The sequence below is a fragment of the Arvicola amphibius genome, chromosome 6 (assembly GCF_903992535.2).
Source record: "Arvicola amphibius chromosome 6, mArvAmp1.2, whole genome shotgun sequence".
NCBI lineage: Eukaryota > Metazoa > Chordata > Mammalia > Rodentia > Cricetidae > Arvicola > Arvicola amphibius.
In genome coordinates, this window is record NC_052052.2 from 97,717,936 (window position 1) to 97,862,114 (window position 144,179).

The 144,179-nt window shown below is 39.6% G+C and overlaps 2 protein-coding genes and 1 pseudogene across 2 annotated transcripts; 2 read left to right on the plus strand and 1 right to left on the minus strand.

The window, feature by feature from the left end:
- Nucleotides 1-16,089: 16,089 nt before the first annotated feature.
- On the minus strand, nt 16,090-71,440 carry Stam (signal transducing adaptor molecule). Its single transcript, XM_038333069.2, has 14 exons — nt 71,221-71,440; nt 55,832-55,916; nt 43,797-43,872; nt 43,617-43,712; nt 41,541-41,687; nt 36,717-36,807; nt 36,163-36,355; nt 34,701-34,795; nt 32,078-32,166; nt 26,110-26,197; nt 25,622-25,676; nt 24,535-24,688; nt 20,969-21,144; nt 16,090-17,427 (listed from the first exon to the last, which is right to left on the minus strand). The coding sequence occupies exons 1-14, from the start codon at nt 71,258-71,260 to the stop codon at nt 17,157-17,159; spliced, it is 1,656 nt and encodes a 551-aa protein (XP_038188997.1). The 5' UTR covers nt 71,261-71,440; the 3' UTR covers nt 16,090-17,156.
- A 21,550-nt stretch (nt 71,441-92,990) lies between these two features.
- Hacd1 (3-hydroxyacyl-CoA dehydratase 1) lies at nt 92,991-117,150 on the plus strand. The gene is made up of 7 exons (XM_038333737.1): nt 92,991-93,315; nt 104,542-104,659; nt 104,825-104,843; nt 104,920-105,008; nt 108,861-108,982; nt 113,938-114,116; nt 116,935-117,150. Exons 1-7 carry the CDS (start codon nt 93,179-93,181, stop codon nt 117,015-117,017), a joined length of 747 nt encoding a protein of 248 aa, XP_038189665.1. The 5' UTR covers nt 92,991-93,178; the 3' UTR covers nt 117,018-117,150.
- LOC119818186 lies at nt 110,149-110,216 on the plus strand (annotated as a pseudogene).
- Nucleotides 117,151-144,179: the final 27,029 nt, after the last annotated feature.

Sequence of the window (144,179 nt, forward strand, 5' to 3'; positions counted from 1 at the left end):
GCCACTGTGGAAGAACCAGAGCATTACATATTCATTTAAGGATACCCTTTTGGCACTTACTCTTGCTAAGGCCCTTGGTTTTTGTTGTTGTTGGGTTGTTTGTTTGTTTAATTGCAATACTGTTTGAACAATAGCTTAAGCATATTTTTAGCGAACTCTTATATCTTTAATTAACCCATTTTTATTAATCTGTGTATGCCATGTGGCTATGGTTTACCGGCAGGGTTCCAGCACCCCTGTCTCCTGCAGGCAGCTATATGGCTTCTCTTTGACTCTGGAAGGGCCTTGTTTTTTAAATACTCTCCTTTCACACTGGCCGGATTTCCAAGGGGAACTCTAAATAATTCCTTCTCATCCCACTACTTAATCCACACCACTGCAGAGAAGGGTAGCTAGAGATCATGAAATATGGAAAGAAAGAGGAAAGAAAGAAGAAAGAGAAATAATAAAAGAAGAAGAAAGAAGAAAAAAGAAAGAAAGAAAGAAAGAAAGGAAGGAAGGAAGGAAGAAAGAAGTTACTCTTTACAATGACTCTTAAATTCTGCTTTTCAAGCTAGGAAAGTGACCTAATTTGCCTTTTAGGACTTCAGTGTAATGAATTTACACAATCAAAATGTATCCAAATGTGCATGCATCCCTAATGAATTAACATAAATTCACTCCCAAACACATAAGGATGTTTGTGCCTAAATGTTCCAAATCCCACTGCTGAGGACTTAATTGATTCAATTTCTGTTTAAGTTAAAAATCTTGAAAGCACTCGGCATATTGCCCACAGACTTCAAAGACACGCAGCTAATTTGACCAATGTAGTTGAAACAACTTCCTGGCAGTTTGCTTATAAAGCACTGCTCCTTAACACCACTGGGGGGCGCACATTTGGTTTTATTTAAGTCAGGTTTTAGAGCTGATCCTCTAAAATTCAGTTTTTTTAAAAAAATAATGAAGGCTCTAGGAAATAGTCTAACTTTCAGGTTTTCAACACATGCTAAGCATGTGCAAGACCCCAAGTTTACACTTCAGCACTGAAAAAAAACTAAAAAACTTAAAAATATATAATCAATTATTATATAATATATAAATAAAATATATTACATATTGCAAATAATATATAATATATACAATACAACATAAGAAATAAATATATAATGTAATTTTTATATAATATATATAAATATATGATCAGTCTAAAGGTGTGATTTTTGTAGAGATAAGAGAGTTTCATCTAGGAGGAAGGACAAATATGGGAGCAGGGAATTTTCTAATTGTAATTTTGCTACTTTTATGAATCATGATGAACACATTTTTGTTGATAGAGGTTTGCCAAAGGGGTCAACCCACAGGTTGAGAAATGCTGATCTAAAGCCATGTTAATCTTAATTTCTTTTTATTGTACTTTTATTACTAATTTCTAATCTTGTGTGGTGATTTCAAATTGGTGTTGAGTGACTAAAAAAAATCTGATTTCTTGTAGGATCCAGGCCTGCTGATGCTAAAGAATATTTTGGCAACTTATGAGGTGAGCATTTTAAAGCAAAACTGAGTTGTAAGAATGAGACTTGTTGGTTCCAAATGGTGGCTCTAAAACCTGGAGGCCATGTCTTGCGGGCGAGAGATATACTTTGGTGAACTACCAGTAGATGATGGACTATGGACTACAATCATGTCTTGTTCCTTGATGTGCGATGTTTTTCTGTATATGTGTTGCTTTTATTGGTTGATGAATAAAGCTGCTTTGATCTATGGCAGGACAGAATATAGCCAGGCTGAAAGAGATGGAGAGAGAGAGAGAAAGAGAGAGAGAGAGAGAGAGAGAGAGAGAGAGAGAGAGAGAGAGAGAGAAAGTAGGCAGAGTCAGAGAAACACCACGTAGCTGCCAAAGGAGGCAGATGTCATGTAGCTGCCCAAGAAGCAAGAGGTAACAAATCATGAGCCTTGTGGTAAAATATAAAATAATAAAAATTGCTTAATTTAAGATGTAAGAGCTAGCTAGAGATATGCCTGAGACTAATATAGTTTCTATGTGTGTGATTATTCAGGTCTGAGCAGCTGAGAACTTAAGATCAGCCTCTGCCTCCAGTTGCTGGAAATTTCTAGTGACTGTACTACATGAATTCCTGGTTTGAAGATATACTTAAAAGATTCGACTATCTATCTTGAGAAACATACACACTTAAAGGAAACCGCATAGGTTATTTTGGGTTCAAGTTTCTCATTGTTTAGGAATATAATCTGTGAAAGCTGTCCATTTCCACAGCCTCTGCCAAGAATGGGGACAATGGAATCCAAGGAACCATGGTGAATAGAGAGAAGAAGCATTGAGATCTAGGCTGGAGTTTTAAATTGATTTATAATGTAAATTACATAGGCAGAGTCTAAGGGATTTCTTGGAATCCATCGCTTTCTTTACTCAAAGGGGATTGTTAAGCCTTAGACGGATGGATAAGGAGGCTTAGCTCAAAGAGGCTGAAGAGGGCCATGGTTTCCCAGACTAGTCTCCTCTATTGGGACACTCACTAATGAAGTTTTCCAGCCCCATCCCAGGTTGATTAAATCAGGTTCTTCATGCAAACTACATGGGATATTTTCTTTTATCAAGAATCTCTGTGATGCAGTTTTAAAAACAGTAACTCTAGCATCCTGAAAATCTCTACCTGTTTCAACATTTTGCAAACCTGTGATTTTTATGGACAGACTTTTATTCCTGACGGTGTGTAGTATTTTCTCTGTATTGATGAGGAAATGGTCCTTCAGAGGGTCATCTGTGATGGTGCTGGAGGACAAACCCCTGAAGTTCCATGCATGCAATTCTTTACTCCAGGAAATTCAAACTGAAGTCAAACTCTAATGCAAATTTTCATATATATTCTGATTCATTGATTGGATATCTCTGAGTAAGATATAAGACAAGAGATATCCACATTGCGTTATGTCAGTAAAGTACAAATATTCAATAACATAACACTTCTGATTCTGGACAGACATGTCTAAGTCACTATTCTTATTGTTGGACGAATCTAGAATATTCTGCATACTAAGTAAATCAAAAATTTAAAAGTCAGTGCTTTTCAAATGCCACACCAAAAAACAATGGATGGGAAATAAACTAACCCATAAATGCAGTTCTTCTGTCTAAAGCCCTGGCAGTCCTCAGCTTAACGTCTACTTTGCATCTTTCCATTTAAATCTCAGTAGCACCACCTACTGATAATTTAAAATCAGTATTTTAAATAAATTCTAGCAATGCACATATTGATTCACCAGAAAACACTACATGTTTTGGCTTTTCACAATATGCTCATGTTAATGTACTCGCCAGAGGGAAGCTTTCCCATGTTTGCAGGTGTCAAGTCAAACTGCATTAAACGGCATTGCATGCTACCATCAAAGCATGCCCCCAACGCCTTCCTCCATCTCCAGTTGTTTCCTTCCTCCTGGAAAGCTCTGTCATTCTGTGTGGCAGCTGGGCTCAACCAATGAGAGGAGTGATGGGACAGAGGGCAGAAATATGTGTTGGGGTATTTGTTCTCCTTATAGCTCGGTTCTGCCTGCTGTGCCTGGTGCAGTCTGTCCGTCTGTCTTTCTTCAAGTCCAGCTCTTCTCAAGTATATACCTGTTGTCATCAGTCGGCCTAGATGTGGTGACAGTTGATGGCGCCTCGGTGTCCTCTGAATGCTCCCTCAGCCTGTGTGTGTCTGCGTGGTTTGCTGTTATGTTCATTCTTGTGTATGCCTTTGGAGGTCTAAGGTAAGCATAGGTGTCTGTCTCTGTTGCTCTCCACCTTATCTTTGAGACAGGAGTCACTCACTGAATGTGGAGCCTAGGCTAGACTTGCTGGCCTGCAAGTCCCCAAGATTAACCTGACTCTGCCTGCCCAGTACTGGGGTTACCAAGGTGTGCAACCATGCTCAGCTTGTGCACGGATGTAGGGATCCAAACTCAAGTCCTCAGGCTGGCACAGCAGGCACTTGATCTGCTGAGCCATCTCTCTGCCTCTTCCCCTGTTCCTAGTTAGCTTTTCCTGAAAGAGTGCTCATGTGAACACCCTGAGCACATTTCTGCTTCTTCCAGGGCACCAACTGTGAGACAGCATTATGAAAACTCAGCCTGGCCCGCACATTGAGATGTGTCATTCACTAAACATCTAGTAAGTGAATTCTGAAAAAGAAAGAAAGAAAAAAAAAGAAAGAAAGAAGGAAGGAAGGAAGGAAGGAAGGAAAGAAAGAAAGAAAATAAGAAAAGAAAAAAATTGTCCTTGGTCTAGCAGATGAAGAAGAGTACACTGGTTTTCTTGCAAGTTGATATTAGTAGAGAGAAGACTGGGTTGGATAAAAATGGTGTTTGTCTCTTTCTCTGTGTGATGTACTCATGAGTGCACATGTGTTCAGATGTGCTCAGAGATCAGCACTGTGAGCCTTCCTGTCACTTGGAGATAATGTGCCTGGACATTGAGGGATACAATCCTCTTACTTTGCAGATGTTCAAATCGAGGAACACAGTGGAAGCCACAATCACAGTGGAAGCCAGGAAAGCCTCGCTCCAAGGAGGCTCCTCTCACTGACACAGCACAGTTAGAAACAGATAAAGATTAGGCAACAAAATAGAAATCTTCCTCCCAATTTTGCGAAGTCCACAGGCATCCAAATCTATTCTGGGAAAAAGTTTAATCATGAGCATGCTAAGGTCTGTTGTATAATGCACAGTTTCTTGAGTTTAGTATAATTACCCAACACACTACCAAGACCCTTGAAAGGCCTGGGGCTTTATTTGCAAATCAAAGCTTTGTTCTTCAGTGATGGATGATGAAGACACACAGTAGCCAGAACAATGGCATCTTCTTCTGGGCACAGGGGAGTAGGAGGGCTGGGCAGCACATGCGCACTCAATGGGCTGCAGAACAAGAGAGGGATCTGAGTTTAGAGATCCCAGTCCTTTCATGTCAGCGAACCTGCCTGCCTCTGGCTCTTCGCAGAAACACTAACCACATCTTCCAAAGCTGCAAGAGAGTTTGTTCTTTGCTGCTAAAGTCAGTGCCTCTGCCTGCAAGATGTTCAGACACACAACCTTCTAACAAATTCTATCTTTCCATTTAGGTTTTGTCAACTTTTCCTATGAGTAACCAATCCATGTAAAACCCCTATAAAAGGGTCTTCCCTACAAAAGGCCCAGCGTTCCTTTCCCAGCATGAACTAACAAATAAACAAAAAGCAAACAAATGCCCCAAACCAGAACATTAGTCACATGATTTTATTTTCTAGCAGCCGTATCAGAAAACATAAAGAACACACAGCACCCATGCTAGTTTATGTGGTACAGTGACAACAGTGACATCTAGTCCTGTCAAACAGCAAATGGCCCATATTAATTTTTCAATTATAAATTCAAGCTAAGTCCATTAGTCTACATTAATTTTTCTAAACTTTCTAAATTCAAGTTAAGATTTAAGTTCAGTTCCATAATAATAGCAAATCATTAAAAATGTCCCATGGTTCAACTGGGCAGTGCAACTTTGGATCCAAGCTCCTATAAGCAGGAATCACAGCTGTTTAGCGTGAGGCAACATGGATGAGAAGGAGAACAAGCTGTCCCTGACCACTCTTCAGCTAGATGTTCTGAACCCTCCTCTCCATGGGTCATCAACCTTGTCCAGATCCTTGCTGGTCTGCATAGGCTAGTTTTAAAGATTCCTGTGGGAGCAGGAGAGATAGATCAGTGATTAGGAGAACTTACTGCGCTTGCCACAGACCCAGGTTCAGCTCCCAACACCCACACGGCCACTTATACCTGCCTATAACTCTAGTTGCAGGGGTTTCAACACCCTCTCAACATTCATGAGTAATGGGCATGAAAGTGGTACATATGCATGCAGGCAGGCCAACATTCATACACACTTTAAAAACACAACAAAGAAATCTATAAATAAAAGCATGATTCCTGATGAGTTGGTTTTAGAGATGATCCCCCTTGCCCTTGGGAACTGACCACCCCAGCCTGGATGCCTCAGAACTTGGTAACTTCTCATCCACTAACTACTTCCCATCCCGCCCATCTGCTATATCCCACTAATCAGGTCTGCACCTACTGTAGGGATTTCTACATAAAATCTATCTTCCCACTTCAGATAATGTTGGTGTTGGTTGGAATCCCCAGAGGCCTCAGTGGTTGGATGTAGGAAACATAGGACCATGGTGTTAGGTGTGAGTTTTCAAGAGACCAAATCCCACGGGCTGGAGGCATGGCTCTGCAGGTAGAGCACCTGGTTTAGTTCCCATGCCAGGTCAAGGGGCGTGTACTCACTTTTAACTCCTTTTGTGTACTCAATGCTTCTGGCATCCAAGGACTCCTCTACTCTCTTATGTACATATACCCAGACACTTAATAAATCTTAAAACAAAAAAAACCACTAAAGCTGTTTTTTAGAAAAAATTACCTAGTTATAAAATTAACTTTTCTGCAGGCCAAATATATCAGGCTGGGCCCAAATCTCAACTTTCAACATGTTTCAAGTTGCCTGTCTTCTGTGGTGGCAATACTAGATATGGACCCTAGGGCCTCAAACATGCCAGGCACATGTCCTATCACTGGACCCCCAAAGTGCCTGTATTTTCACTATAGTTCATCTGTTCTTGATAACAGCTTGGCAAAGGGAAATTTTGTTTCCTAAGCTCAGGAGAGTGACATCATTTCAAGTCTATGGACTAGCCATAGTCAGGGACAGGCTCCCAGGACAAGAGCTTCTCTTGTCTTAGGCTGTGAGGGGTTTTTCTATCACTCTATTGAAAGACAACACTATTTCCTTTCTCAAAGGCAGTATGAGAAAGAAGCAGTGCAAGAGATGTATTTTATCATCTTATTTTCTTCTTGGTCTCTTCATGTCAAGAAAAGGCATGTTTTTCTAGCAAATTATCACTTTTGAGGGTATATCTGTATTTCCTCCAAATCTGAGTTTTAAAAAAGGGCAGAGGTTGGAGCTAGCCCACTATGGTGCTTCCAAGCCACATGCCAATTCCAAAAGTTATCCTGAGCAGCTCCATTATAAACATGGATGCACAGGTACACCAATTATGTGCCAACTTGATTCTTCTGGGCATAGACCCAGGAATGGAGGAGTTGGATCAAATGGTATTGCTATTTTTAATTTATTGAGGGACTTCCATAGTGATTTTCATAGTTCCTGGATCAATTTATGTTCCCCAAGAAATGTATAAAGGGTCCTTCTGCCACACACTATTAATACTTCACATTGTTTTTGTTTTGTTTTTCAATAGTCATTCTGACTGGGGCGAGACAAAACCAAGTCACTGTTCACAAAAACCAAGTAAGCTACGGAATCAGCTCAAGTGTCCATAGGCCCAGTGGTCTGTCACATGAATGGACAAATATTATATAGAGGTCTGTTCAGCTACAGTTAAGAATATAAATATGTTGTTTGCAGAAAAACAAGCTTCTGGAGAGTATGTTAAAGGAAAACAAGCTACACTCAGACAAACATCCCAGTTTAGCCGTGTAGAGACTGTCAAGGCCTCTTTGGTTCAGCCGTGGTACTCCCAGAACATCAACTAAGACTGGCTTCTCTGAGAAAAGAAACTGAGATCATTCACAATCATCAAATGGATCAAGTAACAAGAAAGTGTGATCTGAAGCTGCAAAAAAACCACCCCCCAAACAAAACAAACAAAAAAACCCACCACCAACAACAAGAAAATGTAGGCAGACTGATCTCAGAGGAGACAGCAGGCTAGCCTAGATTATACCTAGTATTGGATATTAGAGACAGGGGCATCATGGAACTGCTGATCAGCACTAGAAGGACTGTTAGCAAGTCAGTCTGGACTAGAAATGTGTCTTTTCATGAAACATTTATGGCATATACATTCCTAACACTGTAGGTGGAGACTGTTCGTTCGTTTCTCGGTCACCCAGACCCAAATAATAACAGAGAAACTATACTAATTACCACACTGCTTGGCTAATAGCTTAGGCATATTTCTAGCTAACTCTTAAATTAACCCATTTCTATTACTCTGTGTATTGCTATGAAGCTGTGGCCTACCAGTAAGTTTCTGCTGGTGTCTGGTGTCTTTCTCCTTCTGGCAGCTACATGGCATCTCCCTGACTCTGCCTACTCTCTCTCTGTTTGGATTTCTCACCTGTCTTTATTCTACTAAGCCGTTGGCTGAGTTTCTTTAATGACCAATGGCAATAAAACATATTCATAGCATAAGGAGGGGAATCCCACATGACAACACCGTTGAAACAATGCTACACTTTGCACAAAGCCTGGATTAAACAGTGCAAACTGCAGTCTCGGATCTTCATCTGTAAATTCATCATCTTTATTTGGTAATTTGCCTCCCTGTTGTGAAAAAATTCCTGACAAGAAACAACTTGTGGGAAACTGGGAAAGGTTTTATTATTTTGTTTCACAGTTTGGGAGGATGTAGTCCCTCGTGGTGGGAAGAACAGCTGGTAGGTGGATGGAGAGGTGGTACAGGAGCACTAGGAAGCTGCTTATTACATGACACCATCAAGGAGCAGAGCTGTCCAGAACGAAGGGTAGGTTTATACCCAAGTGCCAATCCCTGGAACCCCACTTCCTCTAAAAAGCCCTGACATCTGAAAGTACGATAACTTCACAAAATAGCCACTAGAGAGGGCCATTTATTCAAACATATGAACTTGTAATTTTTTTCACACTTAAACCATACCAACATCATTTTTTTTTTTTTTTTTTTTTTTGGTTTTTCGAGACAGGGTTTCCCTGTAGTTTCTAGAGCCTGTCCTGGAACTAGCTCTTGTAGACCAGGCTGGTCTTGAACTCACAGAGATCCACCTGCCTCTGCCTCCCGAGTGCTGGGATTAAAGGCGTGTGCCACCACCGCCCGGCCAACATCATTCTTAAACATCCATAATTATACTAAAAATGAGCTTGGGGAACACCAGGTTCAGGGCCTTTTGAAAGACTTGAGAGTGTACTACGTAACTGATTTGGGGCAGAATTCACCCAGCACCTATGTTCTACTAATATCAAATGAGCTTCTGACATGATTAATCTGCCCAGTCTGCAGGCAGACATGCAATGATGGAACAAAATTATGAATCTTGAAAATCCTGTGCTTATTCTAATCAAATGAAAAACAGCTGCAAAATTAAAATAATAACTAACTTAAGGGTGCTTAGGTACTTGCTTAGGTAAGGAAAAAAATTAAATCCTAAATTTTTCAATTTTCTTCTGTTCCACCCTTTTTTGAATGAGAGGGTAGTTATACTGGTATTATTTCAAGACTATAGTTGGAGAAAACATAGAATAATTCTTAATTGTTCAGATGTTTTAACTGGAGCATTTCTTATCTACTAAGAGGAAAGAACATTTTGGATTCTAGATGTTATCTACAGTTCTTACCCATTACTTAAACAGATAAAGGATATCTTCTTAAAATAGAAAAAAAATAGTATTGAGCTACTCCTTCTGGCCCAGCATGACCTTTAGAGTCTTGATATTGTATTTTCATAAAACACAAGTTTAATCCAAGAAGCAGACATATGGTAGAAGAGTATGAACAAAATGCAAATTTGCATTTGCTTATGTATGACTTCACCCAGAAAAAAAATAAGGTGCAATGTGGAAAAGATTAGCCATCATTGGAATGCATAAAACACTCATGCAAACACACGTTAAACCCTAGGCAGCAACTTCAGGTCCAGCAGGGCTTAGTCACACTCACCTACAGCTCCACATAAGCCATGGCTGTCACCCTTGGTAGGCCCTCTCCCATGGGCACACTTCTGCTCTTTGCTGAGGTAAGGTGCCAAATTTATTGTCATGCTCACATATTTCCATGTGAGTCATTTAACATGTGTGACAGACACTGTGCTGGATTTACCAAGTTCCCATATTTATTCATTGTTGAAGTTTCTGAAAGCTGTGCTTCTAGCCAAATTTCCCCATAAATCCGAAGGTATTTTTATTGCACAATTTTTCCGAGAACAGCCATTTTTAAGACATGATGTGCAAATTATAGCAGGACTTAATGTATCATCAGCAGGTCAACACAACTTAAGAGTTAAAAGACAATCTACAAAATCTTGCTGCTGGAAAGGACAACTAATGTGATTTTCTCTTCAGTTGGCTGGAAGCATTTTGGAGAGCACTGTACAGTTCTCAAGACAGCTCTTGGAATTCACAGGAAGAAACTAAGGAGTAAGAAATAGCACTTGATTTGTAAGTCACAGATAAGTAAAGGGGATATTTAGAAATAACACTTTAAGAAGACACCAAATACAACAATTAGATTAAGTTATTCAACTTTAATAGAGTGATGCTTGACGTAGCGAAGGATGGGCATGAGCGCTTGCCATCATTTCAACCCTGAGGATGTCCACTCCTCTTTCCACACAGCTCCTGAAAGCAGCTTCTCTCACTCATCAACCTCTCCTTGGCATCTTTGGTGGTGGTGGTGGTGGTGGTGGTGGGGTGATTCAAACAATTTTCTTAGCCATTTAAATAAAACAAACTTTTAACATGAACTAAATAATTTAAGATTTCCCACAGACAGAATCAAATTTCAATATTTTTCAGAAACTTTTTTAAGATGGTATTTTTGTGTGTTCCAAATGTGCAAATCAGGGTAGATCACTATAAACTCTGGATGGGCATCTGAAACAAAATTTTCTCCCATCACGCTAATAATTTTGAGAAAATAATTAACATATGAAAGTCATGCATAATAAAACTCTGTACTCGTCCATTTTATTTATCCTCAGTACAGGAACACTTGGAACTACTGCCTTGCAAGGTCTGTCCATTCTACAGTCCTCTGCCTCAAAACTTGAGAATCCACAAGACTCCTTGCCACTTGAATAAAAGGTGGCCTGACATTCAAATGATGTTAAAATACCACACCAAGTTCTACTAGAGTATAAGGTGTTTGTAAAGAAAGAAAAAAGCAGCAAAGGTAAAGCCTGTTTACTGTGGCACACGAGTATTCTGCCATCGACGGAATAAACTCCGTGAGTATTTCGTTCATACTGTGACCACTTCTGAAAGAATTCACAACGAGGAAAACAAAGCGAAGAGGACAGGGCTGGCCAGGCATGGCGGCACAGCAGCGACGATGAGCTGGAGTTCAAGGCCAGCCTGGATCAGACTCCACAAAATAAAAACCAAACCAAACCATCCAGCTTTTCCCTCAACCATCTGCTTATCAAGAGGAAATACATGTTTATTCTGTACTTGAAATAAGTCATTATATCTTTACTGAACTCCATTATAACAGAAAATAAGTGAAAAAATTTAAATACCAACAAGGTATCTAATCTCCTAAAGTCAAGTAGGTAAATTAAACAGCAACATACTTTATTTAACCTTGGAACTATTTTCATGTAGCTACAAAAAATTAAAAATTAAAAAAATGACATGAACATAGGAAAACCACCAGGGGAGTAGTAGGATAAACAGGTAATGGAGAATAAGTATGAGCACAGTAGAAACATACAAGCATGAAACGAAACCCTAGTATTTTCTACAATTATTGTGTGAGACACAAGTACAATGAAAGGTTCACTGAAACAATCAATATAACAGCCAATATTTAATTTTGCACTGGTAACTTGGGACTTAGTATATAGTGACATTTTTCTTGACTAGTTATTTAGGATGCTGATCATGGGCTTCATCTGGAATGTTTTCAGTCTCACGGGAAAAGGCTCACTGGCTTGCCGAGAGCATCTGTATCACCAAAGGCTGTTCAGAAAGTACGTTTCCACATCTATGCTAGAATATGCAGTTCCAGTGCTGCCATCCCTGGTGCCACCACACACGCTCTGTCATCTACACTAGCACAGGTTAACTGGCCTGAGTACGTTACTCATGAAAAATAGCTGGATATTTCAGGCAAACCTAGAAGACTGGAAGCAGAGACTACAATTGATTCTGTAGGTACACACGCACTGTAAATTCCAAGTAAGTAGAAGGCAGGTCTTGGAGGAATCGCATAGCTGTGTAAGATCATTCTTTTGAGAAAAGCTGTAACTCTGTTAAAGTAGTCCTCTGAATTTCTAGGGCAAAAACCGAAATTTCCACTTAATAGAGGAATAGACGTGTGTGCTTATTTGTGATATCTATCTAAATATATCTACTCTTATGTCCAATGCAAAGTACTATCACTACCATCGAGCACTTCCTTCCCAAGAGCTCTTTATGACAGACACTGTGACACACTTGCGGTGAAAGTTAATGCCTCTATCTGACCTTGTGTTATCCAATTACACCAATGGACTTGTTACCATGAAGCCTCTTAAAAGCAAATTGATCTATATCTTTGTTTACTTCTTCAGTTTTGGCAACCCCTTTGAATATGTGTTCATTTGTTTTCCAGTAATTTTGGTTTAGAGAAAAAGTAACCTATGTATGTTTTATATTAATTTTCCACTTTGGATCTGCCCTACCTAGTAGATATTCTATACTATGAATTCAAAAAACTTTTCAACTACTATGTTTCTTAAGATACACAATCATTTATAATGAGTACATCCAAGAAACAGTGATTAGTTGTATTTTTTAATCCATCAACTTAAGTAGGACTTAACTTCAAATCCTAACAAAGTAATGGTACTTATTATTACATCTTGCATGTGTCTGTAACTTCACTATGTTTTCCTCAACCTGACTCCAACTTGGTAAACAACTGAAGGAAATGAATACTTTTGATTTTTAAAAAAGAAAGAACTTCCTTGCCCTTTCAACATCCTGGTATTGGCATCAGGTTAAGGAGAAATCGTTTACAGGGCAAACCAAATATATGTATCTGAAAATACAGTTCTTATATATATTATAGCACTTACGAAGTTACTCCAAAGCCACCACTTGAGTCCAATGGGTGTGTGAATCACTGAGAAAAGCTCACTTTGATGAGAATGGGGGGGAGGGGAGGGATCGAGCCATTGTTTCCAGCACAATTTTCTTCAGTTCTGAATGTTACTGAAAACGAAAGCAAAGCTGTGCATTCTGGGGATTTGACCTCAGGTACTCAAACTTGTGTGGCGAATGTTCTTACCTGCTGAGTCATCTCCCAGTCTGTAGCTTCATTACGTCTATGTATAAGTCATGTGGGTTGTGATTAATAAATATATCTTTTAGGAATAAGAGTAACTTTAATGAGAATGGATTTTCAGATTCGGGTGGTAGATAAGTGCACAAAAATATATTTGATATTAAAAGTATAAAACCCAATATGAAGCTCCAGTTTCCATTTGGAATACCTATTTTAACTGTACAGAGCTAATTTGGCTATGTGATCTTTTGGTATGGATAACCTTGGTGTGTTTATTTACAATAAAGCATAAAAATTAAACAAAATAAAAATTTCCACTGGACATTAAAAAATTAAGTTAAAGGATACTACAAAGAAACAAAAAATCTAGAATGAGGGTGATTCTATGACATAGTGTGGATCTTAAAAAGTCAACCTGAGTACAGAAAGATGACAATGGGGATTATCCAGATTAATGACAGAGTAAAGGGACATTATATAGATGGCATATGTTCCTGGAATGGATACTAGACTGAAGAATGCAGCACACACACACACACACACACACACACACACACACATATATGACATGACAATGGAGAGTAACTATGGTAATATCTTAAGAATCACTGTCGGTTTTCCTGAACATGAAAGTGGTTTACATTATATGGGAGGCTGTCCTTATTCTTACAGGAAACATGAAGTAGTCATACATACAGCTTCCATTTGTAGCATTTTTGTAGGTGTATGTGTGTGTACACACATGTACATCTACATACAAATACACATGTACATAAATACACACAAGGACATAGAGCAAATGGCAGCAATAGTTAAATGTAGAAGAAGGATGTTTGGGTAGTCAACATTTTACTCTTTTAGTCTTTGGTGCAGAAGCCTCTCTGTAGGACTGAAACTTCTCTGGGCAGACGGCTGCTGGGTAAAGCACCACCCACAGCACCACCAAAACAGTAGTCGCTACTCACCTCCTAAGATGAAAGATAACTGAAAACAGCACTTTAGATAGTTTCTTCTAAATATTCTTCACAATAAGAGATAAGGCGGTTATTAACCCCCAGCAAACCAAAGAAACAAAAATTAAAAACCTAACAAAATCATTGGAAAACAATAAATGAATCAAAATTTTAACCTTCAGTTTTGTTATTAACATAAAAAGCTTTAACAGGAAGGTATTATTAACTATAATTGGTAAGTAAAATGAGGTAACAGGCAAGAAAAATAAAACAATGGTTTTAATGTATATTGGGTGAAAAGTTGACCAATTATACCAATAAACCTCAAATTAGGAAAAAAGTTCTACAACTTATAAGAGTTGCACAGTTTCCTATGTAGGGCATTAATGTAACACAAACTTAAGCACTGGACAAAGGGTATTTTCAAGTTTAATGAGGCAGATGTCACACATGTAAGTCCTCTATATTAGAAATGAATGACACTGATTTATTGAGCAAGTAATTAAAGCAAAGAGGAAAGAAAAAAATATTTCAGAAGTAATTAATAAGGGCATCTGTGGGAATATATTAGAAAAATGTTCATCCCCAAGTAGGGGGTGACAGTAACAGTGACCGAAGATAAAGGGTCAGGAATGTCTGTAAAATCCTCAGTGCACGCCACAAGCCACACTGATGTGAGCACATCCACTGCTGCACAGGGCCTGCGGCAGCACAGGGCCCGCGGCAGCTCAGGGCCTGCAGCAGCACAGGGCCTGCAGCTGCACAGGACAGGGCTGCACTTTGCTCATTTAGCCATCACTTTCATAGAAATAGTTCCCAAACTTAAAAAATAAGAATAAACCAAAAAGTTTCTTCATACATATTTACTCTACAGATACTTTGATTTAAAATTTTTCATTGGCAGCTATCCATATTTTGATGAAATAGACCACTACAGACAGCTGTCAATGAAAATTTTTGTTGTTGTTGTTTGGTTTTTCAGACAGGGTCTCATTATGTAGCCTGGGTGGCATGGAGCTCACTTTATCAACTAGGCTGGCCTCAAACTCACAGAGCGATCTACCTATCTCTACCTCTGAGTGCTAGAATTAGTGTATAATTTATCACATACAGCAAAGATTTTCTCGAAATGCAACTTGCATGGGATTTAAAACAAAACTATTTGTGTTCCTAACTGGCCACCGTCTGCCTTGTCACGCCGCTTGAAGGGGAAAGGCCAGCGCTTCATCTTCACTGGACTTTTCTACCAAGTATTTGCACGCTTAGCCAAGTCAAGTCACTTAGACAAAGTCAATCACTCATTCAACTCTTTATGCACTCTACTATATGATAAAAAATATATATGCATTGCAAAATTGGTAACTTTTTTCATTTTGCCACTAATGAACTTTTAAGGTAGAAGCATAGTAAAAAATATTTTGTTGATGTTTTAACACAAAGATATCAAAAATTAAATGGGAATATAGTTGTAAATAGGAACTTATTAAAATGAAAATACAATATGACTTAGAGGAAAGTATATCACTTAAAACATATTTAAATTGGAACAAAAGATTATAGTCTAACTGCTAGCAAGGTTTTATTTAAAATATCTAAAATGTGACATGTAAATTAAAAATTTAACTTTACTATTTGATGATATTCTTTAAACTCAAGTAAAATTAAGGGTGAAAAAAAGCTTTAAATATGAACCTGTGAATTAATCACTCTTAAGATTATCTGCCAAAGATGGAAGTCATTTGTCAAAAAAGGAAATAGACAAGTCTTGGAAATGAAAATGTAATTTGCATTCACAAGAGGAAAATTTAGTTCTATTAGTTAAATATGGTACCAAAATTTTAGATTATTTAAGCACTGGTATAGTAAGTACAACCAGGGAAATTATAAATATTTATGACTAAAATATCAGTGGAAAACCTTTTTGTATGGATTAAAATAATTCATTAAAATTACTCCTAAATAAGAAGCAAAAACAATTTCAATACAACTACAAATGAGACAGAGACAAACAGAGGGAAAAACTTAAAAACTCCAGTTTGAAACTTAATAAATATATAAACTATTAAAAAAGTCAGGAATATAAATTACTTTCAAACACCTACTTATAGCCATTTTAATGAAAATTGAAAGATACAATGTGTCAAGACATCTTAAAAAAACTAGTGGGGTAAGACAATTGAATCAAATTTTGTTTTGATCTTAAAAATTACAAGAGACTCTGAAAACGTAGTGTTAGTTAATTTTTTTTCCCAGTTGAAAACTTTCTATGCATTGCCTCTATCTTTGGTGTCACTACTACCAAGAAAACAGAATACTGCTATAAAACCTAATCACCACATTCAACTAGGAAAAAGCAAAATCAACATTACTTCTTTAAAAATAATATATAAAGACTAATTTTTGTCTCATGGTCCACAATACCTGGAACATCATGCCAAAATACAAAAGTTTAAAGGGAACATTATTCTCCTCTAACTGCACCAAAAATGTGGCTACTGTATGCTGGTGTAATGACAGCCAGTAGTGGGCAGGAGCTACATAAAGACATAACATACATAGGTTTTGCTCACAATTAGTAAAAGAAAGGTTCGATTTAATGTGACACTACAACAGGACAACAATGCCTTCGGGTCAATGTGCTACAACTTGATTCTCTTGCAGCTTAAAGAGACAGTGTACTTAAATTTACACAAAACATTAGCAAACATGGTAGTTGTTCATGATTAAAATAAAACAGCAATGTAAATTAATTTAACAGTGTTAAATATATTCACATGATCACCACTGTAATTCAAATGGTCACTAATGAAGTTACATGTCAATATATGTACATAACATTTGCCACAGCAGTTTTTGAACTTTTGAGTGTTGCAGACCAGGTAATTTTTACAAGACAATAATCTTGTAATGATTCTTCATTATTATGAAAGGAAATAAATGTTGTAAGTAGTTTCATTCCTCTGGGGGAGGGGTAGACCTCTAAAAAGTCAGTGCAAATTGAAGACAGTTCTAACTTCTTGAGTATTTGAACTTGTTGACCAAGACAGATTCCTATGAGCTGAGGAAAAACAAATCTTAGGACGTTAATGAATCTCCTAACATTGTCAATGGCATTCAGCAGAAAACATGCCACCAAGAGGAACATCAAGTCCTATAGCAGAGCCTTCTGAGAATATGCTTGCTGTGGCTGAGGTGGCTGTTGGCTTCCTCCTCCTTGAGGCAGGGCTGATGATGTTAAAGTATAATTTGGCACCTGGGATATATTAGGTCCTGCGTTCTGGTATATGGTGACATCAGCAGGCACAGGTACAGCAGCAGGAATGGGTACAGGTACAGCAGCAGCAGCAGCAGCAGCAGCAGCAGGACTATATATTGAAGCCTGACTGGGATACGAGTTTCCTTGAACAGAACTAACCATTGCACTGTGGAGGGATGAAAACAATTAGCTAAACTAAATAATGAATTGTGTACCCATTCAGATATAAACATGAAAACTATTAAACATCCACTTACATAATTTGATAATTTATTAGAGTGTAACACACTGTTATGTAAGCACTGGAATACTATGAAGGAAGAAAAGTAAGTTTCTACTATTAAAGAGCTTGTATTTTGGTAGGAGAAAAAAAGACAATAAATTTATAGTATGTCAATGGTTAAAGTCACAGTGAAGAAAAACAGAGCATGGTAAATAGTACCAGTAGTACCTGGGACAAAGGATTCTCATTTATGTAGGGTACAAGAGGGAGGCCTTTCAGATAAGGCGTCACTCAAGGAAAGATCTTAGGGAAGCACAGGAACCATCAGCAGCAGTCTAGAAAAGCACACATTAGGCTAAGGAAAAGAAGCATTTGAGGTTCTAGAATGCAATATTTTCAAGACACAGAAAGGAGGCCAATGCAACTGTAGCAGATGAGCAAACAGCACAAGTGGTGTAAGAGATTAAGTGGCAGGAGAGAGAAGGGACTGCAGAAGATTCAGTGAGTACCTTAGAAGTCACAGAGCTTCGCTTGTGAGTGAAGGGAAATACACGCTTGATGGTTTTTGAGGAGAAAGCTAATGAGATACGACTTGTACTTTGACAGGCTCATGGGAGCGGGAACAGATGTGAGAATTGGCAGGTGTCCAGAGTCACAGTGGAGACAGAAGAGAAGAGTCACACCCTACTCTAAAGAAAGTGCCATCGAAATCTGATAATGGACCAAGTAGTCTAGAATGTCTGGTTTTATAACTGATAAAAATAATTGCAATGGCAACTGACTAAAAGGAGAAAACTACACCTCGCACCATAGCTGACTGAAACATGAGAAGCATGGGCAAGAAGAAAGAATGGTTTTGGACACCAAGAAAGATGTCTAGTCCTCTTGAACATACATCTAGAAGGCTATTTTGTTTTTTCTTTTTTTCAAAAATAAATTATATAAAAATATAAAATAAAACACACACATGCCAGGTGGTGGTGGTGCATGCCTTTAATCCCAGCACTCGGGAAGCAGAGGCAGGCGGATCTCTGTTAGTTCGAGGCCAGCCTGGTGTACAAGAGTAGTTCCAGGAGTGGCTCCAAAGCAACACAGAGAAACCCTGTCTCGAACAAAAACAGAAACAAACACACATACACACATTATTATTATACACCCCTTTCTTTTCTCCAGTCCCTCCCATGCTCCCTACTCTCAAATTGATAGCTATTCCCCCTCTCATTATTGTTACATACATGTGTGCACATGTATATGTATGCACAAATATATAAATACAACCTGCTGAATCCATTTTTGTTGTTTGTATGTATATGGTTTCAGGACTAACGACTTTGTACTGTAGAAGCAATAAGGGAATAGACACAGGAGGCAATTTCTTACTCCTTCACACACACTTTTAGTTTTAGAATAAAGAGCTTTTCAGACATCTGTCCCATAGCCATTTAGAAGGTGCTCACTCAGGGGGTGGTACTCATGCAGTTTTCAAACTCTACTTATAGTGGTGACAGTATTTTGAGAGGAAGGTAAGTGATAAAGTCACCAGAGCTTGTGGGTCTATTTATCAATAATTTTATCTACCAAACAGATGCTTAAGAATTTAATTAAGATGAGGTATAAACTAGTGGTTGAACACTTGCCTGCGTATATGGTTGCTGAGTTGATCCCCAGCACTGGGAAGAAATGTGTGTGGCTGGAGGATGAGGCACAGGTATAACAAACAAGCACATGGACAGGAGGACCAGGACACAGAGGGGAAGAACAGGCACAGACAGGAGAGGGACATAGACAGGAGGAGTGGGCACAGACAGTAGGAACAGGCACACAGACAGGAGGAGAGGGACACAGACAAAAGCAATCTTTTTTAAAGTGACTGATATGAGACTATTTCAATTAGAAATGCGGCAGTCAAGAAAGGTCTTCTGAAAGAAGGGAATCTTTGGTATAGGCATGTATTTCCAAAGTCAAAAACCATGAAGAATTTTAAAAAATATGACAGAAAGATGGAAATAATAAAGAGAAATTAACTTTAAAAGCATCCATTTCACAGAAAGTCTTCAATAATATCAGCACCTAAAATGAGTGATAAATTCAACAAACCTGAAAATACTTATGAAAAGCAAAATTCAATTAAAAATAAAAAAGGAAACAGTGAACATATGCTCCCTATATAAATATGATTTAGTTTCTTAATTTCAAGATGCTGTCTAGTTGGAGAAGATATATAAAATATGTAATTTATTATACAATAAATTAGGTGCCTTAAGCTTTGAGGAAGTTTTCCAAGAAAATGTATCCAATTTGTATCTTCCCAAGGAGTAAAAACAGGAAAGATGTTCCATAACCAACAAAATGTGGTAGTATGGCCTGTGGCAGGAGCACACAGGAAGGGCAAAAGGGCTGGCAGGTGCTGGAGCATACGGAATTAAGGTGGATGACAGGATCAGAGAGAGAGGTACACTGGAGAAAATGATGAGGACTACAAAATGAATGGACCAGAGTCTTCGTCGATGAGCAACTCATTTTCATGTAGTAAATGGACAGACTGATTCATAATGGACAAAAAGCTGTGCAGCCATGGTAATTAGGTAAGAAATTATTAGTACCCGATGATAACATCAAGATATTAATGGAAAAGATTTATTTTGGAGATTAGTAAATAGTTATATATTAGTTGTCAAGATAAACAGACAACACAGAGGAGAAATAAGAAAACAGAGCTTGTATAAACTGCAGGGTGTAAGCCTCGGCTGTCAGGTAAACAGTGGAACTGTGCACTGAGAAGAGTATAGCATAAAGGGAGACAGCAAGCGTTCCCAGGACATTTAGTACATTCCCAGAGCACATTAATGATGCACACACACCCACTATCATTCCAAACATGCTACACTGTGAGAAAAAATTTAAGTATGCAGGCCATGTGGCAATCTCTGGAGCCAGAATGCCTGGTTTTGGATCTTAGCTATGTGGAACCTTAGCCCACATCTCAGTTTCCCATTAACAAAATGGAGGTCCCGATGTATCTCTCTCATAGGTTATTTTAAGGAGTAAGTCAGTCAATAGAGTTAAACAGAAAGCATGGAACTGGATCTTCACCACAGCCTCTGAGTTCTAGGCGTCATTACCTTCCTTAGAGTCACTTTAGCACCCTAAACATGACAAACTATTTTAAAGCTCACGACTCTGTGGAAGGGGGCTACAACAGTGAGGTGCATTTAGGAGCATTTGCAGACACTACTGCTTTCTAGAAAGTGTGCCTGTGCTACCTAGAAACACTGTGCTAGTGAACTCAAAATCTAGCCTTTCTTGCTATAAGGAAAAGAATTAGGCTGGCTTCTTACAAAACCCACTGTATACTACAGACGGGGAAGTATGAACAGCAATGCCAGCCTCCAGTTTTTCTTATCCAGACTTGTGATTATAGACCATAGGAACCAATTAAAGAATTTTAACATGAACCCCATATAATAACCAATAATCAAATTACTTTGGGTAAGAAGCCTGGGTTTGCTGACTGGGAAGAGCAGAGTTTGCAGAGGGTGGAACTGCTCCCTGGCTGATGGAAGAGAGTTGCTCTGGGGGCAGACTGTAGCTCTGGAGATGGCTCATCTGTGCACTCCCTGTAACCAGGTAGGTACCACTTTGAGCAGGTCCTGGATATACCTACAAAAGGTGATAAGGAAACATCCCGTTACACAATTTTAATGCCTATTCCAAACTTATTCAGCAGAGGCATTCAGTTACAAAAATAGCAAACATTGCTCCTTTAGAACTTCTTTTAAATGTTACTGTATCAGTTGGAATTTTATGAAAAACATTTTTGGCAGACTGATGATTTTTAATCTTTTTAAAAGTATATGTGTGTTTTCAGGAATGTGTGTGTATGTATGAGTAGGTGGGAGCATGTGGAGGCCAAAGGCTGATGTCAGATGTCTTCCTGAACATTTTCCACCTTCTAACAGCCAGGGTCTCTCACTTGAACACAAAGATCACCTAATTGGGTACTATAGCTAGACAGCTTGCTCTGGAGATCCCTTCTGTATGTCCACATGCTGGGATTACAGGCGGGTTACTATGCCCAGTTGGCATTTACAAGAGAGTTGGGAATCATCCAGTCTGGCAAACACTTTACCCACTGAACCAACTTCTTATTACAAATTTTTATTTTTAAGTATTACATGAACAGATTTTAATTTCACATAGAAGCAGTAAAATACATCTTATACTAAAATAACCTCTATATTAAATTAATGACATAGCTTCCATGTTGGTCTTTCAAAAGGTCTTTTTAATTTCTATTCTGTTTTGTTTGGTTTTTGTATGTTTTTTGGAAGGTGGGAGCTGGGGGAGTATGGAGGTGGGAGGATCTAGGGAAGAAAAAACCATGATCAGAACTGCATGAAAACGTTTTAATATATGAGAATCCCAACACTTTGGAAGTATTCTTGAATCCACTGTTCTATACCCAGACTGTATGTACAACTCACATTTTAGAAACTAATTTAATAAACAGAGAACATACTAACTTCTCAAGATATGGGTTAAGACATGCTCTTATAAGGTCCAGAGAGTCTGCTGTAGTATTCAATTCTATAGGTTTAGAATGAAGCTACAAAGCAAAAATAAATGTCTGTGAGACAAATGGAGGGAGTGTGTCTAGACAAAAACAGGCAGCAGGCTAGGCTTGTTTGCCAATTCTTATATCTAAAAGCTGTTCTTTTGGTTGTTGCTGTAGTATTTAAATGTAAAGAGATAGAAGTTCCAATTATTATTATTATTATTATTATTATTATTATTATTATTATTATTATTTTCCTGAAGAAGGTTGGTTGTAATACTGACTGGCTTGGTACAGTCTAACTATGTGGTACAGGCTGGCCTTAGACATGCAGCAACCTCCTGCCTCTGTCCCTCCTGGTATGTTGGGATTACAGTTGTGCACTGTCATATGCTCAGCCAACCTCTTTAGCAATTAGTTTACCAGTATGAGCCACCATGGCTCATTGAAATCTTAAACAGTCTGTCTTCAAGCATTCTTTTAGTTACTGTTAAAGTCTGTTTATATATTTGAAAAGACATTCTACTGTCTACATTGTATAAAAATTGTTCTCATGTGCTAAGAAATTAACACAATCACCACAAAACCTATCACCCTCTATTTCACTAAATGTAGCAGATGCACATCAGAATCCCAAAGGTCTCCATTATAAGCACAGCTAAACAAGTTCTCACGGCTACATTTTATTATCTTTGAAATTCAATGTGAAACCAGTAACAGACACTACTGAGCAGGTGCCATTCAAGCTCCTGATTCTCCTCTTGAGGATGGAGAATTCATCCTCCTGAAGATGGTAGCCGGGCGGTGGTGGCGCACGCCTTTAATCCCAGCACTCGGGAGGCAGAGGCAGGCGGATCTCTGTGAGTTCGAGACCAGCCTGGTCTACAAGAGCTAGTTCCAGGACAGGCTCCAAAGCCACAGAGAAACCCTGTCTCAAAAAACCAAAAAAAAAAAAAAAAAAAAAAAAAAAAAAAAAAAAAAAAGATGGTAGTTTCTTGTTTCATGGAAAATGGGTCATACAAGAAAATCTGAGCTAAGTTTTGGCTGCTTTAAGTGGACAAAACAGACTAACTATACCTAAAACTTGCTCAACTGACGGCCCAGGGGGCTCTTAAACTGTCTTGGGTGGAAAGAGGAAAAGGCGTTCCGTATTGAATACATGTAGGATAATGGAAGGAGGAGCAGCTTCCCTATGAAAGTTGCTCTGAGTGTACACATAATTATTCTATTTTGTAGTGTTCCCAACAGTTTCTCATCTTTCTCTCATATTTAGGTCCTCCTCTTACAGGTAAGTAAACATTCACTTTTTGTTTAAAACAATTTTTTTAGTCATTGGAAATGGTACATTTTACTTTGGGGGCTTTTATCACAGTCTACTAAAACATAATTGACATACAAAGGGCTGCATATATTTAGTGAATCCAACTTAATGAGCTGGAGATAAATATATAATACCCTTAAAAACATAATTATAATTTATGGCGTAAACATATCCATAACTCAAGGTTGAATCTCACCCTCTTCAATAAGAATACTTAACCAGGGCTGGAGAGATGGCTCAATGGTTAAAGTATTGGCTGTTCTTTTAGAGAATCCAGGTTCAATTCCCAGCACCCACATGACAGCTCACAACGGTCTGTAATCCAGCTCTAAGTGATTCAACACCCTCATACAAAATGTAAATGCAGGCAAAACACTAATGCACACAAAATAAAAATAAATCATAAAAATAACACTTAAACTAAGTAGTTCAGTGTAAAAAACTAGACATTCAGAAAATTAGATTTTTTTAAAAAAATTATAGAAAAACTGAAGGTTTATTTTTTAATAATTTATTTATTTAATTTTATTTTATGTGCATTTGTGCATTATCTGGATGTTGAAACTCTTGGAGTTGGTGTTACAGACAGTTGTGAGTTGCCATATGGGTGCTGGAAATTGAACCGTCTTTTGTAAGAACAACCAGTGGTCTTTAACCACTAAGCCTCAAACTTTATAATATGAACCTAAACTTTAAAGGCTTTGATACTACAGGTCCAGGGTAGGATCAAAATACCATATTAGAAGAAAATCATTGGGGGGAATCTACTTAGTAGGTAATTTTGCTACTTATACCTGTACAAGGAAAAAATTAAAAATGCACACACACACACACACACACACACTAGTATATTCAGTATTATATATTTGCAAATTAAAAAATTCTATTAACTTTTTTATTGTAAACATTATGCTGAAGAAATTACACATTTGGGGCTGGAGAGATGGCTCAGTGGCTCAGCGGTTAAAATCATCTGTAAATCCAGCCACAGGGGAAACAACACCCTCTTCTGGCAAACAAGGGGCCCAGAACACACATGTGGTATACACACACACACACACACACACACACAAACAAACACACACAATCATGCATTTTACAAAAACAGGCATTCTAAACCATTTCAAGTATATTCAAGAATTTGCATAACACCCCTGGGCTTTACAAAACATACCTGGGAACCAGAAACACCAGATGACTGCATATAATACTGCTGATTCTGTAATTTTGCATACATAGAATACATTGGATCTTCATTCATTAATTTCGTATACAATGAGAGAGCTTCCATCACCTTCACATTTAGTTCTGAGAGTTCTGAATGTTTTCTGAAACATTACACAATAATTTGATTGCTAAATGACACAATGCTCTAAATAGTGACTCTAAATACCAACAGATGGGACAAAAAGACCCTTCTCCCTTGGCTCTCAAGCGACAGAAACATGTTTTCAGGTTAGATCCCATGCTGGACTGTACCTGGAACTGTCTAGATTTCTTCATTTATCAACAGATGCAGCCTGTGGGCTCTGGTAATGCCGCTTTAGTAAGCACAATTATATATATAAAAAAGAGGAAGATGGAGAAGGCCTTGCTTTTCAAGAAAGGGCAAATGAGTCTAAATCCTCACATCAAGGTACGAACAGTGAATAAAGAATGTCTCTGTGTGTGGTGTATGTAACAGCTGTACGCACGCACAGAAGCCTGAGACACATTGGGTTATCTTCTCTATGGCTCTTTACCTTTAGTTCTGAGACAGGATCTCTTACTGAACTTGAAGCTCATTGATGCACCCGGGCTGGCAGGTCAGGGGTCCTCAGGGATCTGCCTATCTGCACCATACTTCTTCCTTCCTCTCCCCACCCTCACTGCCCTGGCTAGATTTACAGGCATGCACCACCACGTCCTGCTTTTTTACATGGGCTTCAAGGACCAAACTCGGGTCCTTGTGGTTATGTGGCAGGCAGTTTACCATGTGAGTCATCTTGGCAGGCTGGAGTACCTTTATAAAATGGCAGTTTACTGGCCAGGCAGTGGTGGCGCACGCCTTTAATCTCAGCACCACTCGGGAGGCAGAGGCAAGCGGATCTCTGTGAGTTCGAGACCAGCCTGGTCTACAAGAGCTAGTTCCAGGACAGGCTCCAAAGCCACAGAGAAACCCTGTCTCGAAAAACCAAAAAAAAAAAAAAAAAAAAAGGCAGTTTACTGAAATGGTTTTAGACAGAAAGATACACAACTTAAATACAGTACAAGTTCTTTACCTATCAATATCTTCCAGTTTTTCATCAATGAGAGGTCCCATCTGGTGACACATCGCTAAATGGCAATTTTTGGAGAAATAAGAAAAGACAAGAAAAGAAAGTAAACTTCTGAAAAATGCTCATTAAAGAAATGAAAAGTTTAATGTGAAGTAATAAAAATACTAATTATCTCTGGTCAACAGCACCCAAAATTCCTTTTCTTAAAGTATAATGGTGACAGTTTAAAAATACTGATTTCAAGGTTTTTTTTTTTTTTTTTTTTTTTTTTTAAAAAGACTTTAAAGTGCTGAATAAAATAATCTGTATAGCAAGGTTTGTGATTTCAACCCCTACTTGGGATTTAAATAGCACATGAAAGGTGAGACAGGTACAGGAAGAAGGTGTAATGTTTGTTTCTAAGATGACTCTCAAAAGCCATCCAGGAGCAATATAGTAGTAAGATCTCTGGGTATTCTTTGCTTGCAAGGTAGATAGAAAATGACGTTTACCTTCCAGATGAAGTAGCTCTGGTAAGTCTGGCTGATTATCACTGGGATCTGTACTTTGCAACATCTGTAACAACTGGTCCATTTTATCCTAAAGAAATTAAATAGCTATTGTCAAAAGCAACCAATCTCTATGAAACATTATGTTCTTACTTCGATAACTTAATCACAGATAGAAAATTTTTATTTTTATTTTCCAAGACAGGGTTTCTCTGGCTGTCCTAGAACTCACTTTGTAGACCAGGCTGGCCTCAAATTCAGAGATCCACCTGCCTCTGCCTCCAGAGTGCTGGGATTAAAGGCATGCGCCACCACCACCCACCTTCAGATAGAAATTTTTACAGTTCATAGTTAGGAATGTTAATTTACTTTTCTGTGTTTAGCATCTTATGTATTCCCTTTAGCACCTGCAAAATAAGACCCTTGTATGCTATTAGTCGGCATTTTTAAAAATGTTCAAATGAGAACAGGACCATCCATTTAAACTTACAGGGTATAATTTCCCCAATCTCTTACACTTATCATGTTCAAGAATTTCCATTTTGGAGCAGCTGTAGCTTAGGCACACAGCAGCTGGAGCGCTCTCAGACAGCCTGCGGTGACTAACACTTTGGCAGGAGGAGGGCAGCTGCTCCACAGGCAGAGCCCAGCCTTTCACAGCTGTTCCTCTAAGTGGAGCACTAAGAGTTCATCTGTTCTCTTCCTATCACCTTTCAGTTTGTCATAAAAGAAGAAAAGAAGCTTGTAGCTTATTCTTGTCTGTGTGGGAAAAGATGGATAATATCCCAAACCACTTACTTGGCTCTATTTCAGAATCCTTTAGTGCTTAGGACTGAAGAAACTAAAAAAAGGCAGCTGCATAAATAGACCCATGCATTATACAAGAGACATTTTTTAATTTACCAAATTCTATGGAAACTATTACAAACTCTTTTCACTCGAATTTCTATATAGAGACGCTATTACACGTAGGTACACACAGCTACTAATTTAAAGACTACAAGTTCTAAGTAAAATTATTACTCAAGCACAGACTTTCGACTGTTTGAGAGATGAAGTTAGACTGGAAGTAGAGGAAAGCTCCTGTTAAGTCAAATGAATTCTGTATTTTAAAATGGATATTTTTTCAAGGTAGAAGATTCATGTTCATCTCCTATTAATACAACGTGGTTTCTATATGAGCCACAACTGAGTACTCAGGCATTTCTTTCTGTAATGCAATCTGGCCAAGCAGAATGTTCCTTGACCCAGTTGGACTCCTCAGTCCTTAGCACTAGTCCACACTCTTGTTTCTCTCAAAAAGAAAGCAGCAGCACCACCATTTAGACCAGGCTGGAGCTGGGGCTCACTAGATCACTTGCCAGTCATGTACAAGACTGGCTTCTGGCCCCCAAGGATCATAAAGACAAACAATTGTTTTTAAAACAGTAATTCCAAACTGATCGTTTTTCTTTAACTCATTATATTTCTGCTCACTACCTCCTACAAAATTTTATCTAATAAATAGTATCTAAAAAACTATATAAAACTTCTTTAAAATAAAAGTATGTATATAAATTGGCAATACTCTGAAATTCATCTATAAGCATTAATGATTTCTACTAGTATATAATGGGCTGAAATAACAAAGGTCAAATTTAAAATAATCAAATGAGCCAGGATTCAAGGTCATTCATATTTAGATTGTTACAGGTGAAAATAATGGGAAGAGTATCACTGAGTTATTGCTATCATTTCTGAGTGTTATAACAGGAATGCTAAGTAGCTTATTAAAAACTATTTTTAGGGGCTGAAGAGAAGATTCAACATTTGAGAACACTAGCTGCTCTTTCAGAGGACCCACATTTGATTCTTAGCACCCATCTGGCAGCTTGCAACTATCTATTATTCCAGTCCCAGGGAAACCCAATGCCTCCTTCTGGCCTCTATGGGCACCGGGCATCTAAGTGGTTGGTGCAAAGGCATAAATCTGGGCAAAATACCCACACATGTAAAGTAAAATAAAATTTTAAAAATTTAAAAACTGCATTTAATAATCTATTAGCTAGTAATTCACTGTGCTCTGCTCATCATTTTTGTTGTTGTTGCAAAAATGTGTGAAACCATTTGAATTGTCATTACTACCACCAATATTTGGAAATGCTGCTAGAAATTAATGCACCATAGTAAGGCTCAACATGGGCACAGGATGAGGCTTTCATCTGTATTGTGGAGAAAGAAACTTTAAAAGAAGAGAAAGAAAATGGAAAATGAAGGCAGGAAGTGGTCTCAAGCACATCAACCTCTAATACAAGAAACTAAAACAAGAAAATGAAGTTCTGAAGAGTGTTCTACACTGATCTATACCAGGGGCTGTAGTGATGAGCTGTGGGCTGCATTCCCGCCGCCCTGCTTTCGGCCTCCTGACTAGCCTATGCCCCAAAATAATTACACAGAAACTGTATTCTTTTAAACACTGCCTGGCCCATTATTTTCAGGCTCTTATTCACATCTTGACTAACCCATATCTAATAATCTGTGTAGCACCACAAAGTGGTGCCTTACCAGGTAGATTCTAGCGTGCGTCCATCTTGGGCTGGAGCTTCATCGCATCTGGCTCCCTGAGCAGAGGCATGGCAGTCTGTCTAACTTAGGAGAGGTGTAGCATCTGACTGAGCCATCTACCTCACTTCCTTCTTCCTGTTCTGTCTACTCCGCCCACCTAAGGGCTGGCCAATCAAATGGGCCAGGCAGTTTCTTTATTAGCCAATGGGAATCCTCCATCAAGGGGCCAGATAGTAAACATGAGGACTATACGATCTCTTCAGTAACTTCAGCACAAAGGCAGTCAGAAAATACATATGTAGGTATGTACGTAATACAACTACATAAGAATGTTATTATATTTCAAATTTGGCCTGCTGGGAACAGCGTCTTGTATGGCTTGCTAATCCCATCATTTAATACCATTTACTAAGTTAATTCAATACAATGTTGATATTATTATTCAAAAAAATTAATAATATTAAAAACTTTGAATATAAAAATATAACTGCAGAGGCTGAAAAGATGGCTCAGTGACAGAGAATGGTTGCTTTTCCAGGGGACCAGAGTTCAATTCCCAGCACTCACATGGCAGCTGACAACTATCTGTAACTCCTGTTCTAAGGAGAAAGAAACTGTCTTCTGGCCTTCACAGGCAAACAAAAAATATCCATATACATAAAAATGATAAATTTAAAAAATATACAGCTGCAAACATGATTCATGATAAAAATGTAGTAATAGCAAAGATTTTTATGCAGCTTAGGGAATTATGACATATTAATTGAATTCCGAAGATGCCAAGTTTGGGTTGGAGACAGAGACCAACAGTAGAGGGCTGGCCTTACAAGCACAAAGCCCTAGGCTCAATTCCAGCACTATAAAACAAACACATACCCCAACAAGTTAACCTGACTCCAAAAACTACTGTGAAGAGTTATAACTAAGTGTATTTTCAAATACAACCACTGAAAATAATTAGTTTCAGATTAACAATGACATATGGACAGATTTAAAGTAAAATTATGTAAGCTTTTCCCAAAGACTCAAATGTGTTCAAAACAAGGAAGAAGCAAAATTCATTTCACTGATCTGGTTTATGATGGGGAAGCTCAGCCAATCACCTTGTCTGTGGGGTGTCCATCTTTCCCCCCTCCCCCCGCCGCTGCCACAAATAGTCTATAAAACATCCCTGTGCGTTTGTTTTCTCTATTTGTTTTTCCTGTGCCCCTCGCTGGAACCTTGGCTTTTGTAAGTTCCCTTTTCTTTCCTTTATTAAAGCTGAATATTTTATATTAAAGCTAGTCTGATTAATCATAACTGCCGATCAACCACGCCCCTTCAGGTTTATGTAGTAGTAATTTAAAGACTGCTTCATTCGAAAACCAGCAAGTTTGTTTTATTCTTTCAACAGACAATAAGTGTTCCACAGTCTGTAATGTACAAGCAATTTTAATGACGAGTATCTGAAAAAGCAGATATTCTCTTTCAAAAATAGACATCATTTTCAGTAAAACATGCATTTGTCTTCTTAAGTAAAATGCTGACCAGAAGTGGTACACTAACCAGAGCAGGTGACCAATGTTCAATTATATTTCAGAGCTGTAAAAAAATGTATTATGTTTGATTACTTCCATTTCTCATAAAACAGTCTGAAAATTGAAAAAAATAATTTATAAATTTAGTAGTTGAAACTGACTTCAAACTCAGGAAATCTTGTTTCACAGGCATTTCCTCAAGGTAGCATTTTAATTTTATAGCATTTATTTATTTGTTTATTATAATTTGACGAGTTAATTATGCATATTGTTTAGTAACATTTCCTCAGATGTGGTTTGCAACTCTTTCTTCAAACTTTGTAGATTTTCTCTTCATTTTATCAAATGATTGTTTTGAAATACAGAAATTCTAAACATTATTTTGAGTGAGGTAACCCAGACACAGAAAGACAATTGAGTATCATGTACTCAATTCATAGGTGGTTTTTAAACATAAAGCAAAGAAAATAAGCCTACAAACCACAATCTCAGAGAACCCAGACAACAATGAGAACACTAAGAGAGACTTATATAAATCTAATCTACGTGGGAAGTAGAAAGTAGAAAAAGACAAGGTCTCCTGAGTAAATTGGGAGCATGGGGACCTTGGAAGAGAGTTGAAGGGGGAGGGGAGAGGCAGGGAGAGGAGCAGAGAAAAATGTAGAGCTCAATAAAAAGGAAAAAAAAGACATCTATCGAACAAAAATAATATTATAACTGTGGTATGCCTTTAACTTTCTCATTAAAAATAGCAAATGTAAACAAAGCTTGTACCTATGTGATGACTCGCAACTATAGTCCCAGCAACTGGGAGGCTGAGCCAGGAAGACTACTTTGAGATCAAGGGTAGCCTGGACTACACAATGAGTTCCAGAGAAACCTGAGTTACAGGGTTGTTCTATCTCAAGAAAAGGAGTTTAAATATATGTGTAGCTGCATGTTAAATTTTAAAATGTGTACCCAAAATACTTTAATTAAGTGTTAAAAGATTTGATTCTTTAAAGTAAGGTAATATAATTTAGTTTTCCCACATTTGGGTTTACTTGCTTCCTTGGAAATAATCCAAATAAACTCTGAAAACTCCCTTTACAAATGACCTGATTTAAATTGCCAACTTAAAAAAAAAAGATACAGAAATTCTAGAGTTTAGTATGGTCCCATGTGCTTATTTTTGCTGCTATTGTCTATGTTTTGGGCATCATATCTAGAAAAACAAATCATCATCCAGGCTAAACTCAATATGAATTTTCCTGTGGGATTTTTAATTTCAGATCTTACACTGAAGTTTTTTTTATCCATTATAAGCTAAGTTTTTAATAAAGTATAAGGTATAGTTTCAATAATATGATAATAAAAATAACATAAAAGCAGGTATTCTCACAGAGCATCAACAAAACTGTAAATCTCCCTTCTGTTCAACAATTTCACAGTACCTATTAATATGAAAAACACATAGATCCTTCAGTTTGGAAGTTCCACTCCTGGATATCTAAGCTAAGAAAAGCAAATTAAATGTTAACAACAAAACAAAAAAAAAATCGCTATAATACTGTTTGTGATAGCAATTAAAATTGGAAACTGCCTAAGTTTCCAATAATCAAATACATCAATATAAATCCAATCTATAAAATACTAGACAGAAATTTGCATTCAATCTTACATTATTTTCTCTCTATAGCACTGAGATAATTCAGAGTTTCACACAAGCTACACAAATGTTCAGCTACTGAACAGTATCATCAACCCTTAGCAGGATAAATAACAAGATCTCAGGAAGGTAAATATAGAACTAAAAGAGTTGTAACAACATTATAAACTTTGTCTATACTGTTAACATTTTCAGAACAAGAAAACAAGTAATCCAGCTTCTATACAAAGAGTTCATCACTATTAACAAGAAAATCACTCACCTCATCGATAAAGGCTGGTTCTGGTTCTGGCTCTATTGTCTCTACCTGAACATCATCACTGAATTGTACCGTCTTCTTCTCTGTTTTGACTTGGAAAAAAAAAAAACCATAAAAATTATATTCTCCTTAAAATAAATCTAAAAGTTTAAGTCCTAATAGAGAACATGGACTTTGGAAACTCAATGTAAGGTAGAGCTGAACAGAGGATGTCCTAGAACATGACAGAACACTACTTGATAAAACTGTCTAAATTTTCTACTTTTTTCTTGCAAAGATCTTTGTTTCCTATAAACAATCTTAATAAAAATAAGTTATGCTTCTGAAATAAAAAATACTTCAGGATTCAATAAATTTCTACAAAATAAAGCTTAATACTGGCATAAATTCTGTAATCTAAAACAATTCTTTTAAAATGACCTGACAAATCAAAAGAAAAAAATTCTTTGATAGCAACACCACATTCCTAAACTAATGAACTGGAAAATCATGTATGTCCTGTGGCATGGCACTAGGCTATCTACCCAGAGACGAACATCAAGGCCAGTAAGTGGCCTCAGCAGGAATTTGCACAGGCCAGCACATAAGCCTGATTTTCTACATTCACTGTACTCAAAAGAGAAACATGGTAAGATTCAGCAAACAACTGGCCTTAAACAGATTTCTCTTGCTCACCAAAGCAATCTTCATCTTCAAATAACACCAAAAAGTATAGACAGTTCTAGAGAATGATTATCTTTTCTGGATTTTTGGTCCTTGCATCGATTAGGTCAATAGAACATGAAAATGTCAGGAATAAAAATGAAAAGGGAGATGTCACAGTAGGAGGAACTATGGACAGAAGTAATTATTCATTACACGACTCAAAGTGCTTGATGGAGTATTAATTTGCTCTGATGAATTTCCAAATCAATCCTATATGGTATACTTACTTGTAATAAAGTGGTTTAAAAAGATTAAAATCTCTTGCACAAAAGAAAACTATCAATTGGAAAGGGCGGACTTGAATGTCAATTGTGTCTTGTCCTTTAGTTTCCTACTGCAATCTGGCTTGTGACTTGACTGAAAAATTGTCGTCATGTGTTACAGGCTTTGATATTGCCTGTTTAATTGGAAATGTAAGGAACATGTTCATTCCACTGCAGTCACCATAAAGCCACATTCTACATATCAAAAAACAGAACACAAGTGGCTGACTCATTTTCCCATGGGGAAAGAGACATCTGTTATAGACATTCTGCTTGTTATCATGCACTATTATCAAGTAGAAAGCTGGGACAACTCTGCATTCATTGGCTCTTACCCAAAAGAAAACACATGACAGACTTCACAGAACTGATAATGAATGCATAAGGCTGCAGTCTCTTTTCTCATAGGAACTGATACCAAATATATATGATATACAAAATATGAATATGCTATTTACTTATATAATGGCATATTTTCACAATAACTCTGTCTCCAAAATCAAATAACACGAGTATCTATGTGACAGATCAAGTGAATGTGGCTTCTACTTCCTATAAAAGACTGATACTACAGGGATCCTAGCATGTTTTCTAAATCTGAGGTCTATTATTACATTACATAGATTCCTATCCTCCTGTTTCGCTTACATTGTCCAAAGTGAAACATACAAGAATTAGAAAACTCACAGTACAGTTGTATCATTATATGAAAGATAAAGATGAAACAGCTACATAGCAAGCATGAGTGAGATCTAGGCTCTCATTCTGAACACACACACACACACACACACACACACACACACACAAACAACCCAAAACCCAAGGAATACCTACAGCTGATCAGACTATTAAAAAAGATGACATACCATGCAAGGCTATTCAAATAGGCGTACACAGGCTTTTTAATGCTTTTTTTTTTTTTAATTACATAGACATGCCTGTCTGTGTTTCAGAGTATGTGCATGTAACTGCAGGTACTTGAGAAGGGCAGAGGCATGGGAACCCCTGGAGCTAAAGTTAAAGGTAGTTTTAAGTCACTCAATGTGAGTTCTGAGAAATGAACTTGGATCCTCTGACCCCCGGCCATCTCTCCAGTCCCCAAGTTTATGCGTTTCTTGAGTTCCAATGATTATTTTAACTCTAGCAAGTGTGTTAAAAGAATATCAAGATCTGACTTTACAAAAGTAAAAAGGAAAGTCAGTAACTATGAGAGAAAACCAATTTATTAAAGATCTATAATTTCTGACTTGCTATTAAAGACTTTTCTTCATTCCTAACACATATATCTGCCATGTAGTTTATGGCAAATACATACCACAAAAACTGGCAGACATAGTGCTTTAATTCTTGGAATGTTTCTGATAAGGATTTTTATTTTATTTATTTGTTCTTAGAGACAAGGTGTCGTGTAGCTCAGGATAACCTTCACTTCAGTGTGTAGCAGTTACTCCTCCACATACTGGGACTGCAGGAGAATTGAGACTACAAGCATGCACCACCACCATATGTAGCTTGGAATTTTATTATTTAAAACACCTAATTTTATATTTATAGGCAAAAATGTTTAAGTCATTTGCCTATAAAGCTGATTTTACTCAACTTTCATCAAGAAGACTAAGGATTACCTATCATCCATCAACAGACCGAAAAGTACTTACTCATTTCTGGTTCAGCAGTGAGATCTGCAGTCACAAAATTAGAAGGGAAAAGCCCTAGGCCTTGATGGGTTTCACCTTTCCACCAGTTGGGATCACTAAGACAAACAAAAAAAGAATGCTTTACCACGAGACCTATTTCTGTAAGACTTTACTGTTCATAGTATTTAACTTGCTTTATCACCAGAGTGGAATCCAATTCAATCATCAATCAAATAAGGAGACAGCAGTCTATATTCACAAACAGGAAGCAAACAGTTTCAAGGGCATCATCAATTAGTGTGAGGTTCCTGATACAAAGAGAAAATGAACCCCACCAACTGAAGTTTTTGAAGCCACAGTTCTTTCCCTCAGAAGGTCAGTAAATTCTCTGAGAAGCTAATAAAAAACTATGAACTCTCCCCCAAAAAGAGGTCATTAGGCTTAAGATCATCAGTGTCCGATGGTGCCTTGGGTTTCAACATAAGAGCTCTTTCTAGTAAGATGTGGACATGGACTTCTGGACCACATCTCCATCCCTACACCACTACTCTTCCATGCGTACACTAACAGGGACTGGTTTCTTCTTCCAATCTGACACATACAAAAGATGACGCCACGTGCAGTACAAAACCTGAAACAAAACTGTCTCCAGTGCTCACCATATAGAAAGTCAGCAAGTATGCAATAAATCCTTTTCCCAAAGAATGAATGATGCAATTCCAGCTAAACACCTCTAAATTTACCTTATTTTGGCTTCTTCATGAAAATATTAAAATATACTGAATGTCTGTCTTCCTAAAATTCACATGCTGAAATCAGAAGGGGTATCTTTGAAAAGTGATTAATTCATGATGGATCTGTAACCTTATAAAAAAAAAGATTTCCAATTGTTTCTTTGCTTGTTCTGCCACATACGATACCAAGGTGAACACATAGCTATGTCTGAACCTGAACCACGTGCCAAATCTGATAGATCTTGGACTTTTCAATCTCAGAACAAGAGAAATAAATTTCTGTTGTTTAATGGTATTTGGCAACACTAAATACTAAAGCAATAAAAACTTGAAAAACTTATGCTGTGCAGCTCTTCCCATGACACCATAAGCATGAAACTATTCTATTTACATGGATCTATGGTTCTGTATGGATACTATCCATAGATCATGTACTTCCTTCAAATCAATCCACCATATTTTCTGAAACTTTAACCTTTCACAAGATTTAACAATTTAAATTACTAAATGGAAAAAAAAAATAAACAGAAAATAACAGGTTTCCCGAACAATTTAAGTAACATAAATGAGGCAAAAATTATACTGAAAAATGAATCAATATAGTATGAGGCAAGCCTGTTGAACATCATCTAAAACATCTAGTCAATATTTTGTTTGTTTGGTAATTAATTATACTCAATAAAATATTATTAAAATAAGGGTTTATAGAATATATTTTCTCAAGTATTTAATGTATAAGTAAGCATTACCTGTCATCAAGAACTGTAATAAGTTCTCCAGCTTTAAAAGTAAGTTCATTATCCTCAGCAGCTTCAAAGTCATATATAGCACGAACTTTTCTACCTTCATGTTGGTGGTTGGTTAAGAGATTAGATGTGCTTGGATACAAAGAGGAAAGGGTAGCTGACTGCTGTCTTTGCTCTTTGAGAGACAACTCAATAGCTGTAAAACAATGAGATTTTAAAGACCTCAAATATGAATACAGCCAATAATACACCGAAAGTATCATTTTTCAATAGTGAACAGGAGACTAGTACATATCCTCATACAATAACAAATCACTAGACACTACATACATTTACCCATCACTGAAAGAATAAAAATAACTTTAAAAATTTGACATTTTTATTGGAAAATTGCAATTTAAGTTATTCTGAGTAATAAAATGACAAACTTCATTTAAAAAATAAAGCAGCTCTGCTTCATCTGAAGCCATTTCCTTAATCTATAAATTCTAGGAAACGCTATTCAGCCAGAGACCTATCTTCTTCATTCCCTTCCAGGACGTACAAACTACACTCACCTTTTGCTAAATCTTCTTCTTCCTTTTTGTTAGCCACAGTGCCAGGGTCTTTGGCTACCAGGGCTGGGCTTGCTTTCGCTTGTTCGGCAGCCTAACATACATGTAAAAGTAAAGACAAGGAGTGAGAGTCATTCTCAAATAGTCTATGGATACCTAACCTAAAACCTTGTAAGACCCGCCTCATTAGTCTACTACAGACTGTTCAAGAAGACAGACAACCAGTTTGGAAGGCCTTCCACTTGAAAGAGGAAGGAACATCAGAAATGGGAAAATGAAAAGCAAGTGGACAGGTTGATAGACCATCTGCATTTTCTCAGATTACTATAAAGACGATAAACTAAAAACAATGTGCGGGTCAGAAAAGAAACAAAAACAGTATTTTATAATTTTACAAGAATTTCAGAACTAGAAGAGAGGTCAGTCAGGAGAGGAAAGTAACGGAATACTTTAAAAACAAACACTATGGAAAATTCTGCAATTGTATTTTACCGTTTCCTTTCAGGTGAAAAGGCAGAAAGTAACGTATAAATGAACTCATATTTATAAAAACAACTGAGAGAGTGTCTCCCTCCCCCAAAACAGGGTTTCTCTGTGTAGCCTTGGCTGTTCTGGAACAAACTCTGTAGAGCAGACTTGTCTTGAACTCACAGAGATCATCTTGCCTTTGCCTCCTGAGTGCTGCGATTAAATGTGTGTGTAACCATGGCCCAGACAAATAAAATCTTAAAACTGCGTTTTATATACAAGAATACAAACAACTTTGATAGAGTGTCATGCTGACAATTATATCATAAACAAGACAATGTTTAGATAGAAATATATGCTAATTCACATGTCTGGAATTAGAAGCTTCTAAGCTTCATGGCCTTAGGCTATCCATTCACTCAAAGCAGATCAGAATGTAGCCTATTTTGCAAGTTCCCAGAAGGTAATAGTGGCTCCTAAGCAGACTACACACGGCAACTTCTACACCCATGGTTCATATTGGCTTCTATTTATCATGTTCCCCTCAGTTCACTGCGTTCCATCACTGTTTTCTGTCCCTACTAAGTTCCAACTCAATATTAGGTAGCTAACAAATCACTTTCTCAAAGAAAAAAAATCCTAAACCCTTAGTTAAACATTCTTTGTGACCTCTGGTACTTAAACAAGGATTTGGAACAAGCCAATATAAAATGGGTGATGCAAGCTGAATGCTGGGTGTGGTAGGTAGCACATGCTTTTAGTTCCAACACTCAGGAGGCAGAGGCAGGCGAGTCTCTATGAGTTCGAGGCCAGCCTGATCTACAGAGTGAGATCCAGGACAGCCAAGGTTACCCTGAAAAACCTTGCCTCAAAAAACAAACAAACAAACAATCACAAGTTGAAGAATCAGGCAAACATAAGATTGATATCTACCATACTTTCTGTCACATGAGATCAGGTGTCTCTAGCCATATGATACTTTGATGCCTTAGCTCTGCAATAAAGTAAGGATATAAGAATATCTGCTTCTCATGGGTGGATTACAACAAATTTAGAGGCTCAGGTTAGCATGTATAGCTTCTAAAATCAGATGAGAGGAGCTTCAATCTGAGTTCAAAGCAGAAGTATGACATTTATATGGACGGGTTCACCATAAAGTATATAGAAATGATTCATATAAAAACTACAAGAGATGTTGAGACAGGGAGTAAATGAAATAGCAAATGATATAGCACTAACGTGATTACAAATCAATAAAGAAATCACTGCAATCAATTAAGAAAAGTGGAATAAGAATTTTTCACATTATCATATGTACAGTACTCAGAACAATAGCTGGGACACAGCAAGGGGCAGTAAATCTCAGTTTCTAGTGTAACAGTTTCTGCCTCTCCCACCAGACTAGTCCAGGGAAGGTGTCTCACTCTTTCTTACAAGCAATCAATAAAATACATGTTGAGTATAATACAAGGCAAACAGTCAACATAACAACAAAACATAGCTGTAGATTTGTCACACTGTATTGTACACTATCAGATGCCTAAGCAGTTTTTCCTAGTTCCATATATTCATTTAAACACAACTTTAGCCACTCTTAATTCTGACCCATATCACCTACGTAGACTCTTAGATTCTGTCGTGACTAGTATACGTGTCTACAAGTTAGAAGACACAGACAGTCTTTATCATTTATATAATTTTTTTTCATTATCTGCTGACTTAAAACACACAAGCTGCTATTTTATACTCTTTGATGAAACCATCTACCAACTCTGAGGAAAGTACAGAAAGAAGTCATATGAAGAACCACATTTCTAAACTGTGTGCTCTGCAGCTATCAATAGGGGCATTAACCAACTGAGATACTCATCATTAACTAGTCAGCACGGCAGCAGTTCTAGTGGTCTACCACTATGTCAAGACCTAACAGGACTCTGCAGCATGAATCAGGTGTGAAATATGATTTCCACAACATATTTACATCATTTTCTTCTGTCTTTGAATTAAAAAAAAAAAACAGATAAATCTTTATATATTCAGAAGCTTTTATTAAGTCTGCTGATAAAAATCTAGCCTCATGAAACTTCAGCAAGGACTTCAGTAGCTAAGTAGCTTTAAAGTCTAGAGCAGACTCTGCAGTTGGACTTGTCTCATTTGCTTTTCATTAAACAGAGTTTTCTAATGACAAGCTTTGCAGAAACAATTTATGCAATTTTCTATAGCTGAAAGATAAATATAAACAATAAAAAACAAAGAATAAAAATGTTTTTGCATGTATCTATATAAAAAGTTTCAAGTATCAGTCTTCCACATCTGAAATAATGTGAACAAGAAAATAATGTAATTTCTATACCAATCATTAATAAATGCTCTTGGCAGTGACCACTACACTTCTTGCCCCATGAAGCCTGATCTAAACAGAAGTGCATCTAGTAAATGCTATCAGAAAGCAGGCAAGAGAAGGTAGTGTAAAAAAACAAAACAAAACAAAACAAAACAATGAACTGAATTATCTAGTAGTGTCTTTCCTGCAGTCACTCTCAGAATCAGTTGTCATGTGCAAACGAAGGGATTACATTAGAGGAACCCTGAAGCTGCTCCCGCAACTATCTAACATTCTAGACTAATGAACGAGGCTCCATGTGAAATACATCACTACCATTTCCTTCCTTCTTTTACAAGGGCAATTCCATCTATGGAATCAGAAGGGTTTGCATTTGCACTGAAGGCTGTGGTCTGGAGTAGTGCTTCTCAACTCCGTGTGCACAGTGAAAAGCACCCAGAGATCTTATTAAATGGAGACAATGAGTCCACAGGTGTGGAGGGACACCTCAGAAGCTGGAGTCCTGATAATCTCCCAAGAGATCGTGATGATGATGGTCAATGAATCACATTTGGAGCAACAAGCTCACGAGGAGGAAGAGAAATTGCAATTCTACTAAGTTGTAATGATATTTTATTTCTATTTTAATAAATAAAGTTTGCGTGAAGATCAGAGAGTTAAAAAATAGCCACACTGGTTGGCCATATATACCAGCCAGTGGTGACACACACCTTTATTCCCAATAGTCACACTAGTTGGCCATATATACCAGCCAGTGGTGACACACACCTTTATTCCCAATAGTCACACTAGTTAGCTATAAAGCCAGGTGGTGGTGGTGTAATCACAGCACTAGAGAGGAATATAAGACAGGAGAAGACAGGTCTCAGCTCAGTTTCATTCTGAAGATTCCTCGAGGTAGGATGGCCATTTCAGTCTGGGTTTTTATTAACTGTATTACACTAAGTCAGCTTTGTATGTCTCCAGTGCATCTACTTTTTGATAGATATTGTTTCTATTGCCGAGGAATTTATAGTACCTTGGATTGTTTTGTATAAAAATCATTAATTTAAAATTTTTTAAATTAATAAAATCCAGCTATCAACTATGAATAACTATTAAGACATATCAACATAAACTTAATTTAAAAAAACTAGTTTATTAAGCAAAAAGAAAATAATCCACTTGCTTCTTTTCTCTCCTGAATATTTTTCTTGGTCTTCACATCTAAACAGCACTCAAATAAAATGAAAATGCCTTGTGAAGAAAATCTAGATAGCTCTAGACAAAAGTATACAATTGACTCCTGAATGTGGTCAACAGTCAGAAGGTAAGCTCTTCACAGAAGGGATTGTTTGCTTTATGGTTTCACATAACTTGTCAGAATTTGTTCCAATCCATAAAGCAGGAAAAGAGAATATACAAAATTACTATGCATACACCCTTAAGGACTGGCTACCTAGACTAGAAAAGACATATAAAAGATGTCCCTTGACTTTTTTACTGTATGACACATATCAGAAATTCATTTTATTATACAGAAAGTTGTATGTGCCAAAGGAAATCTACCCCTGTGCCAATAATATCTTTTATAGGGAAAGCAAGACTCAGGATCTACCTAGCTCTTGTTTAAAAAAGTAAAAGTAGTCTCATTTGATTCTTGTCCCACTGGCCTCTCCTATCTCCTAATTTAAATAAAGGTATTAATAAATTCCCCAATAAAAAGATATCCTAATTTTTAAGCTATCATTCTTTGTAGATAAAATAACAGCATTAAGAGCATTTAACAAGACTGTCCATTGTTACCTAATCTAATATAATTTGTTGTAGTAAAACTAAATGAAGAATTTAAATTACAAAACATTAAAGCAACTCCTTTTTGAAGGAGAGGCATTGGGAAAAAAGAGCCTAAAGCATACTAATATTCTACTATAAACCACTCTACAGCAGTCAAAGTTAACTATAAATGAAAACTAGAGGAAAATTAAGACAAAGCTACTTTAGAAGAAAAAAAAATGAACAGCAGCACAAAATACCTGAGAGCCAATAGCTGGGAATGTAACACCTTGTTCCTTAAGGTTCTTAATCATTGCTGATATCAGACTAAGCTGTGGATCATTCTTAAATTCATCTGTCCATTCAACCATGAGAGCCTTTAATTTTTCACATACTTTAGGATGACCCTAAGGAACAAAAAATATATATATAAAACTTCTAAAGTGTTACAGATCTCTTTTAAAATCACAAATTGTCCCTCTATAAGAGATGCCCTTTTAAATATAAATATATACATTTTGTATGTGTATGTATATATTCATTTCCTAAAGCAATGGACTACACTTATGAAAATAAGAAAATGGTTAACATCTATAAATCAACAACATTACTTTCATACCATGAAAAACAATAAAAGATGCCTACATCTCACTCCAAACTGAAACACTGAATGTGTAATAACTTCCTTTGGAGTTGAGAGGACAGTCTTTTCAGTGTAACTTAAAACTTTATATGCTTTATACAACAGCACAACAAAGAGAAATAACTTATTTTGCACTGCTATTTATATTTTTAAAAAAAACTGCAAGGAGAGAAGAAATGGTTTCTTTCTCCTTACTCTATTCCTTTCAGTTTTCCCTTGACTCTTGGCTGAGGTCTGGGTGAAGCACACTACGTGCTAATTATCTTAGGAGCTCCCTTTCTTCCAAAGAGTACCTCCCCTTGAGGAAAAGCTAAACACATTTAAAGTTCTCTCTCTTTATATGTTTCTGTCTTTCCAGACAGCTGTTTATAGTACTCTGTAATTTTTTCCTGCATCTTAATTAAAATTACAGAAAGTATGATAGCAAACTATCTTCTTAAACAATCATTCCTCTTACTGGACATTCAGAACACTGTAAAGTGTGTTCATTCATTAGTTAAAAAAACAACAATTGTGATTCACTGCAACAGAAAAGGGAATCATGACTGAGACCTATAAAATTTTTATTTCCTTTCACATTTCTGTACAAGTTTTCTTCCTACTAAAACTCAGAAGCATTTGTATACTTCACAATTGCCTGAAGAATTACCCTATACACATTAAAGCCTTTCCTCAACATACAATACCAAATAGTTTAAGCCAGAAATAATTACCTCTAGAACATGAAATTTTTACTAGAAAGACTGTTACTTTTCTATTTTTCAACTCCTTGAATTATGCACTGAACTTTTTCTGATATGGAATATTACAGTTCACAGCTCTCTTGCTTTGTCCAGATAAAAACATACATACACCTGTATGACCAGAACAGCTGCATGTTTTCCTCTACAGACTTGGAAATAAGCCAGGCTTGTTTAAATTCTTGGCTGAAATACTAAGGATCAAATATGTGGTTAAACATACAAAATCCACCCTGGCCTTGAGCAATTTCTTCAAGTCCATAGTGTGATCATCCATTATTTTCTAACCAGGCACCTTCATTACAGACATTATCTGGAAGGACTATTTCTTTTCTACCATGTCCATCATGAGGGCTCTGCTGTCCTTAGTATCTAAGTTCCATTAACAAGTGCTACATGCTGACACTCCTGGAATTCAGTGCTTCTTAGTTTAGAATCACAATGGGCCCAGTCTTGGCTTGGGTTCAGTCCCTAGTAAGAACTTTATCTACAGGTCTGGCCCAACAGAACAGTAATTTAATAGGAAAACCCTGTGATGGTCAGTCAGGTAGTGTCCCTGTTCACATAAGATGAACATTCAACAGGACTTTAAATTCTCGCAGTTTCTTCTGAAGGATTCTACATTTTGTGTAAAAAAATAGTACCAAAAAGGTCCCTAAAGTAGATTGGTAGTATTTCATTAAATATATAGGAATGTATGTTTTCTTCTCAGATGAAAGGACAGAAGGACACTGAATCTATTTTAATGTGGTTTGCAAAAGAACCAACACTAAAATTTACGTGGATTTGTAGTCTTTTCAAGGAAACACAGACATACAGAAGCACAGCTCTTATTTATAATCTAGGAACACATACACAGACACACATTCTTTGGAATTTAAAATGGGAAGAACTTAACAACAAAATACACGAAAAAGAAGGCTTCCTTTATTTCTGGACATAACGTCCCTTACCTTATTTAATACGTTGCTTACTTCACTAGCAAAATCTCTTGAACATACTTCTAAGTGAAAAATTTTGCCACAGTTTGATACACATGCTCCTAGAAGCTATAAGCATAAAGTTAAAATTAAAAGGGTTCAATGATGAAAGACAATGAAACAGTGCTGCTGACTTAAAATGCACCGACTTACAGTCAGAGCCTGCATCGCAACATGCGGGTCTTTATGGTTCACTCTTCTCATAACAGAACGAAGACAGTCTTTAGGTCTAAAAAATGAAAAATTTAGCGATTAATAATAAACCTAGCTCTCTCCACTTAAGTGTATAAAAGGGGAAGTACTATATAAGAGTTAGATAATTAATGACATCTGAAAACTATATTCTAGTTCCTTTAAAATTTCCAAGGTATCATCATGTTCTCTTAGATGAGGCATTTCAAGCTAATTCTGCATTAAAAATTGTGGGTAAAAGTGGAAGGTTATAGAGGTATCTTATTTGTACTTTAATAATTAAATAAATCTTGCCTGAAGACCAGAGACAAAGCTAAAGCCACTAGAGGTCAGGTAATGGTGACACACACCTTTAATCCCAGGATTTGGGAGACAGAGTCAGATGGTTCTCTTTGAGATCAAGGCTACCCTGGGCTACACAAGATCAATGCAGAAACAAACCAGATGGTGGCGGCTCACCTTTAATCCCAATCCTAGGGAGTCACGCCTTTAATCCTAGAACTAAACGGAATATAAAATGAGAGGAGAGGCTTAGTCTGCTTAGTTTGTAACCGCCTAGCTTTGGTAGAGGTAAGACTTCTCTAGTGGCTTGGCTGCTTTGCTTTTCGGGTTTTCAGGTTGAACTCCAATTCTGTCTCTGGGTTTTCATTTTTTGTGCTACAGAAAGCTAAGACATTTCAAGTCATAACGAAATGAATTCAACAAGATTTATATATATATTCCTGTTATAAACAATCACAAAACTAGAAAATGCATATGAAATATATACGGAGAGATACTGCCCCATAGTTTTGGTAATGACAGCAGCTCCCTTTAGTCCTGGCCCAAGTGGACCCAGCTTGACTTGCTCCATACACTGTGAGCAAACGAAAGGTGATGATCAAAAACAGGTCCCAGAGCTGCAACAGGACTGGGGGAGTGATCTACTCAGATAGGGAGAAGCACGACACAGGAAAGGACACTGCAGCCTGAGTCCCATTCACCGCAGTGCAGGAGTAGTCACAGTCTGTCTCACAAGGAACAAATGCAAAAAGAGAGCTTGATAAGGGGTAGAAGCCACCTGTGAGAAGCACCGTGGCATGGAGAGGAACTTCAGTAGCTATGACATAAAAAACAACACTGCATCTACTTCTACCTGGGCTAAGTGGCCAATCTGCTGCTCAAAGCCATCTAAAATGACTATGTCACAAACTCAGCGATCTACTGAAAAAGAAGAATGTTAGGCTAACTACCATATACCAGAGACAGAAATCACCAGTCAATCTAACCAACATCTTAATTCTTTGAACTTTTATTGCGGCTATTTAAAGCAATCAAGGAAATAGCTGGCCTTTGTTTCTTTTTCTGAAATGCTGGCGGCTGACAGCAGGACTTCCATGATCTAGGGAAGCACTCAGTCACCAGGACACATCCCCAGTCTACATCTGTGTTTACTTTCTAGTCTATGTCTAGGCCTCATTGTTTTTTTTCAATCTATTATTTTTAAAACAAATAAAACTACAGTAAATTAAAAATAAATGGACATACATGTGGGTCAGTGTCAAGAGTGTCTAGCATACCTTAAGTTTGACCCAATGACTGCAAACTAATTAAATACTGAGGTGTTTGGGGACATCGGGCCAGGCAGGAATGAATAATAATCCACAAAAAAGGAACCAAGTCAGATAAACCACAAATTAATATCAACTTTTCTCCCTCTGTATACTTCCATGTTCTAGTACACACTTGTTACTTAAACACCATTTCCAGAAGACAGCACAAGAAAGATGATTCTGAGAATAGCATGACTTCACCAAATCAAGAAGAAATAAATTTAAAAACCAGGAACCTAAAAAATTTAGAAATCAGAGAATGGAACAGAGGTACTACATCAAGAAGAATCCTAGAACTTGAGATATTTACTCCATAGAGTGCTTGCCATATGTTCATGAGGACCTGAGCTCAATGACCATTGAGCAAAATTGGTGAACCTGGGTTCAATAATGACCCTGTCTTAGAAAATAAGGTAGAGAATGACTCGAGAAGATACCTGACAACGCTCACTGGACTCCACATGCATGCAAACAATACACCTCATGTACATGTGCACACACACATACAGAACACACATGAATTATATAATTTAAAGAACTGAAATAAACTAGATTTTTCAATCTGCTACAATGTGAGCAGCTTCACTCTGCCCCTACAATAATGGACTGAAATTTATGAAATTATGAAACAAGATAAAGTTTTCCTCTCTTAAGTTAGCCTTCTAAAAGCAACAGAAAACTAATACCAGAGAAGTAGGATTGTTGCTATGAATTTTCCTGACAATATGATTCAGAAGTCTTCAGAACAGAACAAAACTTGGAGTCTTAAGTTAGGGTTTCTATTGCTGTGAAGGGACACCACGACAACGGCAACTCTTATAAAGGAAAACATTAAATTGGGGTGGCTCACAGTTTCAGTGGCTCAGTACATTATCATCATGACGGGAGCACGGCGGCGTGCAGGCAAATGTGGTGCTACAGTAATAGCTGAGAGTCCTACATCTTGCAGGCAACAGGAAATCAACTGAAACACCAAGAAAAGCTTAAGCAAAAAAGACCTCAAGGCCCACCTCCACAGTGACACACTTCCTCCAACAAGACCACACCTACTAAAACAAAGCCAAATCTCCCAATAGCACCACCTGCTTTGGGGGTCATTTTCTTTCAAACCACAACACTTGGAGATACAAGTCAGAGAATTCTACAGTGCTGGAAGCAGAGCTCAATGGGAAATTCAGATGCAGGGGTGGACTACTAACAGAATATAGACAGGAAAGGCTGTGCGCAAGAGGCTTCAAACAAGAGCTAAGGATTCTACAGGGAATTGAGTCAGGCCATATTTGTTACATTCTGGCAAAAAACTTGCCTACATTTATTCTTGTCCTGAGAATTATAACTTCAAAGAAGTAGAGTATTTAATCTGCTTGAGGATATTTCAAACCAAGACACCATTTAGGCTATAACATGATTACTGCTAGCTGCTTTTAGCTAACTGTACATAAAATCGCAGTGGAAAACACAACAGAAAGGCCTGAAAAGTTTGCAGTTTACCCAGAAAGTAATTACTGATAAAGTTGGGGCCAGGAAACTAGTTGCTGAAAAGATTAAAAACTATTAAAAGTAAGTCAAATACTCTACATCAGAACAGTAGATACCGAAAGATACTTGAAGGATTATGAAGGAGGAGTCACGCCATACCCTACATTTGACTCTGTTTTAAGAGAGTTCGCAGGGTGATGGTGGCGCACACCTTTAATTCCAGCATGTGGGAGGCAGAGGAAGGTGGATCTCTGTAATTTGAGGCCAGCCTGGTCTATAGAGGGAGTTCCAGGACAGTCAGGGCTTTTAACATGGAGAAACCCTGTCTTGAAAAACAACAAAAAAAAAAAAAAAAACAAGAAAGAGAGAGAGCTGTAGGGTATCCGATTCGGAGAGCAGCCCAGGAAACCCCACCACATTATCAAGGTCCTCTATGGTGTGACCAAGGGGACCCAAAGACTCTTCAAGCTGGGAGAAGCCCTTGGCTGGTTTTGTAGACACACAAAGTCAGAGTTATATGATCACAAAAGCTTCCCTCCAGAGTTCAAAGAAATGCCTGGGAGGCCAGGGAAAAGGTCAAGATTCCTACAGTGGCCAAGACTGTAATTTGTGAATCTTTGACAGTGGGACATAAACAGTGCAATGCAGACCCTAGGAAGTCAGAGATGCCAGGAATGTGGAATGAATGTCAAGGTAAGCCACGGGCAATAAGGGGCGTCGACTCAAGAGAGAGGCTGTGAAAGCAACAATGCAAAGGCCATAAGATTGGGCTTAGCACTGAACGGGAAAAAATACATCTGACACAGGATTAGTAACTAGATTATACAAGAATTAGAAAAGCTAAACATCAAGACAAACAAGTAAATTAAAAATGGGGTATAGAACTAAACAGAGTTCTCAAGAGGAGAAATACATATGACTACTTAACATTTCATATTCCTAGCAATGAAGGAAATGCAGATTATAACTACCTTAAAATTTCTTTTCACCCCAATCAGAATAGCCATCACCAAGAATAATGGCATCAAATGCTTGTGCAGCACAGAGTATCCTTTTACACTGTTGGTAGAAATGTAAATTGGTGTGGGAGAATTGTCTGTACTCTGTCAATCATGTCTTAAATAAACGCTGATTGGCCAGGCAGGAAGTAGAGGTGGGAAAACCAGACAGGAAGTAGAAATGATGCAATGAGAACAGGAGAATTCTGGGAAGGAGAAGTTGATTCCTCCCAGTCCTATGCAGACCACCGAGGAAGCAGGATGTGACCTGCCAGCTGAAAAAGGTACCGAGCCATATGGCAAAAATAGATCAGAATAATGGGTTATTATAAGCTACAAGAGCTAATAAGTAGCCTGAGCTAATGGGCCAATCAGCTATATAGCTTATAGAGATCTCTGTGTGATTTTCTTTGGGCCAAGCTAAACAGTTGTGGGAACCAGGCAGGTCAGAAAACCCCAACAAGCAGGCCACGTTCCTGTTACAGTAAACAGTGTAACACTTAGGGAAACAACCTGGAGGGGCCTCAAAAAACTTGAAATAAAATTACCACAACTCATCCATACCACTCTTGGGCATATACCCAAAGTAATCTATGTCCTATTACTTGCCCATCCACATTCACCTCTATCCTGTAGTCAAGACAGGGAATGGCATCAGCTAGACACCCATCTTGATGAATAGGAAAATGTGCTACATACACTCAATGAAATTCTATCCAGCTGAAAAGAAAACTTAAATTTTGAATATTTCAGGTAAATGGATGAAACAAGTGGGCAGGAGTACTGAGTAAGGTAACCCAAACCCAGAAAGACAGATATCACATATTCTCTTTCATAAAGGATCCTAGCTTCAAGTCTTGTTTTTTGTATTTAACTTGGAGTACTTGCAGAAGCCATGAAACTGAAAGAGGTCAGGGATGGGGGTAGTAAGAGAACCTTAGGAGGACTGCAGAACACAGGTAAAAATAAAGTACAGAAGGGGATTAGTGGAGGCAGAAAGGGTTAAAAGAGGAAGGGGAGGGGAAGAGGTGGAGAGAACATGGGGACAGAACAGATAAAAAAATACAGGGGCATGAAAGGGCCATATGATAACCTACATTCATCTGATCTAATTAAAAATAATAATAATAAAAAATGTTTGAAGGATGATGCCCTGTATAGTAATACAGAACCAAAATCCTAGTGCTAAGTGTAGGAAATCTCATGAGACTCCAGAGGCCTCAAAACAATACAGTCTCCTGCCTTTCCACCTGGCTGCCCACCAGAACAAGATTTACTGTTTAAGACATTATACATTTTGGTTGCAAGATACAAAGAAATCAAGCTAAAACTGAGCTGAAAAGCTCCCTGACAGCTAGTTTTTAAACTGCAGGAGGGGACTATACAGGCTACTGGGGAAAGAAAAAAACAAAAAGAAGAACCAACAATCCTACTCAATAGTGAACTCCACTTACTATAACACTAATCTCTCCAGAAATAATGGCACAACTGTCATGTGGAGTTAACCAACCACTTCTGATTGGATCTGAGGTCCACTCCACAGAAGAGAAAACCCACGCCTTGGGAAGTCATAGGTTCTATGAGGGAAATTACTACTAATGTTAATTTAAGCTAAATAGACATACTGTTAAACTGCCTTCTAAATATTTATATTCTTACCCTTAGAGGCTACTCTCAACCCTGAGGGAAGCCTATCTTTCCAGTAAACAGTGGTGAATGCAGAGACTCTACATGCCAAACTAAGTAATAGATGAGAGGCTCAGACCTTAACAATTCATTTCTCATCCTCTATTCATGAATGAAATTATGATCTCCCAGCAGATACAGTTACTTGCATTGGATCTGTATAAGACAAGCCATCTTAACAGTCAGTTGTGAGTGGAGGGGACAATATAGGGACTATGCCCTTACTGCTGATCTGTAGGCTACCAATAAGACTCTACGAGACAGAGTCACTGTCTTAAGTTTTGTACCCACTGGTGAACCACTAGGCTAATGAATACTTTCAATGTCATGGACATCCAGAGAGCCTTGTACAAAACAGAATGGTCAAACAAAGGACAAAATGAGGTGTGGGGATGTGAAGGTGAGAGTAATCAGAATATATTATATACATGCAAGAAATTATCAAAGAACAAACTTAATGAATAAGCATGGGGAAAAGTTTTGCCTTTAAAGTAATCAAGCCAATTCTAAACTGTATATGGGGACAGGAGAGAAAAGGGAAAAACAGAGCGAGGAATAAAAACAAATGATATGAAGGGGGGTGGAAAGGAAGGCTTTAATTGTGGAGAGAAGAAAACAATGCAGGAAAGGGAAGGAAGGATAAATTTGAAAACATCTTAAGGAAACATTTATATTTGTGTGTGTGTGTGTGTGTGTGTGTGTGTGTCTCTTAGATGAAGTTATGAGACTTAAGCTAACAATGCGCCATGGACCATCTAGTAAAACCCCACCACCCAGCATGAGAAACCTCCAGCATGAGTTATTGGTAAGGGAAGTCCAAGAGATTCCTAAAACGATACAGGATACTGTATAATACTGTAGTTGCCTTTGGTTGCCTCCCAGAGGCTGAAGGTAAGTCCCTATTATTACTGAAGATACCATGTTCTATGAACACAGGACCTGGAAGATTCAACCTGGATCTAAATACCACCTCCTTGAGGAACAATTTTCATAGTGCCAGAAGTTTCTATGTAAACTGCCAAGAGAGGGAAGCAATCAATAGTCTTACCCAGCTGTGATTTCTATTAACCACAACAATAACCAAATATGGCAAGATATCCTAATGGTACAATAGTACCACTCATGAATGGAAACCAAAAGCCCTCTTAAATTGGATTTTAAGTCTCACTTAATAGGAAAGTGATGTTTATTACTGGAAACCCAGCCAACTACCTAGGGTCACGAGACGATGGTTCTCAGAGGAGACCCCACTTATCACTGTTTTACTAGACAGCGTATTTCCTAATTGCACTCTACAGGCAACTAAAGAATATTAAATGCTAGAGAGGGGGAGAATTAGTCTTCCCCAGGGAAGGGTCCCTTAGCTGGTTATCCAAAAACAAGTGGTCAGACCTGAAATCATACACATACAAGCAACACTAAACAGTAAGCAGTTTTTATGTGCGTGCATGTAAAACAACAATCAAAGAAAAATAGACCATGATTTGGGAACGTGACAGGGGTTGGAAGAAAAAAAGGGAAAGGAGGAAATGATGCAATTATATTTTAATTAAAAATTTAAAAATTTAAAAATTAAGAAAACAATGAAGAATACTGTCTTACCAAGTATTAAAACACATCACAAAGCTTTACAATTAAATCCATAAGTAACACACACACAGCACACACAGTATTAATGAGAGAAAAAACTTAAAAATATACCTAAATACAGATTGAATGTATTATAGGAAGGTAGTATTTCAAATCAGAAGGATATAAAATAGGATTATTCAATAATGGTACTGTCGTGTTTGGAAACTATGTGCACTGTGGATGCTGAATGGAGAAAGGTAAAGTTGGAACAATTCCTCATAGTGCTTCATAAATACTGCAATAAATGACCAAAAATGATCAGTGTAAAAGATGAAATAATACAGTGACTAGAGACGGTGTGGTGACTTCTTACAAAGTTAAATATAGCCTATGTTTAGAAACATTCAAGTTCCTAGGCATTTACTCAACATATTAATAAACTTGCAAAAATTTACATTTTTATTTCTCACAAAATATCAGCTAATATTGGCTATTATTTTACCTTTTAATTCTGTTTCAGAAATGTTAAGATTGACTTAACAGATAAATATATCCTTAGCCAACTAAAGAATGGCATCGTGTTTTCCAATTTCTTTATAACTAAAGGGAAATAATAAACAAACAAAACAGCACCAATTAATCCAGAATCAATTATACAACTTCAACTAATGTGAATAATCAATACTGTGTTCTCCAATTTTTATGCCCACTTGACACAAGCTAGAGTCACTGGAGAAGAAGGAAGCTCAGTGCAATGTCACCACCAGACTCGTCTCTGAGAAAGCCTGTGGTGCATTTTCTTCTTTGTATCGCTCCAATTTTAATATGTGTACTGCCAAAGCGAGCACACATTTTCTTTATTGATGATTAATATGGGAAAGCCCAGATTACTGTCAGTGGGGTCACTTCTGGGCATGTGGTCCTGCATACTGAAAGAAAGCAAGCCAGTAAACAGCACTCCTCCATGACATCTGCCTCACTTCCTGCCTCTGGTTTCCATTCCTGTTTGAATTCCTGCCCCGACTTCCTTCAGTGGCAGACTGTGATGTGAAAGTGATAACAAAATAAACCCATTCCTCCCAGAGCTGCTTTTGGTCACTGTGTTTTATCAGAACAACAGAAACCCCAATTAAGACAAATTCCTACCTCCACATCTATTACACGAACTAATAAAACTAGCTCACAAAAGAAGCTATTTAAGAAGACATTTTAAAGAAAACGGATGTCATTCTGAAATTTCATTTGACTTCTAAACAAACAAAGGCTGTATAGTTCATTATATGACCTAGCTGGCATTCTTCACCACTGACTCATAGACTGGGACTGCACACTGAAAAACATGTGAGTATCTTGAGAAATTTGAAGTATCTTTCAAAACATCAGATTTTATGTTTAATACAATCAAATAGTTTGGTCTTATCTTTATAAAAGCCACATAACGTATTTAAGAAAGTAGGGAGAACATGAGTAGTTTTTCAATGCTAATACTAAAGATTATTCATCAGTGATTGAACTTTGATAAATGTTGTTTATAACCAAAATTGATGTTAAATTAGAAAATGTTTATATTTAATCCAATACTAATAAACATTAGAAAAATATGTTTCTAAGAGTGACTGGCTATATTAAGGTATTGTGTACTAATTACAAAGCACTGTATACAGTGTATACAATGTGCTTATTATATATGAGCGGAGAACAATCATATTTGTGTAAAGATACAATGAAAATTATAGATTAAAATCTTTTTACCTACAGAAGGTGAGTATAAGAAATGGGGATGGGAGTAAGATTGATCATTTTTCCTCTTGTAGACAGGTATGCTGATATGTGCTTACAACCCCAAGACTTGAGGTTGAGGAAAAGGGAGGAAGATGAAGAGCACAAGGCCATACTGTTTTTAAACTCACTGCTCTCTTAAAAAAACTTAATGGGAGAGAGGGCTAGCTCAGCAGCTACGAGCACCTGCTATGAAAGACACTGTGGCAATAGAATACGACACAATGACAGAGCAGGACACCTGACATCTTTTCTGGCTCTGCATGTGAGCAGGCATACACCTCACACAAACATAAACAACACACAAGTCAGACTCTCATTTTAAAAAGAAGCTTAACAGTTTTCTATTATAGACTTGATCTGGGAACCTATAATGTTCCTATAATGCTAATCCTTTGGTCTTTGTAGACATATGGCATCTCTGGCTCATAGTAATTTTAGAGGCACACAAAAATGTTAAAAATCTTTTAAGGATTTTAAAAAAAGAATCTTTATATTAAAATGGCTAAACATATATGGAAATTTCTTCAAAACAATTCAGTGATAAAATGCTGCATTTATATATTTTTTTTAATAGAGAAAGTATCCCATAAAAGCAAAACTGACTTAGGGCCAGGGAAGTCTGAATGGCACTCTATGCTTTTCATTTTCTGTAATGAAAATATTTAGATGCTGCAATAAGGCAGAAACACACGTATGTACATAAACACAAAACATATATACATACATTCATTCACTCATTCATTTATCATTGTGTAAGCCAGGCAGACCCAGAATTCTTTCTGTAGCACAATCTAGAGATGAATGCCCATCAATCTTCCTGCCTCTGCCTACTGAGTACTGAGATTACAGGGATGGGCCATCAACTCTGGTTCCCAAAAAAGTCTTACTTGAGCCAGGGAAGATATCACACATGACTTTTAAACCTCAATAATACCAAAACAGTTCCTCCATTACTATTTAGATTTCCAAACCATTAACAAAGGCTCTAACAAGATGCCGCATGAATGTAAGCAAATAAATGCTTAGAAAATGATGATTTACAGTGGTTCTCCACCTGTGAGTCATGATCCCTTTGGGAGTCATATATCAGATATTCTGAATATCGGATATTTAATTATGATTCTTAATGGCAGTTGTGAAGTAGCAACAAAAATAATTTGATGGTCTGGGTCATCACAACATGAAGAACTATATTAAAGGGGTGCAGCAGCATTAGGAAGGTTGAAAACCATTGGCTTAGAAGAACTGGAAACCAGCAATTCTTTGGGGAGCGGAGAAGGAAGAAAAAAAGGGAAAGAAAGGAAGGGAGGAGGAGAAAAACCACAAATGAACAAGAGCAGATGAATAAGAAAACCATCCCTGATTAAGATGGAATTATCTCCTAAATAAATTCCTAGATTTAGTATAACGAATTCAAATTCCCAAACAATAACTCAAATGTTAAGGATACCCTGGGGGGGGGGAGGGGAGGGGATGACGACAACTCAAATGTTAAGGATATCCTGGGGGAAAACATGTGGATTGATTTCTTTTTAATAGCATGTACCTAAATGTACTGGTGCATAAAACAAAATGCAGACAAAAACATTCTTATGGCTAAAAAAATTAGTAATTTCATATATAAGAAAAAAGGTATGGTGCAATGTTAATGAAAAAAAATGACATAATTTCTCCATCATTAGACACCACACAAAACTTCATGTTGATTTTTAACCAGAAAAATAGGAAACATTTCTAATAATGAAAGAGAATGTGTGTTTGTGATTTTAGACACTTGGCCAAATTTTTAAAAAAGGTACTTACAGAAAAAAAGAACACTAAAGTAAAGAAAAAAATGAAGAACAGTGAGAAGCAAGAACAGACTTCATAATTGCTGACAGTAGATAAAGCTGTACTTTTAAAATACACCGGACCAATCTTGTTTGGTACCTAGTCCTAAATGGTACCTAAATGATAGGACTTTAATCAAGAGTGTACACTTAACCAAGTGCCAAGCACTTTGACAGAGCATCAACAGAACCAGAATCTGAACCCAGAGTCCTTTCAGAGTCCATGCTTTCAACCACTAAGTTACCTGTTTCTTCCTTCTATACAGAAAAAAAGCAAACAATTCGATCTACAGATACACTAAACATTTACTACATAAATTACTAAAATATACAAATAAGATTTGTTTTTGTCTCTTTGTTTTGTTCTTTGCTGGGGGCTGAATGCAGGGATTAAAAGTGTGCACCTCCACCGCCCGGCAGAAAACAGTCTTAATACAATAAATGTAAAGATAAAGATGAAAGAGGTAGCGGGCTAGGAAGACGGCTCAGTGGGTAAAAGTGTTGTCATGCAAACCTAAAGAACTAAGTTCAGTCCCAGAAGCCCATGTAAAGGTGGATGGAAAGAACTCATTCCTCAAAGCTGTCCAGTTGTGACGTACATGTTGCTTTTCTCACGGCCAAGACCATATCCAGACCAGAAGCAATTTAAGGGCTTATTTTGGCTACAGTTTGAGAAGGGTATTGTTCACTTTGGTGTGGAAGACATAATGAAAGGAACAAGAGACAGCTGATCATATCTAACTTCAGGAAGCAGAGAGGGCACAGGATGTAAGGCCACGATAATCCCTGAAGGCACATTCCCAGTGACTCACTGCTCCAACAGGGTTCCACCTCCAAAGGTTCTACAAGAGTCCCAAACAGCACCACCTACTGGAGACCAAATTTCAAACATAGGAGACTAACGGGTAATTTCGCATTCTAACCACAATAAGGTAAACTAATAGGACAAGTCTTCAAATCTTTTTAAACTAATTCAGAATTGTGATATGCTTTGCTCTTCTAATTTATCTTAATTATTTGAAGGACGAACAAAAACTATTGACTATTTGAACACTCACCCAGTGCGAGATTGGCCGACCTTGTCACAAATATCCAAGATGAGGCCCCAGTCCTCAGCAGTATTCATCTCACTAGTTGCTTTCTCTGTAGATTAAAAGAATTACAAAAACATTAAAGTAAAATTGTTGTAACATCACATTCAAATCACCAAACTTAATCAAGTCTCAACACCAAACCCAAACAGTTGCCAGCACTATGATTAATCAGACTTTGATGTCCAGCTTTCAAAGGGGCAAGTTTAATCTATCACAATCTTCCCTATTCACACTTCATTTGCTTTTGGCATCATATGGAAGCCATTGATATTTCTCCATTCTAGTCTATCCCTACCTGCAAACAGACAAAGTAAAGAAATACATTTTCAGAAAAGTTTTAGCTTTACTTGGCAATGAAAGGGACAGGGACTAAGCACTCATCTCTATGAAAATATTTCATGTAATTAAGTTATTTAGCTACAATTGTTGATTTGGCTTTGTCAGCATGGAGAGAAAAGAAGGTTCCAAAAAAAAAAATCAAGTTTTTACTATTTTTCCTATAAAATAAGATAAGATAGCTCAATGGGTGAAGCACTTGCCACACTTGAGTTTGACGTCTGGATTCTACACTGGAAAGAGAGAACTAACTCTTGAAATTTGCCCTGTGCACACATGTACATGCATACACAGACACAGTAAAAATAAATTTAAAACTTGATATATTAAAGACATTAACAGAGGCAGGTAGATTAATTTTTAAAAACAATGGCAATATAAACACAGCAAGCTTTTGGCAGCAAACATATTCTAGCAATATAGATATACAGGGTAACCTATGGAGAAGACATAAAAAAGGAGAATCAAAATAGGAATAATAAAGCCTTAAGAACAAGGCTGGTTTATACTACTGCATTACAAGAAAGTTCAAAAACTGGCAACATCAAGAAGGTCTAGAAATGAAAGCGAGCAAAGAAGATTTAAAAGGAATGAATGCCAGCGATAGGGACACACACCTTTAATCCCAACACTTAGCAGGCAGACATAGGTGATTTCTGCATTCATAGTCAGCCTGGTCTACACAGTAAGTACCAGGCCAGTCAGATAGGTAAGACCCTGTCTCAAGAGAAAAAAAATAAAGCTTTAAGAGGAATGAATAGAACTGGGATAGGTATGCAAAATGAGAAAAGATCATTTAAAAAGAGGAATGAATAGCAGCCTTTTGAAATGGAGGCTGATCACTAACTGCCTTCCTTACTCAAGATTCCTAGCAACTACATCTCCTCAATGAAACAAAGAATGAATGCTTTCTGGAGATCAAACAAGGCTTTTCCGGACTAGTAGACATGAGAATAGTAGAGATGGCATAAAAATAAAATAAGTATTAATTCTTGGTTCAGCATGTAAGGAGAAATGATGTCATCCCTCCAACCCAACAAACAAAAAGCTGAATATACTGAAAGCCTAATACTTTTTAGATCCTTCAGTGAAGGGAATCTACCACCAAATGCTGACCCAAAAACTACACAGAGACAAAAAGGAAAGAATTCCAATTTAGCACAGTTATCTTCATAGGAACCAATGACAAGCTGGAGGACCCAAACCTAAGTGACAAACTGGAAGAGCTCAGTGAGGACACGTACCCAAGTTTAAACTCCAGGGGTGAAATCACAAGGATCCACACACAAAATAAGCTTTAACTGTAAGAATTACACTAAGTGCAAAGTGAATGTACAAAAGAAATGCTAGGAAGAAAAATGAAACAATTTTCAAAGACCCCAGAGAACTCGGTTCTTATTAAAGCCTCTTCTTTGAATAATTAAGGCCTACATTTTATCAACTATCCTAATTAGTTTAACCAGAGATAAACTCACTTGAGGTAGGAAACATCCCAACTCTACCTTCCTCAAGCTTTTCACCTGAAGGAAGAGGAGCACCCAACTACAGTTCACCCTAGTCACACTGCCTTACATGACGGGAAAACACTAGGAAGCATTTGTGAAGTTCATGGTCCAGAGGCACAGACTCAACAATGTAATCACCATGCTGCCACTCTGATACATTGCTCAGGACTATGGAAAGGTCACTAAAGATCTAGCATGGGTCCCTATTCTCCAGTAAACAATGTTGGAATTTTAGCAAGAATTTAACTAAAAGACAAAAGCAATCTGAAAAACAAAGCAAATTTCTGACTGATAGATGACAGAATACTGGAGTTAAGAATTTTGAAACTATGATTAATACGCAAGAACTGTCTACAAGAACAACAGACAGTGCAAACAGATAAAAATTCTAAGAATAAAAATGAATATTAAACATCAAAATCATAGACAAGAGGTTAATGAAATTTCTCAATCAGTAAAGCTGTTTGACATGCATTCATGAGAACTTGAGTTTGATCCCCAGTATATACACTTAAATAATCATCATCATCATCATCATCATCATCATCATCATCATCATCGCCAGGCAGTCGTAGCGTACACCTTTAATCCCAGCACTCAGGAGACAAAGGCAGGTGGATTTCTGTAAGTTTAAGGCCAGCCTCGTCTACAGAGCTTGTTCCAGGACAGCCAGGGCTGTTAAACAGAGAAACACTGCCTAGAAAAACCAAAATAACAACAATCATAATGATCATAATTATATTATCAGAAGAAGAGGAAGAAGCAAGAGCAACGAAAGCAGAAGTAGCTAGGCATTGTGGTACATAATTATGGTCCCAATACTGAGGAGACAGAGGTAAATGGGTCTCTAGGGCCCACTGGCCATTCACCCTAAAATCAATGAACTACTTTTTGCAATAATAGAAAACACACTTCTCTAGCCCATGTACAAATTCACCAATATAGACTGCATCCAAACCATAATATACACTAAGACAAGTACTATAAATACAAACCATATAGTGTTTGCTTTCAGGCCACTAAAGAATTAATGTAGTAAGCAGTAACTAAAAAAATCCTTAAATACATGGAGACAATACACTTCTTTTTTATTAACTTGTTTATGTGTTTATGTGCACACATATGTGTATGAGAAATCAGAGGACAATTTGCAGAGTCAGTTCTATGCTAACACCATGTAGATACTTGAGATCAAACTTAAGTCATGCAAACACCATTACCACCAAGCTATCTCATTTCACTGGCTCTACTTTTTTTTTCTTTTTTCCTTTTTTTTATGTCTTGTTGCTGTTGTTGTTTGTTCTTGTTTTAGAGTTTTTATTTTCAGATAGGATCTCATGTAGCCCATGTTGCCTTGGACTCACAAAGTAGCGAGAATGACCCTGAACTTCTGATCTGCTTTTCTCTACTTCTCAGTGCTGGGGTTACCAGTGCATCACCACACCTGGTTCATGAGGTTCTAGGAATGAAAATCCAGGGCTTTATATATGCTAGACTAGCACTTTACCAACTTAGCTACCTCTTAGCCCAATATACTTCTAAACAACATGAATAAAATAGTTTAAAGACTCTGTAATGGTGTGAATAAGAATGCACCCATAAACTCATACATTTAAATGCTTAGTCATCTGGCAGTGACACTATTTGAAAGGATTAGAAGGATTAGGGGATGTAGCCTGGAGGAGAAAGTATGTCACTGGGGGTGAACTTTGAGGCTTCAAAAGCCTAGTCTCCCTGCTTGTGGATCAGGACTCAGCTCTCAGCTACTTCTCCAGCACCATGCCTGCTTGCCGCCATGATGGAAATGAACTCACCCTCTGAAGTTGTAAGCAAGCCCCCAATTAAATGCTTTCTTTTATAAGAATTGCCTTGGTACTGTGTCTCACAGCAATAGAACAATGACTAAGACAGCCTCCAAACGAATGAAATGTAAAGCAAGCTGACAAAACTGAAAACAGATAAGCAAGTTTTACAAAAATCAGTACAACTGTTGAAGATCAGCAAAATCAATATGCATCTAGGGAAGTTAACTAAGAAAAAAATACAAGGTACTAGTACTAGGAATCAGAGAGAGAATTTCTGTAGTGTGGAGGCGACAGGCTGCAATCCTGCCGCCCAGCTCCAGGCAGCCTGATTAGCTTATGTCCCGAAATAACAAAACACAAACTGTATTCATTTAAACACTGCCTGGCCCATTAGTTTCAGCCTCTTACTCACATCTTGACTAACCCATTTCTAATAATCTGTGTAGCACCATGAAGTGGTGTCTTACCGGGAAAGATTCAGCATGTCTGACCTGATGGCTGGTTTCATGGCTACTGTCCCAGAGGAGAGGCAGGGCAATTGTCTGAGCCATCTACCTCACTTCCTTCTTCCTGTTCTGTCTACTCCACCCACCTAAGGGCTGGCCTATTTAATGGGCCAAGGCAGTTTCTTTATTAATGAATGAAATCAACACAAACAGAAGACTCTCCCACATCAGAGAATTTCATGAATATTACAAAATAAATATTACAAACTCTATGCCCACTAATTTGATCACTTGGATGAAGCAAGCCAATGTGTTTCAAGGTATATGCAAACAGATAATCCAAACAAGCTATCTATTAAGGAAAATAAACCAAGAAAGTTAATAATCTTTCAAAGCACAAAGTATCAGGCCCAACTGAATTTATAAGCAAATTCTGCAAAACATGTAAGGAAAAATATTAAAGCAATTCTCCACAATCATTTGCAAAAGGCAGAAGCAGGGAGAATGCCTCCTAACTTATCAACACTTCCAGTGTTACCATTAATACTCAAGTCAGGCAACACTGTTAACTTGAAAACTATGAATAAATCCTTTCCATAATTATAAATGCAAAAAATCCCAGCAAAATGTGAAGAAACTGAATTCAACAATGTTTAGAAAATGTATATGCTTTGACCAAGAGAGATCTGTACTAACTGTGCAAGGCTGATTAAACATCAAGACTATCACCTTCTGAGACATGCTTAGAAGACTTCTTTGTGTGCTCTGCTCTGCTCAATTATGAAAGACGGACACTAAAAACAAAACACAGAGGGTTGAGGAAAGTCTCTAGTAACAAACCACCAGAAAACCCTTGATGAAGGTCAAGATCAAAGAAATCTAACTATGTTATCAGCACTTCCAATGTGTGTTCATTTTTCCCCCCAAGTATTAACCAGTGGCACTCGGCCAAGGATTAACAGCTGAAATAATCTTCTAACATGAAAACACAAATGACTGGGAAAAAGAAAACAGAACAAAGCAATTTAGGTTCAACAGAAGCTATGTACAATGGTCAAGGCTGCACAGAAGCACAAAGCAGTCAGGCTTGTCTGGGGCACAGTGATAAAGTAATGTAATATCATTATGACCTTCAATACAAGTTTAACTTTTTTAGCCTGAGACTAATCTACCCATACCAATATTCTTATTTGTAGTAGCTTATCATAATCATGTTAACAATGAAACCCCTGCCTCCTTCTCCTCCTCAGTGCCCTCCTAATTCAAGAAAATTCTCTATCTGACATACTACTGAGAGCTACAGGTGTTGGGAAGTTTAATAGCATAAAATACTTTGCAGACTTACAAAATGATGGATATCATAGCTGTCAGGAACATAGCATAGCTTACCAAGTTAGTCTCTAGCACTGGACAACTAGAATAAACACCTAGCAAGAAAGGCATTAACACACAGGTACTAGTACATACAGGACTTATGCCTCACTGTCTATACCATCAGGTTTTGATTGTACAACAAAATACCTCAGACTGGTTGCTCTAGCAGACCCATCAGTACATCCTTTAATAAAGACCTCACAGTAGATTTTAACACAACAGTCACAGAATTACATACAACAGGAGGCCATGGGATTTTAGAGAACAGGCTTACTTTAAAAACTATAAAAATAGCAGCTTGTTCTCATAGGAACTAGTCCAGGTTCCATACGAACTACAATAATCTCTTCCAATGGTTTGGTACTTCCAATAACCTAACTGCTTCCTACTAAGTTCCACTAAGGATCCCATCACCTCTCAACATTGCCACAGTGAGCACCAAGCTTCCAGCTCATGAACCTGAGGGGCATATTCAAGCTACAATACCACTGTACAATCTTTTAATAAGTAAAATAGCAAAAGCAACTTATTAATTCCTATGTAAGAATACACAATTTTCAAAGCATTTTAATTGCACTGTTAGGCTCAAAAAGTAGTATCTCAAAGTAAAGGCCTCATATGAAGCTTTTTTTCCCTCTTGCCTTCCTGTTCTGTCCTGTCCTACATTCTCCCATAACCAAAGTCATAAAACTAGAATTATTCTTTGCAAGGGTGTGTTATAGTAACTAAAAGCCATTCTTTCCACAGCCAGCAGTAAAAACTAGGATTTGTCTAATCTTCCTCTGTCTAGGAGCTGGCCACTAAGGAAAAAAAAAAAAATTAAGACCCTCATTCCAGAGGTGTCCTGCTTACACTCGGGAGAAACAAATGCTATAGCACAGAGGAGAATCATCTCAATGGCTGGGTCTTGGTAGGTTTTTCTACTCAGGCCATTACCATTAGCTCACAGCCTTTCTGTCCAATAACTTTTTTACATAGCTCTGCAAACATCAAATTTAAGCATAAAATGAGCAGAACATCCCAGATATCTGAGACTACAGCTCCCATGCTAAAAAAAAAAAAAAAAAAAAAAAAAAAAAAAAAAAAAAAAAAAAAAAATTTGATCATATCAATTTGTTATGTGTATCTCTGGATAATCTGTCTTAATTGAGTTCCTTTTTAAGACAGGGTCTTGCTACACAGACTAAGTAACCCTTAAATTCACTATAGAGCCCAGGCTGGCCCTGAATGCATAATCCTCCTTTCTCAGCCATTTGAATGATAAGAAGACCAATAAACACCACCATGTCCAGTTTAATCTGTCTTGATACAAGAATATAGAACAAGGTACGATTTCAGAAATAGGATCACCTATCTCACCTCTACATTGATAAGTTGATTTTATAGAAGACTATAAAATTTCAGTACATATTCAAGAAAATAAAATGGATTTCAATCCCATTCCAGGTCATATCTGAAGTGCCTTACAACTGCAATGACAAACAAAATTAACAGATACACACCTAACACGGGATAGGAAAGGTGTCACAGAAATTATAAAGACCAAATCAATTTGAAAGTAAAAAGTGGTGGTGAAGAAAGAAAAAAAATCAAAAAGGTTGGATATATTTAGAAACTAAAAAGAAACAGAAAGACCTCCTTTCTTTCTACTTAAGCAATAAAGCATAAAGTAATACAAACAGGAAAGCAGAATAATGAATCCAGACTGGCTGTTATGCAGACCACTTTGGAAAAAGCTGAAATAATAAGACACAGTTACACTACAATGTAACACATTAGAAGAAGTATTTGTATTGATTCAAGAAACACTGAACAAGCAAAAATATAATCAAATATGGGTTGCTAGAAAAATAATTCTTTCCTACCAATATAAAAGGAGCTTATAAGAAAGAAAATGTGAAAAAGTTGATGCGACTCTAACAACTATGCTGGCTGTTTAGAATGCAGCTATAAACGGCTTTTTGGTTTTGTTCTGACCAGGTTAGAACTGTTTCAAATCTACCTGCAATTATTCAGGCATCCAAAATATACTCTAGATTTTTTGAAAATAATCAGCTCTATTTTAAAGGTTAAAAAAAAAAAAAAAAAAAAAACATGCTCACAGCCTAAGTATCAAACAAATGTTAAGAAACGCCCCACAGGTAAAAGTTGAGTATCTAAAGCCCTGTAGGACGGGTCCTCACTGTTTTGCATCCCAAAAAGACTCAGTCAGCCTTATTTACTTCATCTTTGAGAAGGAGAACCTTTTGTTACTTTGATTTGGTAGTACATTTTAATATTTAATTCATCTTGGACTGGTAGCCAAGCAGGCTATTTTTCAAAGAGATACCTATATGTAATTAAAATATTTAAATCTTAAAACCTAAGTAAAAATACATCTAAGTGATCAAAATGAAACCTATTTTTTTAAAGTTACTAGCTAACTAAAAGTAATGGACCTATTTTGATCAACTATAAATTATCTATCATCATAATTATGACTTCATATTTCCTAAATTAATGGTATTTCCAAGAATATATGGCATCTTAGTTTCATTTCTATTGTTGTGATAAAACACCATGACCAAAAAAAAAAAAAAGGGGGAGGAAAAGGTTTATTTGGCTTACATATCCAAGTTCACACACACACACACACACACACACACACACACACACACACACACACACATTTCCAACAAGCATATATGGTATAATCTTTAGCAAACATGCTGAAACGGAATTCCTTCTTCACGTCCTATGTATACAATCAGCATCTGACTCAAATTTGTATTTGGTACATGCCTTTCATTCCAACGCTTGGGAGACAGAATTAGGTGGCTCTCTTGAGTTTGAAGCCAGCCTGGTTTCCAGAACAAGTTCCAGGACAACCAAGGCTACATAGAGAAATCTTGTCTCAAAACAAAACAAACAAAAAACCAACAATGCAATTTACAACTCTGAACTGACCACATCATTTCTGATGCTGCCTCAAGATCAACCAAATAGTGGCACAATTCTTCTCAACTCTTAAAATAACTATTTCCCAAATCAGAAGAATATAACCCAGGCAGTGGTGATCTTTAATCCAAGCACTTGGAAGGCAGAGGCAGGAGGATCTCTACAAATTCAAGGTCAGCCTGGTCTACAAAGCAAGTTCCAGGACAGTCAGAGCTGTCACACAGAGAAACCCTGTCTTAAAACACACACACACTGGTGGCGCACGCCTTTAATCCCAGCATTCGGGAGGCAGAGGCAGGCGGATCTCTGTGAGTTCAAGGCCAGCCTGGTCTACAAGGGCTAGGTCCAGGACAGGCTCTAAAAAAGCTGCAGAGAAACCCTGTCTCGAAAAACCAAAAAAAAAAGAAAACACACACACACATACACCACCAACAACACCCAAAAACCAAACCAAAAGACCTACCAGTAGCAATTCAACATCGTTTTATAAACAGCAAATGAAGTAAAAACTATTAATTTCTAAGATAAAACCAGAGCATGGGGGTAGGTGTGTAGACATCTCTCTCTCTCTCCCTCCCTCCCATGCACGCACACACACATGCACCAGACGTATTTCTAAAGAATTCAAAGCTTATGATTTCATTTTATCTTTAGATTATCTCTACAGTTGTGGTGGTTTGAATGGAGATGGGCCCCCATAGGCTCATAGAGAGAGGCACTATTAGGAGATGTGGCCTTGTTGGAAGAAGTATGTCATTGGGGGTGGGCTCTTCCTGCTGATCCAAATGTAGAACTCTGGACTCCTTCTCCAGAACCATGTCTGCCTGAATGCTGCCATGCTTCCTGCCATGATAATGAACTAAACCTCTGAACTGTAAGCCAGTTCCAATTAAATGCTTTCTTTTATAAGAGTTGCTCTGATGGTGTCTCTTTGCAGCAACAGAACACCAACTAAGACAACAGTCATAAAGAGAAGGTAAGGATTTTCTAACAGTACTCAAAAGGATAACACATAAATACCTCAACTGCATTTTAAGTCTTCTCAACAGTTACTGAGAAGGAGTTATTTCTGATTTTCTAAAACGACTGTTGAACCTTTGAGAAAGCAAAGAAATGGGACAGGATAATTTCCTCTAACAACCATTCCATAGGGAAAAAGATTGTCATCAGTCAGTTTCAGGATGCTATAGTTCTTTAAAACTGGGCAAAGGGAGCTTAAGGCTTAATGGTAATGGATAGGCTTATGTTTCAGACACTGGGTTCAGTCCTCAACATTCAAAGGAAAAAAAACTAGTGAAGAAAACCATATTTCTTCTATCTGACCAAACATAGTTGCATAAAAACAATAAGGAGTAGAAATACACCTTTAAGAAAGGAATAGAATATGTATAGCAGATGAGGTTGCAAAATTAAAAAGAAGACAAGTCAGACACAGGAACTCCAAACCTAAAATCCCAGTATTTAGATGCAGAGTCAGGAGGACTGCTTCAAAGCACAGCCTGCATCACTTAAAGCACTTCTGCCTGCCAAGGTTACACAGCAAGGCAGAAATGAGCCAAAGATCTGAGTTATTATAAGCCATCACAAGAAGCTCAAATGAGGCTATAGATTTGATTAAAGTATTTTAATCAAAAGAATTACATTATACTCTTTACAAGGTTTCTCTATGTAGGCTTAGCTGTCCTGGAACTAGCTCTGTAGACCACGCTGGCCTTGAACTCACAGAGATCTGCTTGCCTCTGCCTCCAGTGTGCTTGGATGAACCATCACTAGAGAAAGAGGAAAACAACAGACACTTCTGTACTAATTTAAAAGGTATTTACAATGGTAAAATACCTTCCCCTTTGCAGGAACAGAGGGATGGATTCAAAGCATACACAATATTATCAGTATCCTGAGGGAGCATGGTAGGTGTGTCTATGACATAGTCAACAGTACATATTTGTTCTTAGGAATGGAATTATAATCATAGAAGTCAAAATGTCACATAGGTTACTGGCCTGTGTAACAATATAAACAACTGATGTCCAGTCATAAAAAACAAAGGGAAAAATGTTAATTGAAAAAAGCTTCATTATAATTTTGAACATACTGAATTTGAGGTATATGAAGCATATTCAACACCAGTAAAGAATCAGAATATCAAGTATTTTCACAAATAACCCTGATAGCAATCCTATGAGTGAGATATTTTCATAACTACTTACAATACTGAAAAGTAAATTCAAAGGGGCTTGATTTGGTCCAATACAAAGTTCTCCCATTCACCAATAGTAATTTAGCAAACTGCCTACTATCATAATTATGACTTTACATTTCATAAGCTAAATTACAATATTTAGAAAAGCCAATAAATATCTCTGCACTTTACAACAATGGTTCTCAACCCACGGTCACGACCTTGTTGCTAAACCTCTCTCCAAAAAATATTATGTTAAGATTCATTAACATATTCATAACATATTACATTATGATCAAAACAGTAGTAAAATTATAGTGATGACGTAGCAATATGAGCAATTTTATGCTTGGGGCCACTACAACATGAGGAACTGTGTTAAAGGGTCATATTAGAAAGGTTGAGAACCACTGGTTTAGGACAAAAATTAATCTGACTGTGACTCATGATGCTGACTGGATTAAGTGAAATGCTAAAAAAAGTAAGTATAGCTGATTAACAATATGCAGGATATGAACTGGTCAAAGAGAGTTTGACTAAAAATGATTATTTTTTTAAAAAAATAATTAACTTATTTATTTTTATTTAGACAAGGTCTTGTTATATATCTTTGGCTGGCCTGGAACTCACTAGGTAGATCAGGCTGTCCTCCAACCAAGAGATCCACCTGCCTCTGCCTCCTGAGAGCTAAAATTAAAGGAGTGGACCACCACACCTGACTACTAAATTATTATTATAAAAATCAAAAGCAACATTTAGTAGAGACAAAGGAATGATTCAAAGACATTTCTTATCAGCACGAGGCTTACTGTTGCACACCTGTCTCCTCAGGACTTAGGAGGCAGAGGTAGGAGCATCTCAAGTTCAAGGCAAACCTGGGATACAGTGAGAACCCCAACTCAAGATAACAAGGCCAGGAACTGCAAGGTATAGGTAAGAACCATGCTTCCCTGATACTTGCAAGGCCTTGGTTAGATCTCCAGCACTGAAGGGAGGGAAGAGGCCAGCACTTTTTTATTTCAAAAGTCAAGATAAATGGAGCATTATAAACCAATCAAGGAATGAAAAGAACAACAGAGAAAGGTAAGCTCCGTTTTATAATAAATTGATTTTTAAGTGGTAATGAAACACCAAACTAACAATCTAGAAAATTATCAGTAATTCATTACTAGATAAATTGTGTGTTTAGTATGTTCCAGGAATTGCCCCAAAGGTACTAGGAACAAGAATGAAAAGTTCTCATCTTTATGAAGTTTATACCACACAAGACTATTGATGAACTTATCAAGAAAATGAACAAACAGCACGAAGTAGAAAATGACAGATTCTTTAAGAGACGGCAATGAGGAAAGCCTCTCTCAGAATATGAATTTTGAATAGAGCCCTATAATGATGTGATGGACATCACAACTTTAAATAACATAAGCAAAGAAAATGGCCTATGAAGCTACAGAGGAAGGAATGCTTGGAATGCTCAGATCCAAGAAGCATGACATGACAATCATCTCTCTCTTTATGTGGATAAATAGAAAATTACCAGAGATTTCTGAACAGGTGGGTGACCTTACCCAGTACTTTTTAAAGACTAATGAACAAAAGAGTAACAAGAAATCCTACTGGGAGCCCCAGCTACAGTCTCTGTCTAAAAGCAGCTGAGACGGTTGAGTATGGCAATGCTGAGGTAACAAGATTCTGGATACACGTTAAGTAGAACCAAAAGACCTTACTGACAGGATGGAGTGGGAAAGAATCAAGGATGACTCTGAGACATCAGAACTGACTAACAGGAAATATCAATGACTCAATCCACTGAGAGGGGCTAGGATGCCAGAATGAGAAGCTAGAGGGAAATAGGTTTCTGACATGCTTGTTTTTAGACTCCAATCAAAATCCACTGGAAGCCGGGCGGTGGTGGCGCACGCCTTTAATCCCAGCACTCAGGAGGCAGAGGCAGGTGGATCTATGTGAGTTCCAGGCCAGCCTGGTCTACAAGAGCTAGTTCCAGGACAGGCTCTAAAAAAGCTGCAGAGAAACCCTGTCTCGAAAAACCAAAAAAAAAAAAAAAAAAAAAAAAAAAAAAAAAAAAAAAAATCCACTGGAAATATCGAGTAGATGGATACCCAAATCTCCAATACATAGCAAGACTATTTAAACTTGTGAGCCACTGGACTACACGAAGTGTTTAAAGCTAAGAGAGTAACTTTTTTTTTGTTTTAAAATCTCACTTCACAAATTACAAAAAAGAGACTTTTCTATGTGCTTTTAAAACACTGACTTAGTTCTACCACCCTGTAAGCTAAGAAACATTATAATTCTTATACTCCTTATTTAAAGACAAGGAAACAAAGGTGTAGAATATCTAACCAAATGCCTCAAAGCCACACACTGCTGCTAAACAACTAACCTGAAACTTGAGTTGAAGCAAATCACTCCAAATTCTAGTTAACACTAAGCCTCCTAAGGCTCTAAGAGAACAAAGTGTCAATGGAGCAGAGGTTTTATGCTGAGTCCAGGTTGCTTAACATTAGATATGGGGGAAAAAATACAAACACACACACACACACACACACACACACACAAAGACTAAAAAGCTAAGCAGAAAACTAGAAAAAGTTTGGTGACTAGAAACCTATGGATAAATCACAGAAGAAAAATTTAAGATTTTAATTAAAAAAAAAAAGATAAAGAACTTGACTTTTGGAATTGGTAAATACAAATCAGTAGGGAACTTGATGGTATAAATTATCTTTATAATTCAAACTGAATTTTTTAAACATCCATGTCTAGCAGGTTTAACACAGTTTCATCTCAACAAGCATTTATTCAAAGCTGATTATGTAGTAGCCATCAAACAAGGAGCAAAATAAAGAACACAACGGCCTAATGCTTAATTTAGGAAAGAAAAAAAGATTGAAAATTGTAGGAGTTTGGGGAAGGTGAACATCACAATAGTTTTGAAACACAAAGTATTTAAACACCCCAAGAGACATTAAAAAGCCAACACTCTTCATTGTATAAAACATAAGCCCACTTAAGAATTTCATCTGTTTCAAACTGTCAATAATTTTGCTATGAGATCCATGATGCAGGACTCAGCAGATCACTTAGGTAGAACAAGTTGTATTCTAAGCTGGCTTTAAAGCACAAGACATATATGCAGAAAGACAGATCAAATAATGGAAGCAAAAGCATAAAGGCAAGAAAGGGCCTGTCTTTGAAACGGGTGGCATGGGAAGCAAAAAGAGGTTTAGCATAAAGAAATCTATCCAAACCCAATGCAAATGTAGTTTCGAAAAATGAGAAGAAACACGTTTTAGGCCCTGGGTTCCATTCCTAACACCACGAAAACAAACAAGCCAGGAAAATATAAATGTGACTGATTAGCAGGAAGCAAGATGCCATTACAACTAGGTCCATTAGGCTAGGTGGGCATGGTGGCGCAGACCTCCCAGCCCCTGGAAGAGAAACAAAAAAACCAAATAAATACTAGATACGTAAGTGCTGGGAACAGAAGCACCAAGTATGTTTCATTATTAAGCATTTGTCCCGGACACTGATGAAGTAAGTGGTAAGCAGGCCAACGAGCAACCATGTGATGGCCTTCATAGTTCAGTGTCTTAAGACAGTGAACACCGTGTTCTGTAAGAACGGGTGCTAAGCACTTAGCAAACACAATTTTCCAATTCATTACTTATTTAGCATTATTGATGATTTCTAACGTTCCATCCACTGCTCAGATTCGGGACATTCATTTAAATCACTATGGACCAAGCAGGAAGTGGCAGTAATATGATTTCCAGCGAGATGCTATAAAGAGTTCAAAGTGCAAAATTTAAAATTCACCTCTCAAAAAACAAAATTCATAAAGCAACTCTCACAAGTTATCCTTACGTTCTTTTACTACAGTGATGGCTAAACCAGTCTTGTGGGACTGGCGATGGTATTGGGTTTGCCTTCTACACTGTTGCCAGCGTAGCTCTATGTGAATTCAAGTCACTCCAAAATTCTCTATCAAGAAATTCAAGTTCCATTATGACCTTCAGGCCAGTAAGAGACAGTTAGTCTGCTAAACTAATATGATCGATCTCTAATACCAATAATTCAGAAAACAACAAAAATTCAACATTTCAGACCCTTCCTTGATGCAAAATCCTCTTCCACATTTCCCCACGGCAGAGGCCCAGTCTGAGGAAGGCATCCCAAAGGCGTTTCTGTTGTTGCCAAGTGGTCCACCTTCATCTCTCTCAATATTTCAATCTACCCATATCCAGGCCTCTCTCCTCCAGGGACCGTTATAAGAGCGATTAAAAAAGATAATAAAAATAAATAAATAAATAAAAAACCCTAAGTAACCTGACCTGAAGCATTTTGCCAGTTCCCGGAGCTTTCCATTTGGGCCAGGCAAATACTTTGGCGATAGGGCTTATAAGCAATCTGCTCAAGCCAAGATACGCCCCAGCCCTTCGCTCCTCTCCAGAAGCCGAGCCCCAGCGGCAGATGGCTTCATCGGCTGCTCCTCCCGAGGCAACCCTCTACCCCAAATCCCTTAAGCAATTCCTTCGAAGCCCCCCGAGTCCCGTGCCGAGGCCCACTAGGGAGGTTCTCTGCCCCATTTCTTTCCAAGAGGATGAGCCGTGTCCTCAACCCTCTCCCGGCTCCGGAGAGAAGAGCGCGGGCTCCTCGGCCTTGCAGCCCGGGAGGAACGCGGGGGGTGGGCGGCGTGGGCTCGCAGCCTGGCGGGGAACGAACGGACGACGGGGAAAACACTCACCAACATCCTGGTCGAAGGGATTGGTGGCGAAGAGAGGCATGTCCGCTGCCTGCCGAGGTGTCCCCAGGGACTGCCCCTCGACACCGCAGCCGTCAGCGCACGACCGAGAAAGGAGGCCGCTCAGGTACAAACACAGCCACGGGGACGGGCGGTCCAGGGTCCTCTCGGCCCCTCCTCTCTCCCACCCCAGCAACAGAGGCGGCGGCGGCAACGGCGGAGAAGCGGCGCAGGCCCCCGCGCGGGGCGTGTCGGGAATCCAGGCGACCTGAGCGCTGCCTGCTCCAGCTGGGACAAGAACCCTGCCTTTCCGCCGAGACACACGCGAGGAGCCTCCTCTACTGCTTCCTCTGCGGACCTCCCACAGGTCCATGGGATTAGCGGCTATGTTCTGGGCTTTTCCATTGCTCGGGCGTCTCGGGAGGACGAGGTCCTTCAGGCGCGCCGAGGCCGACTAAGCACCTCTGGAGTGAATCAGAGACTGAGAAAGAAAAGAGGGTTCGTTTTGGGGTCGAGCGCATCCCTAGTTTAACTCCGTGAGTTCACTTCGGAGTGTTGTTGTGATATAGTAATCCCTCTAGAAGGTCAGACGGTCCTTCGGGCTGTCCGAGTAAAATTTCGGTGTGAGGGGACTAGGAAGTTGCTGGGATGGAGTCATGTGAGCTGGTGGAACTGGCTGGAATCCCTTGGAGGGGAGTGTCAAGGCGCGCAGTCTCCGGAGAGGCTGAGGCAACTAACGCTGGCTCTTTTCCCCAGCCTGACATCAGAGGGAAGCTTTCTGGGTGTCGGCACCGACTGACTAAACGTGCTGTCACTGGGCCGCTGCAGTGACTGGAAGATTAGTCCTCCGCAGCCCGAGAATAACCACACACACACACCCAACAGCAGGAAAAACAAAACGAAAAATGGAACCAGACGTTGGTTCTTGGCAACTTAAAATATTGATTTGGTGCTCTAGTTCGTACATGTGTATCACACACACTACCCTCTAAATCATGTGGAAATATTAAGGATCATTTCTTGGAAATACATACAATTAGAGAGCTCGTCTTGCACATACAGGGAAATTATGTAAAATATGTCCAAATAACACATAAATGTAGCTTATAAACAGTTACATGTCAACAACAGGATTGGCATGACGGTACAAGAAAAATGCTTGCTTACAAAACTCAATTTAAAATGAAGTCCAATTTTGAAAAGAGACGAGCAAATTAAAGTAGTGGTTAGTGTTTTCAGTCAATTAAAGAGAAAAGAATCCCCCAAGCGGTGGTGCTTCACTCCACTAAAGAGGCAGAGGCAGAGGCAGAAGATCTCTGAGTTTGAGGTCAGCCTGATGTATCGAGCATGTTCCAGGACAGTCGCAGCTACACAGAGAAACCCTATCCTAAACAAACAAACCAAAGATAAAAGAATCCAAGGGTGGGGACTGTAAAGTTGCTGGGTGAGGTACAAATTAACAGTATTCCTAAGAGAAACAACGGGAGGTATATAAGGAGCTTTGGAAAATATGCTTTGGTCCCAACAATTCTGATGTTTAGAACTTAAAGACATTCTTTAAAAAGCATGAACCAAGATATTAATGACAGCATTGTTTATAATATCAAAGCACTGATGACCACTAAAATGTCTGACATTGAAGAGATTGAACAAACTCATCTCTTAGGTCTGTTTCTTCATTTAAAAGAAAAATAATAAGAAACTATCAAGGATTGAAAAAATTAGTGGAAATAAATCCCCTGTAATATTGCCTGACATATAGTAAGCACTCTAGTGCAATCAATAGTTAGGATTGTATTGCTCAAATAAATCAGAGTGTCTGTGATACGAAAATTATTTAGCCATTGAAAGTAACACTAAAGATATGTATTTACATAGACATCTGAGTACATAAAATTTTAAGATTGTAAAGAATGACTCAGGATGTGGCTCATTGATACAGTACTTGTCTAGAATACAAGAGATCCTGAGTTCAGTCCTTAGCGCTGAAAAAAAAAAGTCTACAAATACATGTGAAATAAATTCTGGCAATTTTTTAACAGCCGTACGAAAATATGAATGACAAAGTTATTTCTGGACAATACCACCCTGGATTTTTGTTGTTGTTGTTCATGAATTTTTTTTTCTTTCAAAGGGTGTGGGCAGGTGTTAAAATAAAATATAACAAAGTTCATGTTTTAAAGCCACCATTCTTTTAACATTTTGAAAGGCCAATAATCAGATGCTTGTGTGTCATTATGACAAGTGAAAAGTCTTTCTACTATTGTATGGGAAGCAGAGCATTGGCTGTCAGTAGTCCTGCTCTTGATCACTGGGCTGACAAAATTAGGTGTCAGCTTATCCACTTACAATGACGGGACTACGCCTTAGGTAGCTTATCATAACTGCTGTTTCAGAGCCAGATGGTTATGAAAATATATTTGGGCATGCCTTATGCTCTAGAAATGAAACTGAATTGTTGTGTTGCTAACAAAAAGCTACTACTCAAGCTTTAATCATCAATATGTGAGTATTGGGAATAATATATGTTAGTATTGATAACATTAACCATGTGTTCTGACCTAAAAGAGTGATGTTAGCTATTAGGGATCTTTATGATGACATATGTTATAAGGTAGAGGTTTTAAAAATAAGAATGTTATATGTACAAGAAAAGCCAGTTATAAAAGGTGGCATGAGTTTGTGTCTTGAGGTTAACTTGTCATATTATCTAAAATATTGAAATTGCTAGTTTTATTTTTAATACCCCAAAAAAGACATTTTAAAGACTTGATTGCACGTTTCTGTGATGTGTTTAATAAATTCCATGGTTAATTTTGAAAAGTTTTATTCCTTTATTCTGTTGGACTTTTAAAACTGTTTTATATTAAAAATAAAGATACCTGTGTGTAAAATGAAGCTGCTCTCGGAAAAAATTCTGTTGTTATAGTATCCTGGTTAATGGACTTAACCCACCAATCTGTAAACCGTCCTCTCTACTACAGCCAGGGTGGTTTTACTAATATATGAATGTGATATCATTCCCTTACAATTCTTATATGATTCCTCAGTAAGTCAATCATTCGATAAGTATTAACTTCTTATAGATTTGAGGTATCTATATGCTATAAATATAGGATATACATCAAGAAGTAAGTCCTTAAATAATTAAGTTATTGCCTGATTATGGGTGTGTAAAGAGTCCTCGCCTTCAAAATTAATCCACATTTTTAAAGTAGAGCAAATATAGCTGTATTAAGAAAAGGGGAGAAAGAATGTTTAAGAGTGGGAAGAACTCCATGGGAGGAATATCTAATCTTGATTAAGCCCTTAATGAACTGGTCCTGATCACCGTGTCTTCATGGACATTAGTGTTTTCCCGACTACCACAGCTGTCCAGATGTGCCATACCTTCCATGACCTGAAGCCAACAATTTTTACCCTTTTGTTCTATTTAGAAATCTCTGGACCCTCTCTGGATCTTCACTTAGATCTCACTGACAAAAGCCTTTCCTAACTCAACACCTGACCAGTTAATACTACATAATAAATTTTTGTTAATTAATTGTTTGAGTGGTCACTTCTATCACAGCACTCAGTGGTATAACATTTGTTCCAGGTATTGATTGTTTCACAACACCATCCAAATGTGGCCTCTTAGAATAAAAACAATGATTTCTTTTGGTCAGACTTCAGCAGGGACAGTTTATCTCTCTTCCATACAGCACCTACAGGAGCACCTGCGAATGACTGGGAGGACTACAGCACATTTTCATTATCTAGAGGACTTGCTCAGTGTGTATCTGGCAATAGACGCTGGAAGTTGGCTGAGTCATTTGGGGCTGTCAGCAACACCAACTGCACAGAACTTGCTATGTGTCTGCTTGGCTTCTCCCAGCATATTGGATGGACATAAGTCAGAATATTCTAGGAACCAGGAGAAGGAAGCTACCAATTCCTTAACATGTGGACTAGGAAATGGGGATAGCATCACTTCAATTATGCCCCACTGAAGTCACAGTGTCTACATTCAAGAACTGAGAAAAAAACCTCGCCTTTTGATAAAATGGCTTTTAGGGAATTGTGGTAGGGGGCATGTTTAAATACTACCACAATATTGTGACCTCTATGTAAGCATTATATTTTAAATTATACATATATATATATATATATATATGGGCTCGTTATAGTTAGTTGTTCCACAGATATTTATGAAATAGAATAAATGCAATCTGCTATGATTAAAATGTCATGTTACTATTACTGGCCATAAGGAGGTAATGAAATCTGGACTTACTTTATTGTAAGAAAAAGAAAGCTGGGGAAAATACATGTGTTATGGATTCGATATGAAATGTGTCTTGAAGGCTCATGTATTCACACTGGTGATGCTATTGAAGATGATCAGATCATGAGGATGCTAGCCTCATCAATGGATAATGTTCATAGCTGAATGGGAAATGTGATCTAACTGAAGGAAAAATATCTTCAAAATCCCTTCTTTATCTCTCTGTCTCTGTTTCATGATACAGTGGAATGGCAGCTTTGTGTTCTGCTACTCACAGCCAGAAAGAGAAGAGCCAGCTAGCCATGGGCTGAGACCTCTGAGAGTGTGAAACAGAACAAATATTTCTTCCTTTTAAGTTGCTTATGCCAGGCATTTTGTCACTGTGCTGAAAAAGTAACGCAGTAAGTTAGGATTGATTTCAAGAATGCGTCAATAGCAGCATAAAACGAATTCCAAGGAGTCCGGAAATGTACATTAAGCCACATAACAGCCAATAGCTTTCAGCCCAGAACTGGTTTCTAAACTATGGGATAGACCCCAAAAGTAATCCAAAGTGGTCTAATGTACTGAAGGGAGGAAAAAAAAATCAGAATTGGGGAGGCCAAGAGACTAGCAACCAGGTTGGAGGTTTCAGCCCGTGCTCATTCATTCATCCCTTTTTGAGGTAGCATATCTTGGCAAGAACAGGTGGCAAAACAGAATCATACATTTCATAGTAAGAAAACAAAAGACAGGGAGTATCTGGAGTTTCACTACCTCCTCTCAGTGAACTGCACTTCTAACATTTCTGCTACCTCTGATAATTTGAAGCTGAGGACCAAGCCTTTAACACACTAACACTTGGGGAATACATGGCCCAAACTGTAGAGCCCAAAGATGCAATATTTTTAAATGGACAGCTCTGTAGTGGCCAGGTTTCAATAAAGAAAACAATTACTGAACATGTGAAGAAAAATATGGCTCATAACCCATGTCACAGAAGAATAAGGAGAGAACAATCTGCAGAAAGAGACTCCGAAATGGCAGGATGTCTCAGCTGCCACAGTGATGTTTTAAGAACTGCTATAACTATGCTCCATGTATTCCAGACTTGACAGAAAAGTGAATATAATAAAGAGAAAGGAGTGAAAGAAGTGGTATCAAAAAAGAGCACATGGAAATTGTAGAAATGGAAAACAGTCTATAAAAGAAAATTTAAATTAGAAGTAGTTAACAAAAAATCCAAGAACACAAATCAAACAGACTGAAAAAGTCAGAACCTTAATTATCTGTAGAAAAAAAAACAACAGTATACCTTGGGTGAAGTTCCAGAGAAAATTAAAAAATAAATAAACAAGGCTGGTGTTTCACGCCTGTAATCCCAGCGTGGGAGGCTAAGGCAAGAAAATTACTTTAAGTTTGAGGGCAGCCTGAAATACAGAGAAAGATCCAGTTTTAAGGAGAGAGAGAGAGAGAGAGAGAGAGAGAGAGAGAGAGAGAGAGAGAGAGAGAGAGAGAGAGAGAAAGAGGAGCAGGTCATGATGACACACACCTTTAAACCCAAGACTTGGGAGGCAGAGGCAGGTGTATCTCTGAGTTTGAAGCCAGCCTGGTTTACAGAGGAAGTGGCCAGGGATACACAGAGGAACTATGTATTGAAAAACAAAACCAAATTAATAACAAAACAAACCACCTCAGGCATGATGGATTTAATCCAGCATGCATTTAATCCCAGCACTCAGGAGGCAGAGACCAGCCTGATCTACAAATTGAGTTCTAGGAAAGCCTGAGCTTTTACACAGAGAAACTGTCTCAGGGTGATGGGTGGAGTGAAGTGGGGTTTGAGGAGATGGCTCAGTGGTTGAGAGCACTGACTGCTCGTCCAGAGGATCCACGTTCAATTCCAAGCATCTACATAGCAGTTCACAACTGTCTGAGCTCCAGTTCCAGAAGATCAGGTACCCTCACACAGAAATACATATAGGCAAAGCAAAAGAAAAAAAATAAGTACAAAAGTGGCAAGATATTCCAAAGTCTTGAGTACATGGATCATAGTTACACCAAATAACAAAGTAAAATAATGTCCAATCCAATCAGAAATTACCAGACTACAAGGAACTCACTTTTAATACAAGAATATATTTATTCTGTTATTGATATATTATACTAATTATATATGATATACTATTACATACATATACTAATAGTGTGTGTGTGTGTATAAATGGTGTGGCACATGCTTTTAATCTCAGTACTTGAAGACAGAGGCTGAGGATATCTGAGTTTGAGTTTGGAGTTTGAGGCCAGCCTGGTCTACAGAGTGAGTTCCTGGAGAGCCAGGGATACAAAGAGAAACCCTGCCTCAATCAATCAATCAATAGATAGATAGATATTGATATATATGTACTATATGTAATTTTAGGTAAATATAAAATAATGACTCGCTTTTACAAACATGGTTGTCTTCCCTCTCTCACCTTCTGTATTGTCCTACCTCCACCCAATTGAAGCCCCCCCCCGATTTCCCATTTCCTCCTTTGTATCATCTATAGCCTGCTATTCCTCTCTTTTCCTTTAAACATAATGTTTTATTTATTATTTGGGAATATCACAGAATGCACCCTGATCACACTCACTTCCAAATCCTGCCAGGTCCACTCCTCCACCCTTGTGTCCTCACCCCCCAAAAAGAAGAGAAATAAAGAAAAGAAAAAAAATCACACCATCCCATCTATGTCAGCCGTACACTCATTGGAGCATGGTCAGACTCCCAGTGGACAGCCCCTTAAAGGAAACTGAGTTCTTCCCCACCCCCACCGGAAGCCTTCCAGCATCCATCTCACAATCCCACCCCCCACCACACACACACACACCTCACAGAGCTCTGCCTGTCTCTGCCTGCCAAGTGCTGGGATTAAAGGTGTGCGCCATTAAAGGTGTGCACCACCACTGCCGGGCCCCCATCACAATTTTTAAGAGCTCTCTTCAGTGGTTTTCTGTCAAGACTTTTTTTTTTTTGGTGGTGTGGGGGCGGTTGTCGCAGAAGCCTTCAGCGTCTTTCATTCTCAACTGTGAGTCAGCGTCATCAATACCACTGCAAAAAAAAAAAAAAAAAAAAAAAAAAAAAAAAAAAAGCTTCTTTGTGCCTAACAGTCAGCGGCAGCATGGCTCTTGGACTTCCATATGGTTCTGGCAACAGCCCAGACCACGGACATCCACACGTCAGCAACTCAGACCACAGATATTAACATAGTCCTTGATAGTCCTTGGCCACAGTGCAAGTCCCCTCTCTAAAACTCCTTTCTCCACCCTGTGGCCCTTTTTTATTTTCCTGGTTTCTGCGGTTACTTCAGGTTATATACTCACATCTGAAGATTTAGAGCTAAGATATCACAGATGAGCAAGAACGTGTGTGTGTCTGTTTCAAGGTTTATGCTAGTTCATTCAATATTTATTCTGGTTCCATTCATTTACCTGAAAATTTCATTATTTTAAAAAATAATTAATTAATTAATAATAAATAATTAATAGTACAATCAGATAAAATGAAACCCAAAACATTGGAATAGTACAAAACAAACACAAGGAAAAGAGTACAAGAAAATGCAGACGAAAAGTAGATACAGAAACCTACTGCTCTCATTCACACACTCAGGAGTCCCATAAAACACAAAACTGTAAGCCATAATATATGCACTATACAAAGGACCTATAGGAGAGATGAGGGGGAGAGAGAAGGAGAGAGAAAAATGAGTATATAAATAAAATACAACTTAAAAAGAAAAGTAAAGATGGTGCAGAACTTGTGGGAGTGGCCAGCCAACAGCTGGTCCAACTTGAGACTGAGACCCATGCCACTAGATTGACCCTATACCCGACACTTCCTAGAGTTCCAAAAACTTGGATAGAACCAAACATGTTGGGGGCAGGGTCAATGAAATGATTCCTAAGGATACTCTGCTGTACTTGTACTGGAGCCTAGCATAATCATCAGAGAGGCCTCATCCAGCAACTGATGGGAGCAGGTACAGAACCCACAGCCAAACATGAGGCAGAAACTTGGGGAATCCTATAGAGAGGGGAAAAAGGATTATGAGAGCCAGAGGGGTCAAGGACACCACAAGAAAACCCACAGAACCAACTAACTAGGGCTCATAGGGGCTCACAGAGACTGAGCTGGCAACCAGGGGGCCTGCATGGGTCTGACCTAGGCCCCCTGCATATATGTGACAGTTGTGTATCTTGGCATTTTTGTGGGACACCTAACAGCGGGAGCTGTCTCTGACTCTATTGCCTGATTTTGGGGCCCTCTTCTGAATTTTATTGTCCAGCCTTAATATAAGGGGATATGCCTAGTCTTATTGCAACATGGTATGCCATAGCTGATATCCCTGTGAGGCCTGCTCCTTTCTGAAGGGAAATGCAGTTGAAGTGGATCTGGGGGGAAGGGGAGGTGTGAGGAATTGGGAAGAGAGGACAGAGGGGAGACTGTAGTTGGGATATAAGAGATGAGCGAAGAATAAAGTAAAATAAAAATAAAGTCCCGGCACAATATTATGAGACAAGGACCCTCCAACGATGCGGTTGAGTTTGTTTTCTTCTGTAGGTTTCCCTGAGGCCTGAGGGGAGGAATTTGATGGAGACATCTCACTCAGGGCTGAGTGTTCCAAGGTCTCTCATTCACTCTCTGTGTAATGTCTGGCTGTGGGTTTCTATATTTGTTCCCATCTGCTGCAATTGGTAGTTCCTCTGATGACAGATCAACAAGGTACTGATCTGCTTTCCTGGCTCGAGTGAGTCCCTAATCCTCTTGATTAAAGTTGAGCAAATTCAACTTTGTAGACAGATGGCTTATGTTTTTGCCTATAGGTATTTTTAACAATAAAATTCCAAGGTGCCCATGGTATACATGCTTATGAGTTCAATACTCCTCCAGTCCAGTATGTGAATGGCTGAGCTACAAAGTGGAGCGTCTGCTGTCTTAGGTTTCCATACTACTCCCCAGGTGGCCCTTACCTTTATTTGTCTCTCCCTAGATCCCCTTGTTCCCCACTTCCCTCCTCACCCCCACTTGATCTTTCCTTTCCAGCCCCCTCAACCCCATCTGTTTATAGCTACCTTTTCTCTTTCTCTTTCCTGGGGATCTATTTGTGCCTCCCTTCCCCAGCCCCTTACTCTGTACATAATCCCTGTGGTTCTATAGATTGTAGTTTGGTTATCATTGACTTAACAGCTAATATCTACATATAAGTGAATACATACTATATTTGTCTTTCTTATTCTGGGTTATCTCAGGATTATTTTTTCTCATTCTATCCATTTACCTTTGATCTTCATGATTTCATTTTTAATGGTTATGTAATATCCTATTGTGCAAATACGCTACGTGTTCTTTATCCATTCATTACTTGTTTTTATTTAAAGCTGAATAGCATTCCATTATGTATATATTCCACACTTTCATTATCCAATCACCAGTTGAAAGACATTCATGTTGTTTCCATTTACCAGCTATTGTAAATAGAGTAGCAAAGAACACATCTGTGGAGTCAAACATCCTGTCCTTTGGGCATATGTCAAGGAGTGGTCCCGTAAGGTCATGTGGCAGACTTATCTTTAGCTTTTTGAGAATTCTCCATGCTGATTTTCAGAGTGGCTGCACCATTTTGCAATTCCACAACAATGAATAAGCATTTCCCTTTCCCCACATTCTCACTAGCACCCGTTGTCAGTAGTTTTCTTGATCTTAGCCATCATAACTGGAGAAAGAAGGAATCCCCAAGTTATACTTCATATACAGGACTAAAGAAATAAATACTAGTCTTCACGCTATGCCAGCTGCCAAGGGAAGAAAACAAATAACAGTTCTATCACACTGTGACATTTTCAGGATACAAGTTATCCCAAAAGGTGCAATAGTGATGCTCATAGCTTAGTGGCAATGGACAGCTGTTTAATTGGACTTACAGCTCACTCAACAGGAGGAAAATCGTACTTAGTATTGTAACCTACTGTGGTAGTTTGAATGTAACTGGTCCCCACAAGCTTATAGGGAGTGCCACTATGAGGAAGTGTGGTTTTTTTGGAGTAGGTATTGCCTTGTTGGAGGAAGTGTGTCACTGTGGAGGTACTCGTTGAGGTCTCATATTTGCTCAAGATACCTCCTAGTGTCTTAGAATACTTCCTGTTGCCTGTGAGTCTAAATGCAAAATCTCTCAGCGCTTTCTTTAGCACCGAGTCTGCCTGCATGCTGCCATGCTTGCTGCCATGAATAATGGACTAAACATCTGAAGTGTAAGCGAGTCACCAGAGTGCAATGTTGTCCTTTAGAAGAAGAGTTGCTGCCGTCACGGTGTCTCTTCCCAACAACAGAAACCCTGGCTAAGATAGACGTTGGTACCAGAGACTGGGGTACTGCTGTGAAAGGGCTGCCCAAGCTTTTTGTTTAGAGAAGTTAAATGCTTTGCTTTACAAGAGTTGCTGTGGTCGTGGTGTTTCCTCACAGCAATAAACCCTTACTAAGACACCTATCCAGTCTTAGAGCAGAATCTACTGCTACTGCTGTTGTAAATTACCTAATTCCTAACTGCATTCCTAATGTTCATCTTTATACCCAGAAGTAAATGTCAGTCTCACCCAGCACCAAAGAAGGCTCTACTTTGTAGCAGATGGAGTCCAGAAAGTCACGACCAACTGTGGGCTTCTCAATTGACCCATCTACAACACAACTCTTATCCCCAAGACCTAGGGGTCATGATGAAAGAGGGAACAGAAAGATCTTATGAGCCAGAAAATCAGGACGCCTTCTCCAAGATTGTGTCTTCTAACTATGAAAGCTACACTCATAAAATCTCAACAATGGCAATACCAGCTACAATGCCTAAATGAATGCAGCGAAATTTCACGGGACGCTACCCACAGATGAAGAGCTACAGGGACTTAACATCTGGGGAGAAAGGAGAAGTAAGTCATCCCCGAGGATGATCTCCCTAATTGGTTCTCCAATACCAGTGGCAAACACTGAAACTTATGCCTACAAGCAACACAAAACCAATTCTGTAGGTCATATATATATATATAACAATAGTAAAAAGAGGTCACAAATTTGAGAGGAAGCAGGGCAGAGGGGCATGGAAGGGTTATAAGGAAGGTGAATAAAGGGAGAATTGATGTAGTTATATTTTGATTAAGAATAAAATAAGTTTAAAAAAGAAACAGTAAGTTGGATGGGTTTGGAGATTGGTTGATCTGGAAGGCTGATATGATCAAAGCACATATGAAATCCTTGAAGATTTAACAAAAATATTAAAAGATAAGAAAGGAAATCGTTGAAATAAACTACTACTTTTGCCAGCATTCACCTGTGAGAAACTTTGTATACACAGCATATTTAATACTGCTGTGTGGTTTTCTGTGTCAAAATAAGCATTAATAATTACCGGAGGAAAAGTACCCTACTAAACATGATTCAAAACTATCATCTGAGACCACACTCTCATCCCTAGATTGCTTTCTCTGTCCTAACAGATACTTTTGAATAGCTGCTGCTTCTGACATGGTCTTTTTGGAAAAAGTGAGTAATGTTTAACTAATGTATGTAATGTCCAAGTTTGAAGATAATCTCTTCATAGCCAAAGATAGTTTTATAATACAAGGGAGTATGCCCAAGCCAGTGAACTCCCCTGGAGCAGGATCGAGTCAGCAACCTCCGCAGTGGTAGGAGAGAGCAACCTTCGTGGGAGCAGGTCTGAGCCAGTGCCCTCCACAGAACCAGACCTGAGCCAGCGACTTCTGCTGGAGCAGGCCTGAGTCAGCAACCTCCGCAGGCACCAGTACAAAGGAGCAATCTCTGAGGGAGCATGCCTGAGTCAGTGCCCTCTGCGGGACCAGGCACAACCAGTGACCTCCACAGGAGCAGGTACAAGAGAGTGACTGCTGAGAGAGCAGGCCTGAGCCAGGGATCTCCACAGCAACAGGCCCCAGCCAGCGTCTTCCACCAGAGCAGGCCTGAATCGGTGACCTCTACAGGAACAGCCCAAGCAAGCAATCTCCATGGGAGCAGGCCCAAATGACCCCCAGGATTGCAGAGCAACACCAGGGTGCACCGAGTGATTTCCTGGAACGCTAAGGGACCTCTGGAGTGACTAGAACTGTGGCCCCAACTGCACCAGGAGGAGCAACCATCTGAGCCTCGGATCTACTGGCACCTGGAAGACTGATCGCCAGATCACAGCACCAACCACACCAATCAGAGGAAAAGATGGGTAGACACGATAAGAACACAATCAACACCACAAAAAGCAACATGGCACCAGGAAAAACTAGTGGCTCTACAACAGCAAGACTTGAACACCCCAATATAGATGAAGCAGAAGAAAATGACCTAAAAATAACTTTAGGAGAATGTTTGAGGCCCTTAAAGAGGACACAAAAAATTCTTTCAAAGAAATGGAAGAAAAGACAAACAAAAATAGGAAGAAATCAACAAATCCCTTAAAGAAAACCAAGAAAAAGCAATCAAACAGATGAAAAAAACAATTCAAGACTTGAAAACCGAAATAGAACAATAAAGAAAACACAAACAGAGAGAATTCTGGAAATGGAAAATATGGGAAAATGATCAGAGACCACAAATACAAGCATAAACAGCAGAATACAACAGATGGAAGAGAGAATCTCAAGCGTTTAAGATACAGTAGAGGAAACAGACTTAGCACAGTCAAAGAAAACATTAAATCTAACAAAAGCTTAACACAAGATATCTAGGAACTATGGGACACCATGAAAAGACCAAGCCTAAGAATAATAGGGATAGAAGAAGCAAGTAAAAAAGCACAGAAAATATATTCAAGAAAATCATAAAAGAAAACTTTCCCAACCTAAAGAAAGATATGCATATGGAGATACAAAGAGCTTACAGAACACCAATTAGACTGAACCAAGAAAAAAAAAGTCCCCTCACAACATAATGATCAAAACACTAAGCATACAGAATAAAGAAAGAATATTAAGAGCTGTTTAATATTATAACTTCTCAATAAAAACAATTAAAAACAGAAGGTCCTGGTCAAGTGTTATGCAGACATTAAGAGACGACAATGCCACCCCAGACTACTATACCAAGTAAAACATTCAATCACCATAGACAGTCAAAACAAGATATTACATGATAGAACCATATTTAACTGATACCTAGCCACAAACTCAGCCCTACACAAAGTACTAGTAGGAAAACTCCTACCCAAGGAAGTTGGCTATATCCACAAAAACACAGACAATAGATAATCTCACAGCAGCAAATCCCAAAGAAGGGTAAAACACACACAGTAACATCACCAACAACAAAAATTAAAATAATAGGCACTTGTAATCACTGGTCATTAATATCCCTCAATATAAACGCACTCAACTTACCTATAAAAAGACACAAGCTAACAGCTTGGATACAAAAACAGAATTCATCCTTCAGCTGTAAGAAACATACCTCAACCTCAAAGACAAATATTACCTCAGAGTAAAGAGTTGGGGAAAATTTTCCAATCAAATGGACCTAAGAAATAAGCTGGTGTAGCTATCCTAATAACTAACAAAATAGACTTCAAACTAAAATCATTCAAAAGAGACAAAGAGGACATTTCATAATTGTCACAGGAAAAATTCATCAAGAGAAAATCTCAAAACTGACCATCTATGTCCCAAATACAAGCGCACCCTCATCTATGAAAGAAACACTACCAAAGCTTAAATCGCACACTAAACCCCACAAACTAATAATGGGAAACGTCAATACCCTAGTCTCACCACTGGACAGGTGTGCCAGAAAGAAACATAACAGAGAAATAAGGGAACTAACAGATGTTATGACTCAAATGGACTTAACAGACATCTATCGAACATTCCATTGAAATATAAAAGATATACCATGTTCTTAACAGCTCATGGAACCTTTTCAAAACTTGACCACATACTAGGTAACAAAGCAAACCTCAACAGACACAAAAAAATTGGAATAACCCCATGTATCCTATTGGATCACCATGTCTTAAAATTAGAATTCAACAGCAACACTAATTTCAGAAAGCCCATAAACACATAGAAATTAAACAATGCTCACCTGAATCACCAATAGGTAAAGAAAGAGTTCAAGACTTCCTAAAGTTTAATGAAAAGGACTACACAACAGTGTTAAGAGGAAAGCTCATAGCACTAAATGCCTGCATAAAGAAGCCGGAAAAATATCACACTATGTAGTTAACAAAACACCTGAAAACTCTAAAATAAAAAGAATCAAACTCACCCCGGAGGACTAGAGGGCAAGAAATAATCAAATTGAAAGATAATATCAACAAAATAGATACAAAGAAAACAATACAAAGAATTAATGAGACCAAGAGTTGGTTCTTTGAGAAAATAAAAAAAGACAAATCTTTATCCAAACTAACTGAAAGGCAGAAAAAGAATATCCAAATTGACAAAATCAGAAATGAAAAAGGGGACATAACAACAGACAGGGAGGAAATACAGAGAATCATCAAAACGCTGTACTCCACAAAATTTTAAAAAACTGAAAGGAAATGGGAAATTTTCTGGATAAATATCACTTACCAAAATTAAATCAAGACCATATAAGCAAATTAAACTTATTAAACCTATAACTGCTAAAGAAATAGTCATCAAAAGTCTCCCAACCTAAAAATGCCCAAGACCAGATGGTTTCAGGGCAGAATCCTACATGATTTTCAAAGAAGAACTAATACTAATACTCCTCAAATTGTTCCACACAATAGAAACAGAGGGAACATTGCCAACCTCTTTTTTTATGAGGTTACAATTATCCTGATACCCAAACCACAGAAAGACATTACTAAAAAAAAGAATTACAGACCAACCTCACTCATGAACATTGATGCAAAAATACTAAATAAAATACTGACAAACAGAATCCAAGAACACATCAGAAAAATTATCCACCATGACCAAGTAGGTTTCATCCCAGAGATGCAGGAATGGCTCAACACATAAAATCTGTCAATGTTATCCACTATATAAACAAACTGGAAAAAAAGCCCACATGACCATCTCATTAGATGCCAAAAAAGCCTCAACAAAATACAACCTCCCTTCATGATAAAGGTCTTGGAGATAGCAGGGATACAAGGAACAAACCTAAACATATTAAAGGCAATATATAGCAAACTAATAGCCAACATAAAACTAAATGGAGAGAAACTCAAAGCGATCTCACTAAAGACAGGAACAAGGCAAGGTTGTCCACTCTCTCCATATCTATTCAATACAGTACTTGAGGTTCTAGCTAGAGCAATAAGACAACAAAAGGAAATCAAGGGGATACAAATTGGAAAATAAGAAATAAAACTCTCACTATTTGCTGATGATATGATAGTTTACATAAGCAATCCCAAAAAATTCTACCAAGGAACTTCTACAACTCATAAACACTTTCAGTAATTTAGCAGGATACAAGATAAGCTTAAAAAAATCAGTAGCCCTCCTTTACACAGAAAATAAATGGCTGAGAAAGAAATCAGAGAAACATTACCCTTCATGATAGCCAGAAATAACAAAATATATTAGAGTAACTCTAACCAAACAAGCAGAAGGAAGACCTGTATGACAAGATCTTTAAATCTTTGAAGAAAAAATTGGAGAAGGCACCAGAAATTGGAATGATCCCCCATGCTCTTAGGTAGGTAGAATTAACATAGTAAAAATGGCAATCTTACCAAAATCTACAGATTCAATGCAATGTTCATCAAAATCCCAGCAAAATTTTTCACAGACCTCGAAAGAACAATACTCAACTTTACATGGAAAACAAAACAAAAACAATCAAACAAAAACCAGGATAACCAAAACAATCCTGTTCAATAAAGAAACTTCTGGAGGTATCACAATCCCTGACTTCAAATTCTGCTACAGAGCTACAGTTCTGAAAACAGCCTGGTACTGGAATAAAAACAGACAGGAGGACCAATGGAACCAAATCGAAGACCTGGATATAAATCCTCACACCTACAAACACCTGATTTTTGACAAAGAAGCAAAAAAAAAATACAATGGAAAAAAGAAAGCATATTCAACAAATAGTGCTGGCATAGCTGGATATCAACATGTAGAAGAATGAAAATAGATCCATATCTATCACCATGCACAAAACTCAAGTCCAAATGGATCAAAGACCTCAACATAAAGCCAACCACACTGAATCTCACTGAGGAGAAAATGGGAAGTACACTTGAATGTATTGGCACAGGAGATCACTTCCTAAATATAACCTCAGTAAAACAGACACTGAGAGAAACAATTAATAAATGGGACCTCCTGAAACTGAAAAGCTCCTGTAAAGCAAAGGATGTGGTTAACAAGACAAAACGGCAGCCTACAGAATGGGAAAAGATCTTCACTAACCCTACATCAGACAGAGGTCTGTTCTCCAAAATATACAAAGAACTCAAGAAATTGGTCATCAAAAGAATAAATAATCCAATAAAATGGGATATAGACTTAAGCAGAAAACTCTCAAAAGATGAATCTAAAATGGCTGAAAGACACTTAAGGAAATGCTCAACATCCTTAGTCATCAGTGAAATGCAAATCAAAACAATTCTGAGATTCCATCTGACATCTGTAAGAATGTCCAAGATCATAAACACTGATGACAACTTACGCTAGAAAGAATGTGGGATAAAGGGAACACTCCTGCATTGCTTCTGGGAGTGCAAACTGGTACAACCACTTTGGAAATCAGTATGGCAATTTCTCAGAAAATTAGGAAACAACCTACCTCAAGGCCCAGTCATACCACTTTGGGTATATACACAAAGGATGCTCAATCATACCATGAGGACATGTGTTCAACTATGTTCATAGCAACATTATTTGTCATAAGCCAGAACCCTGGAAACAACCTAGTTGCCCCTCGACCCAAGAATGGGTAAGGAACATGTGGTACATTTATACAATGGAGGTACTACACAGCAGAAAAAAAATGACATCTTGAAATTTGCAGGCAAATGGATGGATCTAGAAAACATCATATTGAGTGAGGTAACCCAGACCCAGAAAGAACAAATATAATGTGTTACTCACTTATAATTGGCTTTTTAGACATAAAGCCAAAGAAAAACCAGCCTACAATTCCACAATCCCAGAGAACCTAGACAACAAAAAGAACCCTAAGAAAGACATACATGGATCTAATCTACATAGGAAGTAGAAAAGGACAAGATCTCCTGAGTAAATAGGGAGCGTGGGAATCATGAGAGAGGGTAGAAGGGAAGGGGGGAGAAAGGGAGGGGAGCAGAGAAAAATATATAGCTCATTAAAAACAACTTAAAAAAGATGGGCTTGGGGGGAAATGTGACTCAATGGACCACATTACAGCCTTTACAAGAGTCAAAAAATAAAATATAAATATAGAGATAAAAATAAATAAATAAAAATAAAATACTTCTTCTGAGGTTATATTTAGTCATGCAGAATCACAGCATGTGAATATTTTAATGATCGATTTTGTTATGCATGAAATAATTATTTAGATCAAAGTTCTCATAACAAAATACCTATAGAGCACACGGTTTTTACCTAGAAAGTCTTGGTTTCCAGCTCTCAGGCTATCAATCTCTACGACTTGATTCCATTCTGAAGGAGAATTCTAGGATTTTTTTCTAGGACTTAAGGGGCCTTATTCTTGTCATCCGTAAGAGATAAAGAGGTTATGAAATCACCTCCCTGGTAGGGGAGGTATTATGCAACTAGCACATCTTATTACTTCAAGATAGAGAATAAACCTTGTTTACTTTTTTCATTTTTTTTTATTTTTCCATTCAAAAAATTTACACTTCCTCCCCTCCTCCTATTCCCCTCCCGCTCCCCCATTCACCCTCACTCCTCCCCCTCCCTTCTTAAGAGAGGGCAGGGATAAACCTTGTTTACTTACAAGACTATTTTTCCTTATCCCCTCTAAAATTCTGCTTCATGACGCTATACTCTCATTTTTTCCACTCATCAGTATAATCTATTTACAAATAGTACACAACAAATTATTCATTTTCAAAGGGACAATTTAATAAATCTGTCGATGTTATTTATTCCTAAGAATTTAATGTTTTTTTCCAAAATGTTACATTTTTAATTTTGTAAGAAACATCACTATTGTGAAAACGAAGTACAATCTTACGTCAAGTTCCATGTGTTGCACTGATCTCAGCCAAAGGGTTAAGAAGTGACTCAAATTCAGGGCTTTAAAGAGGTATTTGGAAGGGAGATTATTAACCCCAATACAAAACCTATCTTCTGCCATAATATTGGGCTTCATGTCATGGACTAATTTGTAATGTACATTTAAAATATTATACAAGGCATCTTAAGATCAACTTCAAGTAATAATTCATGCATAAATGAAGCCATTCTTCATTAGTGTGAAAACCGTAATCACAATCAACAGGGTCCCTGCTTACTGTTGGTCCATCCAGCCCACATTAGCTTCAAGCAATGCTGTCACTACTGCTTGTCCTTCCGAGTTTCCTAAAAAAGGAAATCATATATTATGTATTTTGTTTGGCTGCTTTAGCTCAGCATAAAGTGTAAAGAGATTCATTTGTGCTGAACGTTCGGCTGCTTATCTCGTTCTACTGCTAAGTAATATCCTGTTAAAACCAAACACTACCATTTGTCTATTCATTCATGTGTTAGTATACATGTGGGTTATTTTTAGTTAGGGGCTTTTATGACTAAAGCTGTCATGAATATCTGTGTCCTAATTCATTTGTGTGGGCATCATGTTTTTATTTGCCTTGGTTTAAACACAAAGGAGGAGGGAAATTGCTGGGGCCATATGACCAACTAGGGTGTTGATCTTTTAAATAACTTGATAAATTGCGTTCCAAAGCAGTGGTTCCCTTTGCCTTGTGGAGAAGGCCCATCTGGCAAATGCTGCACACCCCAGCCAGTGCTTAGTCAGTGCTTTGCAATTGTTTAGCCACTTTAACGAGTGCTTTGCTCTCTCCTGTGGGTTCTAGTTTCATTTCAAATTTCCCATATTAACTAATGAGGCCAAGCCTCATCTGCATGTTTCCACTATTTACACATTCCCCCTTGTGGGTCTACTATTGTTTGGCTAAAAATTTCAGATCAGCCACTCTATGGAATTAAAAATTACTTTATTTTTGACTCATTTGTGTGTGGTGTGTGTGCTGTGTGCTGTGTGTGTGTATGTATGTATGTATGCCCATATGCATGTTTATCCAGGAGCTGGAGTTACCAGGGCTTGTAAACCACCTGACCTGGATTGCTCAGGAACCAAACTCAGGTCCTCTGGAAAACAGCAGTCACTTTGAATTGCTGAGCCATCTTATTGGCTTATTGAATTATGAACTATTGAATTCTGAAGTCATCATATACCTGGCTATCACTCCCCTTGCTAGATGAATATATTGTGAATATTTTTCATTTTTAAAATTGTTTTTGGAATAGATTTTTTCCATTTTTACGTTCAGTTGTTTTCTCTTTAGAGTCTTAATCTCTGTCTCTCTGTGTCTACTCTCCCCTGCTTTCTTAGCTGCATACTATAAAGGGAAAGGGGATATTAGAAGCATGGTTCTTGAGAGCAAGAAAAAGAGAGAAAATTAAGAGAGTTAAGTGTGGAGAACTGCGGGGTATTTCTTCCCAATGGGACAGGAGTTTGTTAGCCTCGCAGCTGGGTTTCCTATAGTTCTTTTTTTTTTGTTTGTTTGTTTTTGGTAGTCACACCTAAGAAGTCTTAGCCGTTCCTAAGTTCACAGATTCTTTTTTTTGTTGTTGTTGTTGTTTTTTTCATGGTTTTATCTTTTTTTTATATTTAAAAATTTCCAATCTGCTCCCCTCCTCCTCCCCCTTCTTCCCCTCCCTCCTACCCTCCTCCTTCCCTCCCCCTACCTTCTCCCCCTTCCCTCCCCTCCTCTCCACCCATACCTCCCCTCCCTCCCTCTCAAGGCCAAGGAGCCATCAGGGTTCCCTACTCTATGCTAAGACCAAGGTCCTCCCAATTCCCCCCAGGTCCAGGAAGGTGATCGACCTAGCTGAGAAGGCTCCCACAGAGCCCGTAGAAGTTGTATAGTGCTTGCTTCTGTGTTTAATTCTATGACTTTGAAGTCAACACGTGTCTGTGGTGTAAGATTCATTTTTATGTGGTTGTCCAGTTAGTTGTTCCACTTATGGAAGACTACAATTCCCGAATGAATTATCTCAGCTTTTGGTGTATCTGGACTCTGCAGTCACACTGGTTCACACCTCCCTTTTGTTTACTATGAAATGCTGAAGTGGTCAAGTTTAAAATAGACAATGTATATACATATACACTTTCATGGATTTTTAGATTTTAGCTTGTCAGATAAAATCCACTGGCATTTAGAGAGAACTGATATTCTGAAACACTGAGATCTCGAGGCCCATCTTGCGGCAGAGATGTACTGTTCCGTGCAAAGGCCTAGTAACTTAGCCCTCTGACACTTTCATGTTGGAAGGTTTTACCTGACCTCCCCACCATTTCCCAAATGGGGCGGGTAATGCCATGATGAGCTCTCCCAGGTCCCATTCCATGCCCAAGATGACATGCACATGGAGAAAAGCTCATGGGTTGGCCTGTAGAGTCATTGGTCCCCTCTGCCGGTGTCTAGACTCCCATGCAGAGACTGTTGCCCTTTGCAAAATTTCTTTCTCTGGATTATAAGCAAGGTCACCAGAAAAAAATACTAATACGCACGCATATTTGAGGTGACAAACTGTGACATGCCAGTACCTGCTTTTGATGACTATGTTACTTAACCCTACATCTCTATGAGGCACCTCATTTTATTTTTATTTGAGAAAACTTAGGCATACATAAGCTACCAATTCACAGACAGGTGGAGGCAGGAATTTGGGGATTGAATTTCCGTAAGGTGACTCCGGAGCCTGCTTTCTTATCCACGTGCTATGATAGGAACGTAGCATAGTTTTTGAACGAGAGAAAAATGAGAGTCTACGTGTGGAGAGCAGTGGGACATGTCTTCCCAACAGGGTAGGGAACTTGCTAAATCTGTGTCTGTGTTTCCTGTATGAACCCCAACATCTATCTTGGCTTCGCTACGTCCTTTCCTCCAGCTTCTCTTTGCAACTTTAGAACAGACTCCCTATAACCCTACACACCCGTCTGGCCTAGCAGTTAACACCGGGCAAGGCGAGGCAGGTGGTGCTTCTCCCGGAGCTCCGAAGACTGAGACTCTAGTGGGGAGACCCTGCTCCCGGAGCAGAAGCCCCGCACCCGAGGTGCGCTCGCTCTGTCTGGACAAGGCGTACCAGTCGAGCACCCACTGCCTGGACGCGCGTCGCCCGCGTCTCTCTAGGAAGAGGTCGCAGCCAGGGCGGACAGCTCTTCTGCGGGAGCGCGCTGCGCAGCACCGCCTCGAAGCTGTGACCCCGACTGGCCCACCCCGGGGCCCGGGCCCCGAGTGCGCGCTCCCGAGAGGCGGCGCCGGGGCGGGGCGCGCGGCCCGGGGGCGCGCTCCTCCCCTCGCGGGCGGCCCGGGCTGGCGGCGCTGACCCCCCACGCGTCGCACATGGAGTGCTTGGGCCGAGGCGGGCGACGGCAACGGGGCAGCGGCGCTTCAGTGGCTCGCACAGCCGGCCCCTCCCGCTCCTGTGTGCTGCTCCTCCAGGCCAGCGTGCACGGTCACCATGGCGTCCAGTGAGGAGGACGGCACCAACGGCGCCTCCGAGGCCGGCGACGAGAAGGAAGCCACCCGCAAGCGGAGACGCCTAGGCTTCCTGGCCACCGCCTGGCTCACCTTCTACAATATCGCCATGACCGCCGGGTACGTGCGCGCGAAGGTCCCTCCACGCTCCGCGCGCAGTTGTGCCATCGCTCGGCGATCCGGGCTCGGGGACGCGGGGAGCGCGCGCTCGCGGGGCTGCCGGGGGTCGAGCCGCGGCGAGGGTGCGCGCATGGGGTGGAACGGGAGCGCGCGGGGGAAAAGCACTGAGGGGGTCGAGGCGAAGGCGCGGGGCGGGGGCTTATGGAGCGACAGCGTGCGTGTTGGGTGGTTGGGGGGTCGCGGTGCAGAGGGCGCACATGGAGCGAGAGCACAGGTGCACGACCCGGAGCTTTCTGGGCGCGCGTCCGGGGCGAATGGAGCGAGAGCGCGCGTGCTGGGCCCCTGGGGGGGGGGTCTCGACGCGGCGGGGGCGCGCGGGGCGGTGGGGGAGGGGCGCGGCAAGGTTGAATGGAGCGGGGCGGGGCGGCCGGCCGCGGCTCGCTGGGCATTGCCTAATACGGTGCACGGCGTGGCTCGGCGGCGCGGGGCGCGGGCCGGAGGTTAAGTATAGACCCGGGCAGGAATGCGGGGCTGACCCACAGGGCAGGCGACTTTGGCCGGACCGCCCCTGTCGCCTCCCGCTGCTGTTGAAGAAAAGCTGTGATCCGTTCACCCCTGCCGGGAGCTGTCCGCGGCCAGTGCACACTGGACCCCGGGCGTGTGGTTCCTGGTGCTGCAGTCGCGGGGCAGTGTCTTCACCTACTATTTCTCTTTAAGCATGGCACTTAGGAATGCTTACTTGGGACTTTGTTAGAACATCTAACCTAATTGGGACAGGGCAGGTGTCCAGCATCGTAATGGCTTTATCCTTTCAACAAATTCCCGTCCTTTTTAAAATTACCCAGGCTTAGTGTGATTAGGAAGTTAGGATTTATACAAAATCAATCTTCAAAAAGATGTCAAATGACTTCTGTATCTACCGTGACTCAAACCATTATGAAAATGTGCCCTAGTATCTTGCCTTTAGAAAGAGCTACTTTCTCAAAATCCTCGGAAGTTTTAACTTACATGAATGCGAGGAAACTTTTAGTATTTTAAACCGTCTCTTAGGTTTATAGGAAAAAGTGTGTTTCAACTGACCTCTTGGTCAATTGAAGAAAAAGTGAGATTGTCCTATTTAACAAATGTTCCTGCTGATAATGTTTTATGATACTAAACAACAAATATAGTTCACAAATATGGATTTATTGGGGGTTACTGTGTGCCAGGGACTGTGCTGGTTCTTTGGCTATATAATCTCATTTTAGATCTCTGCAATCCTGTGAGGGGTGCAGAACAATATTTTATGGCGCGGCAAGGAGAGACCTTGAGTCACTGTCTGGAGATCACAATCAAAAGGTGTCGAGCAGATGTTTTCACCGAGATTGATTCCAGCACTGTGTAGCTTCATCTTCCTGTTGCCCTGGATTCCATCACATTTGATAGTAGGAACTAAGAGGCTTGAGACACTGGTAGAAAGTTCAGTGCTGACCATGCTCTGCTGCCTTAAAATGAATGCAGCAGCAGGTAGGGAGACTCACTTCTCTGAGACAGTCTCATCCAGTTAGTAAATGTTCTTGGAATTCCCGCCCCATGTTAATTGATTGGTTGCCCCTTCCCTGTCCAGTCCTCTGTGCACTTTTAAGGCCTTGTTACTGTTTGGAGAGTGAAAACTCACCTCATAATTCCAGTTTAAAATCCCCAATGAAAAGTTTTAAATGGCCACAGTGATCCTAGCCTGTCCTCAGGAACCCAGGGATGCCGCCATTGAAGACCATTTTCAACATACTCCCCGATTTATCTTTCCAGTTTTCTTGCATTTGAAATCCCCAACTCGCCACTTTTCAGTGTGCATTTTACAACTTTCCATCTTTGCATAGGTTGTTCACTCTCCCAGGGCTTTAATGTCATCCTTGTTCTGGTGACTGAGTCAGTCTGTTTGAACTTCTATGGTTCCCCTGGCCTCATGGGAGACAAACTAAGAGGACTCCTTTTCTGCCTTTCCAGCAAGCTGGTGCTTATCCTAAATGTGTCTGTCTGTTTGTACAGAGAGGGTCCAGTGTTCTTGTCATCAAGGCAGAGTAATCCATGTAATTCTAGAAGCCTCCTATAGATAGCCTTTGATTTCTCCTTACTCTCGTTTGAATGTCTGCTTTCCTTGAAGTCTATGCTAAATCTCTATCCTCAGGAGACTTGACTTGGGCACCTTCATGGACGTCTTAGCACACCTTGACTGCTTGTTTTTTCTCTGTTCCACTTACTATCATTTAACAATACCATGTATTTTATTAAATCATCGCACGCTCCAGGAAGTAATAAATACCTATTGAATGAGCCGATGTGTGTCTTGTAAAGCATTGGTGCTGAATGCCTACTGTGTAAGCTCCTATTTTCATTTAATTAAGTCATCTGGATTTTCGTAATTATACTTTTCATTATTACATAAGACTGTATAGGAGTAGTGTACAATCACAGATTAAGTCAGGCCCTAGTACATTAAAGTCCTCCTACTCTGACCCTGCGGAATTAGTGGCATTAGGTAAATTGAGAGTTGGGGGCCCCTTTGAAGGACGGAAGGATTTTTATGGTACATATGTGGCTTACTCATAAATGGTCTTGACCAGAGTCGTGAGCACCTGTGCTTTGCTTTTCAACAAACACTTTGGAGCCTGTAGATGCTAGTGCATTGTCTTAGGCCCAGTGGGGAATATAAAGCAGATATTCCAGACTCATCCTTGAGGAAGCACAGCCTGGGCATTTATATACAGATGATAACCGCAATAGAGATAGACTGAGGACCAAAGAGGAGAGAGAGACTGAGAGAGACCATTGCGAAGGAGAGGAAAGCATTTGAGTGGGTCTTTGAAGGGTAAGACTTACCAGATGTGGATGAGGACACGGCCATGTGTTAGGATAGAGATGTGAGTTGGGTGACTTCCGTTAAGCAACAACAGTGGGCCTGAAGGACAGACAGACAGGCAGCTTGGCCCATCCACTGCAAGGCCTCAGGTGCCTTGCTAATGTGTACTTTTTATTTTGTAAACATGACAAAATGGTTCATTAAATGTTCTGTGTGTTGTTCTGTAGGGGAGTAAAGTTGGGTAAGTTATCTGACCTCTGACCCTTAGTTTTCCAATTTGTAAAACTGGAACAGCACTATTTGTAAAGCTATCATTTTGCTAGTTTATGGCAAGGGCTAAAGAGGTAATAGATCTGAAGTTCCTAGCAGAAGTGTTTGATGGACATTGGACACTTCGGGATACTAATTTCAATCTCTAGTGGTTAATCTGGAATTACAAGAAAAACTATGTGAGATTTTTTTTCACTGTTATATTGAATTGCTTTGACAGAACATTAATTCCAATTTCATTTACAAAAATGTTAATAGTCCTATCTTTTAGATAACATTTGATTACTAAAGATGGTAGATGGAGTGAATGGATATACCACAATTTGATTTCTAAGGACGGTAGATGGAGTGAATGGATATACCACAATTTGATTTCTAAGGATGGCAGATGGAGTGAATGGATATACCACAATTTGATTGCTAAGGATGGCAGATGGAGTGAATGGATATACCACAATTTGATTGCTAAGGACGGCAGATGGAGTGAATGGATATACCACAGCTGGTTTATCCATATTGTTGGTGGATGTTTCCAGTTTGGGCCTATTATAAATAAAGCTGTGAACATTCAGGTACAGGTCGGTGTGTGGATTTATGCTTTCATTTTTTTTGGAATAAATATCTACAAGTGCAGTGGATCCATCATCCAGTAGTCACATGTTCCCCATCAGTTACTACTCAAGAAAATGCTCTCCAGGCTTGCCTGATCTTATGGGAGCATTTTCTCAATTGAGGTTCCCATCTCTCAAATGACTCTAGCCTGCGCCACCTAAAACGAGCCACCACACCCCGGAAGTATATTCTGCATATTCTCATTGTGAATTTATTTTCGATTTTATGACCAGGATACTGGATACGTTTTCATGGCTTACACACTGGCAAGCTTGTGTGTCTTCTTGGGTTTAGTGTCTATTCACATCTTTTGCCAATTATTTTCCTTTGATGAGTTGTCTGGTTTCCTAATATTAACTTTTAAGAATTCTTAAAGTAGCCCTTTGCCAGGCAAAGATCTTCTCCTGCTTGCAACTGTCTTTAATCTTCTAAGAGTGCCTCAAAGAGCAGCTGGTCCTAAGTCGAGTGTACCTGAACCTTTCGGTTTAACTCTGTCGGCAAGAGTGCTTAGTTGCTGTCCGGGAAACTAAGTGTTGGCTGCAAAAGGAAGTATTAATTAGTCTAGGAAATGCAATCAAGAGGTGTTAATGGGTTGTATTGAAAGCACAGCTGTGTGAGAACTGGAGGCTATCTTTCCTGCAGGCCTAATTGTTAACTTAAAGGAGGTACAGAGAAGACATTTCAAATCAGCCTGTCATTTTTCAACCATGGTTGAAATGGTGGATCTGGGCAGTGAGCATCCACAGCTTACTAACGTCACAAAGAAAGGACAGCCAGAAATGGTTTGCTCCTTTAGAAATACACCCGACAACTTGTTAAGTACCCTTGCCAGAGTCTGATGGAGCCCCTAGAACTAACTGCCAATTTTCAGGACTGTAGGAGGCAGAACATGATAAACGACCCCAGGTATCCAATTAGCAAGATCTAGACAGTGGGACACTCTGCAGGCCCAGCCACCCCGTGTTCAACTTGAAAGAGGGGGGATGAAGGGAAGAAGACCTGTAGATTCGAGAGTAACGAGAGACACACCAAATAATTAGTATATGAATTCTGTTTCAATCATGATTTAAAAAAAAGAGATAGTTAAGGAAATTTTTACCTTAGCTCAATGTTTTTTTTTTTTAATTAAAATAACATTTAATAGTTTCTCTCTCTCTCTCTCTCTCTCTCTCTCTCTCTCTCTCTGGGTGTGTGTGTGTGTGTGTGTGTGCTGTGCACGCGCTCTCATGTGGTCAGAGGACAATGTTTCGTCTCTTAGCCTTGGCACTCCAGTTACACTTTCTCTTGCACTTGGCAGGGTAGCTGCATTTGTCACAGGTAGACTACTGAAGGTGGTAGGCCTTAGAGCCACAGCGGCGGCACCACGTGTGCGTCTTGTTGCGATGCATTCCGAAGGATGATGTTTCTTTCGTCATCTTGCTTCTGCCATGGCCAAAGCGTGGTAGGCACCTTTTTAGCCACCTTTCTAGCCCCTCAATGTTTTGTGACAGCCAGAAGCTATTATTTTTATGTAGGGTACTGGGATTCTAGTTTTGCTTATAAAGAAAATGATTTTAGAGACATGCAATAAAATGTTGTGGACCATTTTAGAAAGTATCATGGATCTAATTCAAATTACTCAGAGGGGCATAAGGAGTAGAGGCTTGGGTGAAAGGAGAATGACCACTGTGGTAATCCTTGAGGCTGGGCAGTAGGCACTTGGTGACATCATTTATCATTCTCTGTAACTTTCTGTTAGCTTGAAGCTGCTTATATTAAAATTATAATGGAAGTCTTCCAAAGGAGATATGAATGTAGATATTCAAGTGTTTCAAGCAGCTGTTGCGTCTAAGAAATCTAGAAGAAAAGGAAATGCTAGAAAATAGCTAGAAGAAATCGATAAGCCTTTCAAGGACATTGTAGCCAGAGTGGCATAAAAGGCGCTTTCATTGTGTAGGGTCTGGCTTATACGTCTTGTTACAGCGCTGTCCTTTTACCTCTACTTCCTATTTTGGTGCTCAGGGCAAAAGAAATCATGTTCTCTTTATCTTTACTCCCAAACATCTGGCTTAGCACCTACCTGTTTTAATAATTCTTGTTGAAAAATGAATTAATGAATGAATGAGTGAAATCAAACAAGCAAAAAATTCTTTGAAACAATTTTTGTTTTTGTCTTTTTTCCCCCCCAAAGAGAATCTGGTGGTTTTCTTTGTTTGCTTGAGACCGTCTCACTATGTAGCCCCGACTGGCCTGAATTTTGCTACATAGATCAAACTGGCCTTGAAATTGAAGCTGTCCTCTTCCCTCCGCCTCTAGAGTGCTAGCCATATAGGCGTGCACCATTACACTTGGCTTGAGAATCTGGGTTGCCAAGGGCTCATTGAATCTATTTGAGTTCATGTGATCAATATCCCTGGCACAATTAAAAACAAGACACAGAACAGAACACCCCAAAACTAATTCCAGTTGCTTATGGATTTTCTTTTCTTTTTTTTAATTACTAAACAAACACCCAAAGTTAACCTTTAGAAAGACTTTGGGCATTTCTTTGTGACGGTATCCTTGGGAAACGAGTTCTGATTAGTTTATTAAGGTCTTGGTCATGTTTACTAAAAAGCAGATGGAGTCAGAGTAAATGCCCTGCTGGTCCTTTCCACGGCCAGTACCTTCATTTGTTTTGCGCTCTGCAGTGTGTTGTTGGTACAATACTGCCACCTATGGGATCAAGTATCAGACTTTAAATACCACATAAATGCTGTTTTTTGTTTAAATTTTTGTTGTTGTTGTTTGTTTGTTTTCTTTTTTTTGGGTTAGAAGGTTTATTATCAGGTTAAAAAATGTCAACATTAGTAATCAATTCCAATTTTCCACTTCAAGGTTGAATTTTGCTTGGCATTTTATAGGGGAAGAGCAAGAGAGAGGTAGCAGCTTTGGAAATAGGGAACCTTATGCCACAGCGGAGACTTTGCTTCCATTAAGTCTTTACACAGGACCTGAGCAGTCAGTGGGCTGAGTCTGAATTGCTTTTGTTTATACAACAGACTCTTACATTGTTTAAAATTAATGATAGAGCACAGAAGCAAGTCTCAAGGTGCGAAGAACCGTCGGGAATCACAGGAAGCGAAGCCAAAGCGTTGACATTTCAATAACTGGTGGATTGTACTGTAAACACATTAAAATCCCAGGCCAGCTGTACAGCGATATACAATATCACCTGTAGACAGAGATTAGGGAAAAGTCAGTGCAGTCACAGTCTCAACAAGAATATATGATTACGTATTTTCAATTTTGCTTTACAGAGATAGATATAACTATATTGAAATTAGATATGGTTAGATCATATGTCATTAAATAATGATTTTCATTTGTATTACATGATACATTTATATGAGGATTATTTATTACAATATGGTATATACTGATTTTGAACCACCAAAACCAATATAGCGTCAAATAACAGGTGCTTTAACATTAGGGGTGTCATATCAACACCAACAGCATAAAACGTGGAATCTTTAATTTCGAACTATAAGCAACTTTGAAGAATGGTTATTAGGATGTGGAAGGGAGGTAATTTTTAAAAATTCAAAATATTTTTCTCAGGAATCTAGTAAAACAAATGATTTTCAGAGATATTTTTGCTAGATAGTCTTTTCATTTTAGATAATGTGTACAGACAAACTAAGCCTGTGTTTTGAAGTTTATCCAGGTGGATATAATCTAACCATAACTATTACAGTTTCTCTTTGATAGTACTGTTTCAGTCACAAAAGGCTTCCAGGAGTTTTCATCTTTTTTTAAATGGCAGTAGGTAGATACTAATGACACGAATTAGTATGCCAGGATGACCTGTGAGCCCTTTGCTCACTGACTAGACCGTATAGCTGCATGTGTCTCAATGCTCTCTAACTTGAAATACAAGGATTTGGTGTGATCAGAACAGCATCAGCTCATGGTCTTATGAGTGGTGTGTGCCTCTCAGCAATTAACTCACAACTGCATGTAGATTTCCCATTTTCAGTTAGATATGCATTAATGATTACTCTCAATTTCATGGGGTTCTGATATGTCCCACACTTTGGAACATCCCATTTTCTACCCTTTCCCTCCACAGGAAACTGATACCATGCAGAGCTCTTAAAAAAATAAAAGATTGAGGAGAAAATTCCCTGTGATTCACAGATGCCATGTCTTTTAATCATAGGAAAGGATTGTAATTATAAACAGATTATAAGTAGATGTTTTTATTAGATCATAAACTCTGAAGCTAACAGTCTATATGGCTTAGTGGTTAAGAGCATTGACCGCCCTTCCAGAGGTCCTGAGTTCATCCCAGCAAACTACCGGGTGGCTCACAAAAATAAATGCTTAAAATGTGCTGTACACTTAATGCTTCAGTGACTTTTTGGTTAACTTAGTAACTGCTTCTCAAGTTTAAATTCTATAGGTGTCTAAGTTGTCTCTGCCTCCAAAAGACAGATGTGTGGAAAATGTGAATGAATATGTTTTGAGCAACCTCTTGGTTTTATAGAGCTGTGGGCACTTAGAATGGAGATGACTAAAGTCTTTACAGTTTGAACTGGGAAGGTACCTAAAACACAAAACCACCGTCAAACCACCATTTTAGGCTCAGTCAGTGCTGATTCCAGAAATAACCCTGCAGAAGACAGGATCGTGAGCAGAATCAAGTAAAGCTGTGATGTGGTAGGACAGAGGTTGGGGACTTCAGAGGATCCCTTCCAGTCCTGCCCATTATCTCACTCCAAGTTCAGCACCTTTTTCTTTTTGAAGTGCCGAGGACTGAGTCTCGGGTTTCATACATCTACCGCTGAGCTATGTCCTCAGTACTAAGCTTGAGTAAAGTAACATCTTGACTCTGAGAGAGTGGCCTGCAGACTTTTTTGAAATCAAAATATTTGAGCATAGTATGTAAGGTAAACATGAATTGTTCTGTGATCATAGTGATTGGAGCCGGTCTATGACATCGCTGGTTCAGGAGCAGGCTCGGCTTTGTGGGGGCTTTAGGTCTCAGCTGACTGAACTGTGTGTCCCTCTGTGTCTGTTTCCTCAGCAGGAAAAGAGAATAATCCTCCAGAAGCACCCAACATGGGTTATGTGGTCACAGCTGAAACATAGGTCTGAAGATCCGCTCACTGTCTCTGCTGTAATCATCGATATTTCTGCGTCTCAAAAGTGATGGTTTTAGACATTTGCTCGGCCTTGTGTCATTTTTGTTCAGTGTGCTCTATGATGAGCAGGGGAAGGGAGAGCGATCCTGTGTGTGTCACTCTGTCCTTCGGTTCTGTCAAGCTGCACTTAGTCTCTACTGTCTTTGTAGGAATACATTTAAGCCATTTAGTCAAAAAGTTAAGCTATAATAATCGTATAGTTCAGAAACCTGCTGGATCATACACTTTGATACCTCCCTATCTTAAAGCCTAGTCCATGGATGGAGTATTCCAGTCTTTGAAAAGCTACTGGGAAGGCAACTTTCTTAAACGTCAGCACACTCTAGGAGTGGAGAGGGAAACCAGGAAGAAGTTAGCTCTTGCCAGGGACTACCGGAAGAGTGAGCTGTGTGTACTGGAAAGCTGTTGGCCACAGTGTCGCTGTTAGGATCATGGAGGAGAGTGCGTATTTAACATGCATCTTTAAACTGACAAGGGCCAATATATGTTCTTTTTTTTTCTCTTTTAAAAATATCAACTTTTGGCTGGGTGTGGTGACGTGTATCCTTCATTGTTGCATATGGAAGACAGAGGTAGACAAAGGCCGGCCTAATCTGCGTCTTGAGGTCTAGGACAGGTTGCCTACATGTTAAGACCCTGTTCTCAACAACAGCAACTCTTTGGAAGCAGGCTTACACTTGGTCTGGATGGCTCTCTTCTGTATCATACCATTCATTCTGTGCAGTGAAAATTAACAAATGTTTCTGGTTAACGATTTCCATGTGTGCCTACGTAAATTATATACTATATTTTTATATGAATGCAACTTTTGACAGATCTTTATTTTGAGACTTGTATTGGTTAAATTTACTCACTGTCAACTTCCACCTGGGCAGAAGGAGAGTCTACTGAGGAACTGACTGGCTCAGATTAGCCTGTGGGCATTGTCTTACTTGATGGGGGAGTGCTTAGCCCACTGTGGGTGGGATATCCTGAAGCCAGTGGGTCTGTGCTCTATAAAGAAAAAAAAACCAGCTGAACATGAGCAAGGAAGCAAGCCAGTGAGCCATCATTTCTCCATAGTTTTTGGTTCAGTTCCTGCCCAGATTTCCCTCCATGATCCAGAAATATAAGCCGAATCAAACCCTTTCCTCCCCAAGTTACTTTTGATCAGAATGTTTTATCACAGAAATAGAATCTGGGGCCACAGCAGTGTATAATTTTGAAATGCTTTGATAATCTAATTTTCAGTACCTAGCTACTTACATTAGTCTATCAGTTTAATTGCCGAAAGCAAAAAAAAAAAAATCCTAGCCATTGTTCTGTGGCAACTTGTATAGTCTATAGATTACTATTTGTTATCTTCCCCCTCTGGGCTGCTTTTTTTAAAAAGCATAATGACTAAGAATGATAAAATACCAATATTATTATTATTATTATTATTTGGTTTTTCGAGACAGGGTTTCTCTGCAGCTTTTTTTAGAGCCTGTCCTGGAACTAGCTCTTGTAGACCAGGCTGGCCTCGAACTCACAGAGATCCACCTGCCTCTGCCTCCCGAGTGCTGGGATTAAAGGCGTGCGCCACCACCGCCCGGCTAAATACCAATATTATTGTACAGTTTTTGGCATTTCTTTTCAAGAGGGTTAGTGAGTTTTTACAGTTGGGGTGTTTACAATTGTATGTTTACACATGATATGGACTATCTTAAACTCTGAAACATACATGGTCCTGTGACATTAAGTGCATTCACAGTTTGTGTAGCTGTCATCACCGTTCATATCCCTAACTCCATCCCACAAAACACTCTGTACCCATTAAACACTAACTCCCAATTACCCGTTCCTCCCAGCTCCTGGCAACCACCAGTCTTTCCATGTCGATGACTCTGATAACTCTTGGTGCCTTGTGCAAATGAAGTACAGTGTTTGCTCTTTCATGATTGCCTCATTTCTTTCAGTGCAATGTCTTCGGGGTCCCTCTATGTCATAGCATGTATTGAAGTCCCTTCTTTTTAAAGACAAAATAATATTCTGGGCCTAAAGGAAAGCTTCACATGGATAGGACTCTAAAATATTAATATTGTTATGTTTCAGAAAGCAAAATGAGTGGGGGAGAAAAGGTGGGCTTGAATTTAGATATCATTGTAGATTGACTTAGTGTTATAGAAGAATGACTTTGAAACATAAGCAAAGTATTGATAGACCACACAAAGTATCTGTGCAGTCACTGATTGATAACTCAGTTGCTTCCCCCTTTCAGCTATTGCTAGTAGTAAATAATGTTTATATAATTGCATGCACATTATCAATAATATTAATTTTGATAGAACTTTGTAAAAATACTTTTATTTCCTCTAGGTGGTTGGTTCTAGCTATTGCTATGGTACGCTTTTACATGGAAAAAGGAACACACAGAGGTTTATATAAAAGCATTCAGAAGACACTTAAATTTTTCCAAACATTTGCTTTGCTCGAGGTAAGTTTTTTCAATATGTTGTTTGTCTGCTATGGTGTTTATTCAGTTGAACAATGCAAATTCTAATTTGCTAATTACATAACACCTGTGGGCTTGTTTACTACCACTGCTGGTGGGTGTTTAATGTTTATATTATTGACTTGTGATTTCTCAATTTCCCTACAGGTAGTCCACTGTCTGATTGGTGAGTTTTTGTTTTAATTTTATACTATTGTGATAAGCGGCCTTTGAGGCAACCATTAACTTGATTTCTCTTCTAGGAATTGTACCCACTTCTGTGCTTGTGACAGGGGTCCAAGTGAGTTCAAGAATCTTCATGGTTTGGCTCGTTACTCACAGCGTAAAACCCGTAAGTGATGCAGACATGTTGTCTACTTGAGCCACAGGGGAGCTTCTCGTTCTTAGAAACCTAAAGTATTAATATAGCCATGTTTTGGGGGGCAGAATGATTGGGCAAAGAGGAGGTGGGCTTTAAATATCATTCTCCACTGATGTAGAACAAGCAGTTCTATCATCTTCTGTTCATAGCATCTCTTCTTCCTGTGTTTTGGATGTTAAGGTGAACACTCATTTCCATCCAACTGAATATTTGCTTATCTATGACATTTCTTCTTAACCAAGTCATTATTTTTTTATTTTTGAAGTTGTCAGTATAAACAGCTCATTTGTTTAACACAAGGCATTATAGGAATAGGCAAAAGTAAATGTGGTTCCTCACACCTGAACAAGCATAAAAGACCTGAATTAAAGTTGTAATTTTGAAATCCAAAGATACAAAATCTCAGACAGAAAGGCTAAATTTAAGGGAGCTGTTGTACATGGTGACTACAGATGCTGACAATGTCTACTTGGAAGTTGTTGACAGGGCATTTTAAGTGTTTACCCCAAAAAGAAGAGCTATGCCAAGGGAAAGTGCAAGTTAATTAGCTTCACTTAGCCATTCTGAAATGCATACATATTTCAGAGCAGCGTGTTATGTACCATAAATATGTGCAGTTTTAATTTGCCAATTAAAATAAAATTTTAAAGTTAAAGTTGAGGATCTCAGAGAAAAAAAGACACATTATTTATGGAGGCTTGACAGGAGACAGACGTAATTACTGAGTCTAATTAGTGCTCTCAACCATGTAGACAAAACAAACACTGTGCAAGTCTCTCTGAGGATGTTGGGCCTTTTAAGCCCATGTCAGAAACATTTCTCAGCTCAACCCTCCCGACCTTCTTGACAGCGTCCGTATCTCCTGTCCACTTGAGGACAGATCTCTGGCCCCCTTTCCATCCTGCAGATTCCTTTCTTGTCGCTTCTGTGCTTTGGGACTGACACCTAACCTCCTCCCCGTTTCCCCCGAGCCCCACTGGCCTCCTCTCTAGGTGGGGACAGATGGCTGACCTTGTGTCCTCTCAGTACTCTGCACGCCCTCTTGACTGGGATCGTTCATCCAGCTGACTTGAGCCACCTGTCCCTAACCAGGACTGCAGTACACACAGCCCAAAGGTTTCACTAGCGTTGCTTACTAGTTTAAACACAGGGCTACCACAGTGACAGAAGAGCAGAAAGATGATCCCAGTAAGGAAATGCGTATAATAATTGAGCCAGAACTCCAGGGAATCTGAAGAAGGGAGAAGAAAGACAGAGTCAGGTAGGCAGCACTGCCTGGGGGAATTATTAAAGAAAAGCTAGAAATGGGGAGCTCCTAAGGAGAAAAGGAACCTCCTGGTCCTCTCATTCCCCCAGGAACTCTATGCCTTGATTTTACTATTTGATTTTATACAACGGTAGCTTCCAATTGACATTTACCAACAACTCTGTAAATTACATTTATTGAGCATATTCTGCACATCTGGAAGTGCTAATTCCTGGACTTCCAAAAATAAATAAGGAAACTACAGCTGTCACTGTGCTGGATGCTGGGACACAGTGGTCATGCAGGAGGTAGCAGCAGTGCAGCCACTCTGTGCCTGATACTGTGCTGAGATTGTGGCTGTCAGTGGTGCCAGCGTGGTTCTTACTCTCTGGAGCCTGTGATGCAGATATAAACTAAATGCAGTTATGCAAATGCTGACTTAATTGCATTTACGTGTTTTGAGATAAGAGCAGAGCATGCATTGTATTATGCACCTAGAGTTTAGTCTCTTCTAGGAAGTGATCCAAGGCTTCCATAGACAACGTTTATGTAAGTTGAGCACTGACTGGTGTGTAAGATTCGGTTCAGACTGATGAGTGTTAAATCCCCAAAGTAACGTCAGAATGGGAAGGTGAACAAGGAGCTGAGCAGACATGAGACAGGTTGGGACATATGTTAGGACTGCGTCACTGGGATGATATGCTTGAACTTCACAGCGAAGAGATTCATTTTTGCTCATGGTTTTAGAGGTTTCAGCATATGGTCCTTGGCTCCATTGACTATGGGCCCTGAGGAGGAAGAGCCTCTTGGCAGCAGGAACATGGTACAAGTCACTCAGCTCAAAGTAGACAGGCAGCAGAGAGAGTAAGGGGCCAGGAATGGAGTGTTTTGTAGACGGAGACTGCTCATTCATTTCCCTAGTGCTCAGATTCAAATAATCACACAGAAACTATATTAATTAAAACACTGTTCAGCCAATGGCTCAGGCATATTTCTAGATAACTCTTATATATGAATTAACCCATTTCTATTAATCTATGTATGGGCATGAGGCTTTGGCTTACTGGTAAGGATTCAGCATCTGTCTCCTTTGGCAGCTACATGGTGTCTCTCTGACTCCACCTACCCTCTCTCTCTCTATATATATATCTTCCTGCCTGGTTTACTTTGCTAAGCCATTGGCCGAAACAGCTTTATTGATCAACCAATAAAAGCAACACATATACAAGAGGACATCCCACATCAGTAACCTTAAGAGGTCCATCCCCAGAGACCTATGTCCTCCAGATAGGTCCCACCTGCTAGTTTCCATTGCCTCCCTCCTAAATAGTGTCACCACTGGACATGTTCAACAAATGAGCCTATGCGGGACATTTCAAATTTAACCTATAACGGAAAAGTCTGCAGAAACTGTGGTCTTCCAGCTGGGTCGTAAGAGATGAGAAAGGTTTTGTATAGGAAATAATAATTCCAATTAGAGGGACCAGCATTCAGAAAGACACGGAACCTCCAAGGCACAGTCTGGAAATACATAAAGTAGAGCATCATCATCATCACAGCGAGAAACCGAGAGGGCTGAGTCGCTGCAGAACACAGGCTGTAAGGATCTTTGTGTCATGCTTGGGTGTTGGAATTTACCATCAAGTTTAAGTTTCAAATAATATGACTTGTCTGATTTAATTATTAGTATTTGTTTTATTTTTTAAGAAAACTTTCATCTGAGAGGAGAATAAAGGAAGGAGAAGTCACTTAGGAAATGGTTGTAATAGTCAGACAAGATATTATAAGGTCCCAAGTGAAATATGAATGTTCAGGACAAAGATGAATGGCCAGATTAGCAAGCTGATATCTGTCTTAGTCCCTGTTCTTTTGCTGTAAAGGGATACCATACCAAGACAACTCTTATAAAAGGAAACATTTAATAAAACTATAAACTTGCTTACAGTTTTAGAGGGTTGGTCCATTATCATCATGGCAGGTAGCAGACAGGCATGGCTGGAGTTGAGAGCTTTACATCCTGATTTTTACACAGCAGACAGAGAGAAGACAGACAGACAATGGGCTTAGCATGGACTTTTGAAACTTCAAAACCTACCCACCAGCGACACAGCTCTTCTAACAAGATCATACCTACTCAAACAAGGGCGTACTTTGTACTCTTTCTCAAACAATCCTACCATTTGGGGTCCAAGCTTTAAATATATGAGCCTATGGGGGCCATTCTCACTCAGACACCCCCCCGCCGTGGTATCACAGTAGCGTTTGTCTGATTTAATGACTGATAGGAAGTTGGAATGGTCAATTGTTGCCATTCAGCTTTCAAGGCCATGATGTCCTGGGATGTTAAACTTACTGGCTGCGTTGAGGAATGAAGGAGGAAAAATATCACTAAGTCAATAGCCTCTCCAACATAGGACACAGTTAAGGCTCACATTTGGAACCAATTACTTATTGATGACCGCATTGTGTCCTGTGTTCCATTATAATAAAAGACAACAAATAATAGAAAGAAAATGCTAATCTCACTGAACAAAAGCCCAAGGTCCAACAGCACTGTGGCTTTCTCTAACCCGCAGATCCAGAACGAGGAGAGCGTGGTGCTTTTTCTGGTCTCCTGGACTGTGACTGAGATCACTCGCTATTCCTTCTACACATTCAGTCTTCTCGACCACTTGCCGCACTTCATTAAATGGGCCAGGTGGCAGCGTCTTGCCTTGAGTTCCCCATGCCCCATGCATGCTGCCTTGGTGTTGCTAACACTGGAGAGTTACCGTTTGCGTCACAGCTCCATGATGCCATAATGGTCATAGGCAAATAATACCATAATATATTTTATGGAAAAACACCTCCCAACTAATCATATCCTTAAGTAATCTCAGTTGGTCATTTATTGTTTTGGAAAGTATCATATCCATTTTGGGAATTATATTAAATAAAATTTACTCAGAATGTAGCTAATTGATTGCTCTAAAGTATTATCATGTGAAGATGTATTTTTTTTCTTTGTAAATATATACATACTTGTGCATCTGTGTGAGTGCAGGTGCTCTCAGAGGCCAGAGGTGTCCCCTGGAGCTGTAGTTACAGGTGTTTGTGAGCCCCCTGATGTAGGTGCTGGGAACCAAACTGTGGTCCTCCTCAAAGGCAGCAAGCACCCTAACTGTTGAGGCAGTCCCCTTATCTTTGCACATTCTTCAATCAGTGTGAGTGACAGTCAGTCTAACACTTCACCTCCAGTACTTGGTACTGCCACACAGTGTTCCACTGTGACTGAACAGTGGGACATCTCTACTGATAGGCTTCCGATCCTTCCCAGCTCTAATACGTAATGCCACAAGATATTAGAGACAATACCATATCTCTTATTTCGGTTTTTAAAAAGCTGATATTTAAGCCCAGGTGATGGCACATGCCTTTTATCCTAGTACTTGGGAAGTGGAGGCAGGTGGGTTTCTAAGAGTTCAAAGCCATCCTGATCAAACTAGGGAGTCCCCAGCCTGCCAACACTTCCTGTCTTAAAAACAAAACAACCTCTGACATTTGTGTTAATGCATGCTTAGTAGCTAGCTGCTTCCATACTTGCTTTAGGTCCCCATGCATTATAGCTTAACATTTTCTTAGATAATTACCTTTTTAAAACTCATGTATTGGGGCTGAAGAGATGATTCAGTGCTTAAGAGCATTGACTGCTGTACCAGAGGACCCAGGTTCAATTCCCAACACCCATTGGCAACTCATAACTGTAACTCTGAGATCTGACACCCTTACACAGACGTACATGCATACAGACAAAACACCAATACACATTAAAAAAATAAAGCTCATGTAATATTCATACTTAATGATAATAAATTAGAATATATAAAGACTATACTTTCAGGAATCATTTCTATAGTACATTTCTAGAATATATAAATAAATGCCAAAGAAGGAAATAAAATTTAAAAAATTTTTCATAATCTCATCACACAGGAGTGCCACGGTTGATTTTTTTTTTTTGAGACTCTTAGACTTTTAAAGTATTCTTCCAGCTCCTTTCATTTGTGCCTTCTCATTTTACATACAATAAAATGCTCTAAAATTCTATCTTTATTGATCATTTGTTTTAAGAAGGTTCCAGCGTTATGCATTAGGTTCATTTTATTCTTGTTCTACGTGAAAATATATTCACATGTAAGGATTAGGTCTTTGAAGACGTTTGCAGCTTTGCATGCAGTTGGGCCTAATCTTAGAGTGCATGTCAGTACCATTTCCTTGGTAATCTTCAGAACCCCTGGCTCTTCTAAGCCTACTAACTCAGCACATTGTCCCTGTCCATGAGCTGTGTTTGCAGAGTTTGCTCGAAGAAGGTAAGTGTACACCGCATGTTTGCATAGGTAAGGACTGTTAGTGTTTAGTGTCCAAAGTCTCTTGTTTGGATTGTATTTGCATGTTATGAATTTCTAGAAAAATACAGAACTCTTCTAATTCATGTTTCAACTTGCTGTGTTGGAAACATCTGTCATTTCATTACTGTTAAGGGTTTAGTATCTGGGCATGGCAGTGTATACCTATAGTCCCAGCTCTTGCGAAGAAGAGCAGGAAGATTAGGAGTTCAGGGCCAGCCTCTACTATATAGTGAGTTCAAAACTGAGACTGCATTATGGGAGACCATTTAGAACAATAACAACAACAAAAGGTTTTACATGAAATCTTTTAACATTGAAATAGGTGTTCTCATATATGTACCAATTAATTATAATCATCAATGATATTTGTTAAGACAGAGTGTCACTGTGACTCCCTGGCTGGTTTAGAGTTTACTGTGTAGACCAGGCTAACCTTGAATTTATAGAGATCTGCCTGCCTTTGCCTCTTGAATTGCTGGGATTAAAGGTATGTGCTACCACAACAACCAATAATCATCGATAGTTATGATTCATATCTAAACACTCTTGAAAATTACAACTATCTAAATATATTTTGTGCCGGGCGGTGGTGGCGCACGCCTTTAATCCTAGCACTCGGGAGGCAGAGGCAGGCGGATCTCTGTGAGTTCGAGACCAGCCTGGTCTACAAGAGCTAGTTCCAGGACAGGCTCTAAAGCTGCAGAGAAACCCTGTCTCGAAAAACCAAATATATATATATATATATATATATATATATATATATATATATATATATATTGCAACTTTATTAAATAACCTAAAATAATATTAATTTTCAGTTCAAATATGGAAACTTTTATCCTCAAATAAAACTTCTCTTTAGAAATGACTTTCTATTTATAGATTGACCTACTATCATGATTGACTACCTTGATTCTATTTATGAGTTGAAAGTGTTCCTGAATAATTTTATATTGGGTTATGCTTTCATACTGACTTCTATTTTAATTTCTGAAGTACATTTCCTCTAAGAAATTTTAGGTAACAATTGGGAACCTTGGGGATAGCAAGGCTTCACATAGTGCAAGTAAGGTAAAATAAAAATTTCCATTTTGTGAATTTTCACTGACCTTAAGGATTTCAACTATTCTTAAAATTTATTTATTTAATTTATGAGTGGTGGCCAGGCAGTTGTGATGCACACCTTTAATTCCAGCACTTGGGAGGAGGAGGATGCAGGCAGATCTCTGAGTTTGAGGCCAGTCTGGTCTACAGAGCAGAGTTCCAGGATAATCCAGGCTCCACAGATAAACCCTGTCTTGAAAAACAAACAATCAAACAAACAAACAAAAAAACAAAACCAACCAAACAATAAAGAGTGATAATTTACAAAACAAATGTAATTACATTTTGTTGAGTGTGTGTGTATGTGTGTTTGTGTGCTTGCACATTCCAGATGCTCCTATGAAGGTCAGAAGACAACTTGCAGTGAGTTAGCATTCTCCTTCCACTGTGTGGCTCCTGGGGACTGAACTCAGGTTGTCACAGTAGGCTTTGCAGCAAGTACGTTTACCCACCGAACCGTCTTAGCAGCCTGGAGAATACTATTTAAAAAAATCACTGGAGAGTTTCATGAGGTTTAGAAAATAAATGATTAGATATTTTGTTTGAAAAGGAATTATAAATGTTTGGTTATAGGATTTTAAAAGTGAGAATGTATTGATTTAAATAATAAACAAAAATTATACAGGACTGGAAAGAGCATGAGAACATAACCCAGCAAGGACAGAATAAGTAGCAACAGCAAAGGGCTCTCTTCCCTTCTTTACTCTATAGCTCTACCCATAGCTCTTCATATGTCTATAGTACATGGGAACCAGTTGATCAATCTATCTATCTATCTATCTATCTATCTATCTATCTATCTATCTATCGATCATCTATATCTATCATCTATCTATCCATCTTCTATCTATCATCTATCTATCTATCTATCTTCTATCTATCTATCTTCTATCTATCCATCTTTCCATCTATCCATACATTCATCTGTCTGTCTGTGTATCTGTCTGTCTATCTATCTATCCATGCATTTATCAGTCTGTCTATCCATGCATTTATCTGTCTATCTCTAACGTCTGTCTACCGTTTATCATCTATCTATCTATCTATCTATCTATCTATCTATCTATCTATCTATCTATCATCTATCTATCATCTGTCTATCTATGCATCTCTATGTCTATTATCTATCAACTATCATCTATCTATGTATCTATTATCTTTATCGCCTTCTCTTTCTCTGTCTCACTGTCTGTCTCTCAACACACTGCCCACACCCCTCCTGACACACATACACCCAGGTTGTGCTTCCTAGGCTGGCCTTGAACTCAGTGTGTAGAAGATGACGCCGAACCTCTCCTCCTCCTGTCTCTATCTCCAAAGTACTAGCATTACAAGTGTGCTTTATCATGTCTGGTTTTTGTAGTGCTGGGGATCAAACTCAGAGCCTCATGCATGCTTGGTCAACACTCAACCAGCTGAGTTATTCATTCTTCTTTATAGATTTTTTTCATGTCAACTGGTAGAGTAAATAAAATGCCTGTGATTTTTCTGCAAAAACAAATTTTGTTGTACCCAGTGTGTTCATTACTAGTGGCTGGTGATTGAAGTCACATTTTTAGTTTCCTTCAGTAGTAAGTATGTTTAGTCAGTAATCACAACTTTCCAAATAAACTATCAAACTAGGTCCTAACTGGTCCTTTTTAGGCTCAGCATTCATCAGTAAATGACCAGCTATTGGGGAAAAAAGGAGCAGTTGCAACTATATACCCCAAAGAAGCATTTTTTAAAAACATTTAAATGAAACAAAAAGCTGTGTAGTTAGGTATGGTGACCCCATCTGTGATATCAGTCACTTGGAGATTGAAGCAGGGGATCACTTGAGGCCAGGGGGAGTTCAAGACGATCCTGGCCAACACAACACTCTCATATCGCAAAACAAACCAACAAAATATGTATATATACTTTAAAATAAATTATAAAAATACCTGAATACTATATAGGGTAAACTGGTTTATTGTATTGCTGTGTTGTGATGTAGAATGGGAGTTACTATTAGGAAAAGGATGATAGTTGGCAAGCATATGAAAATCAACAGCCTGTGTGCGATATTGTAAATGCACAGAGAGATTTCTAAGTTTGAGTACAATAGCAATAGAAGAGACATGCTATAAAATATAGGAAGTGGTCTAGAAAAACAATCATCTGTCTTTTCTTTCTCCAGATATAATTTTTTTATCATCTTGTATCCTGTTGGAGTTGCTGGGGAGCTTCTCACAATATATGCTGCCTTGCCTTACGTGAAGAAGTCAGGAATGTTTTCAGTAAGGCTTCCTAACAAATACAATGTCTCTTTTGACTACTACTACTTTCTTCTCATAACCATGGCCTCATATATACCATGTAAGTATAGGCTTATTAGTACTTCAATTTAATGTATGATATACAAGTGTTTGGAATACCATGCTAAGCTAATTTAAAAAGCAAGGGGAAGTGGGAATAGTTGCTTACAAATGCATTGACACGTCTATCTTTAGAATAACTCAGGGGAAGTGAGTCAGAGTTTTTTCTTCCTTTCTTTGTTTTTTTTTTTAAGCTAATTATGTGGAAAGGTAAGTTAATTAATATTCAAGTGATCGCTTTCTCAGAAGCATTTAAATATGCCTGGTATAGTTAACAGAAAAACTACATCACTCCAAGAGCATGCATCACTAGAGCTGTTGACAAGCGTTTAGATTTCTGTGAATGCATCATAAGCCTTCCATCAAGAAAACTTGAGATCATTTTTATCCGTTTGGCTACCTGGAGATTTATTACAAGTGCTTTTTTTAGTTCTTGTTTTGTTGTTCCATGTACTTGACAGGAAGAAAGCTGCTTTTCCTAAAATGTTTTGAATAATTCAGCCTCTCCACTAATTTCTCACCATCTTCCCACAACTTCAACGAGTCGATGAGACTCCATTCTCTTCTTTTAGGTACTAATAGTGATTCATTTTTAAGTCAATTTTTTAAATTTAATTAGTAGCAGAGGAAGAGAAGACTCATTCATCCTCTCAGTGAAACTGAAGTGGGTGCCAGTGGGAAGTAAGGTGAGAATTTACGAACGCTGAGCTCTACACGGGCTGGTTGTGAGGCCTTTTATCTCATGGGGATGTGCACATGATTTGGCCAGCCCATGCATGACACTCCAACTTTGGTTCTTTTCTGAAACCCAAATAGACAAGAGTTCAGAGAATGCCTCCTCCTTGTCTTTTCCTTCTGCCTTATTTACCACCTAGCCAGTACTGGTAAGCTAAGGAAGATGACCAGCCACTGTTTGCCACAACCCTAGCTTTGTAAGAGTCTCAGTGGGGACAATGTGCCACCAGCAGAATCAGCGGTCATGTGGGATATTTGTGGCCACAGGGGCGACCTCTCCTGGGGCCACTTCTCTTGTGACCTCTGAGGTTATCCCATAGAAACCAAAATCCTTAGAGAAGGTGATTTGAAGCTTCAAACCTCTAACTTCAGAATGCCTGCTTTTCAGGTGTCCTGGGAGATCTAAGTCTGACCTCTGCCTGTAGTAGCTTCCTAGCTCATTCACTGTACCTGTGGTCACTGAGGTCCCACTTGCCCAAGATCAGTCCGCCAAAGACTTACTGATATTACTAGAGATATCAACTGATTTTACTTTGATAATTCAAAGTAGCATTTGGGTATTTATTTTAGTACTGAGAACGTGTTTCTCACTTACCAGTGAGGGCATTCCAGATGGGAGAGTTTCTGTGAACAGTTTAAGAAGTACCCAGGATGCAGTGCCTTTTATTAAACTACTCAGGATTTTATAGAAGAATTCATCATAATTGCTCAGTTTGCTTTAAATATACATCACCTGAATGTTTAGGCCTCTGGATATACTATGACTGCATTTATCAAGATGGGAAGTAGTTCATAAATAAAAATCAAACCCATTTCACATTCTTACAGTATTTGACCTCTCTCTCTCTCTCTCTCCTCAGGTCATCTCTCTCGCGCTTCTCCCTCTTATAGCTCGGTATATGGCTATATCTCTCTCCCTCTTCTTTAATCCTAATCCCTCTCCTCTCTCTCTCTCTCTCTCTCTCTCTCTCTCTCTCCTCTCTCTTCCTCCTCCTCCTCCTTCCTCCCTCTCTCTCTCTCTCTCTCTCTCTCTCTCTCTCTCTCTCTCTCTCTCTCTCTCTCTCTCTCCTCTTTCCCCTCAAAGTTTCCTGAAGAAGATACTGAAAGTTTGGTGGTCAGTTTCCTTAGCTTGGTCATTCTGGGTTATTTTTATATTTACATTTGGAGTTTATAGCTGGTGTAATTTGTTCAGTCACCATGCTTTATGCTTTATGTTCTGATTGGAAGTCTTGATTTGGGTGGGTGTGGTGGTGCACACCTTTAATCCTGGCACTTAGAAGGGAGAGGCAGGCTGATCTCTGTGAGTTCAAGACCAGCCTGCTCTACAGAGTGAGTTCAAGGAAGGCAGGGCTACACAATAAAACCGTCTTGAAAAAGCAAAAAAAAATCTTGATTCATACTGGCTCAAAATTTTCTTCAAATTTGCTGCACAGATGATCATGTACCCAACTGATATGGTCTGTGCACATGTCTGTGTGTGTGCGCACGATAGAAGCCCCTAGGTCCAGCTGTGGAGTGTCTGATCAGGAACCTGTTATGTGTCTTCCTTAGATACCACATCTGGGACCACAGCCCAGGGCCAATCTCTTCCCTAACCCAAAGGTTAGCCGTGTCACTAATGTATGTTGTCCTGAGAGTGGGAGGCAGTTGTTCATAGTGGGTTTGGATGAAGGTGAGATGCATGTTGGGACATTCACATGTGCACACGTGTAGGCCCTCATGGAGCCAGATACAGTTAACAGAAGAGCCAGATACAGACAGGGGAAAGCAGAGTGTGGGGCCTGCTGTCCTTGGTTCTGACATAGTTGAGTGTTACTGATTTCTAAAAATAAACATGATCATTTAAGTTCTTATGGAAAATATATTTATCAAGGTATGTGAACTTGCTAGGACAGAAAGACCTCCAGGAGTTTTTGTATTACATAGCATGTGGCCTTTACTTTTGTCCTCAGCACGAGCTCCATGGGTACCGGGGTGGTTGTATGTGTTGTTCTACATAAAGTGCTGAGCTCTCACAGTCTACAGGTTTCCAGCATAGTTTAAAGCAGTAGCTTATCCTTCTCTGTTTTCTTTCTCCAATGAAGTGTTTCCGCAACTCTATTTTCATATGTTACGTCAAAGAAGAAAGGTGCTTCATGGAGAGGTGATGGTAGAAAAGGACGATTAAATGATCCCTCCAAACAAGGTGCTTCTTCCAGAAAAACCGGATTACTTGAGTCCAAGTTTTAATAACAAGAATAAACAACTTCGTGAATACCATGGATCGCATTGTTTCTTGAAATATAAGGAAAAACACAGTGTTTGGCTGTCTTTGTCTTCGTGCTGCGCCGCGTCTAGTTTTGATAGCAACGGCAAATCGAAACTGATGGTTGAGGGGTGAGGGCGAATCATTTAGAAAACAATTGAATATATTACTCGAGGAAAAGAACTCTTTCTTTGTTGCCTTACTACTTTATTTTACAACGTGTACTCAAGGCCTCTAAAATCAATAGGTAGAAATTGGTTTCATTAACATGATACCTACCAATGACATTTATATTTCATTTATAAATGAAAGCCAACACAAAATTGTAACAATTGAGTAATAATGTATTAGAACCCTCAATTCATGGTTCAAATTGTAGGTCAACATTTCAGATTGATAACAATGTCTGCAAGTGTGGACATGATTTTCTATGGTAAGTTTTTGATGTAAAATAGAAACATAAAAATAATCGAAGTAAATGCCGCGGATGGCAAACATTTCCTTGCCTCTGGGGGAGCGTTATGGCTGCTGGAGATACAGCCAAGGCTCTTGTGCACACCAGGCGAGTGCTTTGTCACCCGGTGGCATCCTCAGCTCCAGGCGAACATTCTTGGAAGATTTTCCTAGACCGCTGGCATCATTTACTGAGCAAACTAACGTTTATTTGCGTTAGTCACTCAAGGACGGCTTTCTCAGTTGTCGGGGTTTGAAGAGGTTGGGAGAACCGCACATGTGTATTTTGCCTACTGTTTAACGGGCATATATGATCATATTAATTGTTTCCGGGGTTTGGTTGAAAAAGCTGTTCTGGCCCATAGAATTATCTTATAAATCCATTGTATGATGAACCTCTGTGGTACTTGATAACTAAGCATTTCTAGCTATCATCTGGAACATTCATTTTCTCCTAAATTACACTGGGGAGCAAAAGTCCCATGATAAAACCCCCACCCCCATGTTTAACAGAAATATGTGTGGAGCATATTTTACTTCTGCTTTAATTAAATAGGGTCCTGAAAGATTTCCCTCCTGTGGTAAAATGTATTGGTTGACTTTAGAGTTGCTGCAGATGTGATAGGAAGAGGCACTTTGCCCACGGTAGCTGCACAGATGTGTTGTGGCCGCGAGTGTTCTGTCTCATGTGTACTTGCTGTCAACATCTAGCCCGCTCCGCCCAGAGTGGCTTGTCTGTGTGGAGCCGGCCGGCGCCCACAGGAAGTTCACACAGTGCTTTGGCGTTCAGAACAGGTTTTCAGGTTTGTTGTCAATGACTTGATTCTTTTCAAAGGTGCTATTTTTGTTGGATTGCACTTTATGTTTCCTCGGCTGCTGACTTTGAATGAGCACTGGGAACTAGGTCACGAATTCTCCTTCCCATTCTGCTCTGACATCGCCTGGTCAGTTTTCATCTTGAGTTTTCGATGAAGAAATTTTGGGGAACTTCCCCACTTTGTGTGAGACATTCACATTTATTAAATGCCTGCCTTATGAAAATGTCTTTAATTATATTCCTAAAGTGTACATTCATTTAATCTGCACTCCTGCCAAGAAGCTGTAATACTTCCCCACTTCCAGTTATAGACTATCCCGAAGTAGGAATTATGACCAACTTTAATAAAACATGAATTCTTAAACTATTTGGTGACTTAGATTAATATACTTAAAATGTGTAAGCTTTAGATTTAGTTTGTTATCCCCTAGAGTCAAGCAATTTTAAACTGACACTCTGTGCATTAAGTGCTAAATGGTGTTTTGATTTTAGGAGAAAAAAAACTATTTGAAATTTCCTGTGTTGTGACTGGATCTGTGAATTTCTCCTGAAATCACCCTAACCTGTGAACCAGGGCTTGAATCAAATAGAATCTGAATTCTATAAGCATTCGAAAAATATATACTGAGAACTTTTCATACTAGCAACATTAGATTCCATTTGGTGACAGTCACTAAAATTCTGATGTAAGCCTGATAGCTCGATTAATTATATAATATGCAAACTGAAAGATTTCCAATGTATCAGTGCTGATTTATTATCAGTAAAGAGCCATGATAGTTGCAACTTACAAAAATGGCAAAATAAATATGATCACGTCTTCAGTGAAAGCCTTTGTTGCCTGAGATCTGTTCACGTTCAGAGGTGTTTTTGCATGTTGAGATTTCTGTGCATCTATTTATTATGCTGCTACCACATGGTTTAAGCAACCTTCCAGAAACGGTTTCAGGGGACAGTTTTGCATCTCTGATTCCTTCCTGCCTTATATGGGTTTCAGGGAAAGAACTCCTTTTTTTCTTTCCTTCCTTCCTTCCCTCCCTCCCTCCCTCCCTCCCTCCCTCCCTCCCTCCCTCCTTCCTTTCCTTTCCTTTTTCAAGACATGGTATTCTTGGCTGTCCTGCCTCTGCCTCTCAAATGCTGAGATTAAAGGCATGCACTATCACTGCCTGAGTACAGATCCTTAATTATAGATTATTACTAATAATAGCCAAATACTATTTTGAGCCTCTTGCTTGCTCAGTACTGTGAGGAACAGCTAGCCCTCTCTTGTTTTTCCCTGTCCTGCACAGAAGCCCTTTGGTAGAATTATTAGGTCACATTGTAGACTATTATATGCCTTAAGAAAATACAGTGTGTTGCGAGAATGATGGTGTGGCAAGGTTTTGGTTCTGTGCGTCTAGCCACCATCCTGTATTTGAGCTACTTTAGAACAAACTGAAAAGCAGTTCGAAGCCTGAGGAAATAAACCACTAAGGGACCGTGGAAGGAAAGGATACGTGAAAGGAACAACAGTTTAAGTGGTTTCAGGCTAGTACCTGGGCTGTCGAGATATTTTCCTGACTCGCACTTGCAGGTCTGGATTATACATAGAACTGATGAAACGAAGCAGACAGCAGCAGTGAAGCTCAGTGGGCTAGCGTGCCGCCGTGGGCTAGCGTGCCGCCGTGGGCTAGTGTGCCGCCGTGGGCTAGCGTGCTGCCGTGGGCTAGCGTGCCACCAGTGCAAGCCTGGACATTTGAGATGGATCCCTGGAAACATAAAAATCCTGAGGGAGTGTCATGCATCTGTCACTACAGTATTCCCTGTGGCTACATGGGAAACAGGAACGGGGCATCTACCGGCCAGCTCTCAGGCCATGAACCTGGACCACACAGCATGGTAGAAACGAGATAGACTCTGCTTCAGAGTTGTCCTCTGACCTCCACACATCTGCAGTAGCATACAGATGCCACCCCCAAATAAAGTAGACAAATGAAAGAATTTCTCCCCCCCCCCCAAACAACACAATGGAGGAGGGAGGAAGGCATTTCATAGATGGAAAATTAGTTTTGTTCATGTTTTGGTATGATTGTATAAAATACAAAGACAAAATGGTTCCTTCAGAAATGAAACTTAAATATCATAAAGGTTTTAGATGTTCAATATTCTCGTGTCAGCTTATAGACTATTTTGCTTGTTTTTTGCTTTAAAATCATTTCAAACTTACAGGCAGGCTGCAAGGACAGCATAGTGAGCCCTTTAAAGTCTTCACGGAATTCTCTGCCGGTGGCTCCTTTTCACTTACCACAGTGTTCTCCGTATTTTATAGTAAGTTGAAAACGTCAGTGCCTAATTTCCTTATTGTGTATTTTCTAGGAACGCTTCTTATATTTTCCCAGTTTAGTGGTCACAGTTAGGCAACCAATGTCGATGTCTTATGTTTGTGCAATCTACCACTGTTTCTGGTCTTGGTGTGCAGGCATGTGTGTACATTTTGGCTCAATTTCTGAGGCAGGTTCAAGGACTGCATGTAGTTGTCACCTCTTTTAGTCTACAGAAGTTCCTCCCTTTGTCTTCAGCTTTCATGACTTAGATTGTGTGTGTGTGTGTGTGTGTGTGTGTGTGTGTGTGTGTGTGTGTGTGTGTAGAGAGAGAGAGAGACAGAGACAGAGAGACAGAGAGAGAGGTGGGCGCATATGGCACAGTATACGTACGGAGGTCAGAGGACAATTTTGCAGACCCGATTCCTCCTGCCCCTATGTGGATTCCAGGGACAAAACTCAGATTGTCAGCCCTGCATGAAAAATAGCTTTATCTCTAGAGACATGTCACTGGCTCCTCATGACTTAGATGTTTTTCAGTAGTGTAGGACGGTTATTTATAGAAAGTCCTTCATTTTGGGGGTTGTACAGTGTTTCTCCTTGATTAGTTTATGTGACATTTTGTAGGAACATTTCTTTTCCTCTTTTTCAGCGTTCCTAGCTTTGACGTGTTAAGATTTTTGTTCCAAAGTGTTCCAGAGTATTTCCTATAATGATTTTAATGAAAGTCATTGTCTTGTTTTTGAGAGGGGGTATTGCTGTGTGGCCCAGGCTGACTTCAAACTTTCAGCAATCCTCCTGCTTCAGCTTCCACGGCTGGAATTACAGTGTGGGCCTCCACACCCAGTTCTGTAGAAAATCTTTTGTTCTGATTCTTGTGAATTTGTGGAAGAAGGCATTGAATCTTTTTTTAACCAAATTTATGTGCCAGGTGTGCAGTGCATGAGCATTAATGTCTAAGTGATGAAAAAGTGCCCAGTTCTTTATATATATACAATTTCCTGGCAAATTTTTAATGCAATATTTTTATTGACTTTTATGCCACTAGATTATACTCTGTAAAATTCCATAATTAATGCATTTTGACTTTGCTTGAGTGTTCTTGACTACACCATACTCTTCCACATCACTGCACAGTCTGCCTTATCAGCACTGCACTAATGTTTTGTGTAATTTAAGGTTGAGATGACATAAAATATGTTTCCTTTCATCTTTTATTATGGTGTCCTCTCCCCTCATTTTCAAATGCAGTTTGTAAAGGTTAAACTTTTCCTTTTTCTGGTCTTTCGAGACAGGGTTTCTCTGTAGCTTTGGAGCCTGTCCTGGAACTAGCTCTTGTAGACCAGGCTGGCCTCGAACTCACAAAGATACTCCTGCCTCTGCCTCCAGAGTGCTGGGATTAAAGGCATGCGCCACCACCAAAGGTTAAATATTTAAAATGGTCTCAAAGCCTCTTTGTGGTTTAACTTCGAGGACAGTGGCAGCAGTGCTGCTTCCGGCCCATACTTTGTAAGTTAAGGATTAGCTTGAGCACCTTGGAGTCCTTCCCTTGGAGAAAGCATCGGTGACTATGAGGCCAGAAATGTGTGCTCTTCCCAGGTGTTAGGTGAGGCTTGTGGGGCAGACCGTGAAGTCATCCCACCAGCCCTTATGAAACAGCACAGAAGCCTGGCCTATGATGTAACAGCCACTTAGGGAGGAGCAGACAGAAGAACACTGAGTTCAAAGCCTGGCTGGACAATGGAGTGAGTTCAAGGCCAGCCTAGGTAACTGTAAGATTCTGTTTCAAAAAAGAAGAAAGGACTAGGGTTGTAATGTAGTGACAGAATGCTTGCCCAGCGCACGCACACACACACACACACACACACACACACACATATACACACCTTAATAAGCAAAAACAAGAATGAAAAGGAAGAAGTGTGGCAGTGGAAAATCATCAGGGCAGGGGCAGGGAAAGAGGATTTACAAATGCTGTAGTCTATGGCCCCAACAGAGTGAAAGATCAGCATTTGTATAGCCATTCCTCATTGTTTCTTGTCAAAATGAGCATCATTGTTTTAAGTTTAGAAAACAATCTTTTCACACCATGAAGCAGTAAGACATTTTGTGTATGGTTTTAAAGACAAACAACAATAGTGAAATCAAGTCCTTTGTTTGGATTGTATTCAGTGGCATGAAATAACAAGCATCAATTAAAAGACTCTTTACACAGTGGTACTGTTAACTGAATAGGACCAGAGTAGAATAGACCTGTGCCTTCATTAATGTGCTCAGAACCTGTTTCTGTTGAGCCAAACTTTACCTGAACTTTGCTGAAACACAACAGAAACCAATCTTAAGAACCAAAGAAACTGATAGATTAATTGACGGTAAGTGAGGTGAAAAGTGAAACAAAACAAGAAACCCCCAAACCAAAACCCAAACAGTTTTCAGCTTGGAGAATGTAGTTTTGGAGGGACATCAGATATCAAGAAACCTTATACAAAATTGCAACTTTATTTGAAACTTGCCTGCATAACATTGTCTTTAAAGGCTGAAATTCCTTTTTGGTTTTCTGACATTAACATATGCCAGACGTTTTACAAAGTAATTACATGGCATTAAGATGTATTGCTCTTTTAATGTGTGTTTGCCTCGTGTGTGCATGTGCACCTCATTTGTGTGCCTGGTATCTAAGGACCCAGAAAAGAGTATCTGATTCCCCTGGGATTGGAGATGTGGATGATTGTAAACCACAGTGTGGGTTCTGGAAGCCAAACCTAGGTCCTCTGAAAGAGCAGTAAATATTTAACACCTGAGCTCTTTCTCCCTTGCCTCTGCAACCTACTCTAATCTTAAAGTGAACGAAATGGACTCATTTAAAGTTACAAATATTTAGGGATGAAATACATGTTTTGGCTGGGGTTGTAGCTCGGTAGTAAAATATATGCTTGGTATGTACAAGGGCCTAGGTTCAACATGCAGAGCCACCTGCACCACTCCCCAAACACATAGATTTACTCTTTGTTCTTTCGTTTTGTTTTCCAAGACAGGGTTTCTCTGTGTATCTCTGTCCCAGAACTACTCTGTAGGCCATGCTGGCCTCAAACTCACAGAGATCTGCCTGCCTCTGCCTTCCGAGTGCTGGGATTAACAGCATTCCCACCACCACCAAACTTCGATGTATGTCTTAAATATTAACAAAATTTAAAAGTTACAAGAACATCGTAGGATGTTAGTGGATCTTTGTGGCATGTTTTTACAAACTCATCAGCCACATGTAGAGATGCAGTGGTGTGTGCTGGGGCTTGGATATGAAACCTGAGTAGGCAGCTGTGTGGTGAGGGGTTCCTAGCCATCCCATTCTCCTCCTGAAGCAGTGTTTCCCAGAAAATCAGGAGACTTTGTCCCACTGGCAGGAACCCCATGGACGATTATCCTATGAACCCTTTTAGAAAATTCTGTGCTGTTAGTACAGTGCTCGTATTGTTAATAATTCGTATGTGTGTCATTAATTGAAGATTAAAATGATTTTAAAGCTTTCTCAAATGAGGAGTTCCTTAATCAGAATCTGCTAAAATAATTTTGGTCAGACTGCTTCATTAATCTGTCATTGCCAGCAATAAGATGATTTTCTTAAAAAAAAAAAAAACCACTTCAGCTTATTGTCTACCATCCCCATTAAAGAATAAATGCAAATCTCTTTAATTCTAAGTGCTATGCAAAATGTAGTTCATAAAACATCTCCCATTATTTCCAACCCGAAAAACTGGTTAAGTAGATTGGTTCAAAATGACTGAAGCCAAATGGTCCAATAGTTGTGGTTGGATGCATAGTTTGCTGGCTGTAATGAGATCACAGAGCTTTATTGGCTGTTTAGAAAGGACAGAATTAAAACAATGAAGGACACAGGAAAGCAAGTCTGAGTTCCTCTTCAGCTCTTCCCTTCATGTCAACACTTGATATGTTGATGGCAGTTCCATGTCTTCTTAGTGTCTTACAAAACAATGATATTTTTATTTTTAAATACCACGAATTCCTTGAGAATTTCATGTACTATATTTTGATTGTATTCATCTATCCTATCACCCTCACTTCTTACTCTGTGTTATTTTTTAAATAACCCATTGAGTCTAATAATGTTTAATAACCAAGTTGTGCTTCCTGCACACTCCTTCCTGTGGGGCCACCCACAGAAGTGCATTGGAGTGTGCTTGACCTACTGGGGATCTCACTTTCCCTCCTTGAGAAGCCATCAACTGCCCATAGCTTCTCACCTAGAGTTGGGGGCTTGCGAACCCCTTCTTCTATGCTAGAATGTTGACGATGTGACCGTGTTGGGGTTGTGTGCAGGCAACTACAGCAGCTGTGAGCTCATGAGAGCCGCAGTCCTTGTCTGGAAAACACTGCTTTGCTCTGATTCTCCCTGACCTCTGGTGCTTCCAGTCTTTCTGTACCCTGTTCTGCACTGGTCCCTGAGTCTTCTCAGGGAGGGTGTGATATAGATGCTCCATTGGTGGCTGGAAATCCTAGTGACACTTATTCCCTGCACTTTGACCAGTTGTGAATTTCTGCATAAACTGTCATCCACAGGACAGAGACTTTTCTACTAAGGTCTGAGAACTGCACCAGTTTATGAGTAGAGGGGACACATGTTTAGAAGGCAGTTTGATACTATGTCCCAGTAGCAGAATGATAGCAATGGGTTCAATTTTGGGGCCTATGAGCTTCACAGTCATAAATTCTTGGCCGGATGAATGGTAACCAACATTCTACAAAGCAGGCCTTAAATTAAATCATAAAGTGGTTGGTTACCCCCAAAGCATTCATGCCATTATTGTACCCATTGACAGATGTTGGCATGCAAGCCATTATTGTAATAGGAGTCTTAGCTGGGTAAGACTGTTGGTGACATTTCCCACAGTAGCTTATGTAGCACTTTCCAGGACTATAAAGCTAGCTAGCGTGACAGAACTTTCCTGCTTAGTACCAGCTTGGTTTCTACATGTTCTGCGATCATTGCGCATGGTGCCTTCAGCAATGGGGTCTTCCCATCAAATCTGGGTGGGTGACCAAGAACAATGGCATCAGCCTGTATTGTTTTGGCAGGCTCCATTGCATCCTGGACCAACAACTTGAGGAGACAGTGTTTATTCTTTGACTTTCTCTAATATGATAAACGCATACTTTATAATTTCACTATTTTGTTCACTCAATGTTTTAGAAATAAGTGTTCATATGTAGGGTGATAAATAGATGTTGTTTCCTGTACATATATTTGCCATTGCTGAACATTTCTATTTATGATTTATGACATATAGCTGCACAAAATAACAACATATAATGAAATAGGGACATTAATAGTATGTGTTATTCATCCATTTATTGAAACTGATTATGTACTAGGCCAGATATTGTTTATCTCAATAAAAAAATGTACACCTCAATTTAATTAAAGATATTTTGTCTGTGTGTTTACCTGCATGTATGTATGTATAGGTCTTAACAATGGAGCCACCTCTCCATTTCTAGTAGACCCTATTGTGGTTGTTGTTTTTCAAGACAGGGTTTCTGTGTGTAGCCCCAGCCGTCCTGGAATTCGCTTTGAAGAACTCAGAGTTCTCTTTGCCTCCCAACTGCTGGGACTAATGGAGTGTGCCACCCCACCCAGCAAATAGACCCTGATTTTTAAAAGCATTTTCACAATGAAAATCAGTCGAATGTTAGAGATCCGGTCCAGGTAGGTTGTACCTTTGCATGGTCGGGCACACCCAAGACAGATTCCTAAATGGAATATTTTTTGGTGGAAGGGGGGCACATTTAAACTCTGGTAGATGCTGCTAATTGCACTCTAGAAACATATGTACAGCGTTATTGCCGACATTAAGGTACAGGGTCAGCCTCATGTCCATGTCCTAACAGGTATAAATCTTCACACCACCCCCAACTCTATTATCTGATTACTAAAACTGCACAGAGTTCCGTGTGTGTTAGTTATTTGTGTTTTTCCTGGGATTGCCTTTCCATATTGATGGCCTTCTAGTCTCTGGCAGGCATGCTCTTTTATTAAAAATTCTTTTATAAGTTTATATGTAATATATGTGAGTATATTTGTTGCATTTCTTCATGTTTCTGTCTGGTGCCTGTGTTCAGCTTTGTTCATTATGACTTTTGTCTTATGTGATATTTAAATGTGGGGGTACACAATCCTTTAGCCCTTCCTTTGAGCTTTACTTAAGGAAGTCTTTGTATGTGTATTTTATTTTATTCTTTATAGTGTGCGTAACTGTCTCTTGAGATTTTGGATATTTATAGAAATTTGATCTTATTTTGTCCTTTTGTTTGAGTCTCATGGTATTCTAGCATTCATTGTATAGGTCTTCTACCAAAAGGGAAAGCTACTGTGAATTGTGTTATGTACACAAGTTAATAAACAAGCCTAAACTCTAAACTTGGTGGTTTAAAACACCAGTTAATTGATCACCTTCTTCCACCATCTTGCCAAATAGAATTGGCTAGCAGATAGACTTGCGTTTTCTCCCTGTGATGTCAAGGGAGGTTCTAGCTTTTAGGACTCGGTGGACCTGGACCATCCATAATGACTCACACATGTGGCTGGCATCTGATGCTGGCTGGCATCTCAGTTGCAATATTTGCATATGATGTTTCTCTCTGGCTTAGGCTTCTCCAAAGTGTCTGTGTTCTGAGGAGCTGGATGCCAAAGAAAGAAGGGGGTATTGTTCTCATGAATGCTACCCCTAGAATTGGCCATAAGTTACTTGAGCCATATTCTATGAATTAGGCAGACCCAGGGTCAGCCAGACTTGAAGAAAATTAAGCCACTTCTGCATACAGAGAGTGCATAGCAATTGTGACCATTTTCAGTCCATCACAAGAATTAAGGAAGTCTTTACTGGAAATTAAATATAAGTAGTGTCCATTAAACAACTCACTAGAAAAAAAAACAACTCTAGCTAGAGACTTACGAATGTATTTGAAGAAGTTAAGACCATTCCTGGAAATGAATGCCTATTCCCATACTCCTGATGCATTGAAGAAGACCATCATTAGTACAGAATACCTAGCATAAATATTTGGGAGCTTGGACAGTCTGCTTTGGAATTATGCTCTCTGCTTACCAAAGGGAAACAAAGTAAGCAGCCACCAGCAGCCTCCTCCTGTGCTTCAGTGTCCTGGGTAGGCCCTTTCCATGACCTATGTGATAGTCAGGAGTGCACTAAAGAAGCTTCTCTGTTGTTTTCAAATCCTAGTGCTAGGAAATTCCTATGGTCTGTGAATAATTGGTATGATTATTTCTTGCAGTCAATACTAAACCTACAACATATTAGATTAGAAACTATAAAAAATTTTATGTGAATTTAATGATGATGTGGATTATGAGCTGCATGAACTCACACATTCCCTGCCTTGGTAGTATTTTTTTACACTAGCTGTATTTTGCACAAGGTTAATTCATACAAATATATATACATACATAAATTTATATGTATATATATTTTAAAACTTAGTCTATTATCCTTGTAAATCTAAAGTCTCTTGTAAACAAAACTAATTCATGAATAGTAGTCACTGATGGAGATAGTTAAACCTGCACTCTGAGGACTGAATTCATGAGTTTGTAGGATGCAGAACAGAGCCAAGGGTTGTCAGATCTCCCAAGTATCTCGAGTTGGTAGAAAGGTCATCCTGAAGGTCACAGACTTGCAGATTTGCTGCTTTGCAGACTAACAATGAGAGGATATTCTGGAGAAAGCCTGCAGTGGGCGTCACATTGAATGAGTACATGATGAATGTTTTCCTCTTAACCACAGACATTCCGCTGTTGCCAGCTCAACCTTGTGGAAAGTTTGATTAGTCAAGAAGGACTTGACTAAAATGAGGACAAAGTAAGAAAACTCATCACTCATGGGTGATATTGAGAATGTACACAAATAAGTAGCTCTTAAGATAACACTGACTAGTAAATTTATGAAGTTTGCCAAATACAAGGTCAATACCCAAAGTGGGTCATATGTTCATAAGTGCAACCAAAAATCATACATAAAAATTACAGTGGGCTCCGTGGGTAAAATACTAGTCATGTAAGCCTTTAAAAATGAAAAACTTTTTAAAAAGGAGAAAGGGACTGAAGACTTCACCAAAACATTTCCAAATAGTCATTGCACATGGTCAGTTATCACAGAAGAATATAAAGCTGCAAGATGTGACACATAAAAATGGCTAAAATGAAAATTCATTGTCAAGTTGTGGAGCACCAGGAAGACACATATACTATGATGGAAGGGTGAATTTGAAAATGAGGCAGTGTGTGTGCATGTGTGTGTAATATGTATACAGTCTACATAAAGCACATATGTGTGGCATATATACACACATATACATATATATACATATATATATATATATATATATATATATATATATATATATATATGCTCAAAGCCAGGACTTCCTTTCTTAGATAATATACTTAGGAGAAATTGTGCATATATCTACCAAAAGATGCATGCAAGAATACTTAATGACAGCATTCTTCATTACAACCCCAAACTGAATTAGACACAATTGTCCTTCAAGAATGATGAATAAAACCATTAATGAGGTGTTATCCATCATTAACTAAAAATTACCCACTGCTGTGTGCACTAATAAGGATGAATCATATAGACATAATGTTGCATGAAGGAAGTCAATAAAAAAGCGTACGGTTCAATGTGAATCCACTTAGAGCTTGAAATATGCAAACTCAGCTACTATGTTGAAATTCTAATAGTGGTGACTTTTGTTGAGTAGAAAGTTACTGAGGATTTTGGGACTGAGATCCCCCATTTCTTCCTAACTATCATTCCTGTCTGGTCTCAGTCCCTCAAAGAATATTCCTCACATGGTCCTGCCTATCTTCAAAACAGTTGTGGTACATCAAATTCTTCTCATAGCCACAAGACGGCAGGAGGTAAACATCATGTGGGCCTATTGTATATTTGTAAACTACATTTGTAGTTTCCTATACTAGGCTCTGTGTTAGCTTCTTTTAAAAGCAAAGATTCACTTTAGCTCACTGTATCAGAAGGGCCAGTTGGTGATAGTTTGATTACATTGTTTCTGGGCCTGCTGTGAGGTGGTGCATTTCAGGGTTTAGTGAGGCAGAGCTGCTTACTTCACAGCTGCCAGTTAACAGAGACACAGAGAAGGGCCTGGGACAGCATGCATCTCCAAAGACATGCTCCATCATCACCCTGACAATGCTCAGACTCAGCCCAGCAGTGAATTAGTCTATTCATTTGATCACAGTCTTCCTCATCTTATTACCTCTCAATGATTGAACCCACAACTTGGGGGCTAAGTCCTTTAATTTTTGGAAGGACACTTTATATCAGGCTTACAGGCATATACAAGTGTAAAAATTCATTCTGCTGGGTCCTTAAGCACACTTCACCACATGTATATTGTATTTCAGTAAAGAGTTAAGTCGGGGCTGGAGATATGGATCAGTTGGTAAAATGCTTGCCACACGAGCATGAGGATCTGAGTTTGGATCTCCTAGCACTCATGTAAAAGCCAGATGTGGGTGTGTTCACTCGTAATCCTAGTGACGGCAGAGACAGGAGAATCTCTGAGGCTTGCTGGTCAGCCAGTCTAATGAAATCAATGAGCATTGGGTTCACTGTGTCTCAAAAAATAAGGTAGAAAGCAATGAACACTTGAGAATCTTCTGGTACATTCACCCACACCCACCAGAACATTCCATGTACATGCAGATATACATAAAGTTAAGTGAAAATTACTATGTGGGCATGTTAGAGAAATAAAACTGACTAGGGATTAAGTCACTACAGGGGGTTTACTCTTGAAGTTGCACTTAAGCCCAGTTATAATGGTGACTAGAGCAGGAAGGCAATCGTGAGGAGGTGAATGATCTGAAAAATGCTGAGGCAGGAGATACGGAATGTGTGCAAGCAACAGCAAGGAAATCAGTGGGAACCAAAGGAATGGTCATGGAGGAGGCAGCAGGAAATGCTCAAGGAAGAAAGACATCTTAGGACCAGCCCCACAGGATCAGCCATGGGCTGGAGCTGAGGCACTGGAGTTCCGGTAATACTAGAAGGTGGCTCAGACAGCAGACAGCATGCTATCAGTTCTAAAGGGACTGTGCTGGCCACAGGAAGGACTGCAGAGATGGAAACAGAAGCACTTTGATTCACTGGAAGGTAACATTGTGGTTTGTAGGAGAGGTCTGCCATCCAAACCCATTCCATGCTTTAGTAGAAATTGAACCCTTCAGTTTAAAAAACAAAAACATTTTTTAGTACAGTTTTGATTATGTTTCCCTCTCCAATTCCTCCAAGTTCCTCCCTTCCTGCCTCCCCACCCAACTTTAAGTTCTTGCATTCTTTCAAAAAAAAAATCAGCTAGAAACAAATAAAAAAAAAAACCAAACATACCTCACAGAAACAAAACTCAAAAGAAGCAAAACAACAACAATGAAAAACAACAATAACACAAAAACAAGCAAACAGAAAATAACAAAGCAAAATGAGAAAGCCCACAAAATATCTTTGCTTTTGGTTTGTGTTGGGCAGCTACTCCTGGGAACAGGCCTGCCCTGGAGTGCGGTTAATATACTCAGTGAGATTGCATTGGAGAGAACTGATTTCCTTTGCCAGCGGATGTCAATGGCAGATAGCTTCTTGGTGAGCGCTGGCTCCATTCGTTCACTTCTCCCTCCCAGTGCTGGGACCCCACCTGACTTGAACCTGTGCAGGTCTCATGTGTGCTGCCGCAGACTCTCTGAGTTCCTATGTGCACTAGTGTGTCGCGTCTGGTGACACTGTTTCCTTGGCGTCATCTGTCACTTCTGCCTGTGACAGCCTTTCAGGGTCCTCGTCTGCATAGCTCCCTGAGCCTTGAGAGGAAGGGTCTGAAGGCCTCCCATTTAGAACACTCTCTGCACATTGTCCAGTTGCGATTCTCTATGTTAATTCCTATTTGCTATAAGAAGAAGTTTTTCTGATGAGGGTACAATGAGGCACTAATCTATGGAACCCTTCAGTTTCAGCTTGTCATCGAGAAGAAAGCCATTTTCCACTCTTCTTGATAGCTGCACATGGCTGCATCATGAAATCCTCGCCGGTGGGATATGAATGAAGCAATTCCTTAGGACCAGTTTTTTTTCTCTAAGATTTATTTTTGTTTTATGTGTATGGATGCTAAACCTGCATGCATGTCTGTGGACCACATGGGTGCCTGCTACCTATGGAAGCCAGAAAAGTGTATCAGATCCCCTGGAAAAGAAATTACAGGTGGTTGCACACCGCCATGTGGGTGCTGGGAGTTGGATTTGGGTCCTCAGCAAGAGCCATTAAGCCATCGCTGCAGCTCCACGTGATCAGATTTGTGACGGAATGTGAATGTGGTGATGGCAATCCGGCTGGGACAGGACAGAGCTTGGAACGTCCTGGAAAGAGTGGAGCAATGGGATCAGCAAGTGTAGCCTGTGCCTCCAGGAAGCAGCCTGGGAACAGCAGTGCAGGTGGATACTTTATTAGAACAGCAGACACCATTCCCACAGACCAGTGTGCACGGAACCACAATGCCACAGCCTGCAAAGCCACGTACAGTACCCATGAGCTACCTGGGCACATAGGACATATTGCAGGAACAAGTCTTGGGAAACGTCCACATGAAGGTAATTTGAATCTCTATGATGAGTAACATGAGGGCCTCAATCAGAAACAACTGTTATTGACAGGAGTGATAAGCAAAAGGTGATATGAGGCTAAGATTTAGTGAGTGGATGCTGTGTGCAATGTTTTATGATAAGAAGTATGGGAAATATAAAGAGCAGACAGTTCTTGACACACACACACACACCCTCAAGGAACTTAAACCAACAGAAACAAAAGCATTTGTAATAATGCATGAGGACTTAGGGACAATAGCAGTTAAGGAATTTATACTCGTGAAAATGCATTTATGTAATTGTTAATTATACATTATTATCTTTGGTACTGAGGCTGAACTCAGGCCCCTGTACATGCTAAGTTCTTGCTCTGCCACAGTGCTACACCCCAAGCCTTCTATCCATAACGTTAGTACGCAGAAGTGAGGTGAGGCTTTGGAAGCAATAATCTAGTGAGTAAAATACATTTATACCAATAACAGTTATATACAGCAGTGAAGTGGGGACCGGGGGCGTTGTTGATATTAAACAGAATCGAACTAGCTAGCCTCCAGCTTCAAATCAACATTCATCATGTTTCCCTTAAGATGTTCTTAAGTTATGAGCTACAGAGCTAATTTTCCTATTTCATCGTCCTTAGACAACTGGCCTTTGCAATGCATAAGCTGTTTGCTAGTATGCTTTAAGGAGCTGTGTTTTTTTTTCTTACCCCAGAAATGAAAAAGAAAAATCAATATATTTTTATTTGTGCAAGAAAATGAAAACATACTTGGCCTCAGAGGAACAAAACATCTAATTTATTTTACAATGTTTTCTAAATATTTCTCCAGAGAAGCTTATGTTTATGGATAGTATCTGAATGTGACCTTTAAAATACATTGGTACTGCAGGGGTTATTCTACCCGGATACCGCCTCTCTCTCCCTGTCCCTTCCCAGCTTGCACCCAGAATCCTCCCCCCCTCCCCCTTCCTCATCCTCCCGTCTTTGGGGCCACAAAATCCCACAGCTCAGCCTGTCTGGGCTCTGGGGACCTGGAATTGAGTGCACCCAGGCCGGTGGGAGGTCCCCTCCTTCATTTGACTGCCCGGAGCAAGGTAGGCCTTTGTCTGAGAGCTGCTTGGCCTGCAAGGGGACCTGAAAATCTGCAGGAGGATCCATCGTTCTTTGGGGTGAGTGAGGAGTGAGTGCCCGAACCGCGGCAGCTGCCCGGTGAGGGACCACCGACTCTCCACAACTCCCCCTGCCACCAGCACACTTCCTGCTCTTCCTGCAGGGGTTATTCTCCCCGGATACTGCCTCTCTCTTCCTGTCCCTTCCCAGCTCGCACCCAGAATCCTCCCCCCCTCCCCCTGCCTCATCCTCCCGTCTTTGGGGCCACAAAATCCCACAGCTCAGCCTGTTTGGGCTCTGGGGACCTGGAATTGAGTGCACCCAGGCCGGTGGGAGGTCCCCTCCTTCATTTGACTGCCCGGAGCAAGGTAGGCCTTTGTCCGAGAGCTGCTTGGCCTGCAAGGGGACCTGAAAATCTGCAGGAGGATCCATCGTTCTTTGGGGTGAGTGAGGAGTGAGTGCCCGAACCGCGGCAGCTGCCCGGTGAGGGACCACCGACTCTCCACAACCCCCCCTGCCACCAGCACACTTCCTGCTCTTCCTGCAGGGGTTATTCTCCCCGGATACTGCCTCTCTCTTCCTGTCCCTTCCCAGCTCGCACCCAGAATCCTCCCCCCCTCCCCCTGCCTCATCCTCCCGTCTTTGGGGCCACAAAATCCCACAGCTCAGCCTGTTTGGGCTCTGGGGACCTGGAATTGAGTGCACCCAGGCCGGTGGGAGGTCCCCCTCCTTCATTTGACTGCCCGGAGCAAGGTAGGCCTTTGTCCGAGAGCTGCTTGGCCTGCAAGGGGACCTGAAAATCTGCAGGAGGATCCATCGTTCTTTGGGGTGAGTGAGGAGTGAGTGCCCGAACCGCGGCAGCTGCCCGGTGAGGGACCACCGACTCTCCACAACCCCCCCTGCCACCAGCACACTTCCTGCTCTTCCTGCAGGGGTTATTCTCCCCGGATACTGCCTCTCTCTTCCTGTCCCTTCCCAGCTTGCACCCAGAATCCTCCCCCCCTCCCCCTGCCTCATCCTCCCGTCTTTGGGGCCACAAAATCCCACAGCTCAGCCTGTTTGGGCTCTGGGGACCTGGAATTGAGTGCACCCAGGCCGGTGGGAGGTCCCCTCCTTCATTTGACTGCCCGGAGCAAGGTAGGCCTTTGTCCGAGAGCTGCTTGGCCTGCAAGGGGACCTGAAAATCTGCAGGAGGATCCATCGTTCTTTGGGGTGAGTGAGGAGTGAGTGCCCGAACCGCGGCAGCTGCCCGGTGAGGGACCACCGACTCTCCACAACCCCCCCCTGCCACCAGCACACTTCCTGCTCTTCCTGCAGGGGTTATTCTCCCCGGATACTGCCTCTCTCTCCCTGTCCCTTCCCAGCTTGCACCCAGAATCCTCCCCCCCTCCCCCTTCCTCATCCTCCCGTCTTTGGGGCCACAAAATCCCACAGCTCAGCCTGTTTGGGCTCTGGGGACCTGGAATTGAGTGCACCCAGGCCGGTGGGAGGTCCCCTCCTTCATTTGACTGCCCGGAGCAAGGTAGGCCTTTGTCTGAGAGCTGCTTTCCCTGCAAGGGGACCTGAAAGTCTGCAGGAGGATCCATCGTTCTTTGGGGTGAGTGAGGAGTGAGTGCCCGAACCTCGGCAGCTGCCCGGTGAGGGACCACCGACTCTCCACAACTCCCCCTGCCACCAGCACACTTCCTGCTCTTCCTGCAGGGGTTATTCTCCCCGGATACCGCCTCTCTCTCCCTGTCCCTTCCCAGCTTGCACCCAGAATCCTCCCCCCCTCCCCCTTCCTCATCCTCCCGTCTTTGGGGCCACAAAATCCCACAGCTCAGCCTGTTTGGGCTCTGGGGACCTGGAATTGAGTGCTCCCAGGCCGGTGGGAGGTCCCCTCCTTCATTTGACTGCCCTGAGCAAGGTAGGCCTTTGTCTGAGAGCTGCTTGGCCTGCAAGGGGACCTCACAGTCTGCAGAAGGATCCATCATTCTTTGGGGTGAGTGAGGAGTGAGTGCCCGAACCGCGGCAGCTGCCCGGTGAGGGACCACCGACTCTCCACAACTCCCCCTGCCACCAGCACACTTCCTGCTCTTCCTGCAGGGGTTATTCTCCCCGGATACTGCCTCTCTCTCCCTGTCCCTTCCCAGCTTGCACCCAGAATCCTCCCCCCTCCCCCTGCCTCATCCTCCCGTCTTTGGGGCCACAAAATCCCACAGCTCAGCCTGTTTGGGCTCTGGGGACCTGGAATTGAGTGCACCCAGGCCGGTGGGAGGTCCCCTCCTGCATTTGACTGCCCGGAGCAAGGTAGGCCTTTGTCTGAGAGCTGCTTGGCCTGCAAGGGGACCTGACAGTCTGCAGGAGGATCCATCATTCTTTGGGGAGGATCCATCATTCTTTGGGGACACCAAACACCTCCGCGCTCCTTTTGAAGGAAGAGATGGGCAGGCGCCAATGCAGGAGCTCCTCCAACAACATGAAAGGCAACATGACATCACCACAAGCCAGACATCCCGAAACAACAAGAATTGAACACCCTACCCCAGAAGATATAGAAGAAACCGACATTAAACAGTACTTTATAAAAATAATAGAGGACCTTAAACAGGAGGTAAAAAACTGCCATAAAGAAATGGAGATGACAAACAAAAAGGTAGACGAAATAAATAAATCTCTCAAAGATACCCAAGAAAAACAAGAAAAACAAGAAAAAGCAATCAAACAGGTAGGGAAACAGTACAAGACCTGATAAATGAAATGGAGGTATTGAAGAAAACACAATCTGAGGGACGACTGGAAATGGAAACTCTGAGTAAACGAACAGAAACTTCAGAGACAAGTATTTCCAACCGAATACAAGAGATGGAAGAAAGAATCTCGGACTCTGAAGATACTATAGAAGAAATAAACTCACAGATTAAAGAACTAAACAAATCTAACAAATTCTTAACACAAAACATTCAGGAAATCTGGGACACCATGAAAAGACCAAACCTAAGAATAATTGGGGTAGAAGAAGGAGAAGAATTACAACTCAAAGGCCCAGAAAACATATTCAACAAAATTATAGAAGAAAACTTCCCCAACCTAAAGAAGGATGTTCCTATGAAGGTACAAGAAGCCTACAGAACACCAAATAGACTGGATCAAAAGAAAGCATCCCCACGCCATATAATAATCAAAACACAAAACATACAGAATAAAGAACAGATATTAAGAGCTGCAAAGGAAAAAGGTCAAGTAACATATAAAGGGAAACCTATCAGAATTACACCTGATTTCTCAATGGAAACCATGAAAGCCAGAAGAGCTTGGATAGATGTGCTACAGACACTTAGGGAACATGGATGCAAGCCTAGACTATTATACCCAGCAAAGCTTGCATTCACCATTGATGGAGGAAAACAAGATATTCCAGGACAAAAACAGATTTAAACAATACGCAGCCACAAATCCAGCCTTGCAGAAAGTAATAGAAGGAAAATCACAAACCAAGGAGTCCAACAACGCCCACAATAACTCAGGCATCTAGCGACCCTTCACCAGCACAACTAGAAGAAGGGAAACACACAAACTCTACTACTAAAATGACTGAAGTTAACAACCACTGGTCATTAATATCACTTAATATCAATGGACTCAATTCACCTATAAAAAGGCACAGGCTAAGAGACTGGATACGAAAACAGAATCCAACATTTTGCTGTTTACAAGAAACACACCTCAACCACAAAGACAGGCACCTACTCAGAGTAAAGGGTTGGGAAAAGGTTTATCAAGCAAATGGCCCTAAGAAACAAGCGGGTGTGGCCATACTAATTTCCAACAAAGTTGACTTCAAACTAAAATCAATCAGAAGAGATGGAAAGGGACACTTTATACTCATAACAGGAAAAATCCTTCAGAATGAAGTCTCAATCCTGAATATCTATGCCCCTAATATAAAAGCTCCCACTTATGTAAAAGAAACACTTCTAGAACTCAAGGCAGCCATCAAACCACACACACTAGTAGTTGGAGACTTCAACACTCCTCTCTCACCAATGGACAGGTCAATCAGACAGAAACCTAACAGAGAATTGAAAGACTTAATGGAGGTAATGAACCAAATGGACTTAACAGACATCTATAGAACATTCCACCCAAATAGGAAAGAATATACCTTCTTCTCTGCGGCTCATGGAACCTTTTCGAAAATTGACCATATACTTGGTAACAAAGCAAACTTCCACAGTTACAAAAAAATATTAGTAACCACCTGTGTCTTATCGGATCACCATGGATTAAAATTAGAATTCAACAACAATGCTACCCCCAGAAGGCCCACAAACTCATGGAAACTGAACAGTCAACTACTGACCCACACCTGGGTCAAGGAAGAAATAAAGAAAGAAATTAAAGTCTTTCTTGAATTTAATGAAAACAAAGACACAACATACTCAAACCTATGGGACACAATGAAAGCAGTGCTAAGAGGAAAGTTCATAGCACTAAGTGCCCACTTAAAGAAAACGGAGAAAGCACTCATTGGTGACTTAACAGCACACCTGAAAGCTCTGGAAAAAAAAGAAGCAGACTCACCTAGGAGAAGTAGAAGACTGGAAATAATCAAACTGAGGGCAGAAATCAACAAAATACAAAGCACAGAAAACAATCCAAAGAATCAATGAAACAAGAAGCTGGTTCTTGGAGAAAATCAACAAGATTGACAAACCCTTAGCCAATCTAATCAAACGGCAGAGGGAGAACACGCAAATTAACAAGATCAGAAATGAAAAGGGGGACATAACCACAGACACAGAGGAAATTCAGAAAATCATTAGATCTTACTACAAAAGCCTGTATGCCACAAATTGGAAAATGTAAAAGAAATGGACAGTTTTTTAGATAAATACCATATACCAAAGTTAAACCAGGACCAGGTAAATGCTCTAAATCGTCCTGTTAGTCGCGAAGAATTAGAAACTGTTATCAGAAACCTCCCTACCAAAAAGAGCCCAGGACCAGATGGTTTCAATGCGGAATTCTACCAGAACTTCCAAGAAGACCTAATACCTATACTCCTTAAGGTATTTCATAATATAGAAACACAAGAGTCACTGCCAAATTCCTTCTATGAAGCTACAGTTACCCTGATACCTAAACCACACAAAGACTCAACCAAGAAAGAGAATTACAGGCCAATCTCACTCATGAACATGGACGCAAAAATTCTCAATAAAATACTGGCAAACCGAATCCAAGAACACATTAGAAAAATTATCCATTACGATCAAGTAGGCTTCATCCCAGAGATGCAGGGCTGGTTCAACATACGAAAATCTATTAATGTAATCCATCATATAAACAAACTGAAGGAAAAAAAACCATATGGTCATCTCATTAGATGCTGAAAAAGCATTTGACAAAATTCAGCACCCTTTTATGATAAAGGTCTTGGAGAGATTAGGGATACAAGGGTCATTCCTAAATATAATAAAAGCTATTTACAGCAAACCGACAGCTAACATCAAATTAAACGGAGAGAAACTCAAGGCTATCCCACTAAATTCAGGAACACGACAAGGCTGTCCACTCTCTCCTTATCTCTTCAATATAGTGCTTGAAGTTCTAGCAATAGCAATAAGACAACATAAGGGAATCAAGGGGATCCAATTTGGAAAGGAAGAAGTTAAACTTTCATTATTTGCAGATGATATGATAGTATACATAAGCGACCCCAAAAACTCCACCAAAGAACTCCTACAGCTGATAAACTCCTTCAGTAACGTGGCAGGATACAAGATCAACTCCAAAAAATCAGTCGCCCTCCTATACACAAAGGATAAGGAAGCAGAGAGGGAAATCAGAGAAGTATCACCTTTCACAATAGCCACAAATAGCATAAGATATCTGGGAGTATCGCTAACCAAGGAAGTGAAGGATTTATATGACAAGAACTTTAAGTCTTTGAAGAAAGAAATTGAAGAGGATACCAGAAAATGGAAGGATCTCCCCTGCTCGTGGATTGGGAGGATCAACATAGTAAAAATGGCAATTCTACCAAAAGCAATCTATAGATTCAATGCAATCCCAATCAAGGTCCCATTAAAATTCTTCACAGAGATTGAGAAGACAATAATCAACTTTATATGGAAAAACAAGAAACCCAGGATAGCCAAAAAAATCTTATACAATAAAGGTACTTCTGGAGGCATTACCATCCCTGACTTCAAACTCTATTACAGAGCTACAGTATTGAAAACGGCTTGGTATTGGCATAAGAACAGAGAAGTTGACCAATGGAATCGTATAGAAGACCCGGATCTTAAACCACAAACCTATGAACACCTGATTTTTGATAAAGGAGCCAAAAGTACACAATGGAAAAAAGAGGGCATCTTCAACAAATGGTGCTGGCATAACTGGATGTCAACCTGTAGAAGAATGAAAGTAGATCCATATCTATCACCATGCACAAAACTCAAGTCCAAATGGATTAAAGACCTCAATATTAATTTGAACACATTGAGATTGATAGAGGAGAAAGTGGGAAGTACTCTACAACAAATGGGCACAGGGAACCGTTTCCTATGCATAACCCCAGCTGCACAGACTTTAAGGGCAACATTGAATAAATGGGACCTCCTGAAGTTGAGCAGCTTCTGTAAAGCAAAGGACATTGTCACTAAGACACAAAGGCAGCCTACTGACTGGGAAAAGATCTTCACCAACCCTGCAACTGACAAAGGTCTGATCTCTAAAATATATAAGGAACTCAAGAGACTAGACGGTAAAATGCCAATTAACCCAATTAAAAAATGGGGCGATGAACTGAACAGAGAATTCTCAACAGAAGAAGTTCGAATGGCCAAAAGACACTTAAGGTCATGCTCAACCTCCCTAGCTATCAGGGAAATGCAAATCAAAACAACTTTGAGATATCATCTCACACCTGTCAGATTGGCTAAAATCCAAAACACCAATAATAACCTTTGCTGGAGAGGTTGTGGGGTAAGGGGCACACTCATCCATTGCTGGTGGGAATGCAAACTTGTGCAACCACTTTGGAAAGCAGTGTGGCGGTTTCTCAGGAAATTCGGGATCAACCTACCCCAGGACCCAGCAATTCCACTATTGGGAATCTACCCAAGAGATGCCCAATCATACAACAAAAGCATATGCTCATCTGTGTTCATAGCAGCATTATTTGTAATAGCCAGATCCTGGAGACAGCCTAGATGCCCTTCAGTGGAAGAATGGATGAAGAAACTGTGGAATATATACATGCTAGAATACTACTCAGCGGTAAAAAACAATGACATCTTGAATTTTGCAGGCAAATGGATGGAAATAGAAAACACTATTCTGAGTGAGGTAACCCAGACCCATAAAGATGAACATGGGATGTACTCACTCATATTCGGTTTCTAGCCATGATTATAGGACATCGAGCCTATAAGTTTGGGATCCTTGAGAAGATAATAAGAAGGTGAACTCCCAAAAAGATATAGTAATCCTCCTGGATATTGGAAGTAGACACGATCGCCAGGCAAAATTGGGAACTTGAGGGTTGGGCAAGACTGGGCCAAGGGAAGATGGGGAGAGAAAAGTGTGAAGGGGAGAGCGGGGGGAGCTCGGAGGAATGGGGTGCTTGGGATATAGGAAGGGTGGATATGAGAGCAGTGAAGCATATATCTGAATTTAAGGAGCTACCTGAGGGTTGTCAAGAGACTTGACCCTAGAGGGGTTCCCAGGTTTCCAGGGAGACGCCCCCAGTTAGTTCCTTGGGTAGCTGAGGAGAGGGAGCCTGAAAAGGCCAGTTCCTATAGCCATACTGATGAATTTCTTGCATATCACCATAGAACCTCCACCTGACGATAGATGAAGAAAATGACAGAGCCCCACCTTGGAGCACCGGACTGAGCTCCCAAGGTCCTGATGAGGAGCAGAAGGAGAGAGAACATGAGAAAGAAAGTCAGGACCGTGAGGGAACCTCCAGCTGGCGACAGATGGGGAAGGTGACTGAGCCCCACATTGGAGCACTGGACTGAGCTCCCAAGGTCCCGATGAGGAGCAGAAGGAGCGAGAACATGAGGGAGAAAGTCAGGAACGAGAGGGGTGCGTTCACTCATGGAGACGGTGGGACAGAACTAATGGGAGATCACCAACTCCAGTTGGAATGGGACTGATGGATCATGCGACCAAACCCGTCTCTCTGAGTGTGGCCAACAGCGGGGGCTGACTGAGAAGCAAAGGACAATGGCTCTGGGCTCTGATTCTTCTTCATGGACGGGCTCTGTGGGAGCCTTCTCAGCTTGGTCGATCACCTTCCTGGACCTGGGGGGAGTTGGGAGGACCTTGGTCTTAGCATAGAGTGGGGAACCCTGATGGCTCATTGGCCTTGAGAGGGAGGGAGGGGAGGTATGGGTGGAGGGGAGGGGAGGGAAGGGGGAGAAGGAGGGGAGAGAAAGGGGAGAAGGAGGGGAGGGAGGGGGGAGGAGGAGGGAAGGAGATGGAAATTTTTAAATATAAAAAAAAAATAAACCATGAGAAAAAAAAAAAAATAAAATACATTGGTAGTTTTGTTCTAAGCAGTCCATGATAATAATAATACACTATAAAAGAAAATACATTTGGAAAAAACAATGTAAGGGGTTCAAATGCTTAAGCGTGTGGACTAGGCACAAATCTTGCAGCCCTTTCTCCAATATTAAGGCTGTTCTCATCGCAGCAGCAATTTGCTGTTAAGACGCAGTATGGATATTTATTGAGGACCTATTATAAGAAGTACCCTGCAGAACACTGTGGAAGAGCAGGCTTGTAAGACAAATCCTCTGTTCTTATACAGTAAGTCATTGCCTCAAAGAGTACGTGGACTCATATGCATAAAGACTCAATATAGAGAACTATTAATAAATAACACTAAAAATGTGTTAAGTAGAGGCCCAAAGGGTTGTGGGCTTGCAAAGGAGGAAAAGATTAATTATTTTCCTGGGCGATGCAGAAGGGCTTCATCGAGAAGAGGGAATTTGGATATTAAAGGGTTGGGTAATATTTGGCATGCACAGGGAGAAGGGAGCTGGAGGCTGGGGAGAGTTGGGGAGGAGCTTTTGGGAGGAGCAGATTATGCAGCCAATGGAACAAAGAATCAGAGCACATAGGACACAAAGGGCATGGACTGAGAGTTGTGTTAGGTTCCTGTCATTGTGACTGTGTGCCCAAGATTATCCAGTAATCAGGCTTCAGGGGTTTTGACACATGGTAGGTTGGTTTGTTGGTTTGGAACCGGTGGCTAGGCAGAACGTTGTGGCAGAGGGCATGGTAGAGCAAAGCTGCCCGCCTCCTGGTGCCTGGAAGTGACAGAGCTAGAGTTCCAATGCTCATCCAGCTTCCCTTCTGTAGATACCACCTCCTGAAACTCCTGCCACTTCTCAGTAATGCTGCATGGCCTTTGCAGGGTGCATTTAAGATCCACCCATAGCAAGAACAAAGCTAGTGTCCTACGACTTTTACTGGGAAAATATAAGCGTTTACTCACTCAGACAGTGAGAGCATCAACAGACCAAATGAAGGATTCTGTGTGCAGCGTGGCGAATAAATGAGTTTACTGGGGCTACTCATCAGAGCACGATTGACTCAAACGCAACTCTGCCACTTGGAAGTCCTTTGGGAAATAATGACAAGTCTCGGCATGAAGAGACCTACCTGCAGCATGAATGACTCATCAAAAGCTATTCCACTGAAGAGGCCACCTGGGCAACATTGGCAGCTAGGCTTCCTGTGAGTCCCATCTCCCAACCTTCCTCCTACATCACCTTAGCAGGAGAGGGAGCCTTGTGAGCATCTTCTGAAGACTCATGACAAGGGGATGTTAATAGCACCGATCTCATGAGGGTCATTGTAGGCGAGCAACACCTCCTCTGATTTCAGGACAACGACGGTGTTCTTTCTGGAGAGTGATCTCTGATAGCTGTGCTTTTGATTTTGAATGAGTGAATCTATTCAGTATGTAGCTGGCAAAAGTAAAAGGACAGATAGCTAGTAGCAGATGATAGCAAAACATCATCAAATCAGGCACTTAGAACATCCTGCAGGAACAGTTAGGGGAGGCCTGTTGAAACAGTCTGCCCGAGTTCCAGATAGAGAGATTTCTGAGCAGTGGAGAGGTTTCTGCACAGCCAAGCATCCAACTTCTCTTTCCATTATAGGCACATTTAAATCGTGAGATAAAGAACAAGAACCTCAGTTGGAACTGGTTTTCCTCCTAGCTGTTCTCAAGGGTGCAGTATTTTTATTTTTATTTTTTTAATTATTTATTTATTATGTATATGGTGTTCTATCAGCATGTATGCCTGCAGGCCAGAAGAGGGCACCAGATCTCATTACAGATGGTTGTGAGCCACCTTGCGGTTGCTGGGAGTTGAGCTCAGAACCTGTGGAAGAGCAGCCAGTGCTCTTAACTGCTGAGCCATTTCTCCAGCCCAAGTTTATGATGGTTTTTGATCTTTCACTTCAGGTTGTAAAGCTGACAAAAAATAGCAACATAGAGAGTTTTGTTTGATTTATTTTTGCCAGGTTGCACACCCTATCCCAATTAAACAAATAATTGGAAATCTAAACATTCAAATAGTCTTCATAGCACTTCTCCAAAGACTTGAAAAAAATTCGAAGATAAACTAGACCTTTTGTTTGTTATGACAACAACTTTTCTGCTGTAACCTGACCCTGAATTTTAAGGGGTGACCTTGACCCTGAA

What these genes read in the sequence shown, in the direction of transcription:
- Stam (XM_038333069.2), bottom strand. Translation starts at nt 71,260, where the DNA reads ATGCCTCTCTTCGCCACCAATCCCTTCGACCAGGATGTTG. An exon ending in AGAAGAAGATTTAGCAAAAG is followed by an intron (nt 36,356 to 36,716) that starts GTGAGTGTAGTT and finishes ATTGTTTTACAG; the next exon opens with CTATTGAGTTGTCTCTCAAA. An exon ending in ACCCAGGCTTCTTACCCAAA is followed by an intron (nt 17,428 to 20,968) that starts GTAATTTGATTA and finishes ATCCCTCCACAG; the next exon opens with TGCAATGGTTAGTTCTGTTC.
- Hacd1 (XM_038333737.1), top strand. Translation starts at nt 93,179, where the DNA reads ATGGCGTCCAGTGAGGAGGACGGCACCAACGGCGCCTCCGAGGCCGGC. An exon ending in TTACTCACAGCGTAAAACCC is followed by an intron (nt 105,009 to 108,860) that starts GTAAGTGATGCA and finishes TCTAACCCGCAG; the next exon opens with ATCCAGAACGAGGAGAGCGT. An exon ending in CATGGCCTCATATATACCAT is followed by an intron (nt 114,117 to 116,934) that starts GTAAGTATAGGC and finishes TCTCCAATGAAG; the next exon opens with TGTTTCCGCAACTCTATTTT.